Source organism: Takifugu flavidus, chromosome 1 (genome assembly GCF_003711565.1).
Source record: "Takifugu flavidus isolate HTHZ2018 chromosome 1, ASM371156v2, whole genome shotgun sequence".
NCBI classification, from domain to species: Eukaryota; Metazoa; Chordata; class Actinopteri; order Tetraodontiformes; family Tetraodontidae; genus Takifugu; species Takifugu flavidus.
The window spans coordinates 24,589,797-24,704,543 of NC_079520.1; the positions used below are offsets into that span (position 1 = coordinate 24,589,797).

A 114,747-nucleotide genomic window follows, 5' to 3' on the forward strand; every position below is an offset into this window, starting at 1 on the left:
TTCCTTTGCTGAACACTTTAGGGGACATTGCATTTATACGGACGTTGCATGTTCACACCAGTGCTTTTGGAGAGATGATAATCGAATTTATGGGATTCAGATAATTTAGGATATCCTATGAGGCAGTGCATAGACTCCTGCGGTCTTCCAGGTTTGGGCTATTTTTGTTTTTAAATCTATTAATCAGTCGGTTGTGCTGTTATTTCTAAAGGTAATAAGACAAACTGACGCTTTCCTGCGTGCTCGATGTTCTTTGCTGAGGCGGAATATTTTAAAAGAAAATTAAAAGTGAGGCCAACTGCAGCTAAAGTGGGTCATAATACACTTGGACGGTTGCATATTAAGCCTGTCAGCTAAAGAACGTCCTCAAAGTGAAGGGCCGTCTTTTGAAAGAGATTTTGCTAATTGTCCCCTTAAACAAATGCAACACAAAGAGAAGTCAATTTGTATTATCGCTAAAAGAGGTAGAAATCCATACAAACCTCTTTGCTCACTGGAACTGAAACACCGGCGTCCCCTGCAAGGTTCGCTATGGTCCTCCTCTGAAATATTACAGAGTCTGTGCGCAGGTTTTAATATGTCACAGGCCCAGTGCTGTTTGGGGATGCAGTGTATTTTACTCAGCCACCAATAATCTATTCTGCCCAGCCAGGCGCACACGTTGACAAATGTTTCTCCCATTAGGTATTTACCTGCTGGGATGTAATGGATGTAAAGGGTCCGGAAATGTCGGGGGCAATAACAACACGGGCGGCGGCCAAAGTAGCCAGGCTGAGCAGAAACGGCACCAGTCACAACTGGAATCGGTGCTTTGGAAGGGTGCTGTGTGGTCATGCCATAAGTCACTTTGGAGACTAACCTATAGGCATTCAGAGTAGGTGATTTGTTTAATGTCTGGGTCAATATTTGTTTAAGTCAGCAATCCTTGCCACTTTGTCTTATTCCTGAAATCCAAGAGTGGACCCAAGCAGCAACTCACAGCCTCGTGTCTGCAGAGTTTGGTCTGATACGGTGGTTTTGCTGGAGGGCCCGCTTGGTCGAAGGGGCCGATCCCTGGTTCAGCTTGGGTTCTCCTCATCTGTTGGCTGATCTTTGCTTCTTTCTCTCCCTCCGCAGCGTCTCTTTACAGTCGTAGAAAGGCCGTCTCATTCAGAACACGGACCGCGCGTCCTGTCTGACGTACAGGCGAGAAGGAGACAAAGGCGGGTAAGTTGCAGGATTTCGCAGCAGCAGATGTAACATATTTAGTGCCGTGGTTTAACGTATTGTTGTGTAAGGAAAAAGTGAACCACAATTCTAAATGCAGATCTCCGGCTTGATGGTGCTCAGCTCGACTTTGGACTCTGTTGGAAGTATTATTGTAAATCTGAGAGGGGGTGAATCTTAATGGTTTGGAGCGAAGGCAGGCCTGACACATAAAAAGTCCCATATATCTTTAAGGAATGGGATTTATAATCCGGCATACAACAGGAGAGCCGCTATGATGTGCAGTCAATATATGGGTGGTGCTCCCCATAAAGGCCTCGGCCTTCTTCCTACATTTGATTTATCGTCAGAGCAGCTCAGCTCAGACACCCTCGTGAAACCTCTGTCAGTCCACTAATGGCACTGTTTGTGTTACTTGAGTTGGGGTGTTTTTGCTCTTTTTAACATGCAGTCAGTTGCTTTAATTTGGTCTTTTATCGTTGGTTAATGGTAGTCTGCGAAAAGGTGCACTCTCCTGTACAGCCAATTACTTAGTAAAATGTGGTCTCATTAATTACAGTAAAGCACTTAGTTATTTCCGGATCTGGAGAGACTTTATCTTATACATAGTTTAAAATCTTCTGTTTTTACAGTAAATTGATGACCTTTCTAGCAAACTGAGTCAATACTGTGTATAAACCGACCTTTAACAAAAAAAAAAAAAAATCCCCTTGTAATTTGAGCGTAAAGTTGCCCCAGTCGTATTAAGTGCAAGTTAATGATTAAACCATGAATCCATCAGACGTTCGGTATGTGAAAATTTTAGGGAGGACCAGCCTGACCCGACTCCATAAACATTAAAATGTGCTGACAGCGATGGGAGCAAAAGTTCCCACTTTAATCCGATGACAGATCTGAGATCGCTCTCACATCATCTTTCTCAGCCTCTATCTTTTTTAATATATGATTTTTGGGAACTTTTATCAGCACAGAGCTAGTGAAGTCCGTATAGGAGTCCGGCCACACATGCTCATGTTAAACCTTTGACATGCAGCCACCTAGATTGATCATGTGCTGGATGTGCCACCACAAACTGCTCTCTTTCTTTGAATTATTTTAAATCATGAAGTTTGTGTACAGTGTGCCTAAGACTGTCAACAGATCTGATAAAAGCACATCATGGAAAAATTGATGGCATAATTTTGCCCTCACTTATACTTCCGAAGCAGAAAGTGAAAAGGAAAAAGAGGCTTGTGTGTAGGAGATCTGCTTTATTGTTGGCCTTTGAGGGATTTATTAGGAGATTAAATCATGTCTGTGTCTCAGCACCAGGTGACAGTCTGGCCAGCCGAAAGTATAGCGGTGGTAGAGAAATAAAGGTCTTCTGCTGCCCCCCAGAGGTTAGATGGGAGAATTACAGGCGAGCGCTCTGCAGCATGGAGAGTCCAGGATAAACACTGAGGGGCTGCTTATTTACATTTAAGATCTGGCTTTTATAAAAGGATTCCTGTGATATTACACTGTCGTGCTAAATCATGCACAGTGTAACATTATTGTTCTTGTGATTTCTTTGAAGATGTTTCTGTTTATGTCAGAAAAACGGTATTACTGTAAGTAAATAATGCTCTCTGAGAACACATTGATGGTTTTTATTGCCTAGTATTTTTTTTTCCTGCTAGAGGAACACGATGCCCTGTGTAAATCCATGTTATTGTACAATGTGACCGTGTAAGAGGAAGCGCATTAGGACGTAGAAATGCTCATAACAACTGTCTCCATTGTGTTGCAGAGAATATCGCTTTGTAGCGAGCAATATGTGCCATCAATAACTGTTGGAATAATATTTGTGTCCCTGCCCCCCCCACTCCACCCCACCTCAAACAGACACACTGTCACAGGAGCACTTGTCTACATTTTGTAGTTGCTCGGGGAAAATAATTGCCTTATCTGCAACTGTCAAAATGATGAATGCCCTGGAGAACACACAGAATTGACTGATGGAATTGGGGGAAAATCTAATCCCTGATCTGAACACTTTGTATAATGCATTAACCCCTCCGGTACGATCGGCTGCACAGAAACAGATTTGTATAGACTTGTAGAAATAAATTCAACAGAGGCCACTGGATCGATAAACATCAGGAGTTACGGCCTCGTCCATACTGAGTCAAACAGAGCGCCAGGAAACCTTAGATGCATTAAAATGCATGAAAAATGAGGGGGGGGGGGGGATAACACAATGAAAAATATCTGCATGATCATAAATTGAAACGAATGGAGAGGGTGGTCTCTCTCAGTCTCACTCACACACACACACACACACACACACACACACACACACACACACACGAGGAAAGAAGTTTGACTCTAGATTTACCTTTACCTAATGAAGAGACCAATAATGTTCATGGTAAGAATTTACCATGATGGCCTGAGTGTGATGTGCAATCCAGAACGATGGGAAATTATTCTGTGCTCCTGAATGAGTTCTCCCTCTTTTTGGTCACACTTGGGTGGAATACATTATCCCCAATATTGGGAGAGAATATACCTGTAACAGGTTAACGACTTCACACTTTTACACACCATTTCCCTTAGCTGACCAGAGCCAGGCAACGCTAAACGCTCCCCTCCCACTTCACTAAATTATGAATTAGCCAAAAGGGAAAGCGATTAAAAATTCAACATTCGGCTGTCTGGCCAATGAAAGGACTGCTCATTGAGCTTGGTGGGATGTCTTCCGCCAGTAGCTGAAAATGATCTTCATATCCATCAAGGAGGACATAAATATTGAAAGAGAAGGATTAATATTCCGGAAATCACTCATCAGATTCTCTTTAAATTATTTATTGTTAATTATGGATCTCACGCTTCAATACTGAGTCTGGAAAATATTATTTTTAGTCACCCTCCCTTTAAGAACTGGGGGTCTTGACAGGTTACACAAGGTCAAATAAGTGCCGACAGGTCACATGGTACAAATTGTGAATAATATGAACAATGTTAAATCACAGCAAAGCAGCCATGACATCAGCATGAACGTGGAGTGTGTGCATGCTTCCCCAAGGCTTTCTGGCATCTGTTCTACATGTGTGCAGCGGCGACGTCCGCGCTACCCCATTAATCCTGCTTGTGTTGGTGTAGATACGGTCTGTGCATGTGCCACCGGAGGCGTCTGAATCCACCAATTAATGTAGAGAATTGCCAGAAATTTCCAAGAAGGGTTTTTGGACCTTTAGTCTGAACGATCCGGGCACATTTGTTCAACTTTTTGTTTTCTCCTAATTTTAATTAATTTTTTTTTTCAACTTTCTTGCCGCTTGATCTTAGCCGGCAAACAGAGCAAAGCCAGACTGACGTCTTACCCTTAATTCTCTAAATTGGAGGGTTGTGAGTGCAAATATGGTCCGATGGTTCAGCCCAAGGCCACCAGGGAGAGCTGTGCATGTTTCCCAGTCAGTGAAACTAAACATCCTCAGCCCAACCACAAGCTATCACTAATTACACCTACAGTCTTTTAACCGTCGGTTTCAATCAAAGAAAATGCACTTCTTCCTCTCTAACGCGGCGACACTGATCATGATCTAATTAAAATCCGACCGAATCCTTCGATATTTATGCTATCTAACGTTTTAGAGTCTTTTTTGTACTCATTCACCTTTTTTTTTTGACTTGGCAAAGGAATTATGTACATGAGGCCTCTGCAGGATGTGAGGTTGTTGGGGTCTGTTGCTTCTACTGGCCATTAACTGGGGATTAGTGCTGGTGGGGGCACACATCCCTTTGAAGAGGTAATTCTTCACACTGTCTTGCTATAGAAAATCAGGAAGCAATCATAGCAGAAACCATGCGGATGGTCAAAATAGGGAAGCCCTTTTTTTTATTATTATTATTTTCTTCAGTCCAATTAAGACTTGAAGTGGCCGCCGCCTTTGCGAAAACGTCCTGCATCAGAAAATTAAAAGGGAGTGCCACAATTAGCCGGAAAAGCTAAAAGCGAAGCACGCTGGCATCAGATTAGTGAGTTTTGTGAGAGTAAGAGTGTTTACAAGCTCGCAGAGTTGCTCTGACCGGGAATTTCAAGTCCCTGTACATGTGAGAATGAGCGAGGCTGTAAAATCTGAGGGAGGATCGACGTGATGTCACTCACACAGTCCTCGAGAGCATGCGAGGGAAAGTGATTACTGGATGGGAACCATTAAACTGCTGCCAGAACAATAGAGAAAGTTGTTATTATATGCTGCGTGCTGGGACACAGCGGCTCTCCCAGGGATGAACAAAATATCTCAGGAGTCAGAGGCTCTACCGAGTCAAAGGAACTCCTTTATAGTTGAATCTGCAGTAGCAGTCAGACTAATTCCGACGTTTAAACAGCAGGACAGTTTGGAATTGGGGATGGAACTTCCTCTGGTTTTCCTCCCGTTTGTTTTTCTGCTAAATCATCTGTGCAGGTCGGCCAGCCGGTGCAGCACTGGCGCTTTATTCACTTTTTTGTAGCTGTTTCTGTCTTTCTGCTCTTCAATCACGGACTCTTAAAAACCCAGAGAAGGCTGGGTTTTGACTCGTGAATCATAATTGCAGGTTGGAGATCGTGCTTATTTGGAGTTTGCACATAAACTGAAAGTTCGGAGGCAGTTTGCAGGGCTGTCGCAGTGCCGGGGAGCTCTGTGGGTGTTGAGACCTCCAGTTTGAGTTGCAAGTCAAAACACATACATTGAAATTATCTCTTTCACGAGGTGCAGTTTCTGTTTGGTTTTTTTTACTTTTAGTGCATGCAGTGTTTTAATTTCCATTGTATTTAAGATTATTTCAGGAACTGGTGGGATGATATGGAATTTTCCAATGTTAAATAGTGACAGACGTGTGTGCACGTACATCTATGCAGTTCATACCGGAGCATCCTTTATTATGCAAGAGGACGCATATTCGGGATTCAGCTCATGCTCGTGGAAAAGTCAAACGAGGTGTGTCTCCCTCTCCCCTTCCAGGGGCCTCCTTCCTGTTACCGAAGTGGCTGAAAAAAAGGAGGGGGCAGCTGAAGCTCTGCCTGGGGAGAGAGGGACTTGACTGTTTTGGTGATCCCTCTCCCCTTCTGTCCACATGTCAACGTGTCCTTGACCAAACTACAAAACTGGAATTTTCTGCAGAAGGAAGCACCAGCGGAGGAAGCACCAGCACAATAATCAAAACCAGATCAAGGTCGGGGTCACTTTCCATAGTCACTTTGCACAAATATCCAGGCGCAACACAAAAAGTGCATGTGTATTGTAATTGAAGTGAGGCTCCTCTGTCATCAGGCAATAATGAAAAGTCTTTGTCTCCCACCTGCTCTGCACAAGCCAGCGCCACACAGATGTTTTGGTAATTGCAGGGAAAGCTGCTCCGAGGCCAGAGCGCTGCGCCGCCAGTCCAACGTGACCTGCGAAAGCAGCTCTCTCTGTTCTTTGTTTAAGAGCGCGTACACCTGAAGCCGTGCCCATCGAGACACGCAGGTGTACAGTGGAACAAAGGGTAGCTTTCTAACAGAAGCCTGCGGCTGCTTTAGGATGTTTGGAGTCTGGATGGGATCCATTTTTCTTTGTTTTTGGCTGTTGTAGAAATAGAATTGTATAATTAAGGGTTAAAGTAGCAAAAAAGGGTTTGTTTTTTTTCACTTTATTCTTTATTTTGTCATTTTGTGGTACCGATACAGGGGCAATAATTGGATTTTGACCACATTAGACCTAAATATAGACATATATGCCATGCTGCCATGCTGCCCTGCATCAAAGTGATCCGGGTGTAATAACGTGCTGTCACAACTCTGAAATCCCACAACAGGCTCCCACAGGCCGTAATTATCATTCCATTTGCTCAGAAGAAATGGTCTTCGCTCCTCAGTTATTTGCACATGATTTACTACAAGTACCATATGTAGTTATATATCTCTATAGGTTTCCTGTTTAGAAAATTAACTTAAGTTTCACAATAAGACTCCCCCTCTTTTTTTAAAAAAGAAAAGTGGAAAGTAGTGCTGTTCCACATTCCACAACCAGCGCTGTAATCTGAATCACACTGGCTCCCCGATGACTCTGCTTTCTTTTTTAGCTCTGAACACTGATGTCTTTTATTGTGACAAATAAAGGAAGTAGAAAAGCACTGGCATTTGGAGCCCTGGCCAGCAGAATGGGACAAATGGAGCGAGCCATTCAGTGGGCCCACTTCTACATTTTTTTCTTTTAAAAGACCTCTTTAGTGTATCTTAACACTGGCACAAGAGGAGCTATTGATGTGAGCAAAGACTGATGCCTTGTGTTAGACCCTCTGCAACAGGCCAAAGAAGCATTTCTTTCACAAACCTGAATTCAAAATGCAAATGGTGGGACATTGTACCAGAAACTTACAATAAGTACATTTTATTCCACCACTGCCATGGCAGCATGCAAGAATGTTGTCTGATTGTGCTATTTTTACTCCGACGCTGGCCTTTAAGAGCAGATTAAGAGGCGCGAAAATGCAAATTACACTTGTTTTAGTTTTAATTAGGGTAGTCAGTCGCATTTTAGAGGAACGTAGGGAATTCTTAAGGAGGTTCTTCCAGGAAGGAATGTCAGCGTGGGGTTAGAAGTACGCACCGTCACTGTTTCCACAAAGAAAAAAGTTAAGTAAATATCAGAATTATACCTTTCCACCGAGAGTCTGGACACCACATTGTTGTCTGGCCCTTGTGCCACCTGCTGACCTGACCCCCATGCTCCCAGTATTTACTTAAACTCTTCCCTCGACCCCAAGCCCATTGTTTGTACCATAGTGGGACTCAAGCTAAATGGCTCGACTCAAGAAAGAGCCACAGTTCCGCCCTGGATTGGATGTTTGGATATTAGCTTTATGTTTCCTTGGGTTGGGACGTCAGCAGCACCGCTGAGCTCAGAATCCAACTGATAAAAGCGAGTCCAGTCAAAACAAACACCACCAAGGCAAAAGCCAAGTAAGGAAGTCCAGCATTAGGCTGAACGTTCCTCCTGTCACATGATCTCTGGCACACTGTCGCTGGAGAGAATTCAGAAATACCAAACTGCAAACGTGGACTTTGGATTGTTTTAAAAAGCAGGAAAAGCACAGGATGCCCTAGGAAACAAGTGCTTCCGTCGATACTTCACTGCTTGGTTTTCTGAAGCTACGGCTAAAAGATTCCATCACAATCTGCCTTTTTTTTTACTGTTTTGTCAGTTGGTCAGGTGGCGCCGTGCATCACGTCACCGTATGAAACAACGGAGGATTATGTTAATGTGTAGCTGTGATTCCCTCTCAGACATTAAGAGTGGAATGGAAACTCAAAAGATAACGACTACTGTGCGCGTCGATGTGACACATCGCTGGCAAATACGTGCTGTTGTGGTCAAGTGTGTGTGAGAAACTCAAAACACATTTCTGAGAGGCCAACGACGCGCCCCAGCGCACCAGATCTATAACGTCAGTCTATGGCTCGCCCGTAAATCCACAGGTTAGCATTTACAGTTAAAACAGCAACTTTGAAAACAATGATTTGGCTTCATTAACGGGCTGGCCCGCGCGACATCAGACCCGGGTTAGTAAAACGGCAGCGGGGCTTTACTGGCAGGCGCTCGCTTTGAAGGGGCGCCGGCCGAGAAGCGCCCCCTACGCTAAGTTTACCAGGCGGCTTCTGCTTCTGGTTGTCATTTATCGCTGAAGTCGTCAAAAGAAGGACGGAGGCCCGATAATGGCGACGTTTCCATTCCAGGTCGCCTCATCATTCATCAGTTAGGAGTTCTAGGTGTCGGTGTTCCTCGCGCATTCCTTCGTTATCACATGCAATAACCTGAGCGTTATGGATTGCATTCCTCCCCGTGAATAATTAACCAAGTATTTAGATTTATGTCTCCTCCTGAGCCGCCATTATCGCCCGCCACAGACGTTTGACGCTTTGTGTGGCTCCAGTGATGCATCTGGATTAAGTCAGCTTTGTGGTCCGTTTGTCACCTCTGCAGCAGCGCTCAGATCCTCGCCCCGGGATGGGCTGCACATTTTAAAAACCCCTCTTGGTTTATGCGGCGGGGCATCATTGAACAGTGGCGGAGGGTGGGGTTACCTAAATGCCATCATTTTACTGCGGAGGGGGGTGAGAAGGCTCTAATTCAGGAGAAAATGGCTGTTCTATATTTGCCCCAACCGTACAGTTACTCCACCCTCCACATGTCCCACATAAAGCCGCCCCAGTATAAGAGTTTATAAATGCTGTACGCCTCATTAGGTTCAAACCAAATGACCCGCTGATAGCTTTTATTAAAATAGAACGGATCCAGTCTGACCAGAAAGCAACCTGCTCATATGAGCAAATGTGGTTGGAGAGCAGCGAGAGGTCAGAATGTTGCACTTAAAATGAGCAGAATAATGAAACCATTTAAAAATCTTCTTTTTTAAATTATTTGAGGATGGAACAGTCAAGAAACACCAGCCTTTTTCTTGGGTGGAGTCAGGTGGACAAAAATGACTCGGACCGCATCGTACAGTATGTTAAGTTGGGGGGTAATTACTAGGTTTGCAGACCTAAATAGTCGGGCCCACAGTGGTAAGAATACTGGGAGCTTTGAAAGCTTTGCAGCTGTCTCATACTGGCCTACAGAGGCAGACTAGTCAGCATGTGTGAAGGTTAAACATTTGGTTTAGACAGAACAATCAAAAGAGAAACACACAATTACCTACTTAACCAAAGGTTATAAAAAGGTATCTGGCTGTGTAAAGTGTCGCAAGTAAAACTTTCGGGAATAAATCAGCAGGCAGTGGAAAACGTTCTTTTAATGAGCTGAAACGTGCATCACAGAGCCACCGGGACAGCAGCACCATCCAGGATAATTATGCTTAGCAAGGCTGCATATATACTGGACCTCTTACAGCAACAAGCACAACACATACATGTCAGAATGAAATGTTCTGTTATTACATGATGCCAATGAAATAAGAAAATAAGATCCCAGTCATGTGGAGTGGTGCTACATTTAGGAGTCTCTCATAATTTGAGACTCCTCAATGCCATTAATATGTATTGCAAATCATATTTAACAGTGATATTGCATATTGCACCTTTTGCTGCTATTGTGCAGCGCTAGCTAAGGTGGAAGTATTCTAACCAAAGGGAATTTACTCGACATGATTAGAAAATGAAAATCCTACTAAGTGCAAGAAAAGCTTATCTCTTACTGCGTGATCTTTTATTAATACACCAGCTATGTATTAATGATATGTAGCATTACACTGATCTTCTTCTCTTCTGCTGTTGTGGGCTGTCTTGTAAAGAGAAAAAAACATAACAAGGACAAAATGAGGATGCTATGTGTAATATTTCAACTTAACAGATTGTTAAAGTCACCTTCATGACGTGATCATCCAGAAACTCAGCTGCTTAACAGTTGGTGTAAAAGGGTTAGCATTCCAAAGCAAATTGGGGAAGGAGAACATGTCCAATTCGACATCCCAAATAGCTTCGCGGCTGAGAATTACCCTCTTTTACCACCAGTCAAGAGACTTGTGTCAACAGACAGCTACCTGCCACCCAACCATGCACAACCCTGCAAACCAGCTGCAGTTGGAATGTTTGCATTGAGTGGGTGTGTAAACATCTGTAGTTTAGAGAACGGGCCCGAAAAGAAAATCATTTACAAACCAGCGTGGAGGGCAAACTATAGCTAAGACATATAGTGATGGCAGGAGGACGCATGAGAAGTACATTAGGAGCAAGAGCCCAAGGGAGCATTTTAGCAAGGCACATTGTGGGCGTTCAACTGTGTTTCCACTTGTCATTGCAAAATTTCAAGTTTGTTTGGCACAAAAGCTTAAATTATCATGTCACCCCTTTAGGATTAACTATGCTAGCTGTTAAATACGGGCCATTCTCATACAGCATAGAGTGCAAAAACCACTCAAACTTTATAGCACTGGCTTTTCTATACCGTACATTCATGTGTACAGGTGAATCCACATCGTGCCCACCAATACGCCTTTGTCAGATATCTATTTTAAATAGTTGACAGCTTTAATTGCCCCTTGTAAGCACTGTACAGGGGACAACCTTTTGTTCTGGGATAAAAACCCTAATAAATAGGATATAAAGGTGAGGATTTATCTATAAAAGGTTGAACACTTTGTCCTTGATCAAACTAATCGACTTGTTCATCAGCATTTCTTCACTGGTTACAATTTTGTACCCAAAAATCTTCAGCGTTGGTCCACAAGCCTTCTGCACCACTTGTACTATTTTATAAGGTAAAGTGAATCTCCACTTCTCTACTTGCTCCGAGGAGTTTTTCTTTGTGGAGTAAAAGCCACTGGCCTTCTTGGAAGCCTGGGTGTTCCTCAGGATCCACAGTTTCACCTGCGGGGTGAACGGGATCCCGGTGAAGCGGTACATCTCCGTAGCCTTCCGCATGGGAAAGCGAGCGATGTCCTCGTACCTCACCAGCATGTAGCGCCCGCGCAGCCACGGGGGCCGACGGAGGCCCACCTCGGCCGACATCCTTATGTTGTCGCAGTTCCCTTTCAGCTTCCTCACTTCGTCTTCATCGAGGGGCGTGACGCCATCTACAGCCCACTGCTTCCAGTTCTTGTATTTGGCCTCAAAGGCCACCATGCGCGAGGCCAGCACGGCCCGAGGGTCCCGAACCAGCTGGATGAACTTCACATCAAGCCGGGGGTCTTCAGCCAGAGGGCGGAGGGTCTCCAGCTGCCGCACCCTCACTGACTTGATGACTCGGTGATCTTTCTGGAGGCAGGACTCTGACGCCAAGGTCAGATTGAGGGGTCCACAGCGCCTGGTCCTGCAGTGATAAGGCTCGAAAACCCCTTTTACGAAGGGGCTGCAGACCGACTCCTCACACAGAGAGCGGCTGGACTCCCGGCGGAAAAGAGCGGCGGTGACGCGGTCTGCAGGCGGGGGCTCGATGAAGCTTTCCAGCAGGGAGAAGTCGCACAGGAAGAGCTGCTGCAGCACATCCCGGTACATCTTGGCTGCCACCGTGGCGTTGGTGCCGCCCGTCTCCAGGGTCAGCATCTTCTCCACGTGCCAGAGTGGCTCGAACAGGTAAAACATGTTGCCCACCTGCTGGTTGAAGAACTCCCCCACGAACGAGGAGCCCGTCCTGGTGGTGGCCAGCAGGAGGATATGCTTCCTTCTATTCCTGGCCACGTCCCGGTGCGTGCTGTAGTTCTCGAGGCGTCGCTTCATCAGCGCGAACGCGGCGTCCGCCCGGTGGAGCAAGGCGGACGAGACATTGTGCTTCAGCGGCGACGTGGAGACGCCGCTGGGGTGGAAGGAGGCCTCGGGGATCTGCTTTAAGGACAACTTGTCCGACACACTGAGGGAATGAGAGGAGAAATCAGGGACTCGTTAACTAACCACAAAAGTTTGCAGGGGTTGTTTTGTGTGCGGGTTAAGCTCAAAATGATACATGTGACCACAAAACACTGTGCCCGTCACCGACATGGCCTCACCGTGAGATAATGTTGTTTTCCTTCTCAATGATAACAAGTGCCACGAAAAAGACGACGGATATTGTGTATTTGATCCTCATTCTCGGATGTCGCTCTGCTTGGATGTGCGTTCACAGACTGCTTCTTAATAGATTCTGCCAATCTTTCAGCCCTCCGTCCGCCTTCTTAAAGAGCCTTCTGAGTATTCGTATTCCCCGTTGTCGACGGCGTTTCATCCTGGAAGAGAAATGAACGTCAACCCGTCAGTCACACGGGCTGCACATGGTGAGTAAATGCGTCAGGCTCGATTCATTCTGTCAAAACTCTTTAAGGTATTTGTTTTAGCTACCCATTTACCCATCTGTAAACTATGAGGCATTTATTCCTGCAGATTTTGTTCCCGCCAACGGAAGGAGGTGTTTAGCCGAGAGAGGTGAGAGTTGGAAATAGCTCCGTGTGTTTCATTGGAACCTCGGCCAGCGTTCTCCACAAGGATGTCCCTGTTATCTTTAAAGTCGCTGGCGCATTTCAGGCCTGTACCCTCCCACCCTCCCAGACTAGAGGCCCGCACGCAGGAGAAAAACCAATGTTTACCAGCCAACCTTTGAAGGAGTTATTTGAAGAATGAGGGGGGGGGCAACAACTGTAATCAAGAACAATTTTGTAATTAAACTGCGACTCGGTGACTATAAAACTGCCTGCCAGCGTTGGTGCCACAATCCCTCCTCCCGCCCTCCCACAGATATTGTACCAGTGTGGCCTGGGGTCCCAACTGGCAGCTGCTCCCCCACGTCGGCGCTGTGAGGAAATCTTTGGAACAGAAGATCTCAGTGTCTCCTGGTTTATTAGAGCAGCTGCTGGTTAATCATCGCTGCTTCCTCGCTGGGGAGGTGAAACGGGGGGGTCGCCACGGAGCAATAAAATGTAACACTGCAAGTCAAAAATAAGGATCCTCAAGTATGAATTCCACGGAGCAATAAAATGTAACACTGCAAGTCAAAAATAAGGATCCTCAAGTATGAATTCCAGTCCTGAGAGTCTGGTCTTTAGGTGCTGGTGCTGGTAATGGCGCTTTATTGACTTTTGCAAAGGTTTAAAGACGAGGAATTTGTTCCTACAAAGACTCCTTTCAGCTAGAGTTTGCTTATGAAAAAAATTATCACATGACCCGATGCTGCTGTTTATCAGTGAGACACAAATCAGTAAAATGACCTGACACCTAATCAGATCAGTATGTTCTCACAACCTGCTGCCTCTACTCAGGGCCATTTATGAGCACAGAACCCCCACTCAGACTAGTGAAAAAGCAGAGGACAGCTGGACAGCTGCCTGCGAAATTCCCTGACAGGGAACGATAAGTCCACTGCTCAAACAGAGAGCACCAACGACACGGAATGGCGCGTAAAACGCCGAGCGGCTGCTGCCAGCAGCCGCCCAGACCACAAAAGGGACCCTTTAAGGCTGGGAGTGACCCTTAAACCTCCTGGGAAGGCAGAGATAAAGTGCAGAGCTGCGCGTCGCTCACGTGTCACAGAAGCAGTGAGTCAAAGTCCTGAACGTTGAAGTGGTCGGATTGATGGCTGCATCACAGGAAATGACTGAGCCTTTAAATCCTCAGCGGCGGTTTCACCGCCGGCCCATTATCCCGCTGATTAAAAATAATCAGCACAGATATGAAAAATGATGCACAAAGTACTAAACACATCTTTGTTTGGGACTGAGTGGCTATGCAGGCAGTTTTTGGCTGAAATGTTATTTACAACAAATAGGAGCTTATTTATGACTTACTTGTTGATGAATTGTTGGTGGAGCTCTTCATCACAGGAGGTTTTTGTCATTTATTAGCTAAATTGGATGTACAGCAATTATCTCAGTTAAGTGCATCTGCTGGGTAAAATCAAACACGGAGCCCACATGGCACAAAAAATGAAAAAGCACTGATGCGTGTGACACTTTTGATCATCTGCTCCCTGCAAAACTGCCACTGCACCGTTTATCATCGCGCTGCAAATGGTTTTAATAGCTGACTTTATTTAATTTTATGTTAATCTCATGTGCAGACAAATTACACATGAGCGAGCCGGAGCCACTTTGACTTAGATATGGACTGAATTACTGAAAGTGTAATTTGTGCTCATATTTAACCTTTGTACTTCAGATAATATGGTTAAAAAGATAAATGTGATCATTTGTATTATTACTTATTCACAGCAAAATTCCATATATGTGTGATTATTCGGAATTGGATTTAATAATTGTTCCCTGTAATATCAAAAAGCCTCTTTTGGTCTCTGTTAGACTACATATGTCGTGATTTAAAGGTCAAGAGGATAAGTGGCCAAACTCAAGTCATGCCTTTTTAATTAAAAGGAACATGCCATTTTAAAAGTATCATAAGCTGACATTCTATCTCCATAGCACTTATAGTTTCTAATGTTAATGAATATCTATACGTTAATGAGTGTCTAGGAGTATACTTTGTCAGCTTTTTACCCACCATGACGCCGAAGTTAAAGTTTCGTTCCCGATTCGCTCCAGGTTTATCTGCCTTTTCTCCAAGATCCTGTCCGATTTAACATAAAGTCCATCTCCACCAAAGACAACTTCATTGTGCTGTCAGACAGCAGAAGACTGTATCATCCTGGGGAGCCGCGGTTGCAGGTCCGGCTGTCCGCTGCACTGAATGGGACTTATGCGCAACAGTTGCGACTCAGTCACTGACTTGAAAGTTTGGTTTGACGGGACGAAGCTTCAGACAGAAGTCGCACCGTCACAAACAAACATCTGCAATCATCACACACAAAAATAATCTTTGCTCAAACAAGACACTTGGCAGTTGTTTGGCATAACTGTCTGAAAGTGGTGATGTGCTACTGTTTTATATAATTTATTGTTTGTCATCTGCCCAGGAGCAACGCAAAGGTGAAAGAGCACCATCTAGTGGTGAAACTTCAGCGTTCATTTTTTTGTGCTACTACAATTATAATTTAAAAAAATAAGGTAAAGGAAAATGAGAAGAATAAACATTAGTTTATTATAATATTACTACTTCATTTACACATCTAAATATCCGTATTTTAAATACACAAATAAATTGCTTTCTTTAAGTAGTTAGATATGCGAGCACTACCTGGGACATTTGTCAAATCTACTTAAAATACAACCAGTCTTTTAAAAATCTACAAAAATTAATTAAAATAAGTGGAAAAACTACAGCAAATACAATCTGAGCAATTTGGTTCTTTGAATCTTGAAACATTTTTGTCCCTTCGCGCTCTCTGTAGCGCCCAGCCTGCAAACCGGAAGTTCCGTCTTTAGTTATGGCCCCAAATAAACAAATTTGACAGTTTACCGTTAACATCCTCTCGTGTCTTTGTCTCTTGTCATTATCTCCCAGATCTTATACTTAACAATATTTAACGTTGCACCACAAGTGACCACGCATTTACTATTTCTGGACATGTGGCAGAAATCGTTGTACCGTTTTGGGGATATTACAAAAAATATATCTATAGTGACATAAGCAGGTCTATGTGACCAGGAGCGTAGCCTTGCAACTTCATACACGTCAAGCAATTAATTCAGATATTGTTCAAGCACAGGTGCGAATATCTTCACCTCACCTACATCCTGTGGCTTCATCCTGTATTTATAACGGTAGAGGAACCGCATTAATTCAATCAATTTGATTATTTTTTTTTTTTTTTTAAATAAATCTGCTACAAGTTGATATTTTTACGATTTTAAAATCTAGTTTTGATGCAAAAATAAATGAATCAGTCTTTAAAATTCAAACTCAAACGGAACACTTGCTTACAGCGTAAAAACAAAATTCAGTTTTGTTTGCAATTAGAAGTCAAGTGCAGAAAGTTCTATTTTACGTTTTTAAGACGCCAGGAGAGGACAGTAAAGCTTCACAAATATTTTCTGTAATCTCTAAGGTGGCGCCTTTGGAGATTGCAGAGTAATAAAAGAATAATAGTTTTTTTGCAGAATAATAATAAGGTAAGTATTAAAACCTCTTTTTCCTGCCGACTGCCGAGCTATTGCTCAATTGAAATGTAATTTTGAAAAAAAATCTTTTAGAATGCCTGACTGCACAAATTCTCTTTATTTAAAAAAAAAATCTGCTCATGGATTTTAACACTTAGTATAATTAGAGTGAAACTGGATGTTCCAGCATGTTCAATGGGTGATTTGATGAAACGGTGGATTAATATATGACAGGACTCAACTGCTAAATTTGGTTGATGAGAAGTGATTTTCAGTTGTCAAATAAACTCCTTTTACTTTGCTTTGTGATGCAAACATGCAAGGCAGAGATGTAACTAAAACTTGCTCTTCCAGTTCAAATAAAAGAGTTGGTTCTCCAACAGAAATGGCAGTTAATGTTCAGGGGGAAAAGTGATATGAACACAGTCAATTGTTCACAAATATGCCAGCATCTCTGAAGGCTAAGAAAGCTTGACAATGCTCATTTTAGGTGGAGTGGATTAGACATGTGTGTGATGGATGCATGTGTGCGGGAATGATGAATGCCTTCTGTTCAGCTCGGACTCCTGAGCCTCATGAATTTAAGGTTTTCTATTAATTCCTCTGATATTAGTTTCCAAAATGACACTTGGCTGAACTGTGACAACATTGGATATTTGGTTTAGCACCTATTTTGTTGTGGGTAAAGAAGTGGTCATGGTTTCAGGACATATTTATTGATGCTTCTGATGGTGTGACTTCATCTGCCTCACTCAGGGGGTCAAACAGAGCGTTTTAATCACCATCTTCCAATTGTTGCTTTAACAGTGGATTCAAACACTGACAAAGCAAGTGGCGTCTGATTCAGTGGAGGGTGAAACACCAACACAAGTTTGCTTTTATGATTCCTTTCACGTTTAGAAAATATTGCTTGGACACAAAAGTTCGTTCTGCTCATACCGTCCCCAATCTGATGAGAAGTCATGTGATTTCATAAAAAAACGTGACATTGCTCCATTCCACTGAACATCATCTTGCTTTAATTACCCTCTCTTGCCCACACGAGCAGTGAAGCAGCAACAATGACTAATACACACTTATCTGACAAACCTTTGAGCACTGTAACCCAACTCTGCAGTTTAAACTGAGGCTGAACCAGAAAAGAATACCTCTGCTGTGGAAGACGTCCTGCCTGGTCCTGTTCGGAAGACGCCAACCCCATCCGACATCAAGGGCTCCCTACCAGTTGCTCTGATATCACACGTGATGTTTTCACTTTGTTCATCTCTGACTTCAGTACAACTGTGGGACAGGCCGTCTGTGGGCGTGTTCTTCAGCAAAAACAGACTAATTTAAAAACAGAATGCTGAACCTGTGTGCAAGAAGGGGAGCAGACTCTGCTTTCTGAAGAAGCTTAGATCCCTCCTTGTAGAGACGTTGGAGGTTTTTTCTCAGTTTGTTGGGGCCAGTGCATTTTTATTTGCTGTGGTCTGCTGGTGGAACAGAATCAGAGCCAGCGGACTGAAGAGATTTACAAAGTGTTCAAGAAGGCCAGCTCTATCATCACCTGCAAACTGGACTCATTTACAGAGGTGGCAGAGAGGAGGACTCTGAACTACACTGACCAGCTTCTTCACCACCAGCTGGACAAGGAAGGGGTGCTCTGTTTCCAACAGAGCAGTGCCACTCCGCTGTCACAAGGACAGATACGGGAAATCCTGCCTGCCATAACAGTTCAGAAAACTCTCCTTGTGATGCCTTTGTCTCTTCAATCGTATATTTAGATAGACTGGAATAAAATCTGGCAATGTCTTGCAGGTTTAGAACGGCGTCCTCATCCTCCTCATTTAGCCACTGCTTGATCTACTGCTCTGTCAATTATAGAACAGCCTCTGTGCAAGACAAATTCCATCTAATCCAGATTAGACACTGGCAACAATCATTTTAAAATGATCTCAAAATAAACTAGACGGGTCCCTCTTTACCAGTATTGTACCTGACCAGTATTGTACAGTGTTTACAGGAGATCTTTGTCATGTGAATCGCCCCCTTGTATATAGAGGCACCACATGCAAATACAAAGACATTAAAAAATAAAAAAAACCTCCTTAAATAAAAAATAGAAAGTGGGTTGATGGTTTTGAGGCAGCGGGAGACACGACACACATGTACCTCAAATATCTACTGAACACTTAGACCAACGCATTAATAAATATCTGCTGTATTAGATGGAGTATGGAGACAGAAGAACAATACCTTTTCATCTTAAAGTAAATGTGGGACTCCAGGCTTGCACCCGGCCCTGAGATCAGCTGATCTTAAAGTCAAGATCTGACCAAGTATCTCTGAACACCTCAGGTGCACTCTTGTGACCCTGCTGCTTATTTTTTCACATCAGGTTTTTCATGGCAGATGTCAGCCTTTTCTCCCTGCCGCTGCCTATTATTCAGCACACCAGTTGTTCAAGCACAGGTGCGAATATCTTCACCTCACCTACATCCTGTGGCTTCATCCTGTATTCTATAACGGTAGAGGAACCGCAGTCTGCCTGTCTGTCTGTTGTCTATAAGCGTCTGTTATAAGTTGTCCATTATGACTGCTGCTGCTGTCTATGGCTCAGATTGAATTAGATCACTGGTCCACACACGCTCACTTCCGTGTAATCAGCTAACAGCTTCCAAGGATCTCATTCTAATCTGTCGGTTTCCTCTGACTTTTCCCGAGAGAAATCCTGCTTAGTGGACTTTATGAGGATGTCCACTCAGGTGTTGGGCTTCAGCAACCCCTTTTTGGAATAGAAAAGCTTTGTAAATAAAGGGTTTTTCCCCCCTTTCTTTCCCCTCAATTTGCATAACCACACAAATAATTTAAATAAATAATACAAATGAAGGCATAATATCAATTATGTTTCTAGATAGTGTGCAATTGTGAAGGGAACAAATGATAAAATGGTAATTTATTCTGTGTGCTTTTTGAGTTATATTGAGTCATTTTTATTTAGGCATGCTGCTATGTGTCACAGGTACTGTGAATGGAATAATTTTCTAAATAAAAACATTCCTTTAAATGTCATGATTGATCCTTTGTGAAGGTGAAACTACACATCTTTAAACTAACAAGATCCGGAATATGAGGCAAATATAACATCAACTCTCAGGAGTTATCTTTAGCATCGTTGCATAATAACAGTGAAGACTGTGAAATGTTGCCTTAACACAACTAATTAATCTGCTTAGGAACGGCAAGAGATGGCAGGTGATGCCAGGGCACCCTACAGTTCTGGCCAGGAGTCGAAATAGGTTTTCTATATCTGCTCAGTTCATCATGATGAAGGAGCACTGATCTGGCAGACAAACAAGAGAGCAGCAGTAACCCAGTAATGTGTTTATTGTGAGGGGTCTAGCATGGACTCCGAAACAGAGCTGGAAAAAGACCAATTTCTTAACAGCTTAATGACTTATAATGTAGTGTAAAGACAAACAAATCAAAAAGATGGCGACTCCAAATGTAAAGCTACTTTGCATGTGTGTAAAAGTCACTGCAGACGGATGTTTACCAGGCCACCCTTCGGAAGTCAAACCTATCCTAATAAATCTTTTGCCTCCTCAGTCGGGTTTCTTTTTACTTTGACTTCTTTAGAACCGGATCAACAATCTTGTGCCCGGTGAGGAAGTGCCACACGCCACTGCGGTAGAACTCATTTCCAAACGTGTAGAGGAGGGAGTTAAAGATGGGGTTGGTCTTCGCTATAACTGGCAGCATCTTTGGGCAGAAAAACAGATTAATTTACCACCAAATAAATCCATATGAATAAAGAAGGTTGGATTCTTTTCTCAAGTATTTCTATGAAATCAGAATTTCAGATGTTTTCTTTCTCTTTTTGGGATAATACATTTAAAATAAAAGTGTACATTTTCAGTCCATAAAGCTCAACCTTTGTGTGTGTGTGATATAACAGATCATCACATCACTCGGTGTAACAGAAACCCTAAAATAAATGTAAATATTCCCTATAATTGCCCAGAAGTTTTCAAAAGTAACGAGATTCATAATGCAACCAATATTTACCATTCTTAGTTTTGGAGATACCACTTTCACGTTCTCGAAGCAGGCGTAGATGCACATGAGGACGTATGGACCCCAGCACATCAGCAACACCCTCAGGGGCATACTGGTGTTAAACTACCAAAAAAGGGGCAGAATTTAAGAATGTATCATTGAAAAATAAAAAAAATCATCTTCAATTATTTGCACCAATTTGGCAAATGGACACTTCGTCTTTATTTACTATTGTAAATAAGCCAAAATACTCAAGAGTCAATGCCATCGGACATCATAACCAAATCAATACTTTAAAATAATCTAATCAAGTTCAATTTCATTTAACAAAGAAATGATTCAGTAAATGTACCCGGTGCTGATGGACCTTCTTGAAGTGTTTGTGGATGGAATCGTAACACGAAAACATGGTGAGAGCAGGGAATAACAGGTAAAGCAGCACCAGAGCGAGCATGTAGGTCACATAGTCCCTGTTGAGACCAGATAAAAGGGGAAAAATTATTAAATTGAAGGTGCCACGTGTATTCAGTGGGTCCTTGCTGTCAGGTGGGAAGTAAGGCAATAAAGCCATGAACCACTCGGCGCTGTGCACACTGCTTGAATGAGGGTTTGATGTAAGTAAAATGACAATCAGATGAGATTAACCTCCTGCTGGCTGGAAGTGACGAGCCAGAATGAGAGCAAACCGTCAGGATGCGTTCAGGGTCAGTGTCATGACTATGCTGTCAAAACTGTTGTTGTTTTTACTTCTGAAATGACAGGCTACCTGTCCCCACGGGTGTAGTCCAGAGTGCAACAAGTCCTCATAGGCTCAAAGTCATAGACACCCCATCCCATGAGAGGAACAGCAGCCCAGAAGATGGAAAGAATCCAGATGATGCCGGACATGGTCAGAGTGGTACTCCAGAAGAGCTTCTGTCCTGGATCACAAGGCAAATCCTCTCAGTAAAAGATGAGTGGGCATTTGTTAGATTTGTATTTCAATATTTATAGTTTTGTTTAAATCAGTTGCAGTCAACGTAGTTGAGTATAGTCAATTTAAAATAAATCACTTGCGATAATAGATTTAGCCGCTAGGGGCAGCACATCGACCCTTTAAATACGTAAGCCGTTAAGCTGCCCCCTAGCGGCCAAAGCTAATTTAACATATATAGCCAGTACAGTGTTGCAGAGGTTCTATTTCAACACTATGAATGTAGCCATAGGTTTGAAAATAACAAAATCTTTAAATTGGGATCCTAATAATGTTTACAAATGTATTGGGATTTTTAATTAACCTGGCACGGTTCCACATTTTACAGACCAGTAATAGCTTCATAGTTCACTCACTGGTGCAGTACTGGTGATATCTGTCCCAGGCAATTGTAGCCATGAAACTGATGGATGCCAGGACAGCTATCATCCCCTGAAAAGCGTGATAGTTACATCCCTCTTGACCAAAGGGCCAATATCTAGAAAAGACAACAAAACCCAGCTCACACTAGAGAAACACCTCCAATATGAATGTGCAGTAGTTACAAAAAAAGCTATTAAGTAACGTGTGCCTTGTATTTAACTTGAATTGTAGTACAGTACTAAAGTGAGTGCAAATCTGGCCCTGCCCTCAGGTTAGAAACCACCAGAGTACATTTAAATATTGCACATGACACAAAATTGTGAATTAAATTATTTGAATGTTGGATAGCTTTCATCAGGTTTTCCTGAATAAAATGCATTGTCCTCTGGATTATGAACCCCAGAGGCTTACTAAGTATTTACCTATTGGCCAATTTCAAACACTGTTTAATACCACCACCATGTTATAAATACAAAAAAAAAACTCTACAGTTGGATACCGGAGGTAGCTGGCGTATGCAGCAATGAGGCCGTTAACATTCAAGCTGATGTCGGCCAAAGCGAGATTGAACACAAAGAAGTTACTGGGATTCCTCATCTCCTTCACAGAGAGGAATGACACGATGCTAATGGCATTGAGGAAGAACCCAAGCACGCCTGCAGGAGGGGGAAGCAAAATGTTAATGCCCAGAATCACAAGATCATCCAAACTGAAGCATCATACTAATCAAATCATAAATAACGAGAGGAAAGTACACATTAAGTGATGTTTTAATCGTTTTAATATAGTTTCTTTCTTGTTCTATTGTGTATCCTTTGTTTTTCCTATGGCCTCCAAGGAGACTTCTTAATAACAGTCCAACTTTAACAAGATATTCCGCTAGAGGTTGCATCCAAGACTCATGTCTTCCTCTGATTTATGACGTCAGACGTCGGTGTAAGTAACGCCCCCAGCACCAATATTTTTTTTACTAAAATAGCGTAATCACAACATGCAACCTTTTGAATTAATGAGGTAGCATTTATGAGACCATTTTGATTAATCGATTGCGGTTTGCACGTATAAACATGCACAGTGGCTTTCACATGGTTGCACTTTTCTACATGTTGTCACATTGATGATTTATCTTTTGATGCGTCTATATTAGTGCACCTTGTGCACCTTTTCATCTTTTATGCGTTTCTGACCTAATCCAAATACTTCCAGGGTGGCCAATTACTTTAATCTTTGCACAAACATTTCTTCCGGTGCCCACTTACCCCCGACCAGAAGCGCTGTGCCGAATGTAAACATGTCAAAGTCCGTGAATCCCTCCGGTAAAGTATAGGCTGCCATGCTGAAAATGCACAACTTTGCACCAAGAGAAATGTCTAGATCCCTGTTGTCCGCAATCCCCAGAGCCTACAACCAAAGAAAAGACGCTTTATAAAGGATCTTTCACGTGAAAAAGCATAAAGCGACTAATCTGCATAAAGCTCTTTTGCAATCCCTCGAAGAATTTCCTAACAAGCAGACTTTCAAACCTGCCTCAGACTCGGTCTTTGCGCTTTTTATGCGCAACTTTGAGTTTCTGTAGTGCTCAGGCCGAACTTGCAGATGTTTAGAAACCACTTGAGAACTTTCCTCTCTCCCCCACACTTTTCACGTCGAAATGATAACAATGAGAGAGGGGACACATGGGAAATGGTGTTTTTAACCAGAGTATTACAGACAAGGACTTTCCCCTAAATTGGTTTAATCTGAATATCTGTAAAACATTTACAGACACTAAAAAGAAGGAATAAAGCTATTCATAAGGGTATAATTTGTAGCAAATGATTGTTTAGTACAGTCACACCAGAATTTTAATAAACAACACTTAATATTTCTCTGCTTTTGCAATGTCTGTATTGTCACTTCCTGTTACAATGTTCCTTTGTCATAAATGTGTTTGTTTTATCTGGGCCTGATTCCAACTGAGATTATAATAAAGTCAGACTTTGGACTGAGACACATGACTTGAATTTGCTTTTTGGTTTATAAATACATTTACTCAGCAGTAATTTAGTCCAAATCTATCTATTGACTATGGTGGTCATGACAATTGCCACTGTTTTCCAATCTCCTGTCTGGATTCACTTATGTGTCTTTATTGCTGACCACAACAACTACTAAAAAAGAATACATTTAAAAGTGACCCTTGTCTCCTTTAGAAGCCTAAAGGTTTGGAAAATGTACCATTTGGACGGAGTGATTGCACCACTAATCTATCCACAGATTACCACAACCTCATTAACTGTGAAGTAATGATGTGTCCCAATGGACTTGTTAATAGCATTTTCTCAAACTGCCCATACTGACCAACGCAGATGCCAGTTTTGTCACGGCGAAAAAGCACCACAGCATTAAAACGTATCGCCCCATCTGACAGTTTACTGACCCAAATGCGGAACAGAGATGTTTTGGAGCATCTGAGTTGTTTTGGGGCATATTTGAGCATCATAAGCTTAAATATAAACACATCTTCGAGATGAAAACTGCAGATTGTTGTGATTTGAATGATTCTTGTTATTAGTTTGATAGCCTGGAGTTAACAGTCAACGAAAATCCATGTGGTTTTCCAACCAAGCCAAGGTTTCTTTGTTGACAAGAAGACACCACATGAGAGGAGGAGTAAATGCTACAGTTGAATAAATCCAACCTGTGACAAGAAGAACATAAAATGTCCTTCAGCTACTTGGGATTTTGGCCAGTGCTATTTCTGTCAGGACACATGTTGGTGAATGCTTCAAAACTCCCAAGGCTGTAACAAAATTACATAAAAGTGTTTCACACGCACAAAAAAGTACTAAACACCTATAATAGCAAAATGTCACATTTTAAAATATACATACTAAATCACTTAAGGTTTTAGGTTAAAAAAAAATTAAAATTAAAATTAAGGTCGCGTATCAGAAAGTCACTCTACACTGCCACCTAGCGGATAGTGTTGTAGATAGTGGTCTGACAAGTAGATAAGATGTTACGATTTTTAATTTAAATTCTGCTTTTACAAAATATCAGTGATTCAGAGAATTGTTTATTTGTTCAATAGCAACATAAGGATTTAAGCATTATATTTATTTTATTTATTTCTGATTTATTGATATATAATTCCATCCATACAATTTATATATGGATATTTCTTTACAACTATTTCTTTACAAGTTTTGACCACATTATATGGATTAATGTAACTTTTGAGATATTCCAGACAGCATTTTTTGATAGCTTTAGTAGTTGGAGTGTTCTATAGGTGTCATCTATTTTGACTGTGTTTCTACAGCCTCTCCAAATGATGATTAGCTACATTCTTTCTGTCTACCTGCAGCTTTTGCATTAGTTACAGGCTCCCAAAATAGTTGCTTCTATAATTAACTGTTCCATTGACAGTTAGAAACCCTGTTCCCAGAATGAAAGAGAAAACTGCATCCCATCAGCACCAAGAAAGCAGTGTCCTAATCGTGTCAATGAAAATAACCCAAGTCACTAATCCCTGCCTGCCTATCCCCGTTTTATCTCAGCATTCAGACCAGTCGGAGCAGTGTGGAGCTGTGAGCATGCACACCACCAAGATGCATCAGAAGCCCCATTTGACGGAGCTCTAGCACCTGTTTTTCCTGACTTGTAGTTTAGCTACATAGTGTTTAGTGGCTCACAGAAGGAAGTAAACATGAGCCCACATTTTGCTGCGGCTTTTTCTTTGGCTTTCGTGTTTCTTCCTCTCCTGTGCAGTTCGTGTCCTGCACAGTGCAGTTGCTTCTTTCACAAACTAAGCGATGGATCCAAAGCAAGGTAGATACGGCATTTTCCTACTTGCTGTGATAATGGTTATTGTTATTTTGAATGTTCTCAGTATCTTCTCAACATGTAAAATAGCTTTACTGCAGCTTTCTTCCGTTCAGTCACTGTGTATAGAGGATTAACTTGGAGCTGCTTTTTAATCTCCTTTACTTGTTACTGAACAATAGGTTTGTATTCCCGTTATTGTTTTTATCATTTGGAAGTAAATGAGCCGTTTAAAATCTCAAATGGGGACTGATAAGATTTTTTAATTACGGTCCTACTTTTATCCCAGCTTGATTGTGCACATGTCATGGGCGCTTTATTGTTTTTGCAGGAGTGTACTGTGTAACGACCCAGAGATCTCTGTGATTCCTCCAAATTTCCCAACGGACACGTCGAAGCTGCGCATAGAAAAGACAGCGATCACGCGGATTTCGCCAAACAACTTCCACTACCTCAGCAGCCTGGAATTTCTCTGGATGTCATTCAATTCCCTCTCCTCTCTGAATGTTGAAAGTTTTCAGGGTCTTTACAACCTGAATGAACTCAGGCTGGATGGCAACGCCCTCACCTCCTTTCCCTGGGAGTCTCTGACCGACATGCCAAATCTGAGGCTCCTCGATTTACACAACAACAAAATCTCAAACATCCCAGCCGAAGCCACCGTGTACATTAAGAACATCACCTATCTGGACCTATCGAGCAACACTCTGACAACCATTCCAAGTGAGGTCCTTTCGATGTGGTTGAGTGTGAAGCCAGTTGCACCAGACTCCGATTCCTCCAAACTTATTCTCGGTGAGGACAAACCTGTGACACTGGCAGACACATATTCTTTAATCGGCCTTACATGCTGACATTTTGACACCTGACGCATTTAGGTTGGGGATCAGGCTAATTATAGATATTGTATGCCAAGTTAATTCAAGCTAATTCACAGTCAGACTGTGGGTTTAAAATGGACTGTCTTACGTAAGCTTTAACGTAAAGGATGTTCCAAACAGGTCTGCATTTTTAAATATTTGATTTCCCCATCAGGTCTCCATGACAACCCATGGCTGTGCGACTGCCGGCTGTACGATCTGGTCCAGTTCCAGAAATCGCCATCGTCCTCTGTGGCTCTGATCGACACCCGGTTGAAGTGCGCCGATCCAGAGAGCCTATCAGGAGTCCAATTCGCCGAAGCGGAGCTGCAGAGGTGCCAGGGGCCCCGGGTGCACACAGCTGTTGCCCGTGTGCGAAGCTCGCTCGGCAACAATGTCCTGCTGCGCTGCGGCACCGTTGGCGTGCCCATTCCTGAGCTGTCCTGGAGCCGTGCCGATGGCAAAAAATTGAACGGCACCAGTGAGTTCCGAAGAAGCAATTCCAGCATCTATGCATTTGTTCAGTTATCCGCGACATTTAGGAATAACTATTTCTCTCTTTGGGGTTTGCTTTTCAGTTCAGGAGGAGATTTCAAAGGAGGGCATCATCTGGTCAATTCTGAGCGTCCCTGCAGTCTCCTACAGGGATTCTGGGAAATACATGTGCAAGGCAACCAATTTTGTTGGAACTGCGGATGCCATCATCTCTTTGGTGATTACAGATTCCTTTCGTTCAGAGGAAGGAGGTGGCGGCATTTCTAAGAGGACTAGAGGGAAGAAATCTGGAGGGATCGGAAGGGCAGCATATCAAGAGAAACTGATCGCCAGATACGTTCCTCCGCCAACCGCCCCCGCCGCCCAGCCCATCATTGAGCCTCTCAATGGCAAAGGCGTAACTGGGAAGTATGAGATTGAGAGCTACAGCGTCTCAGATGAGTCTTCCCAGGGAAGAGCCAAGCCGTCCAAACCGACGGCCATTGGGGGCGAAGCTCTGAGCAACCTGGCAGCCAACGCCTCATCCCTTCAGCAAGCTCCAGAAAAGAGGGTGGTGCGTTCGGTAAAGGTGATTGGAGACACTGATCACACCGTGTCCCTGAACTGGCGGGCCCCTACAGCCACAAACATGACAGAATTCAGTGTTCTATATGCCATATTCGGCGAGAGGGACATGCGCCGGGTCAATGTCGGGTCTGGAAAGAACCGGATTACCATCGATGGCCTCATGCCAAAAACAAAGTACATTGCTTGTGTTTGCGTCAAAGGCCTGATCCCAAAAAAGGAGCAGTGTGTAATCTTCTCAACAGATGAGGCAGCCAGTGCTAGTGGCACTCAGAAGCTCATTAATGTGGTGGTGATAACGGTTGCGTGCGTGATCGCTGTCCCCCTGACACTGATCGTGTGCTGTGGGGCAATAAAGAAGCGCTGTCAAAAGCTGCTGGGTCAGCAGTCCAAGGAAATACAGGACTCGTATGTAACATTTGAGACCCTGGGCCCGAACTCCAAAGCCAAAGGGATGGAGGGCGAATATCTGACCAGGCTCAATCCCGACGAATCCAACCGACTCCTTTCAGCGAGGTCCAGCGTTGACTCACAGGCCACAGCGAGGACCGAGGGACCACCCGAGTACTTCTGTTGAAACCAAACGTACATGGAGACACAATCCTTGGAGGATGCACTTTGATTTCTCACAGTTTGTGACATGAATGAGCAAACTGCTGTGCTCAAGAGACTCTGATTGGTGGCCGAGGGATCTTAGGAGAACACTGGCTATATCAAATTGTTTTACAGCCTTGAGAATAAAACCCACCGTTCATTTGGTGGATGGCAATAAAGGGAAAATACACAAATATCTATCTATATATATATATGTGTGTGTGTGTGTGTAAATGTGTAAGAGATTTTTTTTCTTATTCAGCACCTTCGCCCAGGTCAGTTTTTTTTATTTGTATTTCAAGGTATAAAATTTTGCATTGTGTCTGTTCGAGTCTTTAGAGATGAACCAGCAGTTTTTAGTCTGTTCTGCATGTCAGCCTGATGTTACCGTGCCGGGTTTACTGTTGTGTCAAACACCTGAGTTACAGTAGGCCTACATTTATAATGTATACATAATTGTGACCTCAAATATGTGTTAACTGTATGAATGTACAGTATATAAATAAACATTTTTTTTATATTCATATGCTGCCTGACCTTTTCTGCTCTCTCGATAGAAATTTTACAGTTCGTTGGACGTTGCTAACACTAAAGTACTTCTCTTTAGTTGGACAACCAGCTATTTCTCTCTCGGATTCTCACTACTGATGTTCTTAATAAAGATCAGTTGATTGATTGCGAGATTTAGGACTAATTAACACCAGCTGCAGGACTACGTCTGCAAAACTGTAAATATTCAAAGAAAATGCTTGTCGGTTTCACACCGATTTGCCATTTAACAACCTGAGACGACCAGTGTTCAGACTATTGAGGTCAGATTATAGTCCCCTTCAGACATCTGCCTCTCTGCTGCAGCCCTCCCTCTCTGTTCTGCTAAGCCTAACCGCCTCCGGTCCACTTAATGCAGATGGCCCTCCTGTTACATGTGGGTCTGTGTTTCGGCGGGAGACAAATACTTCAAATCAGAGCGATGAAAACAGTGTACAAATCCAATCAAACACCAGAAAATGAATTTCGATTGGTGTTGCGTTGTCCGGGGCGATAGTGCGTTCTAGCCAGAGGTGATCACCGTCATAAATACACCGAACCTGTGTGTCCGACTTGTCTTAAGTGTTACGTCAAGCCAGATTAAGGTAATAGGCTTTCTTCCATGCGTCTCTGAGCTGGTACTTCAATCACAGGCCCATTTCTCAAGCTCCTCCAGGAACATGGACATGTTATACGTGGCATCACAAATCGCTGTGTTACTTTATGTTTTCAGGCCCACATCATCGACTTGCCTGATTGGTTGCACCTGCACAGATGACAGTTTGGGAAGGTAAGTGGCCGTAAAAACTAATATTGGTAAAACTAAATTAGGTTTTCTGCGGGGTTCTTTAAAAATGCTTTCGTCATATTGTTTCAAAACTAACTGACACCTTTTATATTATCGGAAGATCAGCACCATCCAGATGTAGGTGCTTTAGTAAGCAACACTTGTGTAATCACATCTCTTTTTCTAGGTCATTGCTATGCATGGAAACCTCCATGGGGCGAATCCCAGAGGAGATTCCCCGAGATTTCACGAAAATTCGAATAGAGAACTGCCACCTGACTGAGCTGCCGCGGGGATCTTTCTCTAAGGTTGGTGCCTTGGAGTACCTCTGGCTGAATTTTAATGAGATCACCGTGATGAACATCAAAAGTCTGGAGGGGCTGACCAACCTCACTGAGCTGAGGTTGCAAGGGAACAAGCTAACCTCGGTACCGTGGACGGTGTTTCAGGACACACCGAAACTCAAGATTCTGGACCTGAAACACAATCGACTCGATGTGTTGCCCGAGCATGCCCTGAGACACCTGCCCGCACTGACGTATTTAGATTTATCCTTCAACCAACTCAGTGTCATAACAAAAGATGTTTTTATTAGTTGGCCTCTTTACCAAATAAAAGAGAAGCAATGGGGGAAAGAAGGGTTGGTCTCCAACGTGGTCCTGGCACTGCACGACAACCCCTGGATGTGCGACTGTCGCCTCAAAGGCTTTGTGGAATTCATCCGGACAGTCACCCCTCCCATCATTCTAATGAACTCCTATTTGATGTGCTCAGGCCCCGCCTCCCTAGCTGGCAAGTTTTTCCACGAGATCCAGCTAAAAACATGCATGAATCCGGCGGTCTCTGCACCAGAGACTAACATCACTTTACCTCTCGGCGCAAATGCAACACTCAGATGCTTAGTCAAGGCCAGACCAAGCCCAACCATTCACTGGATGTACAGTCAGAAGATTATAAGAGGATTCACTGGTAAGTTGTTGTGTTTTTTTTTATATATTACTGCAATCCATTAAAATCTTAACCGGCTCTAGGAATACTTAGAGTGGTTTATGTTGAACTTTCGGACTGCATTCATTTGTCAGTAACCCATCCTGCAGGATGAAGTAACACTGAGGTCTAAAGTTTAAGAGTATTCAGGGGTTATCAACCTCCCAAAATTTGGGTTACTATCTATCTTTGGCCTGACACTGGACCTTAAATTGCACCCAAAGCTGCATAAGCCAATTAGTAGTTCACCAGCTATAAAGGACACTTTACTGTCAACAGAAGTTCCCATTAAACTGAATTTAAAAGCAAATGTTTCCTTTCATATCTTTGCAGCTACAGAGACTCAAATAAACGAGGAGACCATCGTATCTCATCTGGTGATCCCCTCTCTTCATCTGTCAGACCGAGGGCTCTACACCTGCAGGGCCAACAACTTTATCGGGAACTCCTCTGTCAGTATCGCAGTTAACATCAGCTCCTACAATTCGTCTTTCCCTCTCCCTCTGCCGGGGCCCATCTTGTCTCCCGACGAGAACGCCTTTATTGACATCCGCATAGCAAAGCAGACGGTCTACGGTATCACCCTCGAGTGGCGCGCGGCAACAGAAAACCCAGCAGAAACCTGGTTCACGATCCACTTCGGCAAATACGATTCCCCCAAAAAGGAGATGATCTACATCGGCCCTGGAATCAACAGCTACTCTGTCAGCAACCTTCTTCCGGTCACCAAGTACGAGGTGTGCATCTCTTTGAAGAACCACCCACCACGGGAAGGCCAGTGCATCGTGTTTATGACAGGAAGTGACATCAGCGAGCTGGAGCAAAGAGAGAGACTCATTCACATCATAGTTATAGTGTGTGCTATGGTGTTAGCGGTGCCTGCCGGCATGTATGCCTGCACAACCGAGGTCAGGGTTGGCTGCTTAGAGCGCTGCGTGGATCTGTGCAAGAAGCACGGGACGCAGGCTCACAACCTGCGGGGAACTGACAGGCAGGGAACATTCGACAGCTTGCAGGCAGCCAGCGATGAGGGCCTGTGCAGAGACTCAGAGGAGAAGCTAAAAACCGAGAGGAAGCCTGATGATAGGAACAAAGGAGGAACTGCAGCACAATTGTACTAGAAATGCACATTTGTAACACTTATGGGGTTAAATATTGAGATTTATATTAAACAATAACTGCACTATCAATCTTTGTATTGTTATAATTGTATATAAAGATACATAAGAATGCAAAAAAATTGGACACCATCTCTTTGCAACATAAAACCAATTAGATTTCTGTTGATCATCATCAAAATGAATCTGCCTACGAGCTGAGGAATCTGAACCAGAGCTCTGTCCCGCCCGTGATGACTGATGACTGTGTATACAGTTATACTGGTGGAAATTTATGCTTTATGGAATGCAATTGTGGATTTGTAAAGGCCCAGCGCTGAAGGATTTCTAACCATTTGTTCTAAGACATCAGAATATCACATTTTGTGTTATATAATATTCTTAGGAACCTAATGACTGTGTTTGGCCAAAGAGCAGCATTTTGATATAAACCGCTTTGCCGAGGCAAAAATAAATACTTTTTTTTAAAGGTGGGAAATGCAGTTGTGGTTGTGCACTTGATGCAACCTGTCTTCTCACCACTAGGTGCAGACAAATCTTACACACTTGGCCTGTAGAATTTTCTTAAGATTGTTGACTCTATAACTCTTCTCATTCTGTAAGTTTATTTGGAGATGCCTTTCTTCATGAACCGTGTACAAACCTGTTAAATACGTTTTGATGTATTTTTTTAAAATGTTTTGATCATTAATCACTGAGAATTTGTAATTATGTTATACTGTACTTCTTAATGTTAAACATTAATATACTGTTAATAATGTGTATTTCATGTACATTAAACTCATTCTAATCCACTTTTGAAGGGAAAACATGTCTATCCTTTGTTGTTTTCACTTGACTGTTCCTAGAATTACAGACCTTCAGTGTAATGAATTGATGTTCAGGGTGGATTAAAAGACAAAGACAAATACTAAGACACAATCTGATCCTTTTTTGGACAATAATTCAGAGGATTTATTACATAAGCTGTGTTTTCCTGTGCACTTATACGTACATACACTCACTAAGCAGATTAATGTGATTTTCAGTGAGAATCCCAGTCAGCAGATATATCCATTCAAAAACAGCTCAGAACCACCATCTCTGCATTATATTTACATCCAGACGGAGGTGTCGATTTCAATTGAAATTAAGTCAGTTTAAAAAAAACATCATAACATCATTTTTTTATAATATACATCTTTTTCTTTGATTTGAAATTCTGCTGTTAGTCTGTCAAAAAGGATCCAAACAGAATAAATTAAACAGCTGCCAAAGAGAGAAAATTACACAAGAAAGCAATTATTTTCAAATATTTATTTAAAATAATGACAATACAAAGACAGTACAAATATATTACTTCGATGGACCAGATAAGTATGATTTCTAGATACACTCATACTACAGCATCAAAGGACTCCAACGTTTTTTGCCTACATTAGAAGGCATTTAAGAGTAACATGTAAAGTTACTTAATGTGGATTTAAAATGTCTGACAAATGTTCTACCCTACAATTTTTCACGCAAGATATATACAGAGCGACCTAAATGTTGCTTAAAAATGTTGATATTGCCTATTTTTAAAATGTATTTACTTTTATTTGCTGTTCCAAGATGCAACCATGGAATGGTGAAGTCTTGTTACATACATGCACAAAATAATGAAAATAATACAGTGCTGTACATTTAAAATAGAGACATTGTAATCATATAAAAGCATTTGCTACTATAAAACACTGAAATAAAAAGCAACTATTATTACTGAAACCTACAGTGGCACATGGAACTCATAAAAAAGAGCAACTTCTCTGCTTTGAAGGTGCTGATGTTACACAACAAAACGTATGAACACAAGTGTCCTTTAGCACTTTATAAGGACCCACGTTGTCTTTTATTCTCCTAGATCCTGTCTTTCAGCTGCACTTTCCAGTGAGCTGGATGAAATGTTTCTTACAATTAGGATGAGCTACTCATGTTGGCATTGAGGTGAGTGACCTTACACCTTTGACTCTTCTTGCAGGCCAGATAAAAATGCTGTGGAGCCTGTTAGTTTAGTAGCATAACAATTGTGTAAGACCATCATTCACAGGTGATGAAAGGCTGGCTAAGCCGAATTGATCACCTCCTGTGGTTCAGGTGATAACTTTATCAACATCGGATGACTTTTGTTGTACGTGCACTAGTAATAACCTTGGTTGTTCTCATTGATTTTCTGCTCCAGCTTCAGCTTCAGCTCTGACACTAAAGCAGAGCTGATATTTCCCTCCTTACGCCGGCTGGATTTAGCTTTCTTGGAGCCTCTGGAGACCAACGCGCCGGATATTGTCGGAACGGCACGCTGCCATTCGCTGATGCGGGTGTTAGAAGGCGGCGGAGGAGGCAGACAAGGAGCACTGGGGGGTGGAGGTTTGGGGCGGGGGCTGCCGCTGCTCTGCTGCAGGCCCAACTCTGGGTTGTCAATAAGGAACTTGTCTGCAGGATTACTGAATTTGATGATGGGCATCCTGAAGGTCCAGGGCTGCTGGTCCTTGGGTCGCCTCTTAATGATGCGACGGACTGGCGCTATCCTGTTTGACTTTGCGTTGCGCATGTAAATGGCTGTGGAGATGAAAACTGTCACCCCTACCAATACGCTAATGATACCAATGACCATGCCTAAAGCTTTCATAGGATTGTCCCTACTTCTCAGTAAAAAAGCTGCCATAGGCCCCTTGAGAGGAGTCTGTAAAAGAGCAAAAGTAAAATGATTTGAATCGAGTACAGGGGGCTGAAACCAAGTGCTAGCGTAGCATTTGTATTAAGCTTGCATGCAGCAGATGGAGGTGCAAAGCACTGACAGAGGCAACCCAGGCAAGAACTCTACCAGCGTGTGAAACCTCACACCCAGTCATCCAACCTCTCATGTACTATAGGACTGCTAATAAAAAGGTAACTAGGCAAAACTAGTTGTTGAGAATGCATCTGGCAGTGCTGTGCAGAAGGATTGATAAGAAATATGATGTTCATGGCAACAGAATGAAATGTTCAGGAGGAAATGGAGACTGAATGACCAAATTATTTGGGCAGCTAAATATCCTCAATCTTGTTTAACAAAGATAACAAACTTTAAATCTGTTGTTAATAGAAAAGTGCGCTCATGGTCTCCTTTACAGACAATAGACCCATAAAAATATACTTACTTTTTAAATGAAGCAGTTATCAGAACTGCATGTCAAATATGTCTCACTTTGTTCTCCGGATTACTTTTATATAGTTACTTTCAGGGTTGATTCGGGACTTTTTCACTGCATTGCAGTACAGGATAGTGGATATGCAGATTGTTAGTAAAATTAGGGATATGACAATGCTGAAAAAAATCCCAAAAACAGTCAGCGGACGCTTGCTGAGGCCCATGAAGTATGAAATGACTCGACCTTTGACCTGAAATGCACGATTCACAACACAGAAACATTGAAAAACATAAAGTCATCTCATCTTGCAGCATGACAGGGCAAAATCCTGGTGAAAACATTAAGCTTTTTTTTTTTAAATGTATGGAGTGATTGGAGCGAAAAGTTAAGGATAATTCTGTTGTTCATTTCTGTTAAGGTGCTAAACAAATATAATTGTATTATTAAATAAGCAGGAGAAAGGGACCTACGTCTATTCTTCACACAGAAACTGATTTGGGGGGTTTTAAAAATATTTTTCAGGTCAGGTCAACAACTAGAAGGCAAACAACCAAAATCAGCACTATTAGTTCACTCTGCCCTGCAAATTCCTTTTTAATAGAAAATGTAAAACATAAAATGAAGTCACTGTTGACTCTAATCAGCAGAATTATCCTTTAGAAAGCGGCAAAGGAAATGTGTCTGAAATGAGGATGCAGAATTAGTTGCTGCGTAGCTGTAATGTTACAAGGCTCCTAACTGGCTTTAGGCTCAGGCGCGGCATAAAAAGCGCTGCCACGATGCTGTGAAGGAAATCAGGTCTTACCGCCTCGGTGATATCGATGTTGACCACAGCGGTTGTGCTGAAGGATGGCGAGCCCCTGTCCCTGGCTTGGACCACCAGAGACCACCTGCATTCTTTCTCCTTGGTGATGTTCTGCACTATCTCCATGGACTTGATGAATGGCTTTAGCATGATTTCTCCAGTGTCGGTGTTGATCTCGAAGGCGTTGTCGGGATCTGCCGTCATGATGGAGTATTCGATGACGTTGTTTGGAGACTCTGCGTCCTCATCCACTGCCTATTGACAGTCGATGGAACAACAACAAAAATTGGATGCCTGTCCCAGTGACCTCACAAACATACTGAATTTAATCAGAATAATGCAACATTTTGAGAAAAGCTGCCCTTTTTTTTCAAATAAATAACAGTAAAAGTCAAGAAAAGCTTTTTGAAATCTTTAATTTTGTCCCTTTAACTGACATTCATCAGTTCTGGACTTCATGAATCGGCGTCACACCATTTACCTCTACTTTGACAGGAGCGCCGATGATCATGGTCTTTTCCAGGAGGTCTTCATTGAACTCCGGAGGGTGGTCGTTCATGTCGAGAACGGTGATGAAGACCTCCGCCAAGCTGTACTTCCCCTCCGAGTCTTCAGCCTTGATGTAAAAGTTGTACTTGGACCTGACCTCGGCGTCCAGGCTGGTCCAGGGCTGGGTCGTGATGAGCCCCGATGACGGGTGGATGTGAAACCTGCAGCGTCAGAACACTTCAGACGTGAGTCACGCCGCTGTCGCCACAGATGTCCTCAAACACTCTTAAAATAAGGTGTTTCTTTATACTGATAAAGTTGCGACTCTGAACGTGACTCATCCAAGTTATCTATTCTTAAAATGCTTCTGGTACTTCAATAATCAGAATAGTTAACAAACAGAAGAGGTAATGATATTCGGGATGTTTGTTAAGCAAGCAATGCTATAACTGTTGTAATTTCATCACAACACTTTTAGATTAATCAGGAAGCCTTAACATCCATGTGTTCCAGCTCAGCTTTGGGCTTCTTGCCATTCTACAGATATCTTTTTCTGCTTTTCACTGTGAAATTTCACAAGTTGTTTTGAAACTGATAACTTTCACGCAATTAACTCAGGTTGCCGCCTGGCGACGAGCATAAATTCGCACTGAATGCTGCCTTGTTTTTAAAGCTCCCATCTCTGCGCCTCCAGCTGTCACATTGCATGTTAATTGGCTCTGCCTATGTGAGATGGGCCAGGATGTCTATTTTTAATGCTCTGATCCAATTAGGAGATTAGCCGGCATCTTGCTGCCGTTTAGAGGGAGCTGTAAGTGCAGCAGAAGGGCCAATCAGACTACTTTCCTGCCTGCTGCTTCCACCAAGGAGGTAAAAATATCTGCTGCTGGGTTAGGAACCCATGCCACAATTACTCAGGAACAGGAAAACAAACATAATAATGTGGAATAATTAAATAATGTGTTTTATATAGGTCCATATTCCATCAAACAAAACCAAAAATGGCTGTAATAAAAGGATTCTGACTCACAAATCGGATCCTGATCCATAAATCGTGTATTTGACTTCACCCCAAGGTCCCGAATCTGGATCATTTGCCTGGATTAGAGAGAGAGAGATGGATGGATGGATGGATGGATGGATGGATGGATGGATGGATGGATGGATGGATGGATGGATGGATGGATGGATGGATGGATGGATGGATAGATAGATAGATAGATAGATAGATAGATAGATAGATAGATAGATAGATAGATAGATAGATAGATAGATAGATAGATAGATACTCAAGCTCACGCTCATGTTTTAGATTAATTTAGACAAGCATTCCTGATCATGTGACTTCCTGCTGGTGGATTGATGATCACATAATCTCTTCTGCGGGGCTAAATTTTGCCCAGGCGCGCTCACCATTACAGACACAACGCTGGAGCCTCCGGGAGAGTTCTCGGGGATCCTGCCGATGTAATACTCCGACGTGAATTTTGGGACGTTGTCATTCGTGTCCTTTAGGTTGATGACAATGTCAGCGGTGGCGCTGAACCTCTCTGGGGTGTCGATCTCGACTGCGAGCAGCTGTTGAGGCAAATCAACAAAAACTAATGCACTTCTAATATTTGGCAGCTGTAGTGGGGTAAATGTGGTGACTCCCTTTGGTATAGTGATGTCAGGAATCAGAAAATAAAGACAGCCCTGTCACAGCTGTACGATAAATGTTGTAATTTCCCAAACTGTTTCTTATTTAAAGAAAGACCTTAAAAGAGAGAGTCGGTCCCTTCTCGTAGTCGATGCCAGCTGCGTCTTCCACGATGATCGTCACCTGCGCTTCGTTGAGCACCGTCTGAGGAACCACTCGCAGCACTCGACTCGGCCCCACGAGTCTCAGTTTGAACTTGGCATTCGCACCCTGGACAGAAGAGAAGAAACAACAGATTACAAAAGCTGTAAATGACTTTGGTCTTGGGGGAACTTTTTAAAGACGTTCTATCAACAGAATTTTCTGTGAGCAGAAAAGCAGGAAAGCCACCATCTTTCCCCACATTCATTAATTAATACGTCACTTAAAACTGAATATCTTGGTAGAACATTCGAGTGTCTGTTGAACCAATCTCTACTGAGGGAAACAGGTAAGGGAAGTCCACCTGATCCGAGTCATTGACGGTGATCTTAAAGCCTCTGAGGATCTCCCCTGCTGGAGGATGCTCGTGCATGGTGACCTCAAACTTGTTCTGTGGCCCGTTCTCGCCGTAGAAGGTGGGAGGATGGTTATTGAGGTCCACCACACGGACCGTGACTGTCGTAACGGCGTATGCCTGCAGCTGGTCATTTAGTCCAATTTCGGAAGCCTTGGTTTAAATAATAACATATTATTAGTACTATATTAGATGGGGAGGAAGCTCAAATATATGGTATAATACAAAACATTTGTTTTCACCTTGACTTTAATTTCATACAGTTCTTTTCGCAGCAGGGTCGGGTATGTGGTCACGGTGATGCATCCGCTGGTGCCGTTTATGTCAAACACACCGTCGCTCCCTGAAAGGTGATAGATCATCAGAACAGCTAACAGGTGCATGTAATGTAATAAAGAGGCTGTAGTTCTGCTCTCACCATCCAAAATGGAATAAAATATTGGATTAGGATTGCCTTGATCTCCGTCTCTTGCAAGCACGGTGAATATTTCAGAGCCCTGAAAGAGTAAAAACAAACACGCATCATTTATCTTTTCGTCAATTCACATGATGAGGGGCCCCATTGATGGTTAGTATTGAATAAGAAGAGGACTTACAGGAACTGAGACTTCATAGATGTAGCCAAAGTAGGGGGTCCCTATGAAAGATGGAGGCATGTCCTGGGCATCAATAACATTGATGGTTATGGTTGCAGTGGAGGACAAAACCTGATGCCGCCCTTTGTATTTGCCACCTCCATCCTGAGAAACCAACAGCCCACATTTCAGACTGATTATTATTGTTTTATATTTAGAAATACAGTACATTACATCAGCAATGTGTCGTGCTACGAGCATCCAAGGCGAATGGAAACTGCTTCCTACCTTTGCCACCACTGTCACAAAGTGGGTGGGAGTGGTCTCGTAATCCAAAGTCTCACCAGGTTTGATTCTCAGGATCCCGCTGTGCCCATCAATGGTAAACTTGGAAAACGGGGAGGGCTGTTGATGTTTAAAAGCACATAGTTAACAGGGAACAAAATCAATTAGGGTCATTTTATACATGGCTCTCATTTTTCATAACTCAACCTGCTTCATTTAACCCCTTTTTATCGTTGTAGTTTCACTCACATGAGCAAATCCTGTGATCTGGGCTGTTGGTCTAGGCCAAATCTATGCCCATATTACGCCGTCAGTGCCTTGCTCAAATGTAATTAAAATTTAATCCAGTAAAGTAACACCCTTCCCAAACTGCATTCTGGTATGAGATTAATCTGCACCATGTCCCCTATCCTCCCTCCATATGGCAGCACTGCTCAAACTCTTGTTTTACTCCATATCTGACCTTCATAATAAGCCAGTGACTGCACAGGAAACAGATCCTAAAGTAAAACATTTATATGTTGAAATAAATGCTTGTTCCAGCCAAGTATTTGTGGGAATAAAGTTGATACACATGTTGGGAGTCTGTTAGCAGCTTCAGTAAGTAGTTTCCATGTAAACTATTAACAGCTCTGTATGTGATTTAAAAGCAGAAAATAAAACTTAAAACAAAAAAGTAAATTTCTTGTATAATTGATAAGTGATCAAAGGGAGGCTTTGCTTTATTACAGGTGCCAAAAGATTATAAATCAACTTTAGAATTTCCAGGTTCACAGCTGTGCATCGTCTGCATAAAATCGCATTGCAGGATTACCTGTAAAATATAAGAGACGCTGCCCCCTGATCCCATGTCCTTGTCCACTGCTTGGACACGGTAGATGCTACTTTCTGCAGCCGCGTCCTAGCGAAGTGTCAAGAGAATTTATGGACGGTGAGGATTTCCAGTTTTTTTTTAAATTATTATTACAATGTGTCACGTAAGATAAGATAAGATCAAGATGTCCTCTACCTCTGATACGTCAACAATGAATGGCAAGTTTTGAAACTTAGGTGCCTCATCGTTGGCATCAGTGACAAGGACTCTCACAGTCTCAACAACCTAAAAGCAGCCGAACAACAAACATATTTACAAATTTGAATACATCATAATTTTTGATATTAACTTTTCACAACAGCCTGCATGAAGTTTACAACCCTATGGCAGAAACTCTTAAAGAAATGTATTATGAATCATGGTTGATAAAACAGTAGAACTTACTTTATTGCGACCGTCTGTTATGCTCACAAGGACTGAGATTTCATCCTGTATCTACAAAGGAATAGGCAACATTTAACTTGCTGTAAATAAAATATAAATTCGAAAAAAGCAATATAAGTTTACCTCTCTATCAAGCTCCTGAACCAAATTCACATTTCCTGATTTGGAATCCACTCTAAAGTATTCCTTGGAGCCCTTTTCAAACATCAGACCGTAACGTACAGGGTCCCCCTCTGGATCGGTGCCGTTCAGGACGTACACATGTGTCCCTGACAGCAACAACAGAAGCAGAATGTCTCCTAACTCTGCGTGAATGCCCCATAATGAGGTTAGATGAGTCACGGCCGTTGTTGTTTTCTTTCAGTAAGTCTTCGCACATGTCACAGTCCAAAAGGTATTATAGTGATTAACTGGAGCTCCAACACTCGTGTGATCGTTTTCATTATCACCTCCAAGTGTGTAAAAAAATATAAAAATAAAGACCAAAACCAAATATGTAACTGGAACCCTAAACCTGACACTTACCTACTGCTGTGTCTTCAGAAATGCTAAACAAGGCCATATTCCCATTTTTGCTGCCAGGTCCATTATCATAGAAATATGGAGCATAGTCCGATTGTCCTTAATGGGAAAAATAATGTTTGAGAAGAAGAGGAATTAAAACATTAAAAAGGTCCAATGGAAAAGGTCCTAAAAATGACAGCATATTTGACTGGATTTTGTTCAAATTTAAGGAGAAATTTTAATACAATGCAAGAGACAAATGAGCACTCATGTGATATAAAAGCAGCAATTTAAAAGCAGAGAGGCATGGAAATTTGATGGAAAGCTTCAAACACAAGACAAACATATACACATTGAGGAGAGGCTACGCTAAGATGGGCATGCCCTCTGTTTGTGAGAGGATTAACGAGATAAGAGGAAGGCGAGAAGTCTTAACCATGCAAATAAGCAAATAAATAAATCACAGAGCCTCACCTAAGGTATTGTGAATCAGGAGGAGACACAGTAAAGCTTGAGATGACTGTTCTTTCTTCATCCTGGTGGGGAGGTAAGGCTTGGCTGGCTCATGTGGAAGGCTTGACGGGGAAAAAGCCAGCAGCGATAGCCTGTCGAAAGCTTCTGGAGGCGTCTCGGCAGCTCAGGAGGCTGGGATAGAGTCTCAGGCGCTAATCCAGTGACGCATCCCTTCACTCCACAGACATCTCCAACCAAATCCACATGCGGAAGGGTAGGTTTCACACGGTACAGTGTGAACATCACACCTCTGCATCTGATGATGACAACCATCTGAAGCGTTGTAACAACACAAGACTTTATGATTATTTCAGCCTTTAACAGAAATGGCTCTCTTCCCCAAGAATGATGATTACTTGTGTTTATGCACGTATTTTCGTTTAGCTGCTGTCATGTTGATTTTGACAGCATTTGTAAGTTTTGCAGGTCTGCGTGAGTTTCCTGACTGGCTACAACAATCCTCACTCACACACGTGGACCAGTGATGCACATCAGACGCTTTATCCAGCCTCTACAATCCACTTGAGCTGTGTAGCCTGTCAATCACACACAGCACGGCTTCAACTCACATTCAGCATGGGATTTTTCCCCCCAAGCAATTGTTCTTAAACCATAATTTTTTGACCCCCCCCCAAAAGGAAGGGCAGTGTGGGAGTTCACTTCCTGTGCAGAGGTGCTTGTACTCTGAGGTGTGGAGTCGCGCACCGTCTTTATTTACAAGGGCAAAAATAGCATATGACGCGATGATGATGTGTTCATACATCTTTATGTCTGTAGCCAATAATAAATGTTCAAATCAAGGACAAGTTTAAAAGGCTAACAACTTGAAATATTATTATAATTATTATATATTAGTAGTAGTAGTATATGCACAGGAAGCTGAAATATTGCGACAACTGCAATAAATGTAAACATGTCTTATAGTAAATTATATGGGGGTAATGAAATAATTAGTTGTTCATGTTAGGAAATTAACACTTCTGAAGTGTTCAACCATATGCTGGTATAGGAAGAGGTTAAAAATGAATCATTGTTTGGCACCTGCACTATAACAATTATTAACTGCTTTATTGACATTTAAACTTCGACGTACATCAACACTTTAACAGATCGGATAATTTAGAGAAAAATAAAGGCGTGATACACAACATGCAGCTGTGTGAGCAGAATTTAGATACAAGTCTTGTTGTTTAGGTGGAGAATGCCTCTTGCAGAATTATTTTCATAGATTATTATCAAAGGTAGAGTGTTTTTGACATTTAAAATCATTTGTAGGAGGTGCAGTATCTGTTGTACTGAGCTTTGACAGCTAACAACTTTCATTAATATGGAAGAAAATATCCTTTTTTGTGCAGTATTATTTAAGAAAAAGAAAAAGCAAAATTGTGATGATGCAGGCAAACATGGCAATGTTGAATAAAGACCGTAAATATCATGTCATGACTCAAAGACTTTTATCGGCAGCGAGGACAGATGGCCACACCCGCCCTCGTGCATTATTGCCCTCTAACCCTCCCATCTGCGGAGGTCACAAAGCATGCGAATAAATGTCTTTAAAATGAACATGTAGTGAGATTAAAACACTGCCTGGCAGCTGTGTGACCCACGTGTGCGTGCTTTAATGAAGCACCTGCGCTTTTACAGATGTTAGCATCTGTTGAAGTGCCCTGGTTTGAAGGTTTAATTTTAGAGGCGAAGCCAGATGGTGGACAAGAGGATTACTGTGCTAAGCTTTTGTCATCAGCTACAACACACTGATGGTTAGTTAGGAAATACGAGGTGGACCCCCACTGGTCTCTGATGGTCTGGGCAGATCGGCTGAAACATTGAAAATCTCACTTACAAACTGAAATCAAATTAGGAAAAAAACCAAATAAACAGCTTGTTTGTTCATTTATTAGAAACAGAAATCTTCTCAACTGTAAATAAATACACATTAAAAAGGAAACAATGAAGATGGAAATAATTATGCAGTAATATATTCAACCCATCTGTCACCCAAATAACAGAGCGCACGTTTTTTCAATCACAGGAGGAACTTTGAATTAGCCATTTTTTTCTTTAGGTGTTTCTAAGCATTCACATTAATTTCCCAGACCGACAGGCTGGTCAGTGAGGGATGACGCCTGGTATTTGCTGCTACTATAATCGTGTTTCTGTGTAGCTCTGCAGACGGTAAAACTGAAGTTTGCTTAGAATGTCAGCTTTTACTTCCTCCTGTTTCCACCACCGTTAGCCAGAATCATCACCAGCCTCATGAAGATGTTCAGCGTGTCCATGTAAATCCCCATACACCTGTCAAATGTTTAAAAAAAAAAGAGATTAAATGTATATGATGATGCAAACACACAAACACACTGGAGAGTTTAGCTCCCTGAATAACTTACGCGTTAATGGGGTCATATTTCTGTACTCCGTAAAGAGGGTGCGTCTCTGCTCTCTTAATGACCTTCTGTGTATCGTAGAGCAGGAACATGCTGAACAGGACCAGGCCTCCATAAACAGCCACTGAATACAGGCCAGCTCCAAACGCAGAAGTGGGTGGAAGGAACATTGATCCTGAAATGGGAGCGTGAAAGGAGATCAACTTTGTTGTGGTGCATCAGGGTTAGGCTGTATATCTCAGAATTTATAATATGTACAAATATATGTGTAATGAAAATAATGGGATATGAAAATGAGCAAGTTTATTTGTAAAATTGAACTTGTGATCATCCCTAGTCTGTTCTACACCTCAGAAAAGGTGTCCAAACTTAGGTTGCCTAATACTCACTAGGCTTTACACAATCGGGACTTTTGGGGCCAATCACCGATCAGTGAGTTTAAATAATCCGATCTGGTTAGGTGAGGGAGCAATATATCTATTTAAATACGATGTTTACCTAAATTTTACTGTATACGCTTGTGTTCCGATATGCGAGTATCAAACAGTAATCTTGACCTTTTCCCCAATGTTTGAGCATTTTTGCCGCAAACTGACTGAGATTAAAAGGTTAAACATCAATGACGGCCATATATACGTTCACGGTTCAAACCGAAATAACTGCCAGCATTCATAAATATAACTCCCCCAGGTGCCTTCTCATTGTCAGGGTCTGGAGCCTGGCTGTAGCCGAGTCCAGTTTTTCTTTTCTGCGGTCTGCTTTTTAAACTTAGCCTGCTCCTCCTTTGTCCAAGTCACTAATTAAATATATTTCAATATATTACTAATTAAACTCATTTATAGAAGATTGCCCTTGTGTCCTAAAGCATTGCACAGGTGGCAAATAGCTTGCTTCACTGGAGAAAGTCAACACTACTGACATGTTTGACAGTATCTGACGTATTCAAGATTAAAAAATGTATCGTCCATCCTGACAAAACTCAAAACTTAAACACTGCAAAGACATAAAAAACTAATTTAAACCAAAAACATGTGTCTATGTTGCTTAGTTTGCAAAAAAAAACAATTAAATCTCCATAGTTTTAAATGTGAGTTTTGCACAAGCCACCTGCAATCTGTGCATCTTTCAAAATGACCATGACTTCATTGATCTGTTCGGTGGATTAAGACAGTAAAACAGATACAGCGGTCGATCCGATCAGCACAAAGCCCAATACTCACCGAGGGAAGATGCAAAGACCACTCCAAATCCAACAGCCAAAGGTCCCCCCATACTGAGGAACTTCTCACTGGGGGCACACATAGCAACTGTAGACAGACCTCCCACGATGCCTGCTGTGTACCAGGCAGCTCTCAACATCAGGGGTCCCCCCAGGAGAGTGAGAGGTGCAATGACAGCACCCATCACACCTTGTGATTTCAAAAGAAATACCAGGTTCAGAACACAAGCTCTAAACATTAAGATCATTTATTCACTGGATCATTGAGTGAATGTCTGCTGTTCCAGTCAGGAAACACACAGGTCAGACTCACCTGCGTGGAACATCCAGGCCAGGTGCTTGGGAACTGGGCTGTTCTCATAGGAAATGGACCTGACCAGCATGCCAGCACCAATCATCGCTGCAAAGGTTGCACCAATTGCCTGGATTGGATTAAACATCAGAACAACACATTAATGGCCTATTCAAGAAACTAAAATCATTCTAACTTTTACTAACTCAGTCCATGATAAATGGTAAAACCTCTGCTTTGCTTAATTTCTTTACATTTATTAGACTTGCTTTGTCACTTCGAATGCCCCATTGCTGTTTTTGTTTTATTGTGCTTTTCTTTTTTTAAATTGCTATGTGGGCTTTGCTCCACATTGTCTCTAGATGCTTACCTTGTGCAGCTTTGCCTGACTCACTTGGATTTATTGTTTGGTGTTAATATTTTTGGAAATCAAAGACTCCCCAAGACCAGTTCCAGACAGGTTCCCCAATGTTAATACTAGTGCAGTTTTTAATTCAGCTATAGCACCACAGTATAGAAAGATTTTGACTTCTGTATCAGTACTCTGGCCTTTGCTCTGGTTGCTACATAAAGAACCAGTCTGTTTTTGACTTTAAACTCAATCTGGGGAGGCAGATAGAGCTTGTGTTTTGTCTAGAATAAATTAGCAAAAGTCAGACACGGTGACGTTGACGTACACTCAGTGGGTTCTATTTCCACAGCAAAGTTGATCTGAACAACACATCTATCAGGTCAGCTTAGAATGTTTACCAGCCAGGATCCGCTCATCATCAGACCCATTATTGCTGGATTCCTGCTCATTGCTACAGCTGACAAAGCTGTCAGCCCAACACTGCCTGCAAAGTACATGTAGGTGGAGTGGATTCTGTCCTTCACATATTGGGGCCAGATCCTACAAAAAAGAAAGTCATATTATGTTAGGAATCTATAAAGGAACTGGGGTAAGAGAAACACACAAGACAAGGTCACTCACATCGCTTTCTCAATGGCACCGATTTCATTGGACATGCCCAGTCCGTAGTAGCACAGAGCTCCAAGGCCGACTGCTGCACCTCCTGCCAGAACCATTCTGCCCAGACTGTCAACTGGGAGCACAGATACAGTTGTCATGGGCACAGTTTCAAATATTCAGTACCTAAGCAAATCTTGACATTACTCTGAACTGTTACATTTTAGCACAACTAAAGTCAGAAAATTCTACATGTGAGTTGATATTTCATGTGTAATAGTGATTACTTTTAATGGCAGTATCTGTTGCTGGCTCAAAAGCTGCTTCTTTAATCTGGTCCCTGGCCGTCCTCCCACGACGGAAACCAAACCTGGCTTTGGAGGAAAACCCCTAAAACAGAAAAGCAAAAACCTGTCATACAACATGCACTTGTAACCTAAATTCTAATAAATTATCTGCACGATCAATGAAAATCAATCCAATCAAACTGTAAACTAGTGATGTGATAATACATCCTTTAGCCTTCCTTCTACCCAAATTCCTAAAACAAAACAAATGATTTAAGCCATTTATAAGACAGAACTCTTGTCATAGAATTCAAATTGTAACCAATTATTGTTCAGATTAAGTTTAAGACACTAATTTTTGGGTTGCATAAAACTTAGATAACATTGATAGGGGTAAATTGTAAGCGTTAAATGTCTTTGTGTTGCATCTCTGTATTTACAATAATGAAAGGCAACAGTGAGAATGTTAAATGGAGGTCAGGCTATTGAATTCAAGAGTAAATTACCTGTTGGAGCCTGAACTGAGGAGGATTGACCTTTAGGATGGGTGCTCTAGTAGCTAGAGAACTCTGAGACAGGAGAGGACGGAGTCCAACAAGAGGAAGACTCCTCAGGCACGTCAGCCTCGCCACAAACATGGTTACGATGTGTAAATGTTATCTGTCTGACAGGCAAAAGGAGTACAGTTAATAGCAGCAAAAAGAAAACAGTCGCTCAGCAAATGTTAACATTGTAAGACAGTAAATCTACATTTGATAGTGATGCCCCATCTGGGCATTCCAGACTAGGAAAGTACAGTTGCAAATGTTGACCAGAAGTTACCTGCTAGCATCTACCTGTACAGGTCTAAAGCTAAAACTGACTGTGCTTTGGTTGGCTAAGCGGCTGGCATAGGTTAATGATGAGTCGTCAACAGTCGTCAACAAATGTTAACATTGTAAGACAGTAAATCTACATTTGAAAGTGAATAACATCTGATTTAGGTAATGAAGCTAGCTGTCACGGTCCTACTTCGTTGCAACCATTTTAAATTCCCTTATAATCTTTATGGCCTTGTAGTATAGTGCGCAATTGCAGTGTGATTTAAATTTAAAACAGCAATTTTTACAACATAGAAGGTAATTTAACGTTACATACCCAGAAACGAGCTTTGTCGTTCACCTCCAGAAATAAGTGCGCAATATTCTGACGAAATTACCAAAGGGTTCGTGAAAGTTCTCCTGCGTGTTGCGTCATCAATACGCGACGGAAATGACCGGAAGTGTAGTTCAGAATTACGTATTATGGACAAAGTCAACAGGGGTTATGAAAATTTTGAAAAAAGTGTGTCTCTAGAACAATATAGCTAGAGTATAGTTTTTAAGTACGAAAAAAAAAGAAGAAGAAATATTTGAATTTGAGCATCAAATGAATGTATTAATACAAGTTTAAACTTTTTTTTATTTTTCAACCTCCAGCGTTGAAATACTAAGGAAATGTCAAAATTACACGTGAGAGGTCAATATTGTTTAGTAATTTCGGAATAATCACAAGAAGTCCAACTCCAAAAACAGCAATATAATCAATGACATTTAATCTTCCAAATAATTTCTGCAATACCAATGTAATGCCTTTTATTTAGATTTGTTTCTACATCTGACTCACTGTGCAATGATCCACTTATATTTGAGGAATGTTTCCAAGCAATAAGCCTCATGTAGATTTCTTGGATGTGCTAAAGCTGATTGCTTATGGATATAATAGATTTGTATGTTTTTATTATTTACAATTTATTTATTTTCCTGCTACTTGTCACAAGTAGGAGCTCTTTGAGGAGATCTAATTCACCAAGACAAGCAAGCTTTAAAAGAGCTGTATAACATCCTGCGGAAGAAGTTGAAAACTCTCCGCAGAGCAGAGTGGCATAGGAGGCGCGGGAGAGAGAGAGCAAGGAAGCGTGCAGCCTTTATTGCCAATCCCTTCCGGTTTTCTAAACAGCTGCTCGGGGATGGCATAGGTTAATGATGAGAGCTTTGGCTTCAGCAGAAGTGCAAGTGATATTCAGACAATTGTCCACATAAAGAGTGGTCCACAATCTTGACCAAGTTGGACTTGTCACCCAAACATGACACAGGAGCACAACAAGGGCTGCATGTTGTGTCAGCTGCCATTTGTAGGTAGCTGGCTCTTCCTCCCACTGCATGTCACGCCAGATTTACCTTGGCACGGGTGTGTCAGTGGACTGCAGGCAGATCTGGTGGAACATTTATGTCCTTACATACAGCAACCGAGTACTGACAGAACTTAAGCAGGGCACCAAGTAACTAAGGCCCTACCTACAGTAGTGCAACAGTAGCTCATTCAGTGACTGTCCTCAGTATTGGAAGATTAGTCAGACAACTCTTTCTTTTCCACTATGGTGCGGTATGAACCAAGGCTCTAGGTACTGAGTGGCTTCTCCTGGTGAGACCTGAAACATAGCCTGCTTCCTCCAGCTTCAATATCAGCACAGTATGACAGCTTGTGTAGGGTTCTTAGCGAGCTTCTGCTCCATGCTGACAAGTCTTGGGAGTGCTGCTTCTGCAAGAGCATGGAGAGCAGGGTCGGTCTTACAACCAAGAGCCACAGCCTAGCATAGGATACCATCTTTATTCTAGTGGTGGCTGTCTGGATTAGAGTCAGAACTCGTTGATCTCTCTCTCACGGGTAAGGTGTCAATTTGCCAGAGGTGATCCATGTTCTTGAGACCCTTGGAAGAAGAAACTATGACTTTATAAACAGACCACAGCTGCCTACTAATGTTCTGTTCCGTTTGGTTGAGTGCAACCCATTAATTTTATTTTAGTTGCTGAAAATACTTTTTGCTGTATTTGCAAAATAATTTAAAATAAAAGTTTACAAAAGGAGAACGTTGTTTTATTCACAATCTCATACTACTGTTTTAAATTCATTTGATTTTAATTTGGTTTCTACATGAAGATCCAATCTGTTTTTAAATTTTAAATTCCACCCAAGACGGCTCCTTTCATAGTTTGTGTTGTCAGATACGTTGTAGCTACTCAAATTGTCCACTGGATGGCGCCAATATCTCACATTGGGATTATAGAGCGGAGAGTTCCAGTTATATACAAATGATCTGTTCAGCGCTAAAACTTGGAGATTGTGACCCACGGCTTTTTATGACTCAGGTTAATCTTAGAACCTTTCATTTCACGCCGCAAATTATATGTTTTTTTTAAAAAAAAATGCGTCGTTTAAATGCTGGTTTCCGGTAAATACCTGTCACATAATTCAAGAGATTTATGTTTTAAATCACGTGCGGAGGGGGGGGAAGAAAAATACGTTGTGAAGCATGCGTGTCTTGCACGTATGACATTAATGTATTTTAAATTATGATGAGAGCAAACCTGTTAGCGGCATGCGGACATCAGTTCATTAAGACTGTCATGTAAAATGCCAACTGTAACGCCATATGAAGCCTTTTCTTTGCGGCTCTTGTAAAGAACTATGATGTACGCAGCCCGCAAGCTCTTATTGGTTGGAAGTGATTGCTGCCATGGTTGGAAATTAACATAAAAGAGGCATGTGTTGAAGGGATCCACTCGGGGGAAACTGGTGATGCGTCATAACTCCTGGTGAAAGGGGGAGCAAAGAAATGGGACTAAAATAGCGCCAGACCTCCGGGTTAATGTGCGCCAATGGCCACGAAGACACTCGTGGACTCAGAGCGGAGCGCAAACGTCCTACAGGTGAGAGGAGGTAGGGGCACGGAGAGGAGACTGGGCACCCACGGTCCAGCAAATAAGAAAAACGTCGTTCCAAAATAACTTTGTCATGTGAGATCAGCAGCTGAAGCCTCTGCGCGTTGCAGAAATTCTACGACTTCACCACGTCACTTCTCGGGAGATCATGAAACAGCAACGGACGCGAGTGAGGCGAGGACAAGTTCAGGGAGCAGAGAGAAGCAATTTCCACCGATGAAGTTCTTTGCCTTTCCCTTTACGCACAGGCGAGGTGAGGACGGGGAGCATCACATCAGTGCACAGCAGCCGCTAATGAGTCGTCCGAGGTGTTGAGAGACCGACAGCAGACGCGTAAAGCACAACTTAAGAGAAAGAACCATTTTTAAAAAAGCACATCATGGATGAAGAAGGAGCAGCATCCGGACTGGCCAAATCTGCCGCTGTGAAACTGTCCGAGATGAGTGAAAGGACCAAGCAGTTAGGCACCGCGATGAAGGATCCACATCAGCAAAGACGGATCATATTGGTGATCGTCTGCGTGGCTCTCCTGCTGGACAATATGCTCTACATGGTAATCGTGCCAATTATCCCAGACTATCTAGCGGATCTGGAGAGTGAGCAGTCAGAGCACGTCCACGTAGTGATGCACCCCAACACCTCAGCCAACAGCACAAGCCAAGACAAAAGCTTCAAGGACAATTTAGATGTCCAGATTGGAGTACTCTTCGCATCTAAAGCCATCCTGCAGCTGCTAGTCAACCCACTGTCGGGAACTTTTATAGACCGTGTTGGATACGACATTCCACTTTTAATTGGGCTGAGTGTTATGTTCGCGTCTACCTGCATATTTGCGTTCGCGGAGAACTATGCTACCCTCTTTGTGGCCAGAAGTTTGCAGGGGTTGGGTTCGGCTTTCGCCGATACGTCTGGACTCGCGATGATAGCAGACAAATACACAGAGGAGTCGGAGAGGAGCACGGCGCTGGGCATCGCTCTCGCGTTTATCTCTTTCGGGAGTCTGGTGGCGCCTCCTTTTGGGGGAATCCTGTACGAGTTCGCGGGTAAGAGGGTGCCCTTCATCGTGCTCGCCTGCATTTGCCTTGCGGACGGCTTCCTGTTCCTGACGGTGATCAAGCCATTCTCAAACAGGACTAGAGAGAACATGCCAGTTGGCACTCCCATATACAAACTCATGATTGACCCGTACATAGCTGTCGTGGCCGGGGCGCTGACAGTGTGCAACATCCCCCTGGCTTTTCTCGAGCCCACCATAGCCAACTGGATGGAGACCACCATGCACTCCTCTCAGTGGGAGATGGGCCTCACCTGGCTCCCCGCCTTCTTCCCCCATGTGTTAGGTGTGTACATAACGGTTAAATTGGCCGCGAAAAACCCACATCTACAGTGGTTCTATGGAGCTCTGGGTATGGTGATCATAGGGGCGATGTCCTGCACAGTCCCTGCATGTAAAACTTTTGGGGAGCTCATAGCCCCATTGTGCGGTATTTGTTTTGGCATTGCACTGGTAGACACCGCCCTGCTGCCAACGCTTGCGTTTTTAGTCGACGTGCGACACGTTTCCGTGTACGGAAGCGTTTATGCAATTGCAGATATTTCCTATTCTGTTGCGTATGCCATGGGGCCTATAGTGGCCGGTCAGATCGTGCACAATCTCGGGTTCGTGCAGCTGAATCTGGGTATGGGCCTCGTCAATGTGCTTTACGCACCAGCTTTGCTGCTGCTGCGCAACGTGTGCCAAATGAAACCGTCCTTCTCCGAGAGAGATAACCTGTTAGAGGAGCCACCGCAGGGGCTGTACGATACAATCAAGATGGAAGAGAGGAGGGTTAAAAAGAAGGGCTACAGTTCAGCTGGGAATTGCGTGCCAGTAGATGGAAATGGGTTCGATCCCTTCAAAGCACAGCGGTCTTTGTCAGAGGAGTCGTCCGGCGCGGAGTGTACTTAGACCGGTCACATCCAGACCTTACAAATATGATACTTAGAAATTGAATTGATTTTACGTATGTAAGAACTGATGTGCAATATTAAACCGTCACAAAACCGTAATTGTGACGTTTTCCAAAAGTTTTTTTTGTCTTCTTCCTGTTATTATATTGCACTGTGATTTTACTGTGTCGAACAAGTCGGTGTCGCGTTTGTCACGGGGTTTTGTGAAAGATCTTCGAGCTACTGTTGAATTTGTGTATCGCTGATTATTGTAAAAGAAAAAAAAAAGATGTAAATTTGTGTGCGTAAAGATTATCTGGGACCAAATATAAGCAGCACATCCCCCCACCTTACACAAAATAGTCTATATTTTTAGTCTCTGGATATTTTTTAACTTGCACATCAAAATTTGATTTTTCTCTTTAGTTTTATTGTCGAAAAATGGATTATTTGTAACAAGTGGGCCTGTTATTTGATTTTTCGAACTATGTGTTCTTTCAAATTAAATGTCACGATCATTTGATTTTGTATATATGTGGATAAACGCACAATGTAAATGGTTAGACATTAACGTGGACCTCTAAAAAGCGTGTGTGGGTGCGCGCATGTGTGCGTAAGCTATTTTGTCAGGACGTGTAGCTAAGTGAAGTCACTCTCCTGGACATGAAAATGTATTCGTTTATCAATTGTGGTTTTAATAAATCTTCAGATCTATGTAACGGCGGCGTGTTCATTCATATTTGGTGCACGCGTGGAACTTGTATCCTTATTTAGTCAATATATTCATTTTCCCAGGAAACATTTTTTTTTGTTCAAAACGCAGAAACTTTGGGGGGGGTACAAATGTCAAAGTCAGGACAGAGAATGGTAATAAAATGGGGAAAAGATGAAAATGAAAAGGCAAATTGTTCCGGTAGAAAAATAAAGGACAACTGCTGGACAAAAGAAAAACACAGTTCACGTAATATAAAGCTTGAAAAGGACACAACTGACTTGTCATCTTTGGACTCCTTGTGCACCGACACTCAGCGCTATCATACATAATAGGGTGGGGGAGTGTGTGTTTGGGGGGGGGGGCAAGATGTCAGATAATTTGTTCCGCGAATAGATTTCAATGGGAGGAGTTTCTTGCCTCCAGGGGGTAGGTAGACGCAACACCTTCAGCGTCTTTTCCAGGGCGCGCTCCACTGTGGACTCGCAGACTCATGGTGAGCTGAGGGGACGAGACGGGACAGGACGGGACGGGACGGGACAGCGAGACGGTCCGGCGCGTCAGCACAGAGCTGAGATGGCTTTTCACGGCGTGGATGTGGGAGGCGACTGGAGCTGCCAAGCACCACTCTGACCCCCGGAGTTGCGCACTGATCAGGTAAGTTTTTTTTTTTTTTTTTAAAGAATAGATATAACAAAATGACCTCCAATTTTTTTTAAAAAAAGCTTTACAATTCTATAGCCAATATAGTTAATAATTAAAATAAAAAACTTCTGGAAAGAACTCTTGAGAAGTTGGAAGCTTTTTGCGTGTTCGGTATGAGAGGAATGTTTTCAAACGGCAAACTGCGCTCAACATAACGTGCCCTCGGTCACTTTTAATTGAAAAGAAAGCAACAAAAATGTATTCTATGAAACAAAAACGTAACCTTTTAAAAGTGTACATAGATATGAACCTGGCGTTACCTTGGTGAGCAGTGAAGCGCAGCTGGAATTCAAGTGCAATCGACGGAAAACAGATTATCTATATTTACATATGACAGTGCGTAAATCCTGACATGACCATTTATATTTGCTCTATTGCTTTATTTCTCTGTCCTGTTTCTCAAATGCCTTCAGAATCGCGCGTCGTGTGGATGGGGAGGCAGTCTCGCCTCCAGTATTTCCCCAAAAGTGGACGTTAAAACAAACATGCCGATCTTGAAGAAAGAGCCGAGCAGAGACCGAAACAGCCAGGTATGAAACTTTTTCCTCCTCCCAGCGCGCTGTTGCTGTTCGCGGTCCTGAAGGGGGGGTTTCAGCACCACCGACAGCGACAGCTTCACTTACACTCACCGACCACTAGGGGCGACAATGACGCCAACACTTAAATTCCACTCAAGAATATCAATTATCTTTAACTACTCGCAAATATAAGTGTAAATGCCACATTTTTGGAAGCACTACATCCATTTCCATCCATCAATCCGTGTTCATATTTCAGGATAGTATTTTAGCATTCAGTATCTTACCAATTGTACCAATACCGCACTTCAAGCAAAAATGTATGTGCACAATACTAGATCTGAAGAGATGGATTAAAATATTATGAATTTAAATACATATAGGTGTTTAAAAAACAGTTCAATAAATAAGAGGGAAAATTAGCAGTGTTTCCTGTAAGGCTTGAATCTCTTTACTGATTGAGACATTCTATTTCTGATTGAATAGCATCTAAAACTACTTTTCATCAGAGAAGGAGCTGAATAATTGCTACCCAGGTAGACACATGTGCTGCAGATGCACAATAATAGATGCTAAACAATGCACATAGGAGCTATTTTCCAAGATTGTTGAAAAATGTAATCTAGTGCCAATCTGATGTGTGCACGCCGAGGTTAATATTATCATGAACATTATCATTATGCACATCATCAAAGATCAGACAGAAAGAATACCAGTGAATTTAAGTCTGTGGCGCTTGAAATCGCTCCAAGCGATTAAAGATTAATTATTAACTCAGGTTCTAATAATAAAAAGAAGAAATGTGCCTGGATTGTAACCAGTGAACCCCCCGGGAACCAGGAGGGATTGATATTTAAAATACGAAACAGCTGCTGCTCCTTCATTACCTCCACATGTTGATTTTTTTTTTTTACATCAGGTGCTGCCCAGGGTCCCCGTGCCACCGCTGAAACAGACCCTCGACACGTATTTGAAGTGTGTCCAACACCTCGTTAATGAGGAGCAGTTCCGGAAAACCAAAACCATCGTGGAGAAGTTCGGGGCTCCTGGAGGAGCTGGAGAGATCCTCCAGAAGAAGCTCTTGGAGAGGAGGGACAAAGTGAACAACTGGGTAAAAACGCAAAACGATAAGACAGAAAATAAAAGTTGTTTGTGGGCGCTGCATGAATTTGCTTCTACACAAATAAAATCAGAATATATTCCTCCCAGAATCGCACACATCTAATTATTACTTCATGTAAGGTGTGAATGCGTCACGTCGGAGGTCAGTAGCGCGTTTTGAACCACAAACCAGTAGAAAACACAACTGAAGAGAGGAGTTAAACCCAAAGAGTCACCTGGTGATAAAGATTTATCATTGCCCCGGCTTGTTCTCTGTTGCCACAATCTTTTCCTCCTGCATCTGGGCGATCGGTCGGTGCTCTACTCATCCCGCTTGGTGAAATCTATCAGGCTCCCACTCTCACGCCAACTCTCCCCCCCTCTCCTGTCCATTAAGCAGTGATACCCTGTAATGGGTTTTTACTCTACTGCGCACAGGTTGCAACTCTGTGAGTAATAACTTGTGTCCAGAAGGCCTCACAACCCATTTCTCTTGTGTTTCTGTTCAGCTCTATGAGTACTGGCTGGAGGACATGTACCTAAATAACAGGCTGGCCCTGCCGGTCAACTCCAGTCCTGCCATGGTGTTTCCTAAGCAGACGTTCAAAGAGCAGCGAGATGCACTCAGGTACGTGCCACCACTGTTTAACGGATGTGTTTTCTTCATTTTGTTCAATTCATCAAGTGGTCTAAACAAATGTGGCAGCATTTAACTTGAAATAAGTTGTCGGAAACACCAGACAAGAGAGAACATCAATGGTTTTCGTAGCTGCGGATGCGGTAAATGCTCTTTTCAACAGGCTCGGATTAAGATCTGAGTTATATTCTTGGATGGGATGGAAGGGGGGGGAGCCCCAAACATGAACTGTAAATCTCTGGCAGTGATTAAATGAACTGTGCTGCCTCACCAGACACCGTGCCAGTATACCCAGTCCACCCAGGCCTCCGATTTAACATCAGCCTTTATCAGCTTGTGCTCCACTAACAGAATATTTCCAGAGCTGGTGATCTACTGACGCGGACGTGCATTAGATTGAGAGTGACAGAGCCAAGCTCTCCGCGGAGACTGTTGCTCGGGCTCCACTCAGGGGCGTGGCGCTCTGTAAACGCCTACCTTCTATTGATCTGGCTTTGAGCGTAATAACACCAAGACGAATGGCGCTCAGCATCAGACCCGACAGGTCTCTAGGTTTCCTATATTTGCCCACACCGCCTCCTTGGACATACTCTCTCTCCCTCACAAACACAGATAAACACACCGCAGGTCCACCGTATCCCTGTAATTTACCGTTATATGATTACAGTAGAGATGGGAGTACATCTAATTAGGAACGCTGTGCATGCTCAGTTCTCCGTGGCACCCTCTGCACGCTGTGTCATCTCCAATTTCTCACTCTTTTAAGGTTTGCTGCCCATATCATCAGAGGAGCGCTGGACTATAAAGCTCTCATTGATGCGTAAGTTCATCCTGTTATAGATTACATCCCACCCCTGCATTTTCTGCCCCAAAGCCAGCAAACTTTAAAAAGAAATACAACAAAACAAGAGTTTGAGGTGTGCAACGGTGTCTCCAAGGCGAGCGCTTCCGGTGGAACATGCTCGAGGGCAGCTAGCCGGAACCCCTCTGTGCATGGAGCAGTACTACCGCCTCTTCAGCTCCTACCGCTACCCGGGGCTAAAGACCGACACCCTGAAGGTCCAGACGAACGCACCGCCCTCGGTGCCAGAGCACATCATCGTGGCACGCAAGAACCAGGTCAGAAAAGGGAAGATGCTGCACACTCGGCCATATTTCTGGCTCAATCCAGCCTCCAATCCGATAGAAATAGCAGCATATGAGGGGTGATTAAGAATAACCACACCAATTGTTGGTAGACCCCCTGAGTGCTGTCCCAGCCACTGTCTAGTTGAAATTCTTTTGCCCATTTCCTCCAAAAAGTGTTAAGAGATTCACATGAGTGCCCGTTCCGTGACCACTCTTTTGATTACACTTAGCTTGAGGATGGTGTCATTAAATCACCGCCGACAAGGTCACAGAGAGAGCTCTCACTCGGAAACGGTTCTGGGAACTATCAATCTGCAGCACGGGAGAGCCCGTCCCTATGGAGATCTGGGCAGTTAAGTAAATTACAGCTGATTGAATCTGCCACTTTAAAAGCTTCCCTGAGTCGTGTGTTTAACTGATCACAGCAGAGGGGCCATATTTTAGTTCCCAATTGGCTATATTTAGACCCTGCTGTTGCTGTGTTCCCTTTGTCTTAGCTAAATGCCGCGCCTCAATCAATTAGTGGGCAAGGACACTTGTGAGTTATGGCTGGACGGTGAGGAAACATTCCATAATCTGCTTTTTTCCTTAGTTTTTCGTGTTGGGTGTAGTCGCAAACGGCGAGCAGCTCAACGAGGCAGAGATCCTACATCAGCTGGAGAAAATCGCGAAAACGTCTGAAAACGCTGAGGAGCGCCTCCCCCCTGTTGGTATCCTGACGGCGGACGGGAGGACAGAATGGGCTCAAGCTCGGGACGTGCTGACAAAAGGTCTCGGCTGAAGCTGCTCGTGCTCGTTCAAAACCTAGATAGCGATGGATGATGCATCTTTTGCTCCCACTTCCACATCTTTGGCCGTAGACAACAAGCCGGATGTTTTTTTGGCGTTATTTTCAGGGGGGTGGAGGGTTTCCATGTCATCCATCTTTACACGAAGGTTGTCTCTCATCTACCATCCAGATCAAACTAACCGGGATTCCCTGGCCCTTCTGGAGAGCTGCCTGTTTGTGGTGTGTCTGGATGAGCCCAGCGGTCTGGAGCTCAGGGACACGAACAGGGCCCTGCTGATGCTGCACGGTGGAGGGCGCCAGAAGAACGGGGCGAACCGCTGGTACGACAAGTCCATGCAGGTAGGCTTCCTCCATCCCCCTTCCAAAACCTCTGCTAGCATCTCGGCTGTAACGGGGGTCCTTCCTCTCCTTTCAGTTCGTGATCGGAGAGGACGGAGCGTGCGGAGTCGTGTGCGAGCATTCGCCTTTCGAGGGAATCGTGATGGTTCAGTGCTCGGAATACGTGATGAAATCCAGGTAAGATGGACGGAACGTTCTGCTGCGAGTGTAGAAGTGGAAGGGGATTATTGTTATTCCGCAGAGCCGGGAGCCTGTCAAAAACGGCCGGGGCGTCCGGCGTCAGAGATCTGCCCCCTCCAAGAAGGCTGCTCTGGAAATCTAACCCTCAAATCCACGCGCTCATATCAGCATCTGGAGACAGACTGGACAGGTGAGGCGAACTTAAACGCGTAAGCCGATAAACACAATCCCTCAATATGTGTTTTTCCTTCTTTTGTGGCCACAGGCTGGTGAATAATCTGGACATGGACGTGTTCACTTTTAAAGCTTATGGGAAGGAGTTCATCAAAAAGCAGAAGATGAGTCCAGACGCGTTCATACAAGTCGCACTGCAACTGGCGTTTTTCAAGTAAAGCACCTGAGAGACGTCACCGATCAGATGATGGGGCTCGCAGAGCGTTGACACGAACGTGATGATTTGTATGACCCCCCCACAGATGCCACGGAAGGCTGGTGCCCACCTACGAGAGCGCGTCCCTCCGGCGTTTCCAAGAGGGTCGGGTGGACAACATTCGCTCTGCCACCCCCGAGGCCCTGGCCTTTGTGAAGTCGATGACAGATGAGAGGAGCGCGTTCGCTGTAAGACACTCTTCCCACTCTGACCCCAGAATGCAGAGTAATTCCCACATTGCCTTTAATCGCACCTGCTCAAAGGAAACAGGTGACAGATCCAGTCGCCCCCTCACTCAAACTGATGATTTCTCTGCAAATTAGTTTCATCTATAACTGGACTTCCTGGTTGTGCTGTTCATTTTCCATAAAACACAACAATCCCAGCTAATGTTTTGGTTATTTTCCATCCCCCCCATCCCTCAACAGGATTCAGAAAAGATGAAACGACTGTGGGATGCAGTCAAAGCCCAGACAGATTACACGATAGCTGTAAGTACTTTAATACACAACATAATAATAATAATAATAATAATAATAATAAAATAATAATAATAATAATAATAATAATGATGATGATGATGATGATGATAATAATAATGATAATGATAATGATAATAAGTGAACAGTTCAGAAAAGTACTTCATGGCTTGAGCCTGCTCAGATCAAATGAAAAGGGCTTTACATGCTAGCATGGCCCGTTAGCCTGTTAGCAAACATGTACAACATTTTGAATAAAAAACATTGTTGTGTTTTAGTGAGATGAAGCTTCAAGTGGCATTGAAATAGCCTTGAACACCCTTGTAACGGGTGTGTGATGTGAGCAGTTACATGTCCTTCGGGCTTCGGCATCAACAAAACCATTGAATGTTTGGTCCGACTTTTGTCCTCACAAAGCCAAACGCATCTTTCAGGCAATTACAGGAATGGCGATAGACAATCATCTCCTGGGACTTCTGAGAACTGCCAAAGAGCTCAACATGGAAAAGCCGGACATCTTTTGTGATGAGACGTATCTGACGAGTAACCAGTTCATCCTGTCTACCAGTCAGGTAACCCATTGCCAGACATATATACAGAATGTGGGGGGGACCCAACCCAGTGGTAAATATAGGGTAAATATAAATAATAAATCTGGGAAAGTGCGGCTTCAAAGACAGTCCCTGAACTCCTGCTGGTGTTCTACCAGGAAATGAGACAGCACGAGTGCAACCGCAACACAGACCCTAAAAAAAGCGCAGAAACTCATTAAGAACGTTTGAGACTATGCTGATGTTTGGGATCCTGACCGAGAGCTCTGCGCTTCCTGTTTTAGTGCTTTTAATTGGAAACCCTAGCAAACTCATCAGCAGTTTGTTCACTGAAAGCATTTTTTTTATATATGGTAGTTTTACAGTTCATGAAAGCACCTGAGTGTCTCAATTCTAATTTTTTAGTGATATAAATTATCCAAGGCAGCAACCTGCATAACTAGAAAAAGACTAATGCTCACACTGAACATATATGATATATGGTCATTAAAATGTTCTTTACTGCTGATTTTTAGCAGTTTCTTAATAAGGTGAAAAAATTTGCATTTGCTCCTGGATCACACAATCAGCTTTTATCTTCTTTGCGGTAATTTATGATTTTTTTTTAAAAAAAAAAGAAACCTTAATGAAGCAATATCAAAGCATGGGTTACAGCCCTTATCTCACTCATTTCCTTCCTATAATTACCAAGTTGTCCTCCCGGCTGTCCTAACCCAGACTGTGTCCTCGTATTCAGGTGCCCACCACCATGGAAATGTTCTGTTGCTATGGCCCGGTGGTTTCCAATGGCTACGGCGCCTGCTACAACCCGCAGCCCGACCACATCCTCTTCTGCGTGTCGAGTTTCTGGGAGAGCACGGCCACGAGCTCGGCCGTCTTCGTCAAAGTCCTGAACGAGGCCCTGCTGGAAATCAGAGACCTGTGCAATATCCTCAAGGGCGCGGCCGCCAAAGCTGCCGACGGCCTCAAAGATCAGGGAAGTAAGCCATAATAGGAGGACACGCCCACTCGGCTGCTCCTCTTAGATTCTGACTTTAGCTGTAGCTTCAGTAGTTGAGAGACCTTTGTCATCTGTGCAATATTGTAAAAAGATATATCAAAAAAAGCCTTAAAGTTACCATATACAGTATTTATGTGAATATTTTCTGTGTCCAGACAGTAGAATAATATCAGGTAGCCTGAGATTAAAGGAAACAGAAGCCATGTCTGGTTTGTAGCATTGTGAGGAGCGGCTCCACTTACAGAGACTGAACCAATGAAGGGATGTAAGGAAGACACGTATATGTTACACCCCATCGTCGCCGTGCAACCATGCCAAACTGTTTCGCGCTGTGCTTTCGTGTAACGTACCCGAGGTGGGTTTGATCCTCGTGTCCGGGAAAAATCCAGAAGATTAGGGCACTTTTCCTGAGGATGGGACTGAATACTCGTCGTGGTGTGTGAAGTCGTGGAGGTCTGCTGGGTGACGGAGCCAAACCACTGTGTTCGTGTGTACAAAGGGGTTGTTTTTTGCACTTGAAGGGTAGAAAACCTACTGATAACTGTGTATTTTGTGCAATAACACTATTACATTATGGGTAAATGTGCAATTTGTGGTAGTAACTCAGCTATAGCTCTTATTTTTGATATGATCATGAGTGAAACGTGTAGATGTCGCTGTCAAGCATGCTGCTGTGGGTCAAAACGCCCTGTAATGTAGATTAATCTACACTTTATTTTTCTACAGGCCTTCTGTCTGTGGTAATTCCACTGTCATCTGTGGGAAACTGTGACCAATGTCATTACCTTATGCATCGTTCCATCATCAGCCAAACAGAATGTGAATAATATGTTAAAAAATATAGTATAAACCTGCATGTTTGAACAAAACCCAAGTACTAACTGTATTTTTATAATATATAAGTATATAGAAAAGAAACAATGGATCAACCAAGTATAAAAAATGCCTTAAAATGAAGTTTTGTGTAGAAAAATGAAATGTTCTAGCTATATTTAGTAGGTTATCCTTGATATTAATTGTTTCTGTTTCAACTTGCCATCTATTCTCAATGATACATCTGTAAGACTGCATTATTGGCTGCTGTTTATTCAGTGTGGTTTCTATAAATAGGACTGGTTATCGTACCTTGTGCTGAACAGTATCGATGTGGTGTGGAAAATCAATGTAACACGTGTCCGTGATCATATTTGTGACTGGTGTTTGCTGTGGAAAACACCTTCCATGGATGATGGAGCTGCTTTCAAAGTGTTGGGTGAAAAGGTTTTATTGGTGCGGAAAAGAAAAGAAAAGCTTATTTATTTTTGATGGAAGGGGCCGTTTCTGTTTTAAATTAGAGGAATATCTTATGGCAGAAGCCTCCGATGTGAAATAAATGTTGAACTCTAGTAATTCTCTGTTCTCTGTCTGATGTAATGAGCAGAAATGTGTTATTAAACTGTCGATAAAGCCTTCTAATGGTCAAATCTGTTGAAATTTGTAGCTTATACGATTCAGTTTTTATTAAAACACCAATACAATAAGCTAACACCTATTTGTCCTACATGTGTTTCTGTAAATCATGTCAACACGATGCTAAGCTAATGTAGCTGTGACCGGACAAGCCACCGAGCTCAGCGCGCTTCACTGACAGGCTCCTGGCAGATGGGAAGAGTCTACGGGGAGAGACCCGAATTTAATTCTCCACTGAACTCGGTCGACCGAGAGCCCCAAAAAGGAAACATTAAATGCTTCGTCAAACGTCCTCACCTGCCTCGCTTAACTTTGGAATTCAGCAAATTAGCCAATGCAAATGTGAGGTTGTGAGGACCAATAAAGAGCTCCCGCACCTATCTTTGCATGTAATAGATCACAGAAGAAGCAAACAACATAAGGAAAGGGTATAAAAAGGTGAAGCTAACGTTCCTCTCTGTGGATCTACCATTGGTCTATTAAACTCACAGCAGCTCACGCAAGCTCAACATGAACAGCTTCCATTCAGTCTGCAGCCTTTTGTCAGGTCTGATATTAAAGACGACAACACGTCAGGCTGCCGCCCATGTTCTTATTACGATTTTCCAGCGGCGAGTCTATTGGTGGAACAAACGACCTGGGTCATCTAAAGCCAGAGCCGCTGGCCAGCAGGGCTTTCACATTATGAGGAGCGTTTCGTGACAGGCCTTGGCATTGAGATCAATGGTGGAAGCCCACCTGGAGATGGATGATGGGAGTACATTACCGCTAATAAGAATCTGCCACACTGCAGACGGGTACAGAGCCCTGCATGCTGGCAGCTATCGACTCCAGAGGGGAGCAGACCTGTCTGGCCAGAGTCCCCGCTGCTTAAGGGCCTGCCAGCGTCCAGGAGAAATGAAACGGCGTGGGGCTGGGCCAATAAGGCAAGTGAAAATGGCAAAGAAAGGTGGAAAGTGTGTGCTAGGGTGAAGGCGATGCTTATAGAACTAGCTGATATTAAATGTAAAAGTAAGTTTCAGGGAATTTTACATCTCAACGAAAATACTGACGTAGGTAAAACAAAAAGTGAAACAATGAAGATAGCCCCTAAAAAGGGTGCGAACCTTTGCACTTTTTTTGCGTGCACGCTGCTCCTATGCGGCTGTATTCGCTAATGGCCTTTTAGTCGCGATGAGCTGTTGTAATTGGACGTGAGGCCACAAATCCATAATAACCTCTACAAGATTAAAACAGGACCAAATTTGATGGCCAATTAGTCCGGAGAACCAACCAAAGGCGCAGCGAGGGCGGCCATCTTGGACGGGGAAAATAAGTAGTGGAGTTCTGACTGACTTTCAGATAAGGACATTTAAGAGGATCTTCCCAGGCATCAGTGCTGCTATTCTAACAATCTTTCAATTAAGGCAGACTCTATAATATAGCTGTCTCTTTTCATTCGCCAAAAAATGTGATAATGGCCATTCTGGCATTTACGAGGGAAGTGATCTCCGGGCTGGAGATACATTTACACAAAAATCCTGCAGCTTAATTGGGCAAAAAGTGAAGCTCCATTAGGCATGTCCGAGAGCTGAGACGATCCGCTTCGGCGGGAGCTGTGCGCCAGTTAGCTGCAGTCCTCGGCGCCAACGCCGCTCTGGCAGAGTCCTTCTCACGTACTGTATCAGTGCCGTTTAACAACCGGGCTGCTATCATTATTAAAACAAGCGACCAAGTCCAAATTGTGCAGAAGTTGCTTCCCTCTCTGGAAAGATTAATTGGCAAAATGTAGATTGAAGAGTTCAGGGCCGCAGCCCTGGGAACAGCCTGGAATAATCAGCGGCTGTTGCGCGGATCCGCATTACAACTTCAAACGCTTCACTTTAGCGACTGTCAACACTTTCGTCGCTTGTTTTGACGTGTTGTAATGAGACTCAGCACAATGACAGCATATAGCACCTATTCATCTCCAGATTGGCCGAGTCTAATTTCTTTTCCTATTTACTCCCCGTTCACTTCTGATGCTGTGTGAAGACAATAATCGATCGGATCAGCCTCGACGCGAGTCGCGCTACTGTAAATTCGCTCCCTAAACAACGCGGGGCGATGTATGATTCATTTTGGGATTGGAAGATCAATAACCAATTTGAAGTTGACCCGGTGATCCGGATTGCCGGCCTGCGCTTCGATGTGCGGCGTAAATCTCGGGTGGCGGATGTGCGTCTCCGCCCTGCCACCGCTCCTCGTCTCGGGAGTGATTTATCGCAACGCGTCCTGCAGCCGGCGTGCGTTGCGCGAAAGGTCGGGCCTAATCTGTGTAGGTGGAAGGGTGAGCCAGGCAGCAGGGGCTCAGAGGGAATAACCAACGCTGTTACCTGTGTAATCAATATCATCATAAGCGCACACTTCAAACCAGTAAAGAGCCGGGATTTACAACGACGCAGAGGCGGGTTTGAAGCTAGTCGAGAAGGTAAACGGTCGTGCCAGGCCATCAGAGACCCGAGTCAATCATCCACAAAAGAGACAGTGTCTCCGCTGCTCTCCCTACATCGGAGTAACTACTGCTCCTCTGCTGGCGTGGCCTTCCGCTTCAGCATGAGAGCAGCTCCGAGAGCCAGTTGCATACATGCCAGACGTGAGTGGATGCGAGGCGACAGGAGGGAGAAAAGTTAGATGGAAGGAGCTCATTAGGAGCGCTGCTCACAAAGCCCCGTCTCCACAGTGAAATGTGTGGACTGGCCATGAGTTCTGAAGGACATCTCATAACTTGACTTTAAGTGAAAACAACCACCAGACAGCTAATGGCTATACTGCCATGGCGGCTAATAAAAAGACATGGGCGTGCATGCGTGTGGTCATGTGGGGCTGTTCCCCGGAGCGGCGGTTTGTGTGCCTCTGAGCCAGATGTGCGACGGAAGCATTACCGGCGTTTCTGAAAAGAGGAACGGAAACAGGAGATGAGTTTAAAAAAAAAAAGGGTGTGCTCCATTTAATGCTCAGCTACCAAGTGGCCATCTGTCCCTTCGGCACCGTCCCAACGGGGACGAGCTGTGTGGGGTGTAGCGGAGATGATGAGAGGCCCGGAGGCAGAGGCAGACATGAGATCCTCCTGCCCACAGCTGGCGGTGACTCCATCACTTTCAGGATTCCGGTGGCTAAATGGAGACCCAGTGGATTGGTAAAGCTAACAAGTCCATTTTCGCGACAATTACTTGATTACCCGCACTACTTAGGTGGATCCCATGAAAGACATCAACTGACTAGATGAACACGGTGAGATTTCTAGCCAAAGGGAGGCAAAATGGGTACAAGTTGAGGCAGAACTGGGGCAGCACCAGAGCAAAGTGTGTTTGTAAGTGTCTTAATTTAAGCCGTTGGGGTGAATGTATCGATCGTGCTCATTGGATGTGACTTTTCCATGGTTTAGTAATGTTTTTGCACATTTCTGCTGAGAAACCAGCTAACAAGAGGCTACTGTGGGAACACAGAGCAACCTTCTGACAACCTTCATGTCAATATCTATAGACATGGCCCAAGACACAGTGATTATCTATTTATGGATATCACCTTACCTGGTGTCACCCATTTTCTACACAAACGCCGGCAGCCCCGTGCTTACAGACATCAAAGAGAAGGATTTGAAAAAAATGAGAGGTAGGATTAGAATAATTGGTGTGTTATACTGCCCAATTTAAAAAGCTTTCCATCAGTGTGATCTAAGGGCAGCAATGGTAACGCACAGTCTCTGTGCACTCTTGAGCTCGTTTGTGCCGACACGTTTTCACAGGGTAGTGAAGGTGAACGGAGAGGAACCAAACTAGAGCGATAAAATAACGCTCCAGGTGGAGCGAGCGGCTGTAGATGGACACATCTGGCGGCAGAGAGCAACTCTCCGTTTGCCTGCATGTCAGGGAGGACGGGATCCTAAATCTTGCTCTTATTGCTGCAGGCTAGCGGGACGATATTTCACTGCGGAAAGCAGAGTTCGGGATTTTATGGGTGCTTGGGTAATTGAAAGGGGAAGGAAAAAATGATGTACTTATCCATGAAAAAAATGTCCAAATTAAACGGCCGGTGAATCGACATTGGTCTTCTCTCTTTTCCTTTTTCTGCCACCGGCAGTTTGTCATCAAGATATGTTCCTGGAACAGCGTTGGAGGCAGGAGGGGTGAGATCATCTGAGCTGAGCTGCGTCTCGGTGCAAATAAAGCTGCCGGTTTACCCACGAGTTCATATGCAACAGAGCACCAGGCTGAGCGATGGCGGCAGAGCTGCTTTATGGCCCCACAAACCCCACTTGTCAGGGATACGGGCCCAGGAGACAGCTCAGATGGGCACAACAAATGGGCTTTGTCTCACTAGATCACAATTAACCAGAACCTGCTGCATTTCCAGCCCCTAAAACGGACTCAAGAGAAGCATCAGGATGCTTTCGCCTGAGCCAAAAGGAGCGTTGCGTTATGAAATAAAACAACCAGAACGACTTTGTGGTTTTAGCCAAACTACAGAAGTGTGCCTTGAGTTTTATTTGAACTACAAATAACGTTTCATTTCACATTTTACTGCCTTGTGGCCCTCTTCTGATGCCCCCCCCATCTCAAATTAAGTGCGGGATTATTGAATGTTAAACAGAGAGCAAAGATAAAAGAATCCATCCAGCGATTTCTCTTCTCAGTTAGAGTCGTAAAACCCTCCCGAGACAGCTATCATACAGGCAACCGCTTTGGCGTGGATCATTGATGTTTTGATGAAAAAGGATGTCTCCATTAGGACCGCGAGGCTTTCGCACGTAAAATCCAATTAACATTCAGAAAAAAAGGCACAGCGGGGATTCGCTTTCTAACCAGGAAATCCTCAACCCCCCATGCAGCCCATCATCAAACTGGCCTTTAAAACACTATAAATAGTTTTCAAGAATGGTTTCTTGTTGTCCCAACATGCAAATGAACACAGAAGTCAGCACCCAAACAGTGACAGGTCCGTAACAAAGCCCAGAGAACAGCCTCTGAGGTCTAATGTGCCTCTGAAACGGCGCTAAGGGCACATGCAGGCAGCTCCCTCCTCTCCCTGGACAAAGAGTCAAACGGCTCGCGCCTCCGGCCGCCTGCTTCAGCTATTCCCCCGTGCTCAGCTGTCTCAAGTCCTCGCACGCACGTAGCAAACGACACATCGGGAACATTGTTCCGGTTCTCCAAGGAGGAGCAAGTCACTCCCGACCACGTCAGGAGCTCTCCACCTTCCACAATAGTAGGATAAATATTTGTTCTTTTCTTAAAATTTAGAACTGGCGACATGTGTCAAGAGCTAATAAAGTCCTAAAAAGAATCAAGGCCAAATGTTTAGCAAGTTGTCCCCTTTGAAAGTTGCGGGATGCATCTGTCTCAGGCACCTTTGAAACCAGGAAGAACATCTGGCTTCTCTCCCAGATAAGGGTTCCTGTTTGATGCATCCGGAAAGCAGCCGGATATGGTTCATATTCTTTAATGACCTTGCTGTTGCTCGGCGAAACCTTCCAGAATGCTCATTCGTCTCGTTTTGAAACGATTGGTCCCGAGTGTCTGCAGGCCAGATGGCGTCTTGCACTTGCGGGGGTGGGGAAGGAGCAACAAGTGTGCAATTAAAAGCCTGAGGAGACGCCTTCAGGTTTGAATCCGACAAATTCAGTTATGCAAACAAAGTTCATACCCTGGATTAAGACTGAACACGACGCGCGTGAATTATAATTTATAATCGGACAAAAGCGGAACAAAGACAGCTTTTCCAGCTGTCAGCAGTATGTGCAGCAAATTAAAGTTAGATTTTGTCCTCCCATAACCGCTCAGTCAGCTCCCTTTCTCCGCTAAAGATGCCGAGATTTGAAACTTTTAGGGCAGAAAGTGTCATCTCTCGCCTTATGCAGGTTGCTGCGGCGACCGCGCTGCTCTCTATAGCTGACCTTGTTCCATCTTTCATCCATGTCAGTATCAATCACCCCAATGTCAGAGAGGCAATCTAACAGGAAGAGGAGGGGGAAAAAATACCTCCGCTTACTCAATCCTTGACCTTATGGAATGAGCAGTCAGTTTGCTTAAAAGCTACAGCTCTCACATAAAAATTGATTTTTTTTTTCTTCCCCTTCTTGGATCATTTGCTGTGGAAACATCAGGAGCAAAACGGCCGCAGAAAGCCGCCGGTGATAAACAACCGCAGCGGCGCCTGCTCTTCCTTCGCCCTCATCTGAGCTGCGGGCGATGGAGACCGAATCAAAAGGACAACGCAAGCATGTTTCTGGAGCAGCGACGGAACCGCCGTTGGACAAGGAACCGTTTCTGCATTCGTGGCGCTGTGCAGGACAGGGAGGACATTTAGATCAAGCCGAGTTCATACAGGCTGACGGCTACGGAAGTGAGAGACGAGGACGTTTACATGCACCAGCGCGTTCAGGGAGACTCGACAGTGTCAAACTGATCTAAAAGATGAGTTGTCTTTACAGAGCGCGAGCAGGACGCGGCAAACACCCAAACGGGGGTTCAATTGCTCTGATTCAATGCAGTGATGATGATCGTGAAGCTGGAATTATTCCTTTAATTCAGATCTGAACAAAGTCAAAGCAGGTGCAAACAACTGTACATCTTAAGTCTATATTGTGCTCACGCCAAGAAAGTGTTAAATGTTAATAATTTAGGATGCTATCGGCGCCAAAATGCCTCAGGTTTTCTTTAAACTTATGGAGGTCTTGAGAAAGTAGGAATAATCAGCAAATGTGAGCGCAGGACAACAAGTCCTCCCTTTTCCTCCCAGGGTTTTCATCAACCGATCAATATTCAATGATAACGCCTCTAATCTGCGGCCAAGAGAACCTCAAACAACTCCAGCAAAGCATGCTGGGATGTTCCACTTATACACAAAAAATGACAAGGAATTGTAAATGGATTGTCACGTAAAAGGGCCGACCCATTTATAATGGAGACATTACCAGAACTTCTTGGCCCAACACACCGCAAAATCAGCTTCAGAAAAAAAATTACGCGCGTAATTACGCGCTTGATCTCTTCTATTTGGGTTGATGGAACATACATATATTCATACAGCCGAGTTCATATTTCTTTCACTGTTAGTGAAGACTGACATTCAAGTAGCACCAGTAACCCTAAAGTTGGGTTTTTAACCACAATTAAAAAAGAGCATCTCTCATTGTGATTTTTTTTGCCTCTTCTCTGTCCCAAACTGCAGTCAAGCCATGTCAAAGTGTGGAAATAGAACCAACACCGTTCTTGACTTTATGACAGATGGCAGCCAAAAGGTCAAAGACACACATGGGGCTCAGTGCAGAGGGATCAGTTCAATAGGACACCCCCGCGTGACTGTGGTGGAGCCCCTTAGGGGAGATGCCACCAAAGGACTTTTTTTAAGCCCAGCAAGCCACAAAGACTGAGGCAGACAGCACATCGCTCACTGGCGTACGCCCAGGTCCACTCAGCCCTTCTTTGTTAGCATAAAAATATACACTGAATAAACTCCTGCAGTATTTTAGGTGATAAATAACAGCTCATTAGACAATTACAGTAGAAAGGCATGAGTACAAAAACCTTATGCTACCACTGCAGCGCCTAAGACTGAAGATAAATCATTATTTTCGCGCGGCGCGTCAAAAAAAAAAGACGTCAGATTTCTTAAATCAAATCCCCCATCATCACATTTGGTCACCTACTCTCCTTTTTGACAAGAGAGCTCATCCAGAAACTGGGCCGCTCCATCTTCTAACATCCAGTCTTCATATAATGAAGTGTCATGTACAGTTTTTATAAAAGGTGCGACCTTATTAATCCGCAAGTGAACGGCTGAAGCCCCAGTTGAAGCTACATGACAAGGCTCATTTTGCTCTAAAGACAAAGGCATAAAACTGACATTGGTGGTTTCGTCCCAAAGAAACAAGGCTGGGGTAAAACAAGAAATCCTCACATTTATTCAAAACTGATTTTATTGATCAAAGAAATGTCAAAAATGCAGTTTGACCCATAATGGCCACTAATTGTCTTTCTATGAACACTGAAATGGAGACTATTTCCCAAACAGGAAGGCTATTCCTCACATCAACCTCCTTCCTCGAGGCTGTTCTGAGCCTTCCAGACACCACTGTTGCTATTATTTTCCTTTAGTTCCATTTCTGACAGCCAATACAATTAGGCTGGATATGTGTGGGTGTAAAAAAGGCAACATGACATAGTCAGAAGATGGATGGCAACCTTTTGCTGCACTATTAAAATTGGGATTGTGCAATATTGAAGCTCAATACATCGGCGCGTTACTCGCAGCTGGAAAATGAACACAGCTCGGACTGCGATGCCAGACGCCATCGCGACTAATCACTTTTTTCTGTTGTCGTTTGATTTCTGGTGGAGATTTATGGCTGTTTGAAATGACTGCTTTTAATAAAAACAAGTGCTCATTAGCGGCCTGTCTAACGAAGCAGTGTGGAGAAACGGCAAAGAAAAACGCAGGCTGCTTCCTTTTTCACCACTAAGCCACGGTGACTCATGGGCCACATGACCTTAGCAGCTGTCCGCAGGGAGGTACCGTCTGGCCGAGCCCCCATTGCAGTCATCTGGCGCCTGGGAGGGACCTGACCTGCCGGTAGATGAAGGAGTAGAGGCTGACATCGGGCCGCCGACTGTGGCAGCTCTTGCACACGGAGCTGTAGTACTGCTGAAGCAGACCATACACCTCACCTGGGATGGAGACAAGAAGACTCTCAGGTGTTGTTATCCTCCGTTCTATTGTCGCTACATAATGTTTAATTGACGTAAATGTCCGAAGAATAACAGAGCGTCGGAAAAACAACACTTACCGACAGTGATGTTGTTCAGAGTGAGGAAAGAGTGGATGTTGTGGACATCTGTCATGAGCTGGCTGTCACCAAATGTGAAATAAGCCACGTCTCGGCCCGCCTCGGCAGCTGCCAGCATCTGGAGCAGAGCTGGAGTGGAACAGGTCTCGGGAGTCAGCGTGTCACCAAAAACCGCATCCTCTTTATTATCACTAGGATCATTACTGACACCATCCTGCCGACAGCTCTGGCCACATCTGACCCAGGAGAAACTGGGGGAGCTGGTGCGTTAATGGGCAACGCCAGCCAACTTTTTCACTGAAAACATGAGCTTTTCAGCAGTTTTCCTTCTCTATTCTAGACAATTAAAAGTGACTCTCTGCTTCAGTCAGACCCAGCTGGAGAAGAGCGTCTGAATAACTGAATTCTTCCCGTGAGGCGTGCCATTAAGCAGACAGTAGATGCCTATAGAGAGCTGTACCTTGTCATTGCTAATTAACAAGATGCATGATGGTATACTGTGGATATCAGGTGCAAAGTGGGAAACAGATCTACTGGTAAAACTGTCTGCTCGGAGACAGGGATGCTGGCTTCAGACAAAAATCCAAAAAGCTGTACTAGATTGATGGACTCCAACAGGAGCATCAATTTCACTATTTATGAAACATTAACTTTGTCATTCGATCAATAAAAGGAAGGCGACAAACGAGCCTTAGGTAAATGAACGTGTTCCTGCGAGATAAATGGATGCCCAGGCTGCTCCGCTGGAACCTTCCAGCCTGAGATCTATTCATTAAACGCAGGAATGAAAGTCCGGTGCAGCCTGACGGATTGACGCGCCGCGTCAGAGCTTACCTTTCAGGCGTGTGTCGCCTCCAAAGACACCACACCCCCAGTTTCCTGTAGCCACCGCCGCCAGCTCTTCCTTTTGAACCTCCGGGCGAGCAAAACCACAATAGGCCTGAGTGAGGATGAAACAGAAGATCCAACTTTAATCACAGAGGTCTGCAATGAGCAGGATGTTGCGATTCTATACGTCGAAATATGATGACATTCTGCTGTTAATGACTTTATTTATCCGATTGCGCGTGAACCAATCGTGATGCAGTAGGTCGCCAGCAGAAGCTGACATTGAATAAAGTCCCCAGCCCTGTAAGGCTGTAAGAAAGGAATTATGTGTCATTTAGTACATGATGCCAGAATAAGCTCTAGTGAGCCCCGGGTCCTGGGATCACCTTATTGTTCCGGATCACTGGTACGTTTAAGGAGAACAAGGGCGACAGAACATCTCCATACTATCAAACACAAAGGCAATATAGGAGGCGGGTAATTCATTTGCCTGCCGGCCTGTGCTCGACACACCTTTCAACCCATGAAAATGTTGGTTGGTCTGAATTGGCAGACATTATTATTATATCTACTCGCACCATTTCCCTCAGCTCCTGAGTCCTTCTGTGGAAATATACGTATAAATTCCACCTATGGTGGCCTAAAACCTGGAGCAATGAGCACGACATGTCAGGGTGGGTCGTCTGTCACAAGACAAATCAATTCCAGAAGGAGATGTTTAACGAATGATGTGTAGCAGCTCTTGGAATTTATTCTCCCACCGGGAAAGAGCTGAATGTTGACAATGACTGGTCAGCGTGAGGAATGGCACGAACAATTCATAAATTCTATCTCTGAAAGGGCAGATATGACAATATCCAAACAGGATTGATCTTCACGTTGGCGAATGCTCCGCAAGCCCCTTGTCAAATCTGTCAAGCTACCCTGTGCGTTCTGACAACAGGTTTGACAACGTCAGTGTCTTGATTTCTATTACTGAGGGACATCTTCTTCAACATCGCTTTCTGGAAGCACCCATCTGAGATTTTCCATTTAAAAAAAAACTGCCACGAAGATTTAATAATTGTGATGATGAATAGCTCTCGGGTCATTTTAAACTCATTTAATAAAATTCATTCTAGCTTTAATGGGGAGAGTAATAAATCAAAGGTAGTCAATGCTCTAAAAATATAATGGTCCATCAGTTTGGAACATATAAAATACACCCAACTATGTTGTAGTCATAAATTAAAAGGGGATAAGGGAAACCAGTTTTAAATAATATATGGATTTACGTAAAACAAAACAGCAATAAAATCGCAAAAAGAAGAATAAATGTGCGAGACAGAATAAAAGAGGAAAATAAAAACCTTGTTGAGTTCTCGGTTGATTTTACAAGGATGAAACTGTTCAAGAAAGTTCCTGAACTGCAGAGCATCAATGGCAACAATCTCTGTGCATCTCCTCTGCCATGCATCTCTGAAACAATTCAAACAGTTAAAGGTGATTACGCAGCATGGGCAATAGTTCTGTGAAACCTCCAGGAATGGGTTTTACAATGATTTAAACTGATTTTTCCATCACAATGGTATTAAATGAAAGGTCAGCCAATAATTGGATTTATACAAAGTTGTTCAGAAGGTAAAACAACGTGGATTTAATGTTTAGTTAACCTTGTGGTTCAAACAAGAACATTAGCTGATTCTAACCCAGATTAGCTCAGCAGCTGTTTGGACGAACGAGGTGCATTGGTTTACGAACCCAAGGGTCCTTTCAAGGATTAAGACAAAAACGATCATGAAAAATGATGTACTGGTACCTTGGGGTTGCATCGTGGTGTCTTCCGCTCCACTGGTAGGTCTGAGCATAGCCGGTGTATTTACTGTACTGCTCTGTACCTGGGATAAGAGTGACACCGGTTATTCACCCCTCCATTTCTGTATCTCACCTTTATTTTTCCAGGAAGACCAATTAGAAACAGCTTCTCATCATTTCCAATGATGACCCAGCATAAGGAAAAACAAAGCAGCACACTTGAACCCAAGACAGCCATACAACCAACGAAGAGATGACAATGAAGTCACATACAACATAAACAACTAGTATATATAGAGTAGAGGGGAATCAACAGGCACCGTACAACAGTCAACTAGGGACCGTTGCAGCTTGCAGCTCTTAGTGATCACTATGTTGGTTCGAAAAAAGTGCACCAGAGGCATAACGGATGGTTGAATGTTGGAGGGCATCCAGTTCCTAAAGGGCATGCTTGGAGGACATTTTCTAAATGACATCACCATAATCAAACATTGGGAGTGCAGTCATGTCTGGAAGAGAGTGTGAATGAAGCCTTATTATGGCAAAGGAACCCAAACATGGCCTTAACGTTGGCCTGCAGGTTAATGAGGTAAATGAGTGAATGTCATGATTGGGTATAAAAACAGCGTCCCTAAATTGCAAAGTAATTAGGGATTTTATCACCTACAGTCCTAAATAAAGCCATGCCATCCAAACGTCTTTCAGAGACATCCCTGCCTATTTCAGCAAGACAATGCCAGGCCAAATTCTTATTATTTACCTTTTACACAACATCCCAATATTATTAGAATTGGGGTGTGCAAATGAACATACATGCATGTACATGCAGTAACAATTCAATCTAATCAGCAAAGGTCTTGAGCATCAGGAGACACCCCTCCACCCACCCAGACAGTAGAATCCTGAAAGAAAAAAGGACTCGGGGACCGAGAGCCGGATCACAGGAGCACACTTGTCACCATAACAAGGAAACAGAGGGGGGCGAGGCAAAAGTGCAGCTAAACAAACAGCCACAAATCAGTGGAACCCATTGATTAGCACTCATTAGAAGCACGGGTTAAGAGCACTCACTGAATAAGCCAAATGATTAGTAGTGGGGCCTCAATGAGCAGGTATTAGGTGGAGCGCATGGAAAAAGGGAATGCCTAGAGCATAATTTCCCTGCCAGACTATTACGCAATCACTGATAATCAACCTGAATTTCACCCTGTATTAATATAAAATAGCTGAAATGACATATTTAGCTCACACCATAGCCATTAAAATAAAACTGATGTGCAACAACCGGAACGCAGTGATTTATTTAAACACTAATTAACTGCCATCCATGTGTAGTCACGTTATTACTGTCGCGTAATAAATTGACAGATGCACTGAAATGTTTCTCTTCATTAACCTGCACCTTAACTTACCGATAATTCAGTCAGACTCTCCGCCTCGCTAAAAAAGTGCTTACATTAGAGTTTCAGAGTGACTTTTTTAGTCTAAAAAACCTACCTAGAAAGCCCAATGATTGATTGTGGAAGGATTTTCCAAAAAGAAAGTTTTAAAAACTGCCAGCACTTGCTTATACAACATTATCAAACTCTGCCATCAACCATTTGCGTATCAAAGGAGCAACCTTCACGAACAATAAGAGACAGATATTTCATGGAACCTATTTGTGATTCAGAACTGAATTGCAGTGAAAGACAGATGATATGCTGGTTAAATTGGTCCAAACTGGAAGAAAACGACATAAAAACCACCAGGTACAATAACAATAATCCTGAAGGTTGTTCCATTCATGTGTAAATGTGTCAGCACATCTCATATTTGGGACAGACAAAATCAGACGCTGTCAAATGCCAGAGATGCAGCTCATTGTGAGTGAAAAGACAAAGGTGGAAAACAAGGAATAGAAAATACATACACATATATTCAGCCACCACCAGTTTCTTTGAAAACTACAACAAAAAGCCCTCATCTGTCAGCAGCTTCTTGTTTAATTTAACCGAGTTATTCATCTAATGGCAATACATTTCTGAAACGCTGTCCAGTCCAACAGTAAACCACCATAAAATGAGACCGAGCAAGACTGTTGTTTTAAAAAAGGTGCAATTTCTGTTAACATCCGGTCTAGTCTGAAGAACTGAGCGGATCTTTTCTTCTCAGCAATGCTATTTATAGTTTTGACCATCCTGAAGGCAGCTACGGTACATATCAAGCAATCAAGGAAAATTCAATTAGGTTGCAAATTCAGTGCAGGGAAACAATCCATTAGTGTCCCTACTGTAAGACAAACATGTCAGTGAGAAATGTGATTTACCCCACAGCCACAATGCAGCAGCTTGGACCTTTACAGTGGGGGGGGGATATGGGCTGGGTTTAATAAAGATGATGGAATAGAAGAGTGCATTAGCAGAGCAGGTCTTGGGTAGGTCTTCCAACTGTAATGAATTCTCGGCCACCGTAATAAAGTTAAGTAGTGGAAGTGAGGGGATGACGGCCAGGAAGAAGGAGCCTGAAGGTGACTCTGCTGAAGGAAGACCTGACGTTGTGGTTGGACTGCTGATCAGGAAGGTGGCGTCTCTACAGCCTGCACTCAGAAAGGGTTAGAACCACCAAACCACTCATGTTAATCAAAACCATGCTACAGGTTACGTAATGTTAAGGAATTTGAAATAAATATAAATGAAAGAGAAGAAAAGTGAGGCTTCTTATTTTGTCTCACTGAGCAGTTTGACATCTTTTATCCCACTATGTCAAAGGTTTAATATGTGTTTTCATGGAGCTGTCTGGAAATATCTATTTAACACATGTCAGCATGTAGCTCAGTCTGATGGCAACTGTGCTGCGAAGCAGAGGGTTCTCGGCTCGAGCTCCAGTCCAGGCAAAACCTGGAAGGCGTTCTGGTAGTAGGGAAGGTGCCAGAACCCCCTCAGAGCACTGCCAAGGTACCCTTGAGCAAGGCACCAAACCCACAAATGCCCATATAGGGCCCTGGGAAGAACAGGCAACTCATCCAGGGGTGGACCCCGCCTTCGCCAATTGCGCACCCTCCCCGTGACCCCGAAAGGGATAAAGCAGTTTAGAAGACGAGACGAGCAATGTTCTAAATGCATGAATGATACAAATACTGTTACCCATTATTTTCAGCAACCCAGCTGTAAAATCTCCACATCATTGATTTAAACTGTGTTGTTAGAAAAGGAAAATAAACTTCTACCCCATTTTCAGTTTTGACTGAATATTCTGTTAGCAAACATTGATTTTGTGCCACTAAACACAATCAGGTAAACACAGCCTAGACAAAATGAGAGACAGGTTTAAAAAAGGAAATAAAGACAGGAGGAATCAGCCTCCTGGTGGGACTCCTGAAGTGTGTGCTTTTACCCCCCACGAGTCAGTCTGAGGTCAACCTTGTTTGTCATTGTAACCGCTCAATACTGCAGTCAGTGGAAATTGTTTAAAAAAATAAAAAGACCCAAGAGAACAATCAGGAGTGCCGTCTCAACTGATGTGCCACCTCCAATTGCAGCCAATCAAAAAAGAAACATGTGACAAGCAGGCACAAAAAAACAGCACAATTGCCACACACTTTTCCCCCATGCTGAGCCCAGATGGGGTAAATTGAAGGCAGGTGAGGTGCATCCCATGCCGTGTGTTTCGTAAAAAATGGTTTTCTTTAAAAATTAAAGGTCAAGAATGTCAAGAGCGAGATTCATCAATCAAATCTGTATAACCCACTTCTTTAGTTGTACAATCATTTCAGTTAAATGTCAGTCAAAGTAAGGATGTTTACTCCACTGACCTGTGATGATCAGACAGTCATTATCCTCCAACGCTTCAGTGAAGAGGCGGGAAGCGATTAGTTCAGGGTTGATCAGAAATCGGATTTCCTCTTGAACAAGACCGGAACTGGTGACTCCTCCCCCGACAAACTGGTTTGCAAAATCCACCTAGGAATCAAGGGAGTGATGACAAAGAAAAGCCTATTGAACACTGATAAATGACGTGTTTTGGAAACCTTAGACTAAGGCTGCCCCTTGTGCCAAAGTGAGCTACTGAGTCGCGCAGCAGCTAGCAAACTGATTGACTGATGCCTGCGATGTCTTTTGCTGCTTGTGTCTCTTCTGATCTGCGGGCTGATCGCTGGGTAAATTCAATTCATCTTTTTTATGTTTCGACTCGATCATGGATTACAAAGAAAGCGCACATTTCATCATTCCAGCTCAGACAGAGGCCTGACAAAGTCATTGCTTGTCAGGAAGCAATCACGTGGAACATAAGAGTGTAATCAAATTTCAGGACGGACGGTTGTTGCTCACTGGCCTGTAGAGAACCCAGACGAAGCCATCATGACCCAAAGGAAGGAGCTGCAAAGAGGCAAGCTGAAGTCTGAGAGCAGTGCTCCCTAAAGTAGTCGCTCAACTCTGGGACAGCAAGCCAGCCACTAAAGTGTGCTTTGACAGGCTGTCAGCACCATCCCCTTCCCAGTAGATCGTCCATCAATCCGGGCCATGGAGCGCCCCGAAGCTGGTCATGTGTGCACGTCAACTGTCAGTTTGTGGCAACTAGAGGCGAACAAAAGGTGAAATGCACTGCGGGCGAGCCTGTCAGCGTAAAGGGAGCACAGCCGACACAGAGAGCAGAAGAGGCTCAGAGGCCTCGACCCCCGGCCCCAGCAACGCGTCAAAGGCTCCCTCAAAGGCCTTTTCAGCAGCAGTAAGCATTCTGGATGAAAATCTCCGCAATGTTTGGACTCAGCGATTGACTGGCAGAATGAAAAGCAAGAGCTCCTCCACTGAAAAGTACTGAAGTCTCAAAAAAAAAGAGTCCAAATGACAGCATTCTGTCCTAGTTGCTCAGATTGACTTGTCAGCTTCTTACCTGAAGCATTCCGTAACCGTCATCCTCAATGGTACCTTCACATGTAATGTGGAGCTTTGTGAGCCTTATCTGGGAGCTGAAAACATAAAATGAATAACTTACAAAACACCTGATTTAAGCTCTAAGCAGACTAAATAATTCATGTTACATTATAACACTTTCTTTTATGCAATCTCTCCCTTTGGTTATAATGGGAACAGACCTTTTCCAGTCGGGAGGCTTGCCCAGCCTTTTTCTTGTGAATGTAACGAGTCCAGTTGGCACTAAGAAGCCAAACATAGATGATAAATATTAGCAGGGTCTCACAAATGATATAGCAAATTATAAATCCGAACACCTACTTCGCTCTGTTATACTCTCGAAATAGCACATGATGGTTTTCAGCTTCTCGATCTTTCTTGAGGAAGAGCTCTCAAACAGCCTAATGGGAAGCAATTACAAATTAAAATACATTTTCTATGAGGGTACAGTGAGAAAAATGTGAACTCATCGCTTTATGCTGCACCATTGATACAGCCCCCCCCCCCAAAAAAAAGAAAATCAAAGACGCTGCCACAGAAAATCAAGGCTTCCAGGTTGGCCACGTGAATTCAGTCATGCTTTAATATTTGATGTAAATTAGTTCATCTCTCACTCAGTTTCCCTTTCAGTTACGGGCCGATTATGTAGGAGTTCCTTCACTGTTAGGACAATGGAGTTGCCTCAGGCTCTCCATCTCAGTCACACTCATGGTACTTCAGCGCACTCACACAAAAAAAGGAGAACACGGGGAAGCAGGGCTCCTTCCTCGAGGATACATTAAGAATCCCTGTGTCCTTTTAAAGCAACACTGTCCTCAGGTGGCAAAATGGGTCTCCCAGCCCCTAAAACTAACATGGGGACAAAACAAAACACACAAAGCTGCTGGTTGTGAGCTGCAGGTTTAAATGTGCCTTCAGCAGCAAAACCTCTGTGGAAAAAATAAAAAAAAACATGCGAGGGAAATGAAATAATGAGAAAAGCTGGATGCACTTAGAGCCCTTCAGGGTCGAGGAAACCCTTTCATTGAAGTCAACTCCTGCATTTATTACTTTGTCACCGTGGCCTCTAGGAACAATCGTATGCCACGTTGTCCCGGGGCCAAAAAATCTTTTGACACAAGCTGGCTACTCATGAGAGCAGGCTTTTAGTAAGAAAATGTAATATGGCCTTCAAGGAGCAGAGAACTTATACATTATATAACATCAATACATCCCACTATGGATCTGCAAAAAGATAGGATGTAAATAGGTAAATGTTTGCTACAGTATATTTAAAATGATTTAAATGGCAAATATGTACTAAAGAGAGGTGAGACGACAAATATTTGTTCAATCCTTCAGTACCCTCCGGATTGATTTGTCTCTCAAGAAGAGACCGAGGAAATGAAATTTATTCCTGCAAATGAAATGCAGAAAAAAAAGACAAATTTTTTTTCCCCCATCCATCAAGTGAGGAATGTAAAGATTTATCATCAGGCAAATCTATAATCTTTCTTCTAACGTTGTTCCCTCCAATTGCTCGTTGAGATTGAGTTGGCTTTTTACCAGCAGCCTCTAAACTGGGCTCCATTTATCATTTTAGCTAAAGAAACCTTTATCTGAATGAAATGCTGACGCCACTGGGTTCTGTTCCTGCCTTCTGCAATGCCAGCCAAAGGCCTTGTTCACTGGCAAAAGCAGCCACAAGTCAATGTTAATGAAATTCTCTGGTCCATTTCAGTAATTACATTGTGATGCCAACAGAGATGGAGCGCATGACTGAACGGCGATGTGGCGCATTTCATATTACGCAACCCGGACAATCTTTGCCTCGAAAGCTTGCTCGTGTAGTCCTGATCTGCAGGGACCGAACCTCCAGCCTCACCTGACAAAGTTGATATCGGGGTAATTCCAGTACTCCTTACTTCTGGAGTTGCGTCGGGGGAAGGTGCAGAAGAAGGCGTTGGCGAGCAGACATGCCACCTGCTCCTGAGACATGGTGATGGAGTGCGTCATGCCTGCCTTGAGGAGCGGCATCGCCTAGAGGTGGAACAGACATACAGCGAAGCAAGGTCAAAGTCATTTGCTTTGTCAATTGATCAGACGAGACGTTGAAGTGCGTCGCTTAATTTCGCTACCTTGTTACCGCTCAGCGCTTCTTGAATCAGTCATAATTACAAACAATTTTCGTCCTTCATCACAAGTGACACACTCTGGATAAATGTGTGTGTGTAGCACCAATCGTGGGACTGGAATGACTAATACACCAATGCACACAACGCACAAGCATCTGATTTACATAATTTGGACTAGGATTAGAAATATGGAGGTTTAACCAAATGGATGCAGGGGGAATAAAATCTTTAGCATCCACAACCAACCAACCAATCCTGGCCAAGTTTATTCATAAAGCACATTTAAAATCAGGACTTGGCCAAAGCGCTGTGTAGAGCTAAATAGAAAAAAAGATAGCATAAGATTATTTAAAACTGAGTTTTAAAATTATAAAAAGACAATAAACCACTGGAAAAATCAGGCTAAAAAAGGCCAATGACAGAGAAACTAGCCATTTAACTATTTTTGGATTAACTGTCATGACCTCAGGGATTAACATGTGCCCGGTCAGTCACTGTCAGCCGTATGGTGTTCACCGTTACCTTGGTGCAGAGCTCAGATGCTCGCAGTGCTAATTGCACCATGTCTGGCAGCAGGGAGTCAAACAGAGATTCAGCCGCGTCCGGTTCCAGGACCTTGGAGAGAGCAAGAGATCCGTTCACCTTAACTTGCCTCAAACCAAACACAGGCTGTGGCATTCTGGAACGAGTCGTTTGTGATCGCACTGAGCTACACGAATAAATCCATGCAGTTTTAAAATAAAGAAATAATTAATCAAGTATGAAACCACAAAGAGCTAAATGCTTACACATGGAATAAATTGCAATACTTATCCTGCTATAACACATATTGGGAGACACAGTTATCAATCCTGCCGAAGAAAACCTTACATGACCGATAACAGCTTTAGTGACAAGTAACCCAATATATCATTATAATGAATACATTTTTAGGTTTACAAACTCAGAAATGCCACATATATCTGTAAAGTGACAACCTCTCCCGACTTCACGGCACTGTTGCCCCCGAACACATCTCAAACAACATACGCAACCTATATTAACGCCCATATTGCCTGCAAAATGTCAGAATGATCAATCACAGAGCAGTTTCATCAAGGCTGTGCAGCCATGCCAGCTGATTAAACAGTCATCCTGGAAGAGATGCAAATGACTAAGCTGTGGAAAAAGAAAGGACGGCGTATTCAAGGGGCCTTGACTGGTGGTTTAGCCTGGAATATTTATATTACCCCAAAGGAAGCCTGACTAAACACTGTCATAAGTAATGACCTGGGTGACATCATAAACTGCTCCTATGGGTGTAATAAATGCAGGCAGTAGACGGGGTGAGGCGACGGATATAGCCGAGACAGTATAAGCCGTGCTCTTTAAATCAGGAGACTGCGCATCAAATGAACTAAACTAAATGAATGAACGGACACAGGCTTGTACATCACAACGTACTGACAAAGTAACCAATCAGGAGTGTAAACAGAGAAAAAGAGAGCTTCCTGCAGGCTTTAATACGCCGCTTTCTGCTCCGATTCCCTCCAGTTCCACACAACAAACCAGCCACTCCGCTGCCTCTGCAAGTACAGCCGTGGTAAGATAAAGCTCGGCACTGCGGATACAACAGCGTCTGGCCTTAAAGAGGAATCAGCAAAACCAGTGCTGTCCATCAACAGCTTCTCAGTTATTCATAACTTGTGCATGTTGGAATGAATATTCAATGGAGGCGTCTGCCCCGTCACTCTATGTCATTCAAGCCTACGGTTCTCCAATACTCAAAATCATCTTGCTGCCCAGCCCGGCATCTCCATTACACCATATGTCATTCCTTATTTTACGGAGCAGTTAGGATGGTGTTTTCTGGCCTGCTGTATAATTGTATGGGGATTATTAACAGCACTGCACTTTTTCTGTGGAGGTGAGGTGTTATTTTCTCTCAGACATTCTACTGTTCCTACTAGCATAGGTTGAGCTGCCCTCCTGGAATATTAGACGGAACTGTTTTAAAAAGACTGTAAACACATTCTGTAAAAGATAGAAGCAATAGGAAAACTTTGGCAGGACAAACTATCAAATTTGCCATGATGCATTAACCGGGGCGGACGTGGCTTTGTTACCTCAACACAGGCTGAAATTCACAAGTGGGAATTTGTGTTGTATCCATCTTCAACCGCAAGTTTAAATTAGATGTAATTTACTTTTACTTTCGTTTTAGTTTGTCATCCTAGGAGATGCAATTCAAATTCAGTGGCAACATCTATATGTCTGACCTCCAGCATACTTGGATTTATACTAATAAAATTCAAAGTGTAGCATGATTTATGGCATACATAGGGGACACAATTGCTTCAGCCCCACCCTACTGAAATAAAGCATTCTCCAGGATGTCCTGTCAGCCATTTCTGACAAGTTACTAAAAGTGACCTTTTGGCAAAACATGAAATTGTTTCTCTGCATTCTCGCTTCAAATCTGCAACATTTTCCTTGCGATATCTATTATTGTTCCTGAGCAAAACTGACAAGAACACCTTTGAAACAGCAGGTTAAAAAGAGCTGCATGGTTTTTTCCCCCCCAGAGATGGGAAAATCACTACAACACGCCCCTGAGCCTTTTTTTTTTTACATTATGTCACAGCACAGAGGACATGTTCATGTAAAAAAGGCAAATTCTATTACCTGTCTACTCAGAGTTTGGTGCTTCATATATTAAATACTGTAAAAACACACCTCATCACTCCAAATGGAGCAGTCTTATTCTGCTTCATGGACCAGACAGTCCAACAGTCCTCTCTGTTTCTCTACACAGAGGCGATCATGACAAAAGATGATGAACAGCCTTTCTGAGTCTGGAGAAGAGAACCAATGAACCAGCAATGCTCTGGCTATCATGACACAACACAGACCTGATTTACACTTGGCCTAAAAATAAATAACAGTGCAACACTGCATAAAGAACAACCATAAAAAGTACTTTACAAGGTAAACGCAGGGGACAAATCATTAAAGCAATATTTTCCCCCAACCTTTCGTAGTTGCTCTTGGATAAATTTGACAGGCTCCTCACCAAAGAATTAAATAAAAGCTGAACTTTGGAGAACTTTAGATACCAATACTAGGAAGTCTGCTATATCACCTGTGATAATCACCTGTGAAGCTAAAGACACTTCAAAAGCTTTTTTTTATATAGGTTAAGTTCTTTATGTTGATTTGTATTTTATTACCCTCCTGCAAACACTTCAGTGACTTCTTAAAACAAATACAATTTGAGCCACACAATCCAGCAAGTAATTATTATTAGTTACCTGAGTGCAGTACACACGTAATGCAGAGAAGTCCCATTTCTTGGCGTTTGAGGCATTGTATTTCAATATGGCATTCTGTCACAAACAAAATAAAAAGAAAAAATAGTGACCCAAAAGGAATCTGAAAGTGAGAAACCGTGACGGCTTATTCAATATTCCAATATCTCAGGATTTTGAATTTTGGGCCAATGCTGCCACCACGTGGTTTTGTCCCGTAACAACATCTACACACAAACGTGCCTGTAAATCAGAAAGACTTGTAAAATCCTCGTTTAAAGCGTCGTTGACCAATTCCCACCGACTCATATTCTGCCGCTGATGTGTCTCCTGTGTAGAAACAATATTTGAAGAATGAATGCAAAAATCTTCATTTTTTTATTTCTTGACAGACTTATTAAGTTTTGTAATTCCCACACCTACATGTATAAAAACCCCACTATTTATTCGATTGAATGTAACGTACTAATGGACAGAGTGGTAGATCAGCTGTGATTGCTCTTAGGATTTATGAGAGCAAAATTGCATAAACCCTTTTAAGAAAAAGCCATCATAGGTTAATGTGTCATTTATTGTTACTTATAAATAAATATCTATCTCTACAGTTCTGTTTAGCAAGTTAATGACTGGAAATATATACCTCATCTTCCACAGGAAACAGGTTACTACTTGAACAAGGCATTTTGACATGGACGTCATCCCAAGTATCCTCAAAGACAGCTGGATATGGAACAGGAACCTTACCTTTCCGAAGAAGGTCTGTCTGTTAAAGGAGAGAATGAAAATGAACGCTATTACCACGCTATCACCACGCTATCAGTCCTCCCAACAATAAACCATTTAACTATCAAACATTTGGAAACTGCCTCAAGCATTTAAATAGTAAATAAACAACTCAAACCCTTATCATCACAGTGTGCATGCCGGGGATGTCCTTCAGAGGAGGAAGTGGTCCACCACACTCAGGCAGTCTCTTTAGCTCATTGATTGGTGTCCCCATCCATTTGACATTAGCTTGGCCATCTTGGTTGGTTTCCATGTCTGTATTTTCTTTCTCTGCTCTGCGTCGTTTCACAGGTAAACTTCTGGAGGTGCTTCCAGGAAAGAAGTCAGTTATTTTGGTAGTTTTCTTGGCAGATGCCCCAGAGCTTATCGGGTTTGCTTCTCTGTCTTGTTCCTTGGAACATTTTGCCACAGGACTGCATTCATCCAGGTCTTGTGGGGTCAAGGGTTGGGTCTCTTCATCAGAGTCAGACAGAGCAGATTTTTGGTAATCCATGAATTGATCTGAGGTGCTTTGAAGATCACAGGCATCTGGCATGTCTGGATCCTCTTGGGTGTCGCGCATTTCACCCCCGTTTGTTTTCCTTGAAGGCTTAACCAGCCACGGTTGGAGAGGATTTCTAAACTTTTGCTTCTGTGTGCAGTCAGTTCTTTGATGCGTTTTTGTCTTCACACCTCGCAAACCTTTTGCCTCAGTCTTTGGCTGCATGTCCATCTCGGTCTCTGTGTTTTGCCGCCTGTCTTGATCTATTGTGTCATTTCCTTTGCGCTGGAACCACGAAGACACTGAAATGAGGGTAAAAAGGTTTTACCAAGGGGAAAAATACAACTCAAAAAAATCATAAATCATTTCACGTTTCATTTCTCAGAGATGTTACCTTTTGCAGAAGCTGAAGAGGTTCTAACACTGGTTTTCACTCTTTCCTTTGCTGATGGTTCTGTCAGAGCAGTCATTCTGGGAAAAAAAACAATGTAAACATGTTAGTCCATTTAATTTTTCTTAATAAACTTGTGGGTAAAATACTACAATCACTGCTACTACTAACAATGACAACGAGGGAACCTAGCACACTCAGTAGCATAGTATTTAACATACAGTATACTATTATGTTAGTACATAACATAGTAGGTTGCTTTAGGGTCAAAACGGGGCCTTGATCTTTAAAAGATCAATAGCCAAAGTCCCCCCGGAACCCGGCGCATCACCAAAATCTTCCATGGCCACGATCACTTTCTGGATATTTTATTAAAATCCGTTCATCATTTTTTGAGGCTTTTTTTGTTTTGTTTTGTTACAGACACTGGGTTCCACATAAACTATGGCGAAAGCGATTATGAAATGCAACTATATTATACTTACAATAAAACTTGTGCCGACAACACGTATGAGGCAGTAGCTTTTGTCCAGACCTGTTTTCGAGGCAGTATTTCCTTCAAAAGTGGACCCAATCTTAACATACAGTATCCAGCCATGCACGTCAGAAAATGTTCACAGATCTAAACTAAAGGACTGCAGAAAGTGCGTCTAGAAATGAGCAACTGTAGCCTTTTAGCATGCTAATACTGACGTTCCACCGGGCTATCGATAACCCGGTTTAGAGTACCACTATGTGCATGATGAAGTCGTGCCAACTATCCACCGAACTGAGAGAACTCTATCTGAGGGAACATTTGTCGCAATAACTGCTTTAGCGTTTTATTTATCGTTATTGAAACCACACATACACATAATACCACATCGCTTCCGCATAATTGTGACGTAACAGCTGCAAAATACCGCGAGATTATGAAAGCTTTTTCTTTTGCGTGTATTTTAGACTTTTCTCCAACTTTTTAAAACATTTATAAAATATAAAATATTCGCGATCAAAGTAATTAACAGAAGCAATTAAAGCAAGCATACTAACGGCAGTCACTATAGATTAAATAGTAAATTTAACCGAAATTAATGACAATACCATTTACATAACATACATCCATGAAAAATAAAAGAATGACAGAAAACAATGTGTCATTTGTCACCTTTTAAAGCGTTGTTGTTCACCTATACCTGGCCACTCCCATCGTGACGCACCTGACCACAAGAAGGAAAGGAAATTACCTTTGAACGCAGTCTTCAGCGTTGAAGATTCGATTCCGTCTACAAGGAACTGTCTGTGGTGTACAGGGCAAAACTGACCAAGATTATGTGCTTAAAACATATGCTAGTCGCTCTTTTTTGGTTGAGTTACGTTTCCGGGACTCACAATGAAGGTGAGGCACAATACTGTTTTTTGTGTTGAGTTTTGTGAGTATAAAGCATACCATTGTCGTTTGTCAGTGCCATTGCGATCGTTTGAGCGATGATACTAATCTAACATTTTAATCAGTGCCAGAGCACCGACAAGGTCAGGTGCGAGGACCCCTAATTTTTTGTTTCAAATGTTCATTTCTTTTTCTTCTTTTTTTTTTTTTTTTTAATTGTCTTACTGTGGTCACAAACTGAAATTTTGCGCGCACGTCAGGTCAGATTTGACTTTTGGTAAAGGTTCCAGAATTAGGTATGCAGAAATGTCTCTACCACCACAGGTTCTGGAAGAAGCCCCATATATAGTTTTAACTACACGCATGAATTTTGGGAGGGAGGGGGGTCATGTAACATCCATGAAAATGTATAGAAAAAAAATCTGCTGGTTTCATGATCTAGGTCAGACGGGAAGCCCACAATTTGGAACTGAAAGTCCCACTTCCACATACTTTCTCATTGTCAGGCCTCGTTCTATCAAATTCCTCCTAGCGCTTTGATGAGATTGTCTTCATATTTGAACCCTCCAATCTAGAAACATGGTCAACCTTTATTGGTAGAATTATACCTAGTCATCAGAGAATGTCAAAGCTGCGGTGGGGGAAATTTTGTTGTCTCATGAGAAAACAGGATGTGGCTGTCTGTAAATCAAAATGTCACACCCAAGACGCTTGTTTCACGTAAATTGAGGGACGCTGATTGTAAAGCATCTGACTATGTCATGTAACTTGTAGATTTTACCCTGGGCTTCCAAAGATCAAAGACTAAGTGCTTTTGGTCGCAACCCTGATGCGCAGGGGGATTGCAAGTGCCATTTATTTATTATTTATTATTCTACTCTAGTTTGTATTCATTTTTCAGTGATTTTAAGAGTACAGGTGAATGATGTTTCCTGTCCTGTAAATCCTCTCTCATTACTTTTTCTTTCAGATGTTTTAAGTAAATTTACATCGAAACTCTCCAAGTACTCGGTTGTAAATCCTCAGCTGACTCATAGATGGAAGAGAAACCTCAACACGAACTCAGAGGTCAGTATCGAATCCAATTTAGCTATTTTGTCACATATATGTTAATATGACATCATTCTTGTATATAACCAAATCAGAAAGATGGAGAGGAGACGATATCATTTGCACTCAATATAAACAACAGAAAACACCTCATACACTTACAAAAGAACAGGTATGTACATTATTATTAGGGTTTTTAATTTGTTCAAAATGTTCACTCTCACATGTACATACATTTTTTTCTTCACAGAGATTTTTTACATCAAAACTTCGCTCAATATTCTCATAATAGCACTGGAAATCACAAGTCCTCTCATCAGAAATCCCATGTAAGGAGATATTTGCTGATTTTGGTTGGTTTGTGTTGTTTGACCACACATTGAAATGACTTTCATTTTTAGAGGCACTGTTATTATCATGGAGAGGTCGAGGGATATGAGAATTCAATGGTTGCGCTCAGCACATGTGCCGGCTTTAGGTTTGTGAAAATTATTATTCTGTTAATAATATAATCTCCCTTTTCTCATTCATTGAACTCATTTTAATAAATCACTTGTAATTTCTTTGTAAAAGAAAAAAAAATCTGCTGAATTTGAATTTTGATTTAAAACTCGACAAATACAAAAAATAATCAGACCACACTTGCAAATTATTATGGTTAAAATAAAAGGATATTTTTTATTTGTAATCCTCAGAAGAAGACAATTAATTCTTATTTTGTTTTATTTTGATTAATTGTTCTGGTCTAGGATATACATTTTGTATTTTCCAGTAGATCCAGATTGACTCTCCAGTTGTTTTGTTCTACAAATGACTTATCGAGGATGACAGGGACATTACTGTCAATCTAACTTTGTGTTAATGCAGTTAACTATATTAAATATATACGTGGGGATTGTTTTTTATGGCGTTTGAAATGGAAGTGGTAGCATTTTTAGATGCTGAAACTGCTCTGCACTGTATCACCACAGGGGTGTGATCCTTCTGGAAAATGAGACCTATGCTCTTGAGCCTGTGCCCCAGTCTGCCACCAACGACCACCTTCTCTACCTACTAAAGGATGTTCAGTCGGAGCCTTTTGCTTGCGGCGTCGTCAATGAGGCTGGTTCACACAGCCACAAGCACTTTAACCCAGGCCAAACAATGACTTCCCTGCTGCGGGTCAGGAGAATGGCTACTTGCGCTCATATTTGTGGAGCAACCAGGTGCTTCTAAAGTGCTTCTAAATAAATATATTTTTTGTTTGCTGTTTCAACAGAGAAAGCGCAACTTGCCCCAAACCAGTTATGTGGAGTTGGTCCTGGTTGTTGACAATCTGAGGGTGGGTGTCAACATCTGTTGGGCTCACTTGTATGTAAAGGAGCTCACTTGACCCAAGGATGTGTCTTAATATTAGCACTCTAACCTGCACCATACTTATACTTACTACATACTTTTGAATTTACAGTACAATTTTAAGAAGCAAAATGAGACTGCTGTACGAGAGGAAGTTGTGGAATTGGGAAATCTTGTGGATGGGGTGAGAATCGGTTGATCGGTTTGTGAAGAGAAGTCTCACTCATGTTGCATTCTGAGCGATGTGCTTTCTATTTTTTTGTTTTTGTTTTTAACCAGTATTACAAGATGCTGAATATACGCGTGATGCTGGTGGGCCTGGTGATTTTCAAAGATGGTAACCCGTTCAGCATCGATGGACGTGCAGGCGACGTGTTGGGGAGGTTTGTGAAGTGGAGGCAGACGTCCCTGTTGCCTACGATGAGGCACGACATAGGCCAATTCATTGTGTAAGCCGTGCGTGTTAAGTGAGACGTTTGACACGTCAGAGGCAAATTGATGACCAATGTATTTTTGTTCTGCATTTCTCTGCTCCCTCAGAGGCAAGCCTGAGTCATATGGGGGTGTATTAGGCATGGCCTTCGTGGGCACGGTCTGCTCTGCGTCCACCTCTGGCGGAATCAACGTGGTTAGTTAGCCTTTTAACTTTTGCCTTTAGCCAGTACACTGTGGCTTTGGCCATAAAGGCTATTATTTAAAACCTGATACTGTTTGCATTATTCAAGGACGTCCAGCTCTTTGCTTCAGGCTCTGAATAACACAGCTGTCCAACTGGTTGGACTCGATCACATCCTCATTAGGTGTCGGGAACTCTTCCATTGTTTGTACAACATTCCAACATGAAAACGAAAGAAAACCAAATCCTTTTGTGATATATTTCGCACGGATGCATTATAAAATGTAAAAGGACTAACTTAATTCGCAATTAAGTCTGCTGAATCTCACTTATATGATGTTGTGGAGTATATTATCTCTAATTATACGAGTGTTTTCACAGTTTAGCGATGAAAACCTTCCCAGTTTCTCCTCTGTGTTGGCTCATGAGATGGGCCATAACCTGGGGATGAATCATGATGATAGCCGTTGCAAATCTGAGGAGGGAAGCTTCATCATGAACAGCGGTGCTGGGTAACCATCAAAACTGTTTGTCCACTTTGTGATATTGTTGGTTTGTCAAAGCAATTGATCCTCAAAGCTCTTGATAAGTAAATCAGTTAATTGCCAATTTATGCTCTTTTTGAACTAGTAATGATTCATCTTGTTCCTCGCTAGTGGTTCCACCACCTTTAGTCGCTGCAGTGCAGATGATTTTGAGGCACTGGTCATACGCGGGGGAGGTGTGTGTCTGAAAAACCAGCCCTCTGCATCTGATGTGATTGGTGTTGCTGAATGTGGCAATAACCGGCGGGAAGAAGGAGAGGAGTGTGACTGTGGCAAACCAGAGGTACATTTGTACATACAGTGTTAGTTTCAAGGACTTATTGGCAAAAATGGGTAGAATGACTTTATAATTTAAAAAAGTTTTCACATTATATCCAATCGGTGTTCATTAGTATAAAGATGACCTTATGGCAGTAAGACATGCCTGCAGTCATGTCAGGATTTGTCCTAAGTGATGAGGGCTTAAATTATTAGATTAGTCGTAGATTCCTGTTCTTTTCTTTCTTTGTTCTGCCTTGTTCGTCTTGGTTAGCATTTCTTTCTTTACAGGAATGCAATAGTAAGTGCTGTGATGCCGCCACTTGTAAATTTACAAGCGGGTCAGCTTGTTCCCAGGGAGCGTGCTGCGAAAACTGTCAGGTTGGTACAGGAATCTAGGGAATCCAAAACTATTTTTGTCTTCTGGGTGTGTTTTTACTTTTTCTTTTTTTAGCTCAAAGTATCTGGAACACAATGTCGAGGTTCGGTCAACACCTGTGATCTTCCCGAATACTGTAATGGCGTGACCGAACTCTGCCCAGATGACTTCTATGTTCTGGATGGCCTCCCCTGTGGTGACGCTTACTGCTATGAGGGTCGATGCCAGACATATGATTTCCAGTGTCAGCATTTATTTGCACCAGGTACATTTTATTGAAACGTTCAGAGCCAATAGGCATTCAGAAACATCCTAACATCATCGCCTAACGCCCACAGCAGTTAACATTACAATATTCATTTCTCACACAGATCCAGCCACAAAGGCGGATGATGTTTGTTTCCGACATGCAAATACAAGAGGAAACATATTCGGAAATTGCGGCATCAACAGCGGTGGACAACCTATTAAATGCAGTGTAGAGTGAGTGCTTTTTTTTTTCTCATCTGTGAAACATCTGTGATCTAAGTTTTTTCGGGAGGGCATGATCATCATAGTATGAAACTAATTTTGCCAACTTAATGCACTTTAATGTCTCAAATATAACGGAAATTGGAAAAAACATAAAAGCTGCAGGGAAAAGCTATGATGAAGACCTAACTGCATGCTCCTGACCTTAATCACTCCAGGAACGCCATGTGTGGGAAGGTGCAGTGTACTAATGTGGACCTCAGCACTATCCCTCCTGGCGCTCAAGTCAGTATTCAAATAGTTGAAGGATTTACATGCGTCAATGCGGACTTCAACCTTGGTACAGACGTGCTTGATCCGGCCTATGTTAATCCTGGAAGCCCCTGTGATAAAGGAAAGGTAACAGAAAAAAACTATGAAGAGAAGTAATGCAGTTCAACAGGAAATAAAACTACTTAATTGTTCCAGGAAATTACAAGTCATAGTCTCTGTCAATAACTCTTCACCTGTTTCAGACCTGCATAGACTTCCAGTGTGTGAACGCCTCTGCTCTTCTGCCCAATTTGGACTGTGATGCCCAGACCACTTGTCATGGCAATGGGGTACGCATACTACTTTCTACTTTCTACTGTTTTTATTGATTAAACAAAATTATGACACTCATTTAGGTGTGTAATAATAACGGGCACTGCCACTGCGATAATGGGTGGGGCCCTCCGAATTGTAATCGGCCTGGACGAGGTGGCAGCATAGACAGCGGCCCTGCTCAGATCGGTGGGTTTAAATCTCATTTATTCCTCATAAAGTTCACATGATGCCAATCGTGTTCTCTTATCGCGCCATATGGAAATCAGCAATGCAACCTAATAGGAGACGTCTGGCTTTATATGACTCATTTATTATTTATTCTGCTTTGCTCCTGTTATATCGCTATATTTCCTTCTTTGGCTGTAGTAAGTAAATGGAAACATGTTGACATTTATATTTCCAACAAACGGCACGTTTCCAACAGGTTGTCGTGTTCATAATACATGTGGCTCTTTCTACAGACTATTCCCTCAGGAATGGCCTGCTAATCTTCTTCCTGCTAGTTGTTCCTCTTGTGGTCCTTCTCGTTCTGGTGCTGCTCTACATCTTCAGAAGAGAGTCTCTGGACCCCTGCCTAAAAGGAAGCCTCATCAACCGTCTCAAGTAACTATCAGTATATTGATTATAGTCAGGGATATTTTAAAGGGAATCTTTATGTTTTCAGTGAATTATTGCTACATTTGGAAAGTTTTTTTTCCTTCTCAAAGGTCTCGCAATCCTCAAACTGCTAATCCGAGTGGACAGTCAAATTACAATGCTTGGAATACAACAGTGCAGACTCCTCCTGCTAGGGTAAATATTCTTTCTCTTTTTCTTTCTTTCTGTGTCTGATAATTAAACTGAATTATTTAATTTTGTTTTTTTAAGCCTGAAACCCCCCCTGCCACCACACTTCCTATTTCTGGGTAAGAACAAAGATTACGTCACACACTTGCTTACCTCCCCAATTTTAGGTTTAATTGAATTTCCCTAATTGGTTTAATTGAGCTCGCACACAACTTCTCAGTTTCAGGTATGGTGAGCTGGATTATTGGAACGCAGATAATAGTGCTGTTCCTGAAAATCCTCCTGCACAGGGTCCTGGAGTGCCCAGAGCAATCCCATCCAAGCCACCACAGAACTGATTTTTATCTTGTTATTGAGCGTACCAATCTAATATTTAATTGTATTGAAATTTTATATGAAACAGGTATTTTCTTAAAAACGCTGTGATATAGATATTAATTGAAGATTAGATGTTTTAAAATGGGCCGGTAGACATTTGCATAAAAGCATATTGTATGGATTTCTTACAAAAATTCTTTGTCAGAAAAAACTTTGTGCACATATTTTTTTTTAAATGAAATCCACTAAACTGTATTTTATATATGTATATGTTTTGAAAGAAAAACATTCTCCCGGATATGAATTGGTGTATTGTAATAAAACATTTATCAGGCACTGTATATAAAGTAGTTTTTACCATAATGTTTTCTGTTTTCCTTTGATAATGATATTTGAGAAGCACCAAATAAATAAAAATAGTTCACAGAAAATATTTTTGTGAACTACAGTGATCCCTCGCTATATCGCGTTTCATCTTTCACGGCTTCGCTGCTTCACGGATTTTTTTTACAGTGCGGATATTTTTACAGTGCATTGTGCTCTGAATCCTGATTGGCTCAGGGGCTTTACTGTTGTCTAGAAATAAAATATTGACGCTGTACTGTATTGGTTTTTCACTTGTCAACAGTTTTCGTTTCTGTACATTCTGCCAACTTTACATTTGCAACTTTACGTCCTGCACCTTCAGTAGAAACAGACGCTACAGCGGAGCGGAGTCAGGACGAAGAGGCGCAGCTGGGACTGTGAAATACGCGAGTGACAATGTTTCCAACCTTGTATTACTATATTAAAATTATTGTTTTAAACAAATTTTGGGCTTTAAAACAGGTTTTGATTTTTGGTTTCATTCTATGGTTCAGTATTGCATTGTAAAATAATAAAAAAAAATAAAGCTGACTACTTCACGGATTTTACTTGTCGCGTGTTATTTTTGGAACGCAACTCCCGCGATAAACGAGGGATCACTGTATTTCACAATTTCAGGCTTTGCATTTAACGACTGAGTTGGCTGCGTGCTTTTATTTTGAAGACAGGCGGAAGTCACGTGATTTTTTTTATTATGATTACATGCGGAAGTTAGCGTTTGCCTGTAGGTGTTCCAAATATATGTAAATGGTTACAGTACTTGATTGTACACCATGTAAAAAGAGGTTTGAAGCGTCTTATGGCATCGGGAGAGGTCGGGGGTCAATGCCGGGCTCCGGCCTGTCTGTGCGTCCTCTGCGGGCTCCCAGCTGCGGGGAAATCTACACTCGCCGGAGAGGTACTACGCACCGCGGCGCTCGCCGGATGGAGATCCGCAGTGATACCATATGATGACCTTATTCCTGACCATGCGTTTCAAGCTAAAGAAATGGATGGTGTTGTTAAACTGCAAGAATCGGTAATACTATTGTGTCCAAATGTTTTCACTTGTGACTCATTAAGTTGCATTCATGGCAGTTTCTCCGTTTAGGAAAATGCAATTACAGTTTTGTCACCTTACATTCTGTTTTCTAGCACAGCGAATGGAAGTCACACAGGCAAGCGGTGTTGCAGTGCATCGGGAACTTTTTGGACGAAACTGTGCTGGTTCAGATGCCAAACAGCTGCCAGATCAACAGGGCTGCGTGGGAACAGTGCATTCAAACCCTGCCACAGCGTGGAGTATCCGACGCCTCCCATAAACCACTTATCTTCTTAATGGATGACAATTTTTACTATTCAAGCATGAGATATGAAGTCCACCAACTTGCAAGAAAGTGTAAGCCAAGTACAATAGTTTCTGCCCAAGCATTCATTTCACAGTCCATCAATCTTAAATGTTTTTTTCCAGATTCACTTGGCTTCTGTCAGGTGTATCTGCACTGTGATTTGGAATTGTGCATCAGCAGAAATGAGAAGAGGTCTCAGCCTGTTCAAGCCAAGGTGATACGGGAGATGGAGATGCGGCTGGAGCCCCCGAATCCTGAGAAAAACGTATGGGAAAAGAACAGTATCTCACTCACGTCCATGGATGTTTTTTCCAAAAGTGATATGTAAGCCTGCCGAGTAGAATATCCATCACACGATTTATGGAAGCTAATGTGTGTAAGATTGTTAGATGTGTCTGTCTCCTCAGCCAGAGGGTGATGGAGTTGATCTCCACTGCACTGTGCAACCCGCTGAGCCCAGTTGAGGACAACACTGTACAATCGGTGTGTTGCTCTAGCTCCATTAAGTCTGTTAACTATTAAATCCCAGGCAGCTTCTTAAGCCGAGAGCATATTTGTGTTACAGGAAGCTGACCGTCTGAAATGTGCCACTAATATGCTGCACCAGGCTGATCAAACCTGTCGCCGGCTCATCTCTGAAGCCATGAAGACAGCTGGAGGTCAGCGCTGAACCACATTAACGCACAAATGTGACATTTTGCCCAGTTTTCGCAGCTCAGTTAATAATTTGATAACTTTCTTTTTAGAAAATGGAGTGTCTTCTGGTCAGATGAGGACTTTGTCTGCTCAGCTGAGTGAATCCAAAGCTACATTTCTTCGTGATTTGAGGAGGGTTTTCCAGGAAGCCCCTGTCCCTCAAGAGGACGACATGGACGTAGAGGGGATGGTGAAAAGAGCAGTGAATGTTTTTGATCACAGGAGAAAGGAAATCCTGCTGGAGATTATGAATGACAATAAATGACATTGTTGGGAGGAGCTTTCACCTCACCTGAACCATTTATTTTATGAAAATATTTGTACATTGTAATTTTACCTATTTTATTTTGTTTATGAAGTTGTAACAAAAATAAAACATGCAACTATTGTCCGAATATTACTGTCCCATCTGCCTTTCACAAACATAACTTAATCATGTTTTGTTAAGAACTGAGATATAATTGAAATATTGATGAGTCGGTGGGAAAAAGGGTGACACTGGTAACAATTTAATATTCATTTTTATCTTGAGAATAAATTTGTACTTATGAGGACTAACAGGCAAAAATACAGGTCAGGTATTCAGTATATGTGGAAAAACTGAAACAAAATTAAAAATGAGAAGAATATCCAGGACTCTATACATGCATGTTACACAGATCAGTTTTGTTTATGCTGTCCACGGGCAAAATGGCATGCAAAGTCATATTTGTCAAAGCACATATGACCACAAATGTTGCACTTGAACGGATGTTCATAACTATGGCAACCCATGTGAATGGTGTAGAGAATATTATCCAGGAATTGGACATGACAATGTTGGCATTTATATATGAGTTGTTGGTCTAATGTAGTCTGGGCAGTTTCAGTTGTACTCTGATGGCTGTTCCTCTCAGGCGCAATAACAGTGCTGCACACAAAGGCATCTTCTGGGTCAGTCTCGGAGCTCTTGTGGCTTGAGAGGGGAGGTTCTTTTGGTGGAGGCGGTTGCACGCTATTCATAGTCACTGTGACTTGCTCAGTAGAGACCTGCTGTATAAGGATGGGCTTCTCTTCCGTGTCTGGGGAAGCAGGAGTTTGAGACTCCGGGTGAATATCAGTCAACTGGCCAGCTAATGTTGAGAGCTGGTCTAGCGGGTTATGAAAAGTCAAATCACTGGCACACCTGCTGTTACTTTCACTCTCATCTACCTGAGGAGGGTGTTTGTACTCACTGCAGTGCAAGTGATGGTGCATCTTATGAGAATAGTCATCGAGATAGTCTGATTTTGGCAGTCCTGTAGAGGGGGTGTTGATATTGATGAGCAGACGCCTGCTGAAGCCCAGTGAGTTTGTCTTTTTCTGCAGGGAGCTCAGCATTCGCTTAGCTGTGAACGGAGCGCGGATGACCCTTGTGGGAAGAAGTTTATGTCGGCGGCGGCGGTGATGGGACAGATTGCTGCGGTCGCTGCAGCGGAAAGCACAGAGATCACACTTGTAAGGTTTCTCCCCTGTATGCGAGCGCATGTGGGCCTCTAAGTGGCGCTCGTATGCAGATGCAAATGGGCACAGCTGGCAACGATGAGGCTTTTCTCCTGTAAAATATTTAGGAAATTAAAGCAAACAGATGTAAAGCAGACATGAGATAAAATTAGGTGTTAATTCACATTGGATCATACTGAGCACAAAAAATTCTATAAGCAGTCTTCAGTTATTATTGAAGTGTAACAGTGATTTGAACGGCTAAAGCAAAACACATATAATTTCATCTCACTTTAATCACAGATATTTTTCGTTATGTTACTCGAATAAGGGACTGCATGTGAGAAAAGGGCTTACCGGTGTGGATGCGGATATGCTCTATTAAACGAGCCATTCCCTTGTTGGCATAGTTACAGTAGCTGCACTTGTATTTGCCATCACATGTCCTCTCCGGCCCGTCCATCTGCACGTCTGACCCTTCATCCATTGACAGGCTTACCTCCACAGATGGAGGATCCCCGCCGTTCTGGACACTCCTCGGGGCAACTGAAATACACACAATCTCAAATTTTCACATTCGGAGGAGAAAGATTATCGTTTTGCTGTGCAATGCGTTGTATTCTCACCGGCTTGATAGGGCACTCCTGATTCTTTTTCTCCACAAACGGAGCCTGAGATCATGTTCACATGATGAGTTTGCTGTGTCAGATATTCTTGAAATTCCCTCACAAAATCCACCGGCTCAGTCTTAATCTCATCCATTTCCTTGTTCAAAAATCTCTTCAAAATAGGCAGGGGAGTTGAGACGCAAGCGACAAAGACGACAGCTCTGCTTTTTCATACAGCTGACAACATCCAGATCGATCGTGGCGATAGATCAAAGTTAGCTGTTAGCTATTAGCAAAGCTAAAGCATTGTTGCTACTGTTATCCTTCGGAGCAATTTTTAATTATAATTATCCCCAACAACATAACATTATCACCAGCGTTATTGGCACCTTCCAATCTGCTTCTACATACGTTACCGTTGTAAAAGGAAAATCTGTATGTTACAATCTAAATGAATTTATTTTGGTGTAATTTCACAAACGTTCCGTCTCACCGAAAATGCAACTGCTGCCTTCAGGGTACCTTGGGGAAAACACCAATTTCCGCCCCGGGCGACTGTAAACGCGGAAATATTTGATCATATCAATCGAATTACACATATATATTCACAGATATGTAAGAGAACTGTTTTGCATGATATCGACTCTTCACTTTCATGCGACCCATAGTAAGTCACTCATTTTATTCTCCCCGCAGCAAAACAATTGCGCCCATCTCTTGAACCTGTATTATACTGTAAATATTGTAACGCTACCGACAAAAGGTAAATTTAATTTTTTTAGCACCTACTATATGACTTTAATTACATGACATTGTCATCGGTGCTGTCTGAGTTATAACTGAGCACTTGAACGCAACATCGCATGTAAACATCGTAAAAAATCATGGCAGCCTCCTTGAACAAATTTCTCCCCAAGGTAAGTCCGAGTATTTGACTAATGTTATTATTTACATTTATTGGCTATCTTCTTTAGTGTCAATACATTTTCGACGTTGTATCCTTGTATTACGTAATGTCGTTCTTTGGCATTGTGGTTATCTAACATTTATGCACAGCTAACGTTAGCTTGAAATCATAAGCTTGGTAGCTAATCATAATCAAATTATGTTTTCCTTAATTTTGCATTCACCACAACCCGAAAAACACTTTAGCGCTTGACTCTTGATTGGTTTGTCCTAGTTTGAGTCTTGCAGACAGATCTGTCGGTCATGGGGCGTTTTGAGGGCCGGATGGAGGAGCATGTCCGTCCAACCTGCCCGAGACGCGGCTGCAGAGCAGGCAGGAGCTAGCAATTTTCCTCCTCTCCAGACATATTCAGATGAGGAACGTATGATGAGAGATTCAGGTCAGACTCTATGCTGTCTTTTGCGAAACAGAACGACTGCACAATTTTTATAAAGTTCTTGCTTTGTTTTTTTTCCAGTGAGAAAGTACGCGCAAGAACGCATTGCTCCATTTGTTTCAAAGATGGATGAAGAGTCTTATATGGACACGGACGTTATCAAATCTCTCTTTGAACAAGGCGTATGTTAATAATTCATCAGTCCCTTTAACCGTTCCATCTGGTGAATGCAATGTTCTATTTCCTGCAGCTCATGGGAATCGAGATTGACCCTGAGTATGGTGGCACCGGTACCACATTCTTCTCTTCCATCCTGGTCATAGAGGAGCTGGCAAAAGTGGACCCATCTGTGGCTGTGCTCTGTGACATTCAGAACACACTGATCAACACCCTGTTTGCCAAACTAGGTACCCCAGCGCAGAAAGAGCAGTACCTCAGCCGGCTGTCAACAGACATGGTGAGCGCATTCAAATGCAGCCATTTGAATGTTCCGGTGAACAAACGGCAATATTAATTTAAAAAGGACCAAAAGGTTATATTTGGTATCTTGCACCACACAGATTGGAAGCTTCTGCCTTTCAGAAGCTGAAGCTGGAAGCGATGCTTTTTCCCTGAAGACGCGCGCAGAGAAACATAAAGACTATTATGTCATCAATGGATCCAAGATGTGGATCAGTAACGCGGAGCATGCAGGGGTTTTCCTGGTGATGGCCAACGTGGACCCATCCGCTGTGAGGAACCCCCCTTTTTTCCCCCTCATTGATCTCATAAATGAGGATATTGATTTATCGTTGTCGTTGTCATCGTGCCTTTTCACTGATAGGGGTATAAAGGCATCACGTGCTTCATCGTGGACCGCGACACAGAGGGCCTTGAGATTTGCAAGAAGGAGAACAAGCTCGGCCTGCGGGCCTCCTCCACCTGTCCACTAAACTTTGACAACGTCATGGTATTAAATTTACCAAAGACAACGTTAGAAACCTGGTCACATAGATATTGCACCACATTTAAGAAGAACATTGTTTCTTAGTTTATATACTGAATGCTTTGTTGCAAAATATTTTGATATTGACTAAAAAAAACATTTAAAGTTGCTGAAACAATTAAATACCTTTGTACCAAGAAGCACTTACATCATCACAAATATAGCTCCTACATGGGTGGCCAGTCACATTCAGCAACTGTGTGCTCTCATTAGGTGCCGGAGAAGAACATTTTGGGACAGGTCGGTCACGGGTACAAGTATGCCATCGGAATGCTGAACGAGGGCAGGATCGGAATTGCTGCACAGGTAGAGCGCGACATGTTTCCTTTAAATTAAATGATACTACGCACCATTCAGGTTTCCAACAATGGTCCCTCTGTGGCTTCCAGATGCTTGGCCTTGCTCAAGGTTGCTTTGATAACACAGTTCCTTACACCAGACAGAGGATCCAGTTCGGAAAACGCATCTTTGACTTCCAGGTGAAGTTCCTAAATGGATTCCATTTCCTGTTGACGGCACACCTGTGGATCTGATTCCGCGGGATGGCATGTTTGGTGGGGTCGTCATGGTAATCTTTGAATTGCAGGGAATGCAGCACCAAATAGCCCATGTAGCAACGCAGATTGAAGCTGCCCGACTGCTCACGTACAACTCGGCTCGCCTGAAGGAAGCTGGGAGACCTTTTATTAAGGAGGCTTGCATGGCTAAATACTTTGCTGCAGAGGTGGGATTCCTCATTCACTAGTACAGAAATACTAAAGTTGTTTTGAAGTCGTACTCGCTGGGCTTTGTGAACTTTTAGCATTGTTATCACAATGTCAGTCAGATTTGTGTTTGGTTTATTTCCTTGTCTCCAGGTTGCAACTCTAACCACGTCTAAATGCATCGAATGGATGGGAGGGGTCGGTTTCACCAAAGATTACCCGATAGAGAAATACTACAGAGACTGTAAAATTGGTAAGTATGACTGGAAACGTGCACAAATATTGGTATTTGTCTGAATATGGATTCTTGTTTATGAGAAGCGACTTTGGAGGATGTGGTCCAAAGCTAAAACGTGAAGCTCTGGTGGATCTAATGGAAAGTTAGGACCGGCTGATCATGATTGCACCTGAGTGGGGGGAGGAGAGTGGGCTGATGAATTGGCTGTAATCGGACTCCATCGGATTTCTCACTCTTTGTGTCCGCATCAACCCTCGGTAGCAAAAGCTGAAGAAACAAGCACAGCCAACACGGCCCTGTCTTTTTCAGGAATGAATTCTAACTCTTTATTTTGTGTCGTGCGCAGGCACCATTTACGAAGGCACTTCAAATGTTCAGCTCTCCACCATGGCCAAGATCATTGATAAGGAGTTTGGCCAATGAAACCTTCAAGCAGACAATCCATCCACAAATACTTCAGTCAGTAATCTAGATTTTTGTTGCAGTGTGTAGTTTTTAGGATTTATTTCCTTAAAATAAAACAGTTTATTCCTCTTCATAAAAGAAGATTTGGTTTTGACAATCCACAAATCTACTGAATTGCTGTAGTCCAACCTGGAGTAGATGGAGTGAAGGACTTTCTCCAGGTGAGACTGATTTGGGTTTAATCTGGACATTGCTCAGTTTGTCTCTGCTTTTTGCCTCATTTTATCATGTCTCCTTGGTAATAAAGAGCAGCACTCCCCATTTGAAATGTTACTGATAGTTTAGTTCTTGGCTTAAATACTTTAACCCAAGAAGTACTTTTTATTGGATTGTACTTTTTATTAAAATTCTAGGATTATATTTGTCATGTGCAGATCTTTGTTCTGTCTGCCATCTCAAAAATGTGCCTTTTAAATGAGCAGAGTGTGTTTTATGCTGGACAGTTACACAGATTGAATCTCTGTAAAATGGTAATTAAGAACATCAGTAAATATTTGTCTGTGTTCAACCACCCATGTTTTTGTAATACCGAGTTATGCCACTAGGTGTCAGCAGGCGTCAGTCTGACTGCAGTTCCTTCCTGTCAGAAGAGTCAATTAGCGCGTCTTTAACACCCCGCCACCCCTAATGATTTTCATGTCAATTTAATTATGGTGTCACTTCAAATAAAGTCGCTGCCTCGTCTGTTGGACTCGCTAGTCATTTTCAGGTGAGATTGATTCTTCTGTGCCATTCCCGTGTAAAACGAAGCCATCCAGTCAAGCTGCGCCCAAAAAAGAAGACATACGTGTAAGATAAATAAGATTGTTATGCGCATTTTTATGAGAGGAAAAGTTGCATAAGACTTGATGTGTTGATTCAAAAAATGAACCGTCAGTTTGTCTGGATTTATAGCTCTATCATATTCATGTGCCTCAAAACACAATTGTGGTAAAGTGAATTAATTACGATGTTCGGGCCATAAAACTGATTTTTGACGGAAAAAACATGGTTTTTTTGTTAGTTTGTTTGTTTTTAAACTACATCTGTTTTCGGGAGAAGATTTAGTTATTTCGCCATGTCCTGCTTTAGTTCTGTGTTTATTCAGACAAAAGCCAAGAATTATTCACATTTTTGGTCTGCTGGTTTCATTTATTATAAAGCACAGCAGCCCCCCCCCCCCCCCCCCCCCCTCTTCCGCCCCCATCTTTAACACAGCTATGAGACCTCTAATTATGCAGCGATTCAAGTAGCCTTTCACAAAACACAGTGTTGTCCTTTAGAACATGAGGGTGCTCCATGAGCTAAAAGGACAGGCTGCATGTTTGCAGGTTGAGCAAATTCAGCTGATTTAATTATTCCTTTCCTCCTGATTTTGTATTGTTTCAAATCAGGAGTCAATTATGTGGGGTTTCTTCTTGGACATTTATTGGATCAAATATGAAAACATACTTTTTTATCCTGACAAATGATCAGAAACTAGGGTTTTGTAAAATCATGATAAATAATCACAAAAGGATCCAAGGCTGACACCGGCTCATAATTATAATTTACCTGCTTTTCTGGGTATAAAATTCTTTAAATTCTTTTGTCGAACATACAAAGCTATTGGAAGACACCCCACATTTCAAGGCCACTCTTGAGACGTTTTTGAAAAGAAAAAAAGCTTTGATTCCGTACCCGTCCATGGCTTCCGATCATACACGCAGCACTGTTGAAGCGCGCTGGTGTAAATTTAACGCGTGACAGAAATAAGACCTGTTCTGTTATTCTCTTCCATTAGAGCACCTGCTGCCCCTGTGGGTTTGCAGGCTTCGGGCTTTTGTAAAAAGCAGATTTGAAAAGCCTTTATCACAGTGGCAAGCATTCAATTTCAACTCTGTCTGTGGCACTTCCTCTCTAATGAAATCACCATGAAGTCACCGAGCTCCGGTGGGTGAGCAGGACGCGCACACGGCGTTATTTCCGAGTGCACACAAGATATAGTCCAATATTTAAGCAGACTGCTTGGTTCGACTCAAACTAATGAAAAAACAAACACCTGGATCTGCTAATTTTTAATGACTGTTGTGGTTTAGGTGGTTTCGTGAATGCGAAAATTGTGCGTCATTTGCGCATTTGCGTCAAAATTGACCAGAGGTTCATTGTTGAGGCGTGAAAATTACGACTGTTTTATTAATTAACTGGCAGATGATTGCTCGCACACGCTCGCCCCGAAAAAACCCTCACAAAACATGTTGCTCTTCACTCTAATTGGATAATCAGTGGCCGCGCATTATCAACCCTGCAGGCAAAACGCCTGCACGGCCTTTTTTTTTTTTTTTTTTTAAATCTATTCCCGTCAAAGCCAATAGCGGTTTCATCTGGATGCTCATTTGCTGATGTACCTGCCCAATAGCAGCAGCCCCAACTCTGGGGGGCCGTGTTTTATTTCATCATTGGAACCCTGCGGAAGATTGAAGCGGTGGCCACGAAACACTTTCGGGAAGCAGAAGCAACTCTCTCTCTCGCTCTCTCTCTCTCTCTCTCTCTCCCTCTCTCTCTCTTTCTCTCTCGCTCTCTCTGTGTCTAACAAAGCCTATAAAACAAGGCGGCCAATTTAAGATATTTGCTTTTCTTTGAAAAGGTTTGATGGTGATCCGCAGCCGTCCTTAAACGGGGTGATGGCACACTCTGATGCGCAAGAGACTCGCCAACCCGCCAAAGACTCGCCGTTCTCCATCAAGAACCTTCTGAACATTGACGACAAACCCACAAAGCCCAAAAACACCCTCGGCTCGCCCAAAGTAGTGCTTGAAGGCAGTTTCTTCTCTCGGCTCGGAGAATTATCTTTCCCCCGGTTTGAGTTGTCGGCACAGAGAATTGGACTATCGGCGCAGTACCTGGAGAGGACCTCTGCTTGGTGGTATCCTTACGCGCTCGGTGCGCATCTGAAAGCTGGAGGTATGATCTAAATATCCATTATGGCCTTTATTAAGCAGAAAATGAGGCACTTTTGTTAAAAGAAAATCCAAAAATACGCTGAATCTAGATTAATTTTAGAAGAGCAGCTGGTCTTGTTAAATAAGTTCATTTGAATTATAATTGTGTCAAACTAAAGCATTTATGTTTTGATCAGAGCAACTTGAGATCAATTGGTTGATTTATTTGCCCCTCTTTGCAGTATCCGATAAGGCCAGGAGTGAATTCTCTCCAGCACCGGACAGACGCTCCCCGGATCCCCAGAAAAGTGACCAAGATACCAAAGAGGAGAGCGCCGACGACGACGTCCCGCTGGATGAGAGCGACTCGGAAGAGCCAAAAAAGGAAACGGACCAGGAGGACGACTGGAGGGGCAAAACAGACGAGCTGGACGCGGAGAGAAAGCCCTGTCGGAAGAAGAAAACGCGCACGGTGTTCTCCAGGAGCCAGGTTTTCCAGCTGGAGTCCACCTTCGACATCAAGCGCTACCTGAGCAGCTCGGAGAGGGCAGGCCTGGCCGCCTCCCTGCACCTGACGGAGACTCAGGTGAAAATCTGGTTCCAGAACCGGAGGAATAAGTGGAAAAGGCAGCTGGCCGCGGAGCTGGAGGCGGCTAACCTGAGCCACGCTGCAGCGCAGAGGATTGTGCGGGTTCCCATAATTTACCACGAGAATGGAGCCACAGAAACGACGGGGGCCACGTCTGCAAACTCATCGAGCAGTCAGTCGCTCCTTGCCTTTCCTCACCACATGTACTATTCCCACCCGGTCCCGCTACTGAGGCCGGTTTAACTGTGACTCTCCCAATAATCCCTGTACATATACGATTTTGTGACTGTCATGTTTGCAAAAGAAATTAATCAAATTTTGTATATTTTATAGTGTTCGACGAACAAATTGTTGATTTGCTTGGTATTATTATTATAATTATTGCTCAAAGTCGCTAGCTAAATATCTATTTAAGTTCAAAAGAGGCTTTGTTTTTTAATGTCCGTGTGTATTTTATTGAGATTTGTGTCAGTGTTTGTAACAAATGTGTGGATTTCATTATTTTAAAAATTTTCAATATTGTGCAATAGCCCGCTCGGCTTCACATCAGGCCATTTACCTTTTGCAGGACACGATCCCTCTTCTTCTAAACCGTGTATCGTCAGGACAATCATGTGAACTTTAAAATACCCCCCACCCTTCCTCCTCCAGCCCCAAATCATGCAGGTGATGGGCAGGTGTTTCTATGACGCAGCGTTGTGCCGATTGTTTTAAAGCCATCAAAGAGCCAAAAAATGCCTTTTGTGATTTTTCTCTCTGTTTCTGTTTCTGAAAATCTGAATTCACCCTCACGGTCTTAAGCTCAGTAAAGATTTCGTTCCTAAAATAAATGGATTGCTGTTTTAATCGTGAACACTTAAAATGGACTGTCTTCAAGATTTTGTTTTCCAATCATTGGAATTATTGGCGTTTATTTATCGCACAATGGACAGAACGAATTATGAATTAATGCTAAAAAGAATCCCCTATGATTTAAGTTAGATTTTTAGAACCTATGCCATTTTATTGTGGGATAGTCACAAATATTTTTGATCTCTGGTTCAACTGGGACTCTGTTGTTGTCGCTAACATGATGTGTTATCAACGCACCGACTCATTTTCTGGGGGGTGTAATTAAAAGGCACATTCCTAACCTAAAATGGTCTTGCATTATAAATATTTTCATGTTTTGACCGGTCATTCCATATAGACAGCATTTATATTTATTGCTCTGAAAATAGGGCCAAAATTTAAAAATGAAATTAAAAAATTCAAATAATTTTGTTAAAACGTATAAGAGGAATGGTAAACGCTCTCCCCAAACCACAAAACAGGAGAAAATATGAATTAAGGTTAAATTATCGCACTATATTTTTTGGGACAGACCTAAAGCATATTCATAGTTATGAGCCTATTATGAAATTTTCAAATGCTGTTCTATATTTTAATTTGAAAGTATTAATGAAAAATTGGGAAATTGTTTAAATCAGTTTAGATTTCACGTGACGTGAGGGAAAGGTGACACTGCGGACCACGTGACATGTGCTGCGGAAGTCGTCGATGCTGCGTTAGCCAATCACAATCGAGCGCGAATTCGAACATTTGGCTCGTCCAATAAGCATTCACTCCTCCCGGGCAATGGTAGCTCTTGCTAACAGTTAGCTTCGTGCATCTATTGTCGTGTAGCGGTATTAGCTATAGACCTATAACTATCTATAGAGATCACCCAATTATTTATTTTTTATAAGGGTGGCTACAAGAACCTTTGAGACTACACCATAACGAAGCGGTGAGTACTGATGACTGGTTAATTTCAGGATTTTGTCGCCCTCATTCATTTTCCCCTCACATGCTAGCTAGCCGAGTGCTAGCAAAAGCAGTGGGCCTGGGATAATGGCTAAATGTTAAGGAAGGGGTCGTGTATGCAACGAACAGAATAAAGTTAAGAAGTGGAAAGAGAGGGTATTAATTGTTTGCAAGTGTGGATGGTGGAGAGGAGAGTGTGCAAGCACTTCGCCCGACAATGAACGCGGAGTAACGTTCACAACCAAGGTGGTTCGGGCAAGCGAAGTCTAGAAACAAATAACACAGAATGTTGTTTTCCTGACAGAAATAATGTGTATAGATTTTGCACAGGATTTCCTTATTGGACTTGGACAGAAATCCTCTCTTAATATAAATAATCGTTCCTTCATGTGCATTGTTTACGAATCCACTCCTTGTCACTGTTCTGCTAAACACAAGATATTTGTGTTTAGCAGTAATAAAAAATAAATATTTCACAACTTTATTAGAGCAAGTCACTTGATTTAATCGGGGATTTAGAAGAGATCATGCTAATAATCCGCAACGGAGAGATGATATAATGTCTCCGATATGTTAGCAAATAATATCTAAAGTTATATAAATTAACGACTTTATGCAGCCCTGCTAACTTTATGTGTATCAGTCATTTTACTCACACTTTGCTTTATTGCAGATGACTGGCTCAAATGAGTACAAGCTGAACCAGGGACCAGAGGACAGCATTTCTGCTGTCAAATTCAGTCCCAGCACAGCCCAGTTCTTGCTGGTTTCCTCCTGGGACTGCACGGTTCGTCTCTATGATGTAGTGACAAACACCATGCGGATGAAGTACCAGCACACGGCTCCAGTCCTTGACTGTGCATTTTACGTGAGTCTGAGATTTAAGTGTGTGACTGTTTTCCTCTGCAGGAAAAAGAATAAAGCAGCAGGGTACAGGGAAGTAACTTTATTTACCTTTTGCATTTGCAGGACCCAGCACATTCTTGGAGCGGGGGTTTAGATGCACAATTAAAAACTCACGACCTGAATACAGACCAGGGTATGGCACAGTTCTGCCACAGAGGCTTGTATATTTTGGGGGAAATCATCAATATATGCTTATTCATATTATCTTGGCCTGTTATCCTCACACAGATACGATTGTTGGCACACACGATGCCCCTATTCGTTGCGTGGAATACTGCCCAGAGGTCAACGTCATGGTAACCGGTAGCTGGGACAGATCGGTTCGGCTGTGGGATCCCAGGACTCCATGCAACGCTGGCACCTTCACTCAGCCTGAAAAGGTTGCATACTGTCAAAAAGATAGTTATCATCTTTTTTTCTTTTCTGACTTGTGAATATCTTTCCATCAGGTGTACACGCTCTCTGTGGCTGGAGACCGGCTGATAGTTGGCACTGCTGGAAGACGAGTTCTGGTCTGGGATTTAAGGAACATGGGGTACGTTCAGCAGAGAAGAGAGTCCAGTCTCAAGTATCAGACCCGCTGCATCCGAGCCTTCCCCAACAAACAGGTAGGCCGAATCACGAGGATCACAAAGTTCACTAATGAATCATTTCTGTTACCAATCAGTTGTTACCGATTCAGGTTTGTGTAATGGAGAAGACACAAGAGGGTGACTTCTTATTTTCTGTGCTGGCTCCAGGGCTACGTCTTGAGTTCAATCGAAGGCCGTGTAGCTGTGGAGTATCTGGACCCAAGCCAGGAAGTTCAGAAGAAGAAGTATGCTTTCAAGTGCCACAGGCTTAAGGAGGATGGAATCGAGCATGTTTACCCAGTCAATGCCATCTCCTTTCATAGCGTCCATAACACCTTTGCTACAGGTATAATTGTTTTCAATGGGTTTTCTCTTTTTATGCTCCTGTTTTTGTAATGAGGCAATTTCCTTTTTGAAGCTCAAGGATTTACTTTTGACCTTAAGTACTGACCTACCAATATTGCACATGGAACATGCAGTTATTATAGATCTATATCTCGGCTGTAACGTGGCCTAAATCTCTCCATATTTGACCTTGAGCTTGTGCTTCTACCAGGTGGCTCAGACGGCTTTGTCAACATCTGGGATCCCTTCAACAAGAAACGCCTGTGTCAGTTCCATAGATACCCGACCAGCATCGCCTCACTGGCCTTCAACAATGACGGGACCATGCTTGCCATCGCCGCCTCGTACATGCAGGAGAAGGGCGACATCAGCCACCCGGAGGACGCCATCTTCATTCGTCAAGTCACAGATGCCGAGACCAAACCCAAGTGAGTCGTGTGTCCCCCACCCCTCCACACACACACACACACCTACTCACCCCCACCTGCCAATCGTACGTGATGTTTGCTCAGAATCTTTTAGCAGCTTTGCTTATACGGCGCACGTCCAGCTGCACCACGTGCCGATCGCTATCAGCGTCTCGCCACCCTTCAATATCCGACAGTTGAAAGATAGAAAATGTTTGATTTTTTTTTTTAACCTAAATTTATGTATCTGCCTGAGCAAATAAAAGTGAATAACCCTGCATCCTAAAATATTGACAAAAAATGGACTCTAATGTCAATATAGGATTCTTTATAAGGTCTTAATTCAGTCATTGATGACATGAAATATTGTTTTTGACTTCATTAATGGCCATTTTAATCTGCTGTCTTACAGGTCAACCTAATGCTGCTTCGGTGGTTCCCTCCACATTTAAAGCCCTTTGATGGATTATCAGCTGGCATCCAGTGTAAAATTGTCCCTTGATTCTTGTCTTTTCTTGCTTTTGTGTTTTACAGCTCTTCTTCCCTTTTCCTGCATATCATTGTTCCACGTCTGTTCTTACATCTTGTTTTTCCTGCAATCATTTTTAAGTCATCCTACTGTTTTTACTTATGAGACACATTTACACGGAACTCTCACATTCGTAGCGTAGCGAGCAGATGTAATTTGACAAAGATCTTGAAGTTATCTCTTTATACTTTTGTAAATGTCTTGCCTTCAGAATAAAACCCCAGAAATGTTGGGAATGCGTCTGTGCGACTGATGTGTTGAGGGAAAGCGATGATCCGCTCTCGCTGCCTGCCGGCTCCACTTGCCCTCAGACAGTGACCTCTGCTGATAGACATCAGAGGGGAGATCCTGTTTTATTGTTTGGTAAAATGGAGAGAAGCACCAAACTGGATGACCTGGCTCCATCTGGAAGTCTGCGAGACTTATAGATTTCTTGTTTTGTTAATGGTACATTAGCAGTGATAAACACAGGAAGCACACCACAGATCTGACTGCATGTGCCTGTGTGCTTCATTGTTTGGAACTCCATTAACCAGAGCAGTAGGTTTGATGCATTCGGCACATCTTATTGATCTAGCATTTTTTTCCTATGTTATCGATGCTGGTTTATGAGTTGTGGTGATGGCAACAAGCCTTATTTTAACGCAACATTCGGGATCATTGGCCACAGAATTTGCGTTGCAGCTTATGCAATTTTCAAAGCAAGCGAGGAAATGGTGTCGTCAGTTACTCCATTTAAAGCCCCATTTTGTAATGATTATCTGCTTCTGTCAAATCCTGGAGAATGATTAGTCTGCCTTGCTAATATCATGTAACTCATTTTCATTATTTTGATAAGTCCAATTTTGATGTGCTGCAGCTTCCTGTGGAATGGCATCCATTCATTATTTAGAGTGCCGTTCCTGCCTTGTGAAGCAGGCCAGGAGGTGGCTTTCGGGCTTTGCAGTACACTTTTGGGTATTTTAGCTAAAGCGAGATGCTTTTCAATATTTGAGGTCTGTAAATTAACAAATAAGCGGATTAAGCTGTTGCAATATCTTCAGGGGTGCGTGTGCAGAGCCCTCCACTCCTCCTTCCAACCTAACCACATACGGTCGCACGGCCAGGCTCTGGTTTCTGACCGCTGAAGTGTTGCAGACACTTTGGCTCTACATGAAACCGTTACACGACAATTAAAACGGGCGATTGTGCTCCGACAGCCTGTCGTGTGCATTTAACCCAACCACAGGAGGCTCTTATGTTCACTCAAGAGGACGTCGGTGACCTTCAGCCAGACACCTTATCTCTCAAGCCCGGAGTCTAATATTAAGCTGATGACACCATCCTTTATGGGGAAATCACATGATGCATCAGGGAAATATTGACAGCATAGTTGTGATGGCAATACAGTGACTCTGCAATAAACCTTCAGACAGAAATATAAGTGATGAAATCCCACATATTAGCAGCTTAAGAAAGATTTACTGCCCGATGACACCATGCACATACTTTAGTTCCTATTTTATGTCTGTAAGAATAAGAAATTCAACACCAATCAATGGAAAAAACAAAAACAGCAAAACAATAAAGGATACCTTGTTGCTGCTTTATTCCACTTGCACCAGCTAAACCAGCGATGCTGCTGCAGGCCCGTTTTTGGCACATACGGGGGATTGAAACCTGAGCCTTTTCAACTTGGATGTGGCCGCAGCCGACAGCACCTCCCTGGCAGACATTTTCCCTGCCCCGAGGAGGCTTTTAAAGACCTCTGGCGGGGATGACAACATCTCCTTGAAAGCACGGTAGTTACATTAGAGCCTAATTAGGCGGCAAAGCTCAAGGCCACGTCAACCAGCCGCTAGGTTTCACGCTCGCAGCCCATCCATCTCCTAAAAGGCGGCGCAGGCATGGGCCAAACGTGCGATGGGGGCCAGTGTCGGGCCTCTCCGGCGACTGCAGGTCGGACACCGATTTCCATTTTCAAACCGTTCACTTGGAAAACTCGGTTCCAGTTTCTACGAAACCAGATTGAACGGATCGCGGACGGTGCGTGTAATTATAAACTTTACACCACAAAGAAGCAGAGAAGCACATTGTGACCGTAGAAGCATCGCAGAGAGACTATTTAACAAAAGTAAACCTGAATAACTAGGCTTTAAGAGTTTAGGCATGTGCCCTGCATTTAAAGGTAAAGGGTCTAAATAGTTCAAGCATCCAAGTCAACCTTTGCCCCCTGTCAGCCTGATGAATGTGCATATAGGGAAGGTCAGTGCAACAGGGTTGATGTGTATGTCCAGAAGGCTCAAGTGCTGCAGCGATTATGTGAAGGTGCAAACATGCACAAATATATTATTCATACATCGCAGCCAAACAAGAGATGTTGCGAGACCCTCCTGCAGAGAAAGGTCAAGATTTTAGCCCAAAAAAAGGGGTTCTAAAGATTTTTTTTCTTGTTCAGGCAGCACTCAATCCGCATAAAAGGTGCTGAGCCGCATCAGGAAAATATTGTAATTGAAAAAGTAGTTCCGGTCAGACAGGCAGGTTTCGTTCCACGGGTAAAAATAGATGTTGATGTGCCAAACCAAACCACGGGCTCAGAAAAAAGCAACTGTGCGTCTTTTGATGAGAACGTCTGCACTTTGTGAAGACTTTTGTGCTTTTTAACAGGTTGAGCACCACAGGTATAAAGGCTGTGGTTTGTCCTTCCTACAATTAGCATTTCTGGCTAGCTTAGCAGAGCTAATGCCTCACATCTTTAAGGCTCTGTGGCCAATATTGACCTGACTCCTTGCATCTATTGCCACCAACATTCTATGGAGCTGGTGGCACATTTCTGCAAAGAATTTTCATTAACGGTGCTGGCAGCTGAGAGAAAAAAAGCTTCCTGTGTGTCTTACGCGGTGACATTTAGACTCCTTGTAGCTGTAGTAGGCTAAAGGAGATCTAATGGCTCTTAAGTCACCCAAAAAGTGTGGAAACTTTGTTCTGCTGCTACTGGATTCTCCTGTGATGCTTCATATTATATTGTTACTGAATGCAATAATGTTCCAACATAAAAGCCACATTTTTGAATTATGGGTCCAAGGAGTTAATAATGGTGACATATTCCCATGAAAGAAACAAACAGCCAATTTTATGATCAACAGTTTGGCCACAGTTCCACTCCAATCTGTGGTTAAGCTGGGGGGGGAATCATTATTGAATATGAAATGCCATTTTCTAAAAGCATTTAAGTGATCAGTGGCTGCAGCACATTACGGCATCAAATCAATGGCTAAAATAGGACATTCGCATAAACAGCTTTTGATTATTGGGCCTAATTGATGTTTTTTGTGCTCGGTGAAGTGAACAGATTTGCCACTCCATGCAGATTAAAGCAAACGAAGGGGACTGCAGTGACCACTGGATTCATCTGGTGATGTTTGTGCCGCCCCGAGCTGACAAGTCTGGCACTAACTCATCATTGTCTACACATTGTATTATTATTGATGGCTTGTGCCTCGGGCTAGGCCATTTTTTCTCCTGATTCCTGACAAGCTGCAGCGTAGTGAATGTGTTATCCTGCAAGCAGCTCCGGCAGCTCTCTCTCCTCGCTGCTCCATTGATCAACGTACCTTCCGTTGATTCCCACCTTAACCTCGTCTAGAGTTGTCACAGGGAAAAACCTTTCGCACATTCAGGCCTCTCGGCGAGTTTGTTCGGAAAAGCCATGGTGTAAAAGCGTCGACCGCCAAGGATATGCGGCTGAAATGAGATATTTCCATTCTTTAAGAGAGGACAGTAACAACAGGCCTGAAGTGAGCTGTCTGACTGCTAACATGCTGCTCTGCCCCCTCGCCATCATTCATCCATCCAGCCTTCCTGCCTGGTAAATGTATCCCCCTCAATAGCAGGAAGAAGGTGAGGAAAAGGTGTCACAAAAAAAAAAGCCGCAGCCTCAACGTGGCCACATTGGTAATTGGGGAAGCTTCATTTCATTCACTTTTATACGTCCTTTGTTGTGCCGTGGATTCTTCCAAGTGAGCTGCTTTGGAGAGGTGAAAGGAAGATGTCTAATTTCTGCAGAAGCCCATCTTGCTCCCCACACGCCCCATTGATTTTTTTCCCTCTCGAAACACAATTGAAAGACTTTTTTTGGGGACCATCGAGCGTCCTAATAACTGAGCCTTTAATCGCGTCTTAATGACACTTTCGAGTACTTAATTATTATGTCCGCAAGAGCTGGAAAAACATTTAATCTCTTTCAAATCCCGCTTTTGCTCTCTGAAAGCTTTGATGCTGTGCAGAAAAGCAGCGGTCACAGAAGAGAGGTCGGTGGGCAGCGGGGCAGCCCGACTTCTTCTTTTATCATCACATAATGGTTCTTTAAAAGCCTACATAATGGAGTTTGCAGTTGTATCTTCACCACAATTACACTTCATCCTGTCGTAAAATGGATTAAAAAAAAAACCCCTGCAGACATTTATAGTGTTAACCTACTGATAAAAGCACTTTATAAATGTGAAACTCCTACTAAACCAAACACATTATGAGTATGTGCTGTCGCTGTTTGCATAGTGTGAATCGAGTGAACCCTGATCTTAAAGGTGTGCTTCTATGCAAATGAAGCTCTCATGATGCTATTCATGAAGCAACCGATTCAGTAGATTTAAAATTGGATGTGGAAATTTACGGTGTTGCTAAAAAAAAAAATCAATAAAAAAATCATTAAAAATCTGGATATATGAATATGTGCAAGCTCTTCTAGGAGAAACAGGATAGAGGAGTGTAGTTTCTATGACTACCGCTAGCTTAGATAAGATTGTTAGCATCTTAACTTGAATGCATTGACAGGAACTGCGCATCACGTGAGCCGAGAGTCATTCCTGACTGTTTCTGCCCTTACAATAAACGGCTTTTGTTTCCCATCAGGACAGACTCCGAGTGCAACACCATCTCATCCCTTGGGTCCTTTTACAGAAGACACATGCTGCATCTCAGGACATATATTGGTTCAAATAAGCTTATCATCGCAGGATCCTGGACGTTTGCATAGTAATTCTGTCATGCAGGGTCATGACATTACTATTCAGTATAGCACAGAGTAGGACACAGGACAAG

The 114,747-nt window shown here is 42.9% G+C and overlaps 15 protein-coding genes across 21 annotated transcripts; 9 read left to right on the top strand and 6 right to left on the bottom strand.

The window, feature by feature from the left end:
- Positions 1-9,961: 9,961 nt before the first annotated feature.
- On the bottom strand, positions 9,962-17,865 carry LOC130530380 (carbohydrate sulfotransferase 3-like). 3 transcript variants are annotated; one of them, XM_057041484.1, is made up of 4 exons: positions 15,146-15,502; positions 14,437-14,493; positions 12,670-12,885; positions 9,962-12,533 (listed from the first exon to the last, which is right to left on the bottom strand). In XM_057041484.1, exons 3-4 carry the CDS (start codon positions 12,747-12,749, stop codon positions 11,306-11,308), a joined length of 1,308 nt encoding a protein of 435 aa, XP_056897464.1. In that variant the 5' UTR covers positions 12,750-12,885; positions 14,437-14,493; positions 15,146-15,502; the 3' UTR covers positions 9,962-11,305. The 3 variants fall into 3 exon arrangements, with proteins under 3 accessions (XP_056897464.1, XP_056897472.1, XP_056897454.1); XM_057041492.1 differs by lacking the exons at positions 14,437-14,493; positions 15,146-15,502 and adding an exon at positions 17,790-17,865; XM_057041474.1 differs by lacking the exon at positions 14,437-14,493.
- A 2,124-nt stretch (positions 17,866-19,989) lies between these two features.
- rgrb (retinal G protein coupled receptor b) lies at positions 19,990-23,688 on the bottom strand. The gene is made up of 8 exons (XM_057041508.1): positions 23,543-23,688; positions 23,275-23,416; positions 22,515-22,671; positions 22,009-22,130; positions 21,446-21,599; positions 21,032-21,149; positions 20,689-20,802; positions 19,990-20,382 (listed from the first exon to the last, which is right to left on the bottom strand). The coding sequence occupies exons 2-8, from the start codon at positions 23,348-23,350 to the stop codon at positions 20,242-20,244; spliced, it is 882 nt and encodes a 293-aa protein (XP_056897488.1). The 5' UTR covers positions 23,351-23,416; positions 23,543-23,688; the 3' UTR covers positions 19,990-20,241.
- Positions 23,689-25,532: 1,844 nt separating this feature from the next.
- Positions 25,533-28,859, top strand: lrit1b (leucine-rich repeat, immunoglobulin-like and transmembrane domains 1b). The gene is made up of 4 exons (XM_057050693.1): positions 25,533-25,828; positions 26,154-26,617; positions 26,858-27,163; positions 27,261-28,859. Exons 1-4 carry the CDS (start codon positions 25,707-25,709, stop codon positions 28,316-28,318), a joined length of 1,950 nt encoding a protein of 649 aa, XP_056906673.1. The 5' UTR covers positions 25,533-25,706; the 3' UTR covers positions 28,319-28,859.
- Positions 28,860-29,352: 493 nt separating this feature from the next.
- On the top strand, positions 29,353-32,549 carry LOC130535565 (leucine-rich repeat, immunoglobulin-like domain and transmembrane domain-containing protein 2). Its single transcript, XM_057050701.1, has 3 exons — positions 29,353-29,653; positions 29,838-30,619; positions 30,971-32,549. Exons 1-3 carry the CDS (start codon positions 29,544-29,546, stop codon positions 31,756-31,758), a joined length of 1,680 nt encoding a protein of 559 aa, XP_056906681.1. The 5' UTR covers positions 29,353-29,543; the 3' UTR covers positions 31,759-32,549.
- A 132-nt stretch (positions 32,550-32,681) lies between these two features.
- On the bottom strand, positions 32,682-43,119 carry LOC130529755 (cadherin-related family member 1). Of its 2 annotated transcripts, none has more exons than XM_057040301.1 (17): positions 41,490-43,119; positions 41,037-41,132; positions 40,635-40,780; positions 40,512-40,562; positions 40,263-40,352; positions 40,068-40,154; positions 39,257-39,373; positions 38,990-39,133; positions 38,812-38,890; positions 38,636-38,736; positions 38,343-38,546; positions 37,955-38,107; positions 37,612-37,776; positions 37,229-37,296; positions 36,191-36,419; positions 35,710-35,964; positions 32,682-34,456 (listed from the first exon to the last, which is right to left on the bottom strand). In XM_057040301.1, exons 1-17 carry the CDS (start codon positions 41,548-41,550, stop codon positions 33,914-33,916), a joined length of 2,589 nt encoding a protein of 862 aa, XP_056896281.1. In that variant the 5' UTR covers positions 41,551-43,119; the 3' UTR covers positions 32,682-33,913. The 2 variants fall into 2 exon arrangements, with proteins under 2 accessions (XP_056896281.1, XP_056896291.1); XM_057040311.1 differs by lacking the exon at positions 32,682-34,456 and adding an exon at positions 34,463-35,154.
- Positions 43,120-43,408: 289 nt separating this feature from the next.
- On the bottom strand, positions 43,409-47,921 carry ghitm (growth hormone inducible transmembrane protein). 2 transcript variants are annotated; one of them, XM_057040322.1, is made up of 9 exons: positions 47,797-47,921; positions 47,166-47,323; positions 46,660-46,762; positions 46,397-46,508; positions 46,174-46,315; positions 45,445-45,553; positions 45,133-45,321; positions 43,916-44,087; positions 43,409-43,823 (listed from the first exon to the last, which is right to left on the bottom strand). In XM_057040322.1, the coding sequence occupies exons 2-9, from the start codon at positions 47,295-47,297 to the stop codon at positions 43,736-43,738; spliced, it is 1,047 nt and encodes a 348-aa protein (XP_056896302.1). In that variant the 5' UTR covers positions 47,298-47,323; positions 47,797-47,921; the 3' UTR covers positions 43,409-43,735. The 2 variants fall into 2 exon arrangements, with proteins under 2 accessions (XP_056896302.1, XP_056896308.1); XM_057040328.1 differs by having other exon boundaries at positions 47,166-47,319; positions 47,797-47,918.
- A 2,315-nt stretch (positions 47,922-50,236) lies between these two features.
- Positions 50,237-53,047, top strand: slc18a3b (solute carrier family 18 member 3b). Its single transcript, XM_057049539.1, has one exon. It carries the CDS (start codon positions 50,779-50,781, stop codon positions 52,345-52,347), a length of 1,569 nt encoding a protein of 522 aa, XP_056905519.1. The 5' UTR covers positions 50,237-50,778; the 3' UTR covers positions 52,348-53,047.
- Positions 53,048-53,491: 444 nt separating this feature from the next.
- LOC130533844 (choline O-acetyltransferase-like) lies at positions 53,492-62,423 on the top strand. The gene is made up of 15 exons (XM_057047567.1): positions 53,492-53,697; positions 54,159-54,275; positions 55,183-55,374; positions 55,874-55,992; positions 56,768-56,821; positions 56,940-57,120; positions 57,722-57,899; positions 58,089-58,258; positions 58,335-58,435; positions 58,500-58,628; positions 58,704-58,826; positions 58,915-59,056; positions 59,297-59,359; positions 59,782-59,919; positions 60,635-62,423. The coding sequence occupies exons 2-15, from the start codon at positions 54,231-54,233 to the stop codon at positions 60,887-60,889; spliced, it is 1,890 nt and encodes a 629-aa protein (XP_056903547.1). The 5' UTR covers positions 53,492-53,697; positions 54,159-54,230; the 3' UTR covers positions 60,890-62,423.
- Positions 62,424-70,268: 7,845 nt separating this feature from the next.
- LOC130529228 (poly(ADP-ribose) glycohydrolase) lies at positions 70,269-86,614 on the bottom strand. The gene is made up of 17 exons (XM_057039235.1): positions 86,212-86,614; positions 85,730-85,806; positions 84,970-85,637; positions 84,709-84,831; positions 84,312-84,398; positions 84,072-84,146; positions 81,304-81,396; positions 80,532-80,686; positions 78,989-79,068; positions 78,850-78,910; positions 78,648-78,723; positions 77,569-77,716; positions 73,780-73,858; positions 73,331-73,439; positions 71,988-72,093; positions 71,154-71,282; positions 70,269-71,034 (listed from the first exon to the last, which is right to left on the bottom strand). The coding sequence occupies exons 1-17, from the start codon at positions 86,322-86,324 to the stop codon at positions 70,907-70,909; spliced, it is 2,307 nt and encodes a 768-aa protein (XP_056895215.1). The 5' UTR covers positions 86,325-86,614; the 3' UTR covers positions 70,269-70,906.
- Positions 86,615-86,904: 290 nt separating this feature from the next.
- On the top strand, positions 86,905-94,040 carry zgc:174164 (uncharacterized protein LOC570656 homolog). 3 transcript variants are annotated; one of them, XM_057037011.1, is made up of 22 exons: positions 86,905-87,104; positions 88,066-88,163; positions 88,241-88,317; positions 88,396-88,474; positions 88,547-88,623; positions 89,117-89,306; positions 89,404-89,466; positions 89,593-89,664; positions 89,760-89,929; positions 90,021-90,108; positions 90,478-90,608; positions 90,753-90,924; positions 91,191-91,280; positions 91,354-91,543; positions 91,650-91,761; positions 91,968-92,148; positions 92,265-92,351; positions 92,418-92,523; positions 92,799-92,940; positions 93,045-93,129; positions 93,205-93,242; positions 93,344-94,040. In XM_057037011.1, the coding sequence occupies exons 1-22, from the start codon at positions 87,038-87,040 to the stop codon at positions 93,459-93,461; spliced, it is 2,433 nt and encodes an 810-aa protein (XP_056892991.1). In that variant the 5' UTR covers positions 86,905-87,037; the 3' UTR covers positions 93,462-94,040. The 3 variants fall into 3 exon arrangements, 2 of the variants coding, with proteins under 2 accessions (XP_056892991.1, XP_056892999.1); XR_008951196.1 differs by lacking the exon at positions 92,418-92,523 and having other exon boundaries at positions 93,344-93,555; XM_057037019.1 differs by lacking the exon at positions 89,593-89,664.
- Positions 94,041-94,492: 452 nt separating this feature from the next.
- LOC130528145 (L-seryl-tRNA(Sec) kinase) lies at positions 94,493-96,226 on the top strand. The gene is made up of 6 exons (XM_057037164.1): positions 94,493-94,825; positions 94,942-95,185; positions 95,258-95,459; positions 95,543-95,618; positions 95,701-95,794; positions 95,882-96,226. The coding sequence occupies exons 1-6, from the start codon at positions 94,607-94,609 to the stop codon at positions 96,094-96,096; spliced, it is 1,050 nt and encodes a 349-aa protein (XP_056893144.1). The 5' UTR covers positions 94,493-94,606; the 3' UTR covers positions 96,097-96,226.
- A 98-nt stretch (positions 96,227-96,324) lies between these two features.
- On the bottom strand, positions 96,325-98,418 carry LOC130528140 (zinc finger protein Pegasus-like). The gene is made up of 3 exons (XM_057037135.1): positions 97,919-98,418; positions 97,650-97,838; positions 96,325-97,405 (listed from the first exon to the last, which is right to left on the bottom strand). The coding sequence occupies exons 1-3, from the start codon at positions 98,052-98,054 to the stop codon at positions 96,492-96,494; spliced, it is 1,239 nt and encodes a 412-aa protein (XP_056893115.1). The 5' UTR covers positions 98,055-98,418; the 3' UTR covers positions 96,325-96,491.
- A 351-nt stretch (positions 98,419-98,769) lies between these two features.
- acadsb (acyl-CoA dehydrogenase short/branched chain) lies at positions 98,770-102,319 on the top strand. Its single transcript, XM_057037121.1, has 11 exons — positions 98,770-98,817; positions 99,081-99,246; positions 99,325-99,425; positions 99,494-99,700; positions 99,804-99,974; positions 100,067-100,192; positions 100,442-100,534; positions 100,618-100,707; positions 100,815-100,952; positions 101,086-101,185; positions 101,517-102,319. The coding sequence occupies exons 1-11, from the start codon at positions 98,785-98,787 to the stop codon at positions 101,591-101,593; spliced, it is 1,302 nt and encodes a 433-aa protein (XP_056893101.1). The 5' UTR covers positions 98,770-98,784; the 3' UTR covers positions 101,594-102,319.
- Positions 102,320-104,035: 1,716 nt separating this feature from the next.
- Positions 104,036-106,263, top strand: hmx3b (H6 family homeobox 3b). Its single transcript, XM_057037220.1, has 2 exons — positions 104,036-104,557; positions 104,778-106,263. The coding sequence occupies exons 1-2, from the start codon at positions 104,278-104,280 to the stop codon at positions 105,365-105,367; spliced, it is 870 nt and encodes a 289-aa protein (XP_056893200.1). The 5' UTR covers positions 104,036-104,277; the 3' UTR covers positions 105,368-106,263.
- A 455-nt stretch (positions 106,264-106,718) lies between these two features.
- On the top strand, positions 106,719-109,904 carry bub3 (BUB3 mitotic checkpoint protein). The gene is made up of 8 exons (XM_057037197.1): positions 106,719-106,892; positions 107,583-107,777; positions 107,879-107,948; positions 108,044-108,195; positions 108,265-108,423; positions 108,556-108,733; positions 108,944-109,160; positions 109,552-109,904. The coding sequence occupies exons 2-8, from the start codon at positions 107,583-107,585 to the stop codon at positions 109,559-109,561; spliced, it is 981 nt and encodes a 326-aa protein (XP_056893177.1). The 5' UTR covers positions 106,719-106,892; the 3' UTR covers positions 109,562-109,904.
- The last annotated feature ends 4,843 nt before the right edge of the window (positions 109,905-114,747 follow it).

What these genes read in the sequence shown, in the direction of transcription:
- LOC130529755 (XM_057040301.1), bottom strand. Translation starts at nt 41,550, where the DNA reads ATGAAGAAAGAACAGTCATCTCAAGCTTTACTGTGTCTCCTCCTGATT. An exon ending in TCTATGAAGTCTCAGTTCCT is followed by an intron (nt 38,891 to 38,989) that starts GTAAGTCCTCTT and finishes TTACTCTTTCAG; the next exon opens with GGCTCTGAAATATTCACCGT. An exon ending in ATTTTATTCCATTTTGGATG is followed by an intron (nt 38,737 to 38,811) that starts GTGAGAGCAGAA and finishes ATCACCTTTCAG; the next exon opens with GGAGCGACGGTGTGTTTGAC.
- lrit1b (XM_057050693.1), top strand. Translation starts at nt 25,707, where the DNA reads ATGAGCCCACATTTTGCTGCGGCTTTTTCTTTGGCTTTCGTGTTTCTT. An exon ending in TTCCTCCAAACTTATTCTCG is followed by an intron (nt 26,618 to 26,857) that starts GTGAGGACAAAC and finishes TTTCCCCATCAG; the next exon opens with GTCTCCATGACAACCCATGG. An exon ending in CAAAAAATTGAACGGCACCA is followed by an intron (nt 27,164 to 27,260) that starts GTGAGTTCCGAA and finishes TTTGCTTTTCAG; the next exon opens with TTCAGGAGGAGATTTCAAAG.
- hmx3b (XM_057037220.1), top strand. Translation starts at nt 104,278, where the DNA reads ATGGCACACTCTGATGCGCAAGAGACTCGCCAACCCGCCAAAGACTCG. An exon ending in TGCGCATCTGAAAGCTGGAG is followed by an intron (nt 104,558 to 104,777) that starts GTATGATCTAAA and finishes CCCTCTTTGCAG; the next exon opens with TATCCGATAAGGCCAGGAGT.
- LOC130533844 (XM_057047567.1), top strand. Translation starts at nt 54,231, where the DNA reads ATGCCGATCTTGAAGAAAGAGCCGAGCAGAGACCGAAACAGCCAG. An exon ending in GGGACAAAGTGAACAACTGG is followed by an intron (nt 55,375 to 55,873) that starts GTAAAAACGCAA and finishes GTTTCTGTTCAG; the next exon opens with CTCTATGAGTACTGGCTGGA. An exon ending in GGTACGACAAGTCCATGCAG is followed by an intron (nt 58,259 to 58,334) that starts GTAGGCTTCCTC and finishes CTCTCCTTTCAG; the next exon opens with TTCGTGATCGGAGAGGACGG.
- bub3 (XM_057037197.1), top strand. Translation starts at nt 107,583, where the DNA reads ATGACTGGCTCAAATGAGTACAAGCTGAACCAGGGACCAGAGGACAGC. An exon ending in CGACCTGAATACAGACCAGG is followed by an intron (nt 107,949 to 108,043) that starts GTATGGCACAGT and finishes ATCCTCACACAG; the next exon opens with ATACGATTGTTGGCACACAC. An exon ending in GAGCCTTCCCCAACAAACAG is followed by an intron (nt 108,424 to 108,555) that starts GTAGGCCGAATC and finishes TGCTGGCTCCAG; the next exon opens with GGCTACGTCTTGAGTTCAAT.
- rgrb (XM_057041508.1), bottom strand. Translation starts at nt 23,350, where the DNA reads ATGGCAGCCTATACTTTACCGGAGGGATTCACGGACTTTGACATGTTT. An exon ending in ATATCACCAGTACTGCACCA is followed by an intron (nt 21,600 to 22,008) that starts GTGAGTGAACTA and finishes CTTGTGATCCAG; the next exon opens with GACAGAAGCTCTTCTGGAGT. An exon ending in GACTACACCCGTGGGGACAG is followed by an intron (nt 21,150 to 21,445) that starts GTAGCCTGTCAT and finishes TGGTCTCAACAG; the next exon opens with GGACTATGTGACCTACATGC.
- LOC130530380 (XM_057041492.1), bottom strand. Translation starts at nt 12,749, where the DNA reads ATGAGGATCAAATACACAATATCCGTCGTCTTTTTCGTGGCACTTGTT. An exon ending in GAAAACAACATTATCTCACG is followed by an intron (nt 12,534 to 12,669) that starts GTGAGGCCATGT and finishes TCATTCCCTCAG; the next exon opens with TGTGTCGGACAAGTTGTCCT.
- acadsb (XM_057037121.1), top strand. Translation starts at nt 98,785, where the DNA reads ATGGCAGCCTCCTTGAACAAATTTCTCCCCAAG. An exon ending in AATCTCTCTTTGAACAAGGC is followed by an intron (nt 99,426 to 99,493) that starts GTATGTTAATAA and finishes TATTTCCTGCAG; the next exon opens with CTCATGGGAATCGAGATTGA. An exon ending in CTAAATACTTTGCTGCAGAG is followed by an intron (nt 100,953 to 101,085) that starts GTGGGATTCCTC and finishes CCTTGTCTCCAG; the next exon opens with GTTGCAACTCTAACCACGTC.
- LOC130529228 (XM_057039235.1), bottom strand. Translation starts at nt 86,324, where the DNA reads ATGGCTGGATACTGTATGTTAAGATTGGGTCCACTTTTGAAGGAAATA. An exon ending in CTCTTCAGCTTCTGCAAAAG is followed by an intron (nt 85,638 to 85,729) that starts GTAACATCTCTG and finishes CCCTCATTTCAG; the next exon opens with TGTCTTCGTGGTTCCAGCGC. An exon ending in TCAACCGAGAACTCAACAAG is followed by an intron (nt 72,094 to 73,330) that starts GTTTTTATTTTC and finishes ATCCTCACTCAG; the next exon opens with GCCTATTGTGGTTTTGCTCG.
- LOC130528140 (XM_057037135.1), bottom strand. Translation starts at nt 98,054, where the DNA reads ATGGATGAGATTAAGACTGAGCCGGTGGATTTTGTGAGGGAATTTCAA. An exon ending in AGGAGTGCCCTATCAAGCCG is followed by an intron (nt 97,839 to 97,918) that starts GTGAGAATACAA and finishes TGTGTATTTCAG; the next exon opens with TTGCCCCGAGGAGTGTCCAG. An exon ending in GCATATCCGCATCCACACCG is followed by an intron (nt 97,406 to 97,649) that starts GTAAGCCCTTTT and finishes AATATTTTACAG; the next exon opens with GAGAAAAGCCTCATCGTTGC.
- slc18a3b (XM_057049539.1), top strand. Translation starts at nt 50,779, where the DNA reads ATGGATGAAGAAGGAGCAGCATCCGGACTGGCCAAATCTGCCGCTGTG.
- ghitm (XM_057040322.1), bottom strand. Translation starts at nt 47,297, where the DNA reads ATGTTTGTGGCGAGGCTGACGTGCCTGAGGAGTCTTCCTCTTGTTGGA. An exon ending in TGATGAGCGGATCCTGGCTG is followed by an intron (nt 45,554 to 46,173) that starts GTAAACATTCTA and finishes AATCCAATCCAG; the next exon opens with GCAATTGGTGCAACCTTTGC. An exon ending in GGTCTTTGCATCTTCCCTCG is followed by an intron (nt 44,088 to 45,132) that starts GTGAGTATTGGG and finishes CTCCCATTTCAG; the next exon opens with GATCAATGTTCCTTCCACCC.
- zgc:174164 (XM_057037011.1), top strand. Translation starts at nt 87,038, where the DNA reads ATGTGCTTAAAACATATGCTAGTCGCTCTTTTTTGGTTGAGTTACGTT. An exon ending in ATCATGAACAGCGGTGCTGG is followed by an intron (nt 90,609 to 90,752) that starts GTAACCATCAAA and finishes GTTCCTCGCTAG; the next exon opens with TGGTTCCACCACCTTTAGTC. An exon ending in TGCAGACTCCTCCTGCTAGG is followed by an intron (nt 93,130 to 93,204) that starts GTAAATATTCTT and finishes TGTTTTTTTAAG; the next exon opens with CCTGAAACCCCCCCTGCCAC.
- LOC130528145 (XM_057037164.1), top strand. Translation starts at nt 94,607, where the DNA reads ATGGCATCGGGAGAGGTCGGGGGTCAATGCCGGGCTCCGGCCTGTCTG. An exon ending in GTTTTTTCCAAAAGTGATAT is followed by an intron (nt 95,460 to 95,542) that starts GTAAGCCTGCCG and finishes CTGTCTCCTCAG; the next exon opens with CCAGAGGGTGATGGAGTTGA. An exon ending in AGCCATGAAGACAGCTGGAG is followed by an intron (nt 95,795 to 95,881) that starts GTCAGCGCTGAA and finishes CTTTCTTTTTAG; the next exon opens with AAAATGGAGTGTCTTCTGGT.
- LOC130535565 (XM_057050701.1), top strand. Translation starts at nt 29,544, where the DNA reads ATGGACATGTTATACGTGGCATCACAAATCGCTGTGTTACTTTATGTT. An exon ending in ACAGATGACAGTTTGGGAAG is followed by an intron (nt 29,654 to 29,837) that starts GTAAGTGGCCGT and finishes CTCTTTTTCTAG; the next exon opens with GTCATTGCTATGCATGGAAA. An exon ending in GATTATAAGAGGATTCACTG is followed by an intron (nt 30,620 to 30,970) that starts GTAAGTTGTTGT and finishes ATATCTTTGCAG; the next exon opens with CTACAGAGACTCAAATAAAC.